Source organism: Pinus tabuliformis, chromosome 3_2, assembly GCF_031772625.1.
Source record: "Pinus tabuliformis cultivar Carrire ecotype Pingquan chromosome 3_2, CPIR1, whole genome shotgun sequence".
NCBI classification, from domain to species: domain Eukaryota; kingdom Viridiplantae; phylum Streptophyta; class Pinopsida; order Pinales; family Pinaceae; genus Pinus; species Pinus tabuliformis.
In genome coordinates, this window is record NC_142302.1 from 476,431,458 (window position 1) to 476,575,636 (window position 144,179).

Consider the following 144,179-nt stretch of genomic DNA (forward strand, 5'->3'; position numbering starts at 1 on the left):
TTAGGAGTTTTCTTGGGTTTACTGGGTATTACAGAAGATTTATTGAAAACTTCACTAAGATAGCATCCCCTCTTTTCAAATTGCTTACCAAGGACTGTGAGTTCAAATGGGATCCTGAGTGTCAATCTGCCTTTGAAGCTTTAAAGACTAGAATATCTGAAGCACCCATCTTAAGGGGGCCAAATTGGAAACTCCCTTTCCACATTTCTACTGATGCTTCAGATACAGCTCTAGGAGCTGTTTTGGGACAAAAGGATTTGATCCCTTATGCCATTTATTACACAAGTAAGAATTTGACTCCCACTGAGTTAAATTATACTGTTACAGAAAAAGAGTTCTTAGCTGTGGTACATGCAATCAACAAGTTTAGACACTACATAACCGGCTATGAAACCTTTGTCCATACTGATCACTCTGCCATAAGATATTTAATGAACAAACCTGTCACTAATGGTAGAGTTACAAGATGGCTTTTACTCTTACAAGAATTCAACATTACTGTGTTAGATAGACCTGGAAAACAAAACACAGTAGCTGATTTCTTGTCTAGAATCCAAAACACTAATGAAGATTCTCCAGTAGAAGATAAGTTTCCAGATGAATACTTGTTTGCAGTGACTACCAAGACTCCTTGGTATGCAGATATGGCTAATTATCTAGTTACAGGGAAGCTTCCTCTACACTTATTTCCTAATGAGAAAAGGAAAATCATTCAGGAGAGTGCACATTATTCTTGGATTTCTAATGAATTGTTCAAAACAGGGCCAGATTGTATAATCAGAAGGTGTGTTCGGGAAGATGAAATGCCTGACATCCTTAAGGCATGTCATGATGAACCATGCGGCGGGCACTTTGCTGACAAGAGGACAGCCTATAAAATCCTTTCTCTAGGATATTATTGGCCTTCTCTCTTTAAAGATGCAAAGCAGTATGTTAGAAGGTGTGACAGCTGCCAAAGAGTTGGGAAACCAACTCCTTCAAATGAAATGCCTCTACAGCCTCAGGTATGCATCGAACCCTTTGAGAAATGGGCTCTAGATTTCGTTGGACCAATTAATCCACCATCAAAGCAAAAGAAGTATATACTGGTTTGTACTGATTATGTTACTAAGTGGGTAGAAGCAAAAGCATTGCCTTCTGCCACTGAAAATTCAGTTGTTCAATTTCTTTTTGAGGATATTTTCACTCGTTTTGGTGTCCCAAGGGAAATTGTGACAGATCAGGGCAGCCAATTTACATCTAAATTGATGGAGAAGCTGATGGAGGAATATAAGATCAAGCACAGAACATCTACTCCCTACCATCCGCAATCCAATGGCCAAGTGGAATCTACCAATAAAGTTCTTGAAGGCATTATCACCAAGACTGTTCATCTTCATAGAAGAGATTGGGCGGAAAGGCTCCCTGAAGCCTTATGGGCCTATAGGACTACATGGAAGAACACAACAGGACATTCTCCCTATGAACTTGTTTATGGGAAGGAAGTCCTGCTCCCATTGAGTTCCAAATCAAGACCTTCAAGATGGCAGTCCAATTGGGAATGAGCCTCTCAGAAGCTCAAAGACACAGAATGGACCAGCTAAATGAGCTAGATGAAATAAGACAAGATGCAATTCTAAGGACCGATCTAGTTCAGCACCAAAGATCTAAATGGCATGATCGTCATATCAAAGAAAGAAAGTTTCAGAAAGGAGATTGGGCTCTATTGTTTGATTCAAAGTTCAAAGACTTCAAAGGAAAGTTTCAAACTCATTGGCTTGGGCCATATGAGATTGATGAAGTCTTTAGCAATGGAGCAGTTCGAGTGAAAACTATTGATGAATTTCATACTCCTCTTATTGTGAATGGCCATCGCTTGAAAATCTACCAAAAGCCATTCTCAAAAGAAGAGTTTGTCAAGTTGTTTAAAGAAGATTCTGCAATCAGGTTGGTGGAGAAGAATTCTTCTCCTCCATCAGCCTAATCTTTGGTTTTTGAAAAAAAAAAAAGAAAAAAAAAATAAATAAATGTATAAGCCTGAAAACCAATCTCTGATTGGCAGTCTTATGCAGAAAACCTGAGGTGAAAATCAGGGTCACCTGACACCTCATGTTTTCCAAAAAAAAAATCTCTCTCTCTTCCATCTCATTTCACCATTCCATCCACTTCATTCACCATCTCATTCATTTAATCACTCTCACTCCACCTCATTTCTTTCCATCCATCCATCCATTCATTACATTTCATTCCATCAATAAAGTCATTTTTTTAGATAACTGAAGTTGTTTTGTGCAGCCGGAGGGTATCACTGCAGTTTCCGCAGCTGTTTGGCAATTCTGCAGCCATCTAACGATTCTGCAGCTCTCTGCACCTGCATAAAAAAAACACAGTCTGTTTGAAAAGAAATTTACAGTTCAAAAGTCATCAACAATAAGTGGAGAAGAGTCATGCAACAACAATAAAACAATGAAGGGTTAGTGGAAATTGATCAAAGGTAATCCAAGCGCGGATCTGAGGTATGATCTAAATCTTAAACTTACGGTTATCTCATTTTGCAAAGTTTCCGGGGTTATGTTTCTTGCCATTTAATGTAATGATTACCAGTTTTTCCCATCATACGACCAAAAATCCACGTATCCCCCACACTTATCGGTCATGATCCTCACGATTTTGAAACTCAATTGCGGCTGCTCCTCCATTAAGATTTTCGTACCTAAGTGACGTAGACTACTGTACTACGTCTCTCTAAGTCATAATCCCGCAGCCAAGTGTGAACCTATGACCGAAACCTAAGGACCTAACCGTTTCTACCCATCATTTCATAACCCTCATACTCTCGTATCATTCCATTCACGCTGTTTCATTTCCACAGTTCCCTTATTCCGCTGTGCTCACTACGCTGCTACCTCAGCCATACTCTGTTTTACTTCTTCCTCTCTGCTAATTCTGGGTATCAGTGAACGTATGTTACGGCTGTTACAGTAGAGCCGTAAATTTACTGTGTTAGGGCCACTGTTGAAGCCGTGTAACCTTTTTTCCAAAAGTCTTAGAACAGAGCCGTAGAGCCAATGGGTAAACTCTTAAGAGTAGAACCAGAGGGTTCAAAATTTCTGGAGGGATATCCTCAAGTTAAAGAAGCTTTGCAGAAAGCAAACTGGCTCCAATGCATCCAGAAATTCAGAGGTTACCACAAAGAGGTTACGAAGGCCTTTGCACGTTCCTTCAGAGACAAAGACAATCAAGTGGAGATAGGGGACCTGAAGTTTACAGTCACTGAGAGCAGTATAGCACAGGCCACTTCACTCCCACAAACTGGAGAAAGATGGTTTAAAAATAGATCAGTACAAGACCAACAGTGGAAGCAAATCTTAAATAATCCAGGTATGGATACCAGCATTTTTACAAAAGGGATTCCTGTTACTTATGTCAAGGAAGAATGGACAACTTTACTTTTATTAGTGCAAAAATTCTTTACTTGTGAGGGAAGGTTTGGAGTTTTATATGTTTACCATGCCAAAGTCATGATGCATTTCTTAGGAGATGATATTAACCTTCCATATTTTCTACTCTCAAGTCTTAGAAAAATGTGTTCAATTGTCCAAAGGAACCCAAGAAACATTGAATCACATCTGTATCATCATGGTCTTGTTAAGATGCTAGTTGAGGAACAGTTGAAAGCAAAAAGAGATACCTGGGAGAGATTTCTTGTGAGAAACCATTTTGAAGAAGCAGGAGAAACCTCTGTGCCTAGAAAGAGTAGAAGAAAAAGAAAAGAGGCTACCCCTGAAACTGTTGTCCAAGAGGAAACTGTCCAAGAACAGATTGAAGAAGAAACTGATGTACATCATTCTGAACATGAAATTGATCCTGAGCCTGCTGTGGACATTGATCAAACAGCTCAAAGAGTCATCACAGAAACCCTTTCAGAACTTGCCCAAGAAGTTGCTCAAAAGAGAAAAGAGAGTAGGAAGAAACAAAAGAAAGATAAAGGCAAAGCTGTAGCCCAAGAAACTTACACTACTCCTGAGAAATCTAGTGAAGAAGATACTCAGCCCTTAGCACAAAGAATGGCCAAACTCCATGAAACTGCCCTTTCCAAGAAGGTGGAAAAACAAAAGCAAAAGGCACAAAAAGAAAAACAGAACATCACCACCGTGAGAAGAAGAAGCAGGTTACAAAGAAAAGTGGGGGCCACAAAGGGTAAAAAGTCACTCATCATTGACTTGAGCACACCTGAAAAGGTTGCTACAAGTCCTGACTTTGAGAAAAGCCCTCCACACGCTGAGTATGTTGAGACCAGTCCTCCACGTGAGGAAAGTCCTTTTGAGCATGAACCTGAACATGAACATGGATCCGAATTTCAGTATGAGCCCAGTCCTAAGAAGTCACCTGAGGTTGATCCGGATCAGCAGAAAGTTTATAATTACCTGGAGACGTTAGAACAAGCAGCTGCTGGTCCCAGTACTGTTCAACCTTTGGAGCAGCAAGTTCAATCACTGAAGCAGGAAATATTTGAGCTGGAGGTACTAAATCGCCACATCCAACAAGAAAATGAAAAACTGAAGGTACAGAGCAATGTGGACAAGATGGTCCAAGATAACACCATGCTTCATATGGGCCTGTGGCAAAAGGAAAACAAAAAGCTCAAGAAGAGATGCAGGAAGTTAAATAGAGCTTTGATCAATCTAAAATTCAGGTGTTTGATGAAAAGACCAAGAGTCAATATAGCCACACAGAGAAAGAAGAGAAGGCTGGATGTCTTAGCAGAGGCATCTCAGCGGGTGGACTGAACAATGTTTTGATTGCATGAGGACATGCAATGCCCTCGTAGTGGGGGTATGTAGAGCCTCTACTTTGCACTTGATTATCCATCATTTACCTACAGTTTTCCCTCACTCATCTCTCTCTTTTGCCTCATTTTCCTTGCAAACCAACCCAGATCATTACATTATATGACTTTAAGCATGATTAAGGATCTTTGCTAATGTGTGACTGTTTTAGTTAGATTTTGACATATTTACAGGAATTTCGCAGCCATCTGATGATTCCGCAGCCTTTTTGTTAATCTTAAGGTTCCACGTGTCATTTTGCCAAACGAGCCACATGGGCACTTAGGAATCAAGGTGCTCGAGGTTCCTGTGCTATTGGTTCAGCCAACCACGTCATCTGTACCTCCGGTCAACGAGGGTCAAGTTACGGTCAACAAAGGTAGCTTAACGGTGATACGTAAGCTGTTGGGTCACGTCAGTTCAAACGGTGATTTGTCCGTGTTACGCAGGTTGTGGGGGACATAATCCAACTCTGGATTCAATGCCCATAACGACCAGAACCTCCAGCTCATCCACGAGGCTTATGACGTGTTATTGAACCTTAATTACGCATTACAGTTAGTTTATTTTTCAAGCTTTAGCTGTACGCATTAGGCCATCTTTCAGATGCCTATAAAAACTAGCGTTTGCATACACTTAATGTTACTTTTTAGTTGATGTGTTTTATGAACTTGTTATAATTTTAGTGCGTTTTAAGACTCTGTTTTGATAGTGCTGTTCTAGCACTCTTGACTGTAATTTTCTGCACATGGAGTAATAGAAGCAGCGTTGTTCTGAAGTTTTCAATTCCTTGAGTCTTCTTTGGGTATTATGAATGGAGGGCCCCTGTTCATGACTGCCCTTGTATAGTATTTCATGTTTATATTCTTGCTATTTCTTTATTTTCCATTCAGCAATTCCTTTTCTTGAAACATGTACAGCTTAATTCACTTTCATTGTTATTTCATTTGCAGCATTCATTTTGACTGATCAGATTTGTTTTTCTACAGGTTTTTAAACCCGGGATTGTGTCTGTGTTTGTGTATTTGCTTTATATCTAGTGGTAGTTTCAGTTGACAGATTCTAAGTTGCTGCCTTTACTTTATTTTCATAGCTGATTTTTAGTTTACTTTCTCAAAGTTTTCTGCTAACATATGAATGATCTCTTTATCACAAATTGTCTATCTTTTAGAGATCAGAATACTAATAACTTACAGCTGGCCTTGAGTACTTTTTAGACTAATCTTTAACTACTTTCTAATCGTGCTTTACACAGTACTATGTGTTAGAAGCAGAGAGTTAGAAAGAGCAAAACATTATAACTAGTCTTTAAAGTAGATTTTTCTCATTTTTGATCACTTTTCTAACTCATCTTTAGCTACTTCCTAATCGTGTTTTACACAGTACTATGTGTTAGAAGCAGGGAGTTAGGAAGAGATAAACATTATCATTGGTTTTTAAAGTGATTTTCTTACCTTTTATTTGCAGCAGCATGAATGGTGTCTAATGCCATTAGAAAGTGGTTCTTTGCTTTCAAGTCATTTCAAGTTATTTATTTCTTTCAAGCTTTTCCTTTTCAGCAAGTAGTTAGAAACCACTAATCACACACTCTCACTCATCTAGAACTTACCTTACACACACTATCACTCATCTGTTTATAAATCACCACTCCATCTTAGGAAGATAAATTAACCACAAACAACACCCCAAACGACAAAAAGCTCTAAGAGGTTGCTTAAGTACATATAGTACACCTTCACTTCATCAGCTTACGAGCCCCGGGTTGACAATTAATGACATCAATTTAGGAACACTAAATTGACTAAACATTTTGGCGCCGTTGCCGGGGAAGTGAAATTAAGTAGCCATATTCTTAGAAAAAAAAAACATAAAAATTTCAAGGAAAGAAGTTGATAACCTATCAAAGTATGCTCTCCTCTTGCACTGCAAGGTGATCTGGAGGATCAGAAAAGAGAAAGTTATTGATTTGGTAGTTTCTTGAGTATGCTCTCTTCTTGCACCTAGAGTGAACTGGAAGATCAGAAAAAGAACTATTAACTTGACTTGAAGAAAAATAATAAAAAATGACATGCATAGAGCTAGAGATTCTAGAGGAAGGTTTTTAGCTAGAGCTCGAAGTTCAATTTTTACAAGTCCATCTGCTTCAAGGGATAGACAAGAGACACCCCCCTTATCTCCAACCGAAACTCCTAGTCCTAGAATTCCTGGAATTCAAGAGCCAAGAGTTGACTCTCCTACACCTTCTATTGAATTTGAACCAGGAAGAGACTCTTCTCTTTCTCCTACAGAAAGACCAATTGTAATTGAGGAATTGGAATCATCTGAAGAAGAAGGAGAAATCTCTTCTCATTCACCTTTTGTAGAGGAACCAGAAGATTTTGAAATCCCTAGGAGAATCATCATGGCATAAGAAGAAGGAGGTGGTAGGGGTAGAGGTAGAGGTAGAGGTGGAGGAGGAAACAACAATAACAATAATGGAGGTAGAGGTCCCCTTGGAGGAGGAAATAGAGATGGGGATAATTCATTTGGGTTTCCCATTGTTAATGAGGATTCCCGAGCCACCATGAAAAACATATCACCATCTTTCCTCCCTAACTTCCATGGGTTAAGGACTGAGGACCCTGAAACATTCTTATTTGAGTTTGAAGTGGTGTGTTGAACTTATGACTACCTGGATGACTCCCAAAAACTCAAATTGTTCCCTTCAACACTGAAGGATCAAGCCTTGAAATGGTTCATGGGGTTACTCACTCAATCCATTAGGACTTGGGATGAAATGAAACAGACATTTTTGGATAGGTGTTTGGACTATTGTATGCCTACTAATCACAAGGACGAGGTTTTTAAAATGATACAAAAAGAAGATGAGAGCTTAGAAGATTTACTTGAGAGATTTCAATATAACTTGAAAAGAGCAAAAATGAGTACCTTGGATGAAGAGACCTTAAAAGCCCTCTTATTAAAGCCATTAGGGATGAATGGATAGACATCTTAAACATGATGGGGAAAGGGGATATTTCTCAACTTTCACTCAATGATATAGCAGAACTCTGTATCCATCTCTCAAGGGGCAAATCAAAAACTCAAAAAGGGCCTAGAGATCCTTCTCTCCTTAGGGCAAATAAATCTGCAACAGGATCAGTGAGTAGGGCTGAAATCGGCAGTATGCTTGATGAATTTAAAACTGACATCTTAGGGAGTCTTAGTGAACAACTTGATACCCTTAAGATTCACAATAAACAAAAAGCAGAAGCTGAGGCTTTGGCTATCTTTTGCCCGAAGTGTAGAAAGAAACATGCTTTAAGGGAATGTCCCTTAGATGCACACGTTGTAGAAACATGTGTAATTTGCTCAGAAACTCATGAGACCAAGGATTGTCCTTCAATTCCTGGCGTCAAAGCAGTCTTTCAAGAGGATCCAGATACACTTGAATCTCTCTGTTTTATTGCAAGGAGACCTTGGCAAGGACAACAGAATCAAGGGCTTAACAACTCTATGAATTCTCAATCCCAACCAAATTGGAATCCTTGGCAACAACCTTGGCCTCAACCTCAAAATGCTTTTCAAGCATGGATGCAAAGCATGCAAAATCCTTATGGGAGATTTGCTCAATTCTACCAATATCCTCCATCATTTTAGAATCAGCAAGCCCCACAACTTCCAAATCAAGGTTAACAACTATCATTGCCATACCCTCAACAACAACAACCTCCTCCACAAAATCAAAATTCTCAACTATCACTTCAATCCCAGCAGAAATCAAATCAACTTCCCTCTCAGCCATTACCAAATCCAAATAATAGGAACCCTCAAAATGCTTACATGATGGAAGGTCAACCATTCCCTACCTATATGGTTGTTCCTCTCAATGAAGTACAACTCAGATCAGGTAGAATCTTAGATCAACCTTCTACAAGTGTTCAACAACCAAGCATTTCTGAGGAAGAATCTCTCAAAGTCAATAAAGGTTCTGAAGTATCACTTCAAAACCAAAATATCCAAAAAGAAAAAGAAAAAGAATCAACCTCTACAACTCCCATAGTTGAACAACCTACACCTTTAGCTACACCTCCTTTTCCTGAAAGATTGCAAATTGACAAAGGGGTGGAAAAGCAGATATGGGTGCCTGACTATAGTTTCCTAGATGAATTGAAGAATGTCTGTATCAAGATCCCCTTGTTACAAGCCATTAAGGAAATTCCCATTCTAGCGAAAACAATAAAGGAGTTGAGTTTGAAGAAAACAGGAAAAAGAACCAGAGATACTAAAAGGATACATCTAGTTGGAAAAATTGCAGACATAATGATGGGTAAGATTACCATGCAAAAATATGTGGATCCCGGTAGCCCTATTGTCAAAACTCATATTAATGGGGTGGAAATCCCAAATACTTTGATTGACTTAGGAGCCGCGATCAACATCATGAGTAGACAGACCATGGATCAGTTAAAGCTTCCTAACCTTCTCTTTACACCTACTTTACTGCAACTTGCAGATAGATCAATCATTAAACCTGATGGTGTATTGGAAGATATTCCAGTCTCTCTAGATTCTTGGGAATATCAAGTTGATTTTATGATTTTAACTCCCAAGAACAATCTAGGAGGACATCCTCTTATTTTAGGAAGACCTTGGCTGGCCACAGCTGATGCCTTCATCAGTTGTAGGTCTGGGGACATGTATATATCAGATGGTAATTCCACCAAGAAATTCAACTTGTATCCTCCAGCAAAGGCGATAACAGAAATAGGAGAAGATGAGTGGGTTGATGATGAGGATACTATTCAACCTGTTCTAACCATCTCTGAAATCAGTGAGGATAGTCAAATTCTAAATACATTAGAAAATTTTGAAATACCTTTAGAATATGACTCTACACAGTTTCAGTTAGATGTAGACATTGAATATCTCTCCTCTAGACAAATGTCTCTCTTCTCAATGGAAGAGTTTGGTAGTTCTACAGTTTAAATCCTTCCAGGAAAAACATTGAACATTAACAAAAACTTGGGAAGACCACAACAAGAAGAATTAACCAAACTGTTGCAAAAACATTCCACTGCCTTTGCATGGGAATACACTGACATGAAAGGAATCGATCCTAAGACTTGTATTCATCACATCTATATTGAAGAAAATAGCAGACCTATTAGGCAACCACAAAGAAGGATGAATCCAAACCTTAGGGAAATCGTGAAAGAAGAACTCCAGAAATTGCTCAAGGTAAACTTCATTTACCCCATTTCAGATAGCCAATGGGTTTCTCCCTTGGTTATAGTGCCCAAAAAGAATGGTAAGTGGAGAGTTTGCATTGATTATCGAGAATTGAACAAGGCAACCTTAAAGGATCATTTCCCTCTACCTTTTATTGATCAGGTACTAGACACTTTAGCAGGTAAAAAGTATTTCTCATTCTTGGATGGTTTTAGTGGGTATAATCAAATTCAGGTAGCACCTGAAGATCAAGACAAAACCACATTCACTTGTCCTTGGGGAAATTTTGCCTACCGAGTACTCCCTTTTGGATTGTGCAATGCACCCGCTACATTTCAAAGGGCTGTACTAGGAATCTTTTCAGATCTGATTCATGATTGTGTAGAGGTATACATGGACGATTTCACAGTTTATGGTAATACATTTGAAGAAGCTTTGGAAAATTTGGAAAAAGCACTGGTAAGATGTAAGGAAACAAATCTTTCTTTAAGTCATGAAAAGTGTTTTATGATGTTTACTGAAGGGATTGTTTTAGGACATCATATTTCAGGAGATGGGATTAAGGTTGATAGATCCAAAGTTGAAGTCATCTCTAAGTTACCTGTTCCAAATTGCCAAAAGGATGTTAGGAGTTTTCTTGGGTTTACTAGGTATTACAAAAGATTTATTGAAAACTTCACTAAGATAGCATCCCCTCTTTTCAAATTGCTTACCAAGGACTGTGAGTTCAAATGGGATCCTGAGTGTCAATCTGCCTTTGAAGCTTTAAAGACTAGAATATCTGAAGCACCCATCTTAAGGGGGCCAAATTGGAAACTCCCTTTCCACATTTCTACTGATGCTTCAGATACAGCTCTAGGAGCTGTTTTGGGACAAAAGGATTTGATCCCTTATGCCATTTATTACACAAGTAAGAATTTGACTCCCACTGAGTTAAATTATACTGTTACAGAAAAAGAGTTCTTAGCTGTGGTACATGCAATAAACAAGTTTAGACACTACATAACCGGCTATGAAACCTTTGTCCATACTGATCACTCTGCCATAAGATATTTGATGAACAAACCTATCACTAATGGTAGAGTTACAAGATGGCTTTTACTCTTACAAGAATTCAACATTACTGTGTTAGATAGACCTGGAAAACAAAACACAGTAGCTGATTTCTTGTCTAGAATCCAAAACACTAATGAAGATTCTCCAGTAGAAGATAAGTTTCCAGATGAATACTTGTTTGCAGTGACTACCAAGACTCCTTGGTATGCAGATATGGCTAATTATCTAGTTACAGGGAAGCTTCCTCTACACTTATTTCCTAATGAGAAAAGGAAAATCATTCAGGAGAGTGCACATTATTCTTGGATTTCTAATGAATTGTTCAAAACAGGGCCAGATTGTATAATCAGAAGGTGTGTTCGGGAAGATGAAATGCCTGACATCCTTAAGGCATGTCATGATGAACCATGCGGCGGGCACTTTGCTGACAAGAGGACAGCCTATAAAATCCTTTCTCTAGGATATTATTGGCCTTCTCTCTTTAAAGATGCAAAGCAGTATGTTAGAAGGTGTGACAGCTGCCAAAGAGTTGGGAAACCAACTCCTTCAAATGAAATGCCTCTACAGCCTCAGGTATGCATTGAACCCTTTGAGAAATGGGCTCTAGATTTCGTTGGACCAATTAATCCACCATCAAAGCAAAAGAAGTATATACTGGTTTGTACTGATTATGTTACTAAGTGGGTAGAAGCAAAAGCATTGCCTTCTGCCACTGAAAATTCAGTTGTTCAATTTCTTTTTGAGGATATTTTCACTCGTTTTGGTGTCCCAAGGGAAATTGTAACAGATCAGGGCAGCCAATTTACATCTAAATTGATGGAGAAGCTGATGGAGGAATATAAGATCAAGCACAGAACATCTACTCCCTACCATCCGCAATCCAATGGCCAAGTGGAATCTACCAATAAAGTTCTTGAAGGCATTATCACCAAGACTGTTCATCTTCATAGAAGAGATTGGGCGGAAAGGCTCCCTGAAGCCTTATGGGCCTATAGGACTACATGGAAGAACACAACAGGACATTCTCCCTATGAACTTGTTTATGGGAAGGAAGTCCTGCTCCCCATTGAGTTCCAAATCAAGACCTTCAAGATGGCAGTCCAATTGGGAATGAGCCTCTCAGAAGCTCAAAGACACAGAATGGACCAGCTAAATGAGCTAGATGAAATAAGACAAGATGCAATTCTAAGGACCGATCTAGTTCAGCACCAAAGATCTAAATGGCATGATCGTCATATCAAAGAAAGAAAGTTTCAGAAAGGAGATTGGGCTCTATTGTTTGATTCAAAGTTCAAAGACTTCAAAGGAAAGTTTCAAACTCATTGGCTTGGGCCATATGAGATTGATGAAGTCTTTAGCAATGGAGCAGTTCGAGTGAAAACTATTGATGAATTTCATACTCCTCTTATTGTGAATGGCCATCGCTTGAAAATCTACCAAAAGCCATTCTCAAAAGAAGAGTTTGTCAAGTTGTTTAAAGAAGATTCTGCAATCAGGTTGGTGGAGAAGAATTCTTCTCCTCCATCAGCCTAATCTTTGGTTTTTGAAAAAAAAAAAAGAAAAAAAAAAAAAATAAATGTATAAGCCTGAAAACCAATCTCTGATTGGCAGTCTTATGCAGAAAACCTGAGGTGAAAATCAGGGTCACCTGACACCTCATGTTTTCCAAAAAAAAAATCTCTCTCTCTTCCATCTCATTTCGCCATTCCATCCACTTCATTCACCATCTCATTCATTTAATCACTCTCACTCCACCTCAGTTCTTTCCATCCATCCATCCATTCATCACATTTCATTCCATCAATAAAGTCATTTTTTTAGATAACTGAAGTTGTTTTGTGCAGCCAGAGGGTATCACTGCAGTTTCCGCAGCTGTTTGGCAATTCTGCAGCCATCTAACGATTCTGCAGCTCTCTGCACCTGCATAAAAAAAAACACAGTCTGTTTGAAAAGAAATTTACAGTTCAAAAGTCATCAACAATAAGTGGAGAAGAGTCAGGCGACAGCAATAAAACAATGAAGGGTTAGTGGAAATTGATCAAAGGTAATCCAAGCGCGGATCTGAGGTATGATCTAAATCTTAAACTTACGGTTATCTCATTTTGCAAAGTTTCCGGGGTTATGTTTCTTGCCATTTAATGTAATGATTACCAGTTTTTCCCATCATACGACCAAAAATCCACGTATCCCCCACACTTATCGGTCATGATCCTCACGATTTTGAAACTCAATTGCGGCTGCTCCTCCATTAAGATTTTCGTACCTAAGTGACGTAGACTACTGTACTACGTCTCTCTAAGTCATAATCCCGCAGCCAAGTGTGAACCTATGACCGAAACCTAAGGACCTAACCGTTTCTACCCATCATTTCATAACCCTCATACTCTCGTATCATTCCATTCACGTTGTTTCATTTCCACAGTTCCCTTATTCCGCTGTGCTCACTACGCTGCTACCTCAGCCATACTCTGTTTTACTTCTTCCTCTCTGCTAGTTCTGGGTATCAGTGAACGTATGTTACGGCTGTTACAGTAGAGCCGTAAATTTACTGTGTTAGGGCCACTGTTGAAGCCGTGTAACCTTTTTTCCAAAAGTCTTAGAACAGAGCCGTAGAGCCAATGGGTAAACTCTTAAGAGTAGAACCAGAGGGTTCAAAATTTCTGGAGGGATATCCTCAAGTTAAAGAAGCTTTGCAGAAAGCAAACTGGCTCCAATGCATCCAGAAATTCAGAGGTTACCACAAAGAGGTTACGAAGGCCTTTGCACGTTCCTTCAGAGACAAAGACAATCAAGTGGAGATAGGGGACCTGAAGTTTACAGTCACTGAGAGCAGTATAGCACAGGCCACTTCACTCCCACAAACTGGAGAAAGATGGTTTAAAAATAGATCAGTACAAGACCAACAGTGGAAGCAAATCTTAAATAATCCAGGTATGGATACCAGCATTTTTACAAAAGGGATTCCTGTTACTTATGTCAAGGAAGAATGGACAACTTTACTTTTATTAGTGCAAAAATTCTTTACTTGTGAGGGAAGGTTTGGAGTTTTATATGTTTACCATGCCAAAGTCATGATGCATTTCTTAGGAGATGATATTAACCTTCCATATTTTCTACTCTCAAGTCTTAGAAAAATGTGTTCAATTGTCCAAAGGAACCCAAGAAACATTGAATCACATCTGTATCATCATGGTCTTGTTAAGATGCTAGTTGAGGAACAGTTGAAAGCAAAAAGAGATACCTGGGAGAGATTTCTTGTGAGAAACCATTTTGAAGAAGCAGGAGAAACCTCTGTGCCTAGAAAGAGTAGAAGAAAAAGAAAAGAGGCTACCCCTGAAACTGTTGTCCAAGAGGAAACTGTCCAAGAACAGATTGAAGAAGAAACTGATGTACATCATTCTGAACATGAAATTGATCCTGAGCCTGCTGTGGACATTGATCAAACAGCTCAAAGAGTCATCACAGAAACCCTTTCAAAACTTGCCCAAGAAGTTGCTCAAAAGAGAAAAGAGAGTAGGAAGAAACAAAAGAAAGATAAAGGCAAAGCTGTAGCCCAAGAAACTTACACTACTCCTGAGAACTCTAGTGAAGAAGATACTCAGCCCTTAGCACAAAGAATGGCCAAACTCCATGAAACTGCCCTTTCCAAGAAGGTGGAAAAACAAAAGCAAAAGGCACAAAAAGAAAAACAGAACATCACCACCGTGAGAAGAAGAAGCAGGTTACAAAGAAAAGTGGGGGCCACAAAGGGTAAAAAGTCACTCATCATTGACTTGAGCACACCTGAAAAGGTTGCTACAAGTCCTGACTTTGAGAAAAGCCCTCCACACGCTGAGTATGTTGAGACCAGTCCTCCACGTGAGGAAAGTCCTTTTGAGCATGAACCTGAACATGAACATGGATCCGAATTTCAGTATGAGCCCAGTCCTAAGAAGTCACCTGAGGTTGATCCGGATCAGCAGAAAGTTTATAATTACCTGGAGACGTTAGAACAAGCAGCTGTTGGTCCCAGTACTGTTCAACCTTTGGAGCAGCAAGTTCAATCACTGAAGCAGGAAATATTTGAGCTGGAGGTACTAAATCGCCACATCCAACAAGAAAATGAAAAACTGAAGGTACAGAGCAATGTGGACAAGATGGTCCAAGATAACACCATGCTTCATATGGGCCTGTGGCAAAAGGAAAACAAAAAGCTCAAGAAGAGATGCAGGAAGTTAAATAGAGCTTTGATCAATCTAAAATTCAGGTGTTTGATGAAAAGACCAAGAGTCAATATAGCCACACCGAGAAAGAAGAGAAGGCTGGATGTCTTAACAGAGGCATCTCAGCGGGTGGACTGAACAATGTTTTGATTGCATGAGGACATGCAATGCCCTCGTAGTGGGGGTATGTAGAGCCTCTACTTTGCACTTGATTATCCATCATTTACCTACAGTTTTCCCTCACTCATCTCTCTCTTTTGCCTCATTTTCCTTGCAAACCAACCCAGATCATTACATTATATGACTTTAAGCATGATTAAGGATCTTTGCTAATGTGTGACTGTTTTAGTTAGATTTTGACATATTTACAGGAATTTCGCAGCCATCTGATGATTCCGCAGCCTTTTTGTTAATCTTAAGGTTCCACGTGTCATTTTGCCAAACGAGCCACATGGGCACTTAGGAATCAAGGTGCTCGAGGTTCCTGTGCTATTGGTTCAGCCAGCCACGTCATCTGTACCTCCGGTCAACGAGGGTCAAGTTACGGTCAACAAAGGTAGCTTAACGGTGATACGTAAGCTGTTGGGTCACATCAGTTCAAACGGTGATTTGTCCGTGTTACGCAGGTTGTGGGGGACATAATCCAACTCTGGATTCAATGCCCATAACGACCAGAACCTCCAGCTCATCCACGAGGCTTATGACGTGTTATTGAACCTTAATTACGCATGACAGTTAGTTCATTTTTCAAGCTTTAGCTGTACGCATTAGGCCATCTTTCAGATGCCTATAAAAACTAGCGTTTGCATACGCTTAATGTTACTTTTTAGTTGCTGTGTTTTATGAACTTGTTATAATTTTAGTGCGTTTTAAGACTCTGTTTTGATAGTGCTGTTCTAGCACTCTTGACTGTAATTTTCTGCACATGGAGTAATAGAAGCAGCGTTGTTCTGAAGTTTTCAATTCCTTGAGTCTTCTTTGGGTATTATGAATGGAGGGCCCCTGTTCATGACTGCCCTTGTATAGTATTTCATGTTTATATTCTTGCTATTTCTTTATTTTCCATTCAGCAATTCCTTTTCTTGAAACATGTACAGCTTAATTCACTTTCATTGTTATTTCATTTGCAGCATTCATTTTGACTGATCAGATTTGTTTTTCTGCAGGTTTTTAAACCCGGGATTGTGTCTGTGTTTGTGTATTTGCTTTATATCTAGTGGTAGTTTCAGTTGACAGATTCTAAGTTGCTGCCTTTACTTTATTTTCATAGCTGATTTTTAGTTTACTTTCTCAAAGTTTTCTGCTAACATATGAATGATCTCTTTATCACAAATTGTCTATCTTTTAGAGATCAGAATACTAATAACTTACAGCTGGCCTTGAGTACTTTTTAGACTAATCTTTAACTACTTTCTAATCGTGCTTTACACAGTACTATGTGTTAGAAGCAGAGAGTTAGAAAGAGCAAAACATTATAACTAGTCTTTAAAGTAGATTTTTCTCATTTTTGATCACTTTTCTAACTCATCTTTAGCTACTTCCTAATCGTGTTTTACACAGTACTATGTGTTAGAAGCAGGGAGTTAGGAAGATATAAACATTATCATTGGTTTTTAAAGTGATTTTCTTACCTTTTATTTGCAGCAGCATGAATGGTGTCTAATGCCATTAGAAAGTGGTTCTTTGCTTTCAAGTCATTTCAAGTTATTTATTTCTTTCAAGCTTTTCCTTTTCAGCAAGTAGTTAGAAACCACTAATCACACACTCTCACTCATCTAGAACTCACCTTACACACACTATCACTCATCTGTTTATAAATCACCACTCCATCTTAGGAAGATAAATTAACCACAAACAACACCCCAAACGACAAAAAGCTCTAAGAGGTTGCTTAAGTACATATAGTACACCTTCACTTCATCAGCTTACGAGCCCCGGGTTGACAATTAATGACATCAATTTAGGAACACTAAATTGACTAAACACCAACCTCGTTGGTTTTTGTTTTCTTGGAGTTTTTTCCTACAACAAAAGGCCCACCATGAGAAAATATTTCTGATTTATCACTATTCCTCTACTCTTCTTGGGCTTCGAACCCCTACCCCTCCTATTCATTTGTGTTTAAAAAATAAAATCAAATTAGAAAAAATCAGACTGTAAAAACACTTGCTAGAAAAATCAATTCAAATCCAAAATTTAATATTGTAGCTATCTAAAAAATGTACCTACAAAAATATAAGAGTTACCCTTCCTTAAGCAGTCATCAACATAAGCAAACTAATAAAAATATTAATGAAAAAGTTACCTCTACTGCTGAAAAAATTCAATCAGAATTTACTAGATTCTCTCCAAAAGCCTCCCCAACAACAACACCAAAATGTTGGGTGCTAGGTCTATCTCCTATAAACCTCAACACTTAATTGTCAAACCAAGGGGTCATATACTTTGAGGTGCAACATAGTTAATTCCAATAGATCCAACAACTCTGAGAGATCACTCATGCTTCTAGCTTAATCACAAACTTCAGATTCAAAATTCAGTAAATCATCACCAAACTAACTTCCTGTACTATTGGCAACTTTATTGAATCAATCAACTCAGATCTTACCTTCACTCCTCAAACCATTCATCACTTTGTTTTCCATAATTAAAAGCAAGAAACACAGTGTAGGTAAAACCAATGCAAATCCAATTCTCAATCAAATTCACCAAATCCAAGTTTAACCTATGTATTTAACCTCTATTTCAAATGTGGTTTCTATAAGTGTAGATCAATCGATGCATTCAATGTCAAAAGAGATACACTTTGTTCCTATACTTTATAAATCAAACTTAGAAATATTCAGATTCACCAACCCTATTTATGCATAAAAGAAAACTATAAAGACTACATAGATAATAACAAGAATATCATATATGCAGCAACTACTCTCCGTATACTCAATAGTAATCTAGATAGTCTAGGCACACAAATTGTTTAAGGATGAAAATATTACAAGCTCTATGCACAAATAAGTCAAATCATGATGATCAGGGGATGGGCTCTGGCGATCGGAGCAGGAAGGTGTCGGCAGTAGGCGATGAGCCAGATCTAGGCCCGTAGGGCCGAGGTTAGGGCCCATCACCATAGACGGGGCGTAGGCAGTAGCAGGTCGTCTCCGTTCAGGTGGAAGGCAGGCAGGGATCGGCAGGTGGAGGTCCACTGCTCACAAGGAAGGACACCTGGCGACCTCAGTAACAGTAAAACGTGAAGGTTAATCCCTCTGGGGAAAAGGAATAGCATTTTCACGAACAGCGACTTCTCAGCACTCGACAAGCCGACAGCAAACCGCGATCTGCACAGTAACCATGGTTAACTCGGAGGAGGGCATTGACCTAGATCCCGCTATGGAAGATATTCTCTCTGTTTGGGGAAAGGACCCAACATCTGAGAACATTGATCGTTACTTCGGAACGGTGGAAGCCCTAGCACCTTCTCCGTTCTGTCCGGACTCTGTTAGATCGCCCCATTCACTCTCAAACGCGACCAAAGATCTGCCTGAGTCGGCAGCAGAACACCAAAAGGGAAAGATTCAGATCCAGTCGCCAAGATCGACCAAGGGATCTCTACAGACAAGTCCGTCTATTCCACATTTCGGGATCAAAGGGAGACTAGGGTTTTCAGGGCCGATCCTCTCAGGCGGCTTGGAAGATATCGTAACCCTTGGCTCAAAGCTAGGGCAAAGGCCGGTAGGAGAAGCCAGAATTCCAGCATCCATTACAAGGGCATCATTAGCAACCTGCAGGAACAGTCCGAGAGAGACCGAGAGGCCGGACCAGAGCGCCGAAGAAATCCAGGAGCTAAGGGGGGAAGAAAGGCGACCCATTCAGGGGTCTCAGGTATCAAATCCCTCTCGTTTCGAATCTCTAAATCCTCCCACTTCTTATGAGAAGGAGATTAGTCCGGAGCCAGGATCTTTTCCCCAGATCGCTGGGCCAGACTCACATAGAGGGTTGCAGTCGAACGAAGCCCTAAGAAACCCCACAGGAGGAACCAAATCTGTAGACGGGCAGAGGAAAAAGCAGAGATTGATCAAATCCCAAGGGGTTGAAGGGAATTTGCTGCTGGGAATGGACGTCCAGATTGAAGAAGTGTTGGAGGTTGCTGAATGCACCCTGGTTGGCAGAGCTAGAGGGAAGAAATTCTCATCAGAGTTCATCCAAGCCTGGGGGAAGCAGAACTGGCAATCGGATTTAATCAGTGACTTCTGGGTCCTGACTTTAGCTAAAGGTTGGTTCTCTGTCCGGTTTGATAACAAAGAGGCAGCAGATTGGGTTATGAAGAGGCATTGGTCGCTCGGGAACATCCCGGTGCTTTTCAAAAACTGGAGCCCCATGTTTGATGCAGACCACGAAAAGGCTGATGTTTTCCCGGTATGGGTTAGAGCACCTGGGCTGCCATCGTTCCTATGGGTTGAATCGGTGTTTAAGGCAATTGGGAATCGGCTAGGCACTTATTTGGAGGCTGACATGTCCTTCCAGGAAACTCACAACAGGGCAATGGCTCGGATCCTGGTTAATCTTAAACCCAGTGGAGGATTGGCGGAAAAGATCATCCTTCAGTACAAGGATTATGTATTCGAACAAATCTTGGACTATGAATATTTGCCGTTTCGCTGCCATAGATGCCATGAGTATGGGCACTTGGCAAAGGAATGTCCATTAGGAAGACGGTGGAGAAGGTTTCAGAGAACAAGGGAGAGGACGGAAAAGAACTTCAGGCGCCCTCATCTCCATCCAAACAAGGAGATACCCGCAGTCCAGGAGGACGAACCTATGGATATAGACATGCAGCAGGGGAGTCTCGGTCAGGAAGCAGAAACCCAGGCACCATTGAAGGAAAGAAATGATGCCGATCCGGAACCAGGGGAATCACAGAAGCCCGCTGAAGAGACCCCATCGAGCTCATCTCCAAGGCCTGTAGAGGATCAAAAGGGTACGATTTCAAATCCAAATCTCTCTTCTCTTCCTATCTTTGAAAATAAAGACAAATGTTTGGATAAATGTTTAGCAGATGATCCATCCATTAAACCCCTTAATTCTGATTTAAATGATAAAATTGTAATGATGGAAGATGGCAAACTGGAAAAATCTATTGAAAACTTATCAGCTGCTATTCCCTCCCTGGATTTGAACCGTGATGGGTGCTGCCTTTTATCCCCTGCTCAGGCCCAGCAACCCCTATGTCCCTATAATCTCCGCTCCCTAGTAAACAAGCCTGGTTCCATGTCTGTTGTAGGGGGCATCGATCCATCTTCATCCATGAGCCAGCCAGGGAAAAAAAGGGGTAGAAAATCTAAGCTCTCTGAAGCCAAAGTCCAGGCTATCTTCGATGTGGCAGATGGGAAACAACTTTCAATCACAGGGGCACTTAGAGCAGTGCAAAGCCCCGTATCTGCCTTAAAATGATAATTACCTCCTGGAACTGTAGGGGTTTAGCCAGTAAACCCAAAAAACTGGCCCTTAGGGAGTTAGTGATGAACTCAAAAGCGGATGTCCTCCTTCTTCAGGAGACTTTGGGGAAAGGGGAGGACATTGAATCAATGCTTAATGCTCTCCTTCCAGGATGGTCTTTTATAGCCATGGATTCTGACGGCCACTCTGGAGGCTTGGCTGTTGGAATCAGAGAAGGTAAAATTAAGATCTGGAACCGATGGGGAATGAAGCAGGTGTTGGGGATAGATTGCCAGTCCACAGAATTCGATTTCCCCTTAACTATTATCAATATTTATGGGCCGTGTCAAGGAAGGATTCCCTTCTGGAACGGTTTGATGGGAAACTCGCTTGTGAAGAATAACTATATGGTGATGGGAGGAGACCTAAACTTCTCTTTAGGAAGAGCGGAAGCCTGGGGCCCTGCTGCAAGAGAGGACCCGCAATCAGAATTTTTTATGAATCTCTTAGCCTCAAATAACCTCATAGAAGCGAATCTCATCAAACTGAAACCAACTTGGAGGAACAGAAGAGTTGGAGATGCCAGAGTGGCGAAGAGATTAGATCGTTTCTTAATTAATGAGGCTTTATCTGCTACAATTCCTTTATTCAGGCAATGGGTAGAAGAAGGGGGCCCTTCGGACCATTTTCCGATTTATCTTGAGCTTTCTAAAGCCCCCCCAAAACCTCCAGCTCCTTTCAAATTCAATGCCTCCTGGCTACAAGAAGAATCATACAACAAATTGTTCCAAGACACATGGATTCATCCTGCCAGAGGTTCCCAAGAGAGTAAAGGTTTTTTATTTATGGAAAACCTCAAAAGACTGAAAAAGGCAACTATTACATGGGCAAAGGATAGAAAACTAAAGCAGAATGAAGACCTATCCAAGATAAACGAGGAACTCCAAAAGCTCGAAAGCATAGAGACGGATGGATATGCGACTCATGAATCAAAGGAGAAAATTGTAGCACTGGAAAAGCACAAGAATCAAATCCTGCTGGCAAGAGAGGAAGAATGGAGGCTTAAGAGCAGAGCAATCTGGCTCAAAGCTGGGGATGACAATACCAGTTTCTTCCATAATTATGCAAAAGGAAGGAAGAGTGCAAACACCATATGGCACTTAAAGTCCGAAGAAGGAAGGGAGGCCAAGACTTTTGAAGCTCTTTCAACCCTCGGGGTGAACCACTTCCAATCCTTGTTCAAAGACAATGGTGAGATTACCATTGCGGAAGTAATCCAAACAGCGCAATGTTTTCACAGATATGTGGAGGAGGAAGATGCAGATTTCCTAATGGAGCCGGTTACGAAGGAGGAAGTGGAAAGTGTCATAAAATCCATGGCAAAAGAGAAAAGCCCCGGGCCGGACGGTTGGTCGGTAGAGCTATTCTCGCACTTCTTTGAGCAAATAGGAGAAGAAATAACAGAAGTGGTGGAGGAATCAAGACTAAAGGGAGAGATTTATAGTCCTTTCAATGCAACCTTCATAGCCCTCATTCCAAAAAAGGAAGCTCCGGAATCCTTCGAGGACTTTAGACCCATCTCCCTTTGCAACAGTATTTATAAAATAATTGCAAAAGTGATAGCTCTCAGGATTAAACCAATTTTATCAAGGCATATCTCTCCTGAACAATTTGGGTTCCTGAATGGGAGACAAATTCATGAAGCAATAGGGGTGGCACAGGAGGTCCTTCACAGTGTAAAGATGAAAAACAAGAAGGGAGCTGTAATAAAAATTGATTTATCAAAGGCCTACGACAGGATAAACTGGTCATATATCCGCCTGCTCCTAACACACCTCGGGTTCAAAGTGGACTTCATCAGATGGGTCATGGGGTGTATCACAGATGTTAGTTACGCAATACTCATAAATGGAGCTGCTACCCCTTTCTTCAAAGGACAAAAAGGGCTGAGGCAAGGCTGCCCTTTGTCCCCCCTGCTTTTCCTCTTGGTGGCTGAAGGTCTAAGCCAGCTGATTCATAAAAGCAGAAGGGAAGGTAAGATAAAAGGTATAGAGGCAGCAGTAAATCTATTCATATCTCATCTTCTCTTTGTAGATGATATTCTGGTCTTTTCTAATGGATCCATAAATGAATTAAAGGAGTTAAAAAATATCTTTGACCTCTTTTTGAAAGCTACCGGAATGCAGATCAATCCCAGGAAATCTCAAATCATTGTGGAAGGGCTAAACAGACAAGAAAAGGAGCAGTTCAGCTTGTACTTTCCATATGAAATGTGCAATATGATATCCCTGTTTAAGTACCTGGGATTCTGGTTGAAGCCAAACGATTACAGGAAGGAGGACTGGTCTTGGCTAATTGCAAAAATTGAAGCTAGAATCAGGCACTGGAGTTTTAAATGGCTTTCCAGAGCAGGGAGATTGACCCTGATAAAATCTGTGCTATTAGCAATCCCAGTTTATTGGGCAGCTCTAACTTGGGTCCCTAAAGGTGTGCTGGAAAAAATTAGGAGAATCTGTAGCAGATTTTTGTGGGCAGGATCCAAAGAAACTTCGGTTCTCCCTTGGGTTGCATGGGAGAAAGTGGCGAGACCAAAAGACTGGGGAGGTTGGGGAATAAAAAGCTTGCCCGACTTCAGACTCTCTTTGGCAGCTAAATCAGGGTGGCGTCTCATTAAGATGGAAAATCTCTGGACTAGAACTGTTAAAAGGAAATATATAGATCCAACTCCTTTGGAAGTTTGGATCAGGAACCCAGTCAAGAGCCAAAAGAAGGTGTCGGCAATCTGGAAAGCAACTCTGGAGTCTTTTAAAGTGATCGAACAAGGACTAGCTTGGAAAGTTGGGAACGGAGAAAAGGTAAAGATAGGAAAGGATCCCTGGGTCGGCTGTACCGAAAATTATGCACTTACCCCTGAACTGGTTCAACAGTTAGAGGACAAAGGGCTTCTTTACCTTAGCCAAGTGGCAAATCCGGGAACTTCATCCATCTGGGGTCAAGCTTGGAAGAATGGTGAAGAATTGGATCTGGAGCAAAGATGGTGGAATGAATGGAGTACCTTTACTCAAGAACTCTTCAGAACAAATGTCCGGCTGAATGATAGACATGATGAGTTAATTTGGGCCCATGCAGACTCTGGGGAATACGCGCCAAAGAGTGGTTATAATTTCCTTATGTCAAGAAAAGGATGGGGAAATCCGGAGTGGTGGTCAAAACAGCTATGGAAACTTAAGAGCCCCCCAAAGTCAAAAATCCTGTTCTGGTGCATTCTAAAAAGCAAAATCCCAACTTGGGACATCCTGCAGACCAGATTCATGCACGGGCCTGGGAGATGCACCTTGTGCAAATCAGAAGCGGAATCTATAAACCATCTTTTCATAAAATGCCCAGAAGCTATTAAAATTTGGGGCGAGGTAGGGAACTTATTGAACAAAAAGTTAGAATGGGATGGGAACTCTGTTCAAGAAGCCTGGCAGAAGTGGTGGCACTCTCATCCAAACGGGAACCTGCGCAACCTCCCTCTCATCATTAGCTGGGGTATTTGGATAGCCAGGAACAGGAGTATTTTCCAGGATAAAGGAATTCCCATAGCTATCACAGCAAGTCAGAGCACTGCCATTTTTTCTAGTATCCCCGAGCCTAAGGAAGCCCACCCCCAAAGAATCATTCCAGAATTGCAGATCACAGAAGGAATCCCCTGGGCATTCTTCGATGGTGCATCTCAAAACAATAAAGCAGGAGCAGGTTTAGTCATTAATGAATCCCCATCGCATATCTTAAAAGCTTCCGTGGGTCTTGGAACTGGCTCCAATAACTTTGCTGAACTCCTTGCTCTGAAATACCTTATATGTTGGCTCATTCAAAGGCGCACCCTCACAATTCAAATTTTTGGGGACTCACAAATAGTGATCAGATGGGTAAATGGACAAAGTACATGCAGCAACCAATTATTAAAACAAATCCTGGGATAAGTTCAGAGATTAAAATCTTATTTTAACAGTTTCTCTCTTCGCCACATTTTCAGGGAAAGGAATGAATCAGCGGACCAGCTTTCTAAAGACGGTCTACAACAGGATTTGGGCAGCTGGAAGATTATAGAAGAAGACCAAGGCCAAACCAGAAGATCTGAACAGCCGCCCTATAATCAGACTATCTAATACTCTGGCAGTTTTTTTGTTTTACTCTTCTTTTTCAAAATTTTTGTAATTACATATAAACTTATCAGCACTGTATCTCGGCTTTTAAAACCTCATTACCGCATATCGGGCTGTTTTCTTCTATGTTGAGGAGGCCCGGCATGTTTTGGAATTTTGGTGCAACAGTCCTCTGGTTTTTCAGTTTAAGAACGGCACCTCGGTTCAGAGGTAAACAGAACAGCTTCAGCACCTTAGAAACAGGTGTTTGCATAAGTCAGAAATTTTTTGTAAAACAGTCTTGGTAATCCCTCAGACGGATTAGTGATGCTTCAGCATTTGCAATGTAAACTTTTTATAATATTAATAAAAAGTTTCATTTTTTCCTTTGGAAAAAATAAGTCAAATCATCAAACAAATACAATTGATTTGCTTTGGGTGACAAATATTCTGGTGCAGGAAAGAATCTTTACATAATGAGTCCAAAGTCAAGACTATAAATACAAGTTCTTATGCTTAATGCAAGGGATGTATACTAAATCGAATGAAATCTCGAGCTTTAATTCACATTACAAATCACTGGAAAAAAATTAATGACCTCAACCTGCAATTTCTTCAAACACATAGGCTATCGAAGCAATAAGATTTCTCAGATCTCAAGTCTAGATGACTCAAGAGATTTGAATAGATAAACTCAACAATACCCTATGGTTTTACATAGTTGAGATATATATTCTTTGATTCACCTTTCCAAATGTTTGCAAATGTCTCAGTGTCAGAAATAAATTATCTCAAGTGGTTTGTTCATACTCACACCAACTTATGAATAAGAACAAGACACGACCCTATTTTTATAACAACCTTAAAACAAAGATAGAAACACCCCAGTACAAGCATTTTTCCTGCACTCACAATGATTTACAAGAAGAGAATAAATACAAGAATCTTCCTACACCTGTAATGAAACACCAATGGCTCTACCTATACTTGGATTTATGCTCAAAACAAGAATGGATCAAAACCTTTTTCAAGAACTATGCCTATGCTTGCATCACTAAATAATAATAGAACAGATCCCTCACTCATTCATCAAACATTTCCCAACTCTATGGTTACTCATTCATTTTTTAAACATGATATAACACAAACATGTAATTTCAGGGTGAAATAGAACATTTGTTAAGATTGAAATAAAATCACAACCATAACATCGACAAATTAATACACACCACAAAAAAATCAAAGAAACCACACCACACTTAATTCTGGAGGAGTGACGAGCTAGTTTGGTTGGGCCCAAACCAACCAGCCCGCACCCTCTTAAAGAAAGATTAAATCACAATATGTGATGAATCATAAAAATATTATATTTTCAAAAGAGATAGAACTTGGCATTGGTATTATATGTAAATTTAAAATAAGTCTTACATATGGAGATAAAAGGCTTTGACTTGGTTGATCTAGCGAAATCCACCAAAGAAATAACAATACATAAACAATATACAAGGGTATTGCTAACCTATCTTTGTCTACATATTTACATTATATAGAACTATCATTTCTCAGGCTGCAACAAAGCCCTACATCTAAGAAAGAAAACTTCAACAAAGGACTACCCATGGTGTTCTGTTACAACATCTCCTTGATCCTCAATTTGTTTCATTCGGTGCAAGGGTTATATTTGAGAGCAGTGTTGGTTCCATTACGAGTCTTCTATTAAACATAGGAGGGAAGTGAGTGCATATATCCCAATATCCTCATACTTGACAAATCTTGGAAGATCATCAACTATGTCAATCAACCCATGACTAATGCTCCTTGTCCAACAGTCCTTCTCTTTGACCAAACCACTGAGGCCTTCATTAGTGTAGGGAGAATAGTACAGGTACAAGATAATAAGTATGGACACTACATGATAGTTGGCAGGTGATTAGAAATGATAATAGACTTTTAAGAATGCAATAAATGGATCATTTTAGGAAAATTAAAGATTACCCTATGTAACTTTTAATAATGAGTAACTTAGACTTACTTCTCAAGTTAACACCCAAAAATCATGAAATTGTATAGACATAGGCTTCAATTTTTCTAAAAAAGAGGATAGATAGTGATAATATAAGGTAAAAAATGAGACATTTCCAGGTCCTGATAGAGACCAAAAACTTAGCTTCCTGATTTTATTGAGGATTCCTTTAGGGACCAAAGCAATTAAAGTCCAATACACTAGGATACTTTCATGGACTGATTTAACCATTATAAAATGACCTCACTAGATAGCATTCTATTGGTCCAAACTGTAATGCGCTTTAATCCAATCATCAAATATGTAGTCATTTTCTTTTAGCATGAATCCTAACTATTTCACTCCTTCTACGATTTATACTGGAACTGAAATAATTGGTGGATATATGAGGAAGACACATCTTATATATTATGGATGATCATATAGGATTTGTGGTAATTTATAACCATTCCTATAATCAATGTGAAATGATACATCATGCACTTTAAGACTTGGAAGAAAGGGCTGGTACCCAAGATAAATAGGAAAAATTCATCTATAAATAAGAGGTGTGAAATGGCTATATATCGAGATATGTCCACTCCTTTTACTTCTTCTTTAATTATGGAGTCATCCACAAGTCTACTATTCAAAAAATAAGAGAAAGTTGAGGGGGGGATAAAGGGAACCCTTTCCTGAGCCTTCAAGATTCACTAAAAAAGGAGGAAAGGCACCCATTTACGAGCATATAAAAAAACTAATCGACTGGATGCACCCCATAATCCAGTTCACTATAGTGAGGTTCATGCCTAGATGGATTAGTACAACCCTTATGAATGTCCAATTTTCCGTATAATGCACTTTAGAGAGGCCTAAATTGATGGTAGCAACATTTAGATTCTTAGTCTTCATGGAATGAAGAGATTTTTTGGAAATTGAGGTTGTGTCATGCATTTTCCCATTTTAAAGAAATCCAAATTTCTCTTTTGATATAATCTCACTAAGCACATGATTTAATATGGTGTCTATTATTTTTATATTAATTTTTAAATCAAATTGTAGCAAGATATAGGGTGAAAGTAATCAAAATATTCAACTTTTTGAACTTCTAAGATCATTGCAATGAAAGTTGATTTTAGAGATCCCAAGACTCTGCTTGTGGCTTGCAATTTTATAACAACCTTAGGAAGATCCTCTTTATTGAGGTAAAATACACTGAAGAAAAACTCCATCGTTAGTCCACCCAAATTGGGGAACTTACCTTTTTGCATACAATAGATAATTTCCAAGGGCTCACCCTTCAAACCCTCCACAAATAATGAATCATTCATCTCATTTTGATCAAGTGATCAAATTTATGCTCAAAATTCAAAATGTGCGATAGAGCTTGAAACATGTACCAGTGCGTAGATCTCTACGATCTGAATCCAACACAACTTGAATAATTCAAATATGATATTGTATGCTCCCTATATCATGTTCTGATCGAATTCTCAAGCAGGTAAAAATTTGCAGAATTGATAGAGTGACTGTACATTTTGGGCTAGTGGCAGGCTGCATTTGGCCTCTCCAGATTGGTCCAAAAATGATTAATTTTGATTGACTCTGATTTTTTTATTAATATTGGTGGGCTCAAATTTTTTTATTATATTTGGGGCTGACTTTGTATTTGGTCGGGCTAATGGTGGAGGGCCACATGGGCCAATGGCTGGAAGTCACGTGGCCTCCTCATATCATACTAAAATTTTGGTTGACAGCCGAAGCAACCCCACATGATTTGAACCAAGGACCAAGCACTAAGCAACAAGACCCTCTACCATCACACCACATCAGAGTCACTTAACCATATATGCCTTGGGTTATATATAAGTTTTGATGCCGACGCATTTGGGGGTTGGGTCATGGCTAAGCCCCATCCTTGGTCACTGTGCCCACGAGAACCAAGTGGCGTGACCATGGGCTAGTGTTTAGCCCCATCCCCAAGCCTTGGTCACATTCCACACAATATATGGTAAGCGGATTGTGGACAGAGTTGGAAGGGGGGTCAGCCCTTAGGGGACTAGCCTCGGGCCATATGCGACCCATATAACCATAAATGGGGAGCGGAGGGGGCTAGCCCCAGGTGATCGACGTTGAGGGCTAACCTCGGCTCACATAGACCCTCACATGACCAACACCTCTGATAGTTGGAACACACGCAGTTTTCGGCACCAAGCCCAGTCATATGTGGCACCAATGTGCCTAGGTGAGAAGACAGTAGGGGGCCCAACCGATGAGGGCAGGCAGTTAGTCCCAGCCCTTGGGCACGTGGCCCCCATATGACACATTTTTTCAAAAAGTGGGGGTTAATGGGCAATTTAACTGTCTGACAATTCGCCTGTCGGGCAGGGTTGTAGGCCAGGTTTATGCACCGATTTTGGTTTTGGGGTGCTCAAGCCAGGTATATGTCAAATTCTAGGATGGTTAACATGGAAGTTGTTGAGAGATCTTGGAAGTTCAAAATGTTTGGAATTTTTATCTAAATTGACTTTAGAAAGAGGCTGCTTATGGGTTTTGGGATGTTCTGAATCCATTGGTAACCTCTATTTTTTTATTTGAGCACATATATAGGGCCTTTTTATATGTTTGAGACTAAATTTGTATGGATCAATGAGGGTTTGGAAGTAGTTTTGGGAAGTTTTTGGGCATGGAGAATACCTTGTAGGGGTACTCTCACCTCTAGAAGGCTACTATAGAAGTTGTAACTAGCAAGGTTCATCCCAAGTTCAACTTCTCTTATCATGAAGTTTTTCTTATATGTTTCAATGTGTAATTGAAGCATGCACATGATGTCTTTTAAATCATTTCAGTTGAAGTATGTCATCTTTGAAGGAGATGTTTTGAGTTGTTGTTGTTGTGAGAGTTATTTGTAGGAGAACATTAGCTTGTAGTGGTAATAGCCACTTAATTACCTGCATCAAATGTTTATGTACTTCATTGATTCTGAATATATGAGTGGTCTAGTCATGTTGATAGTCCTGAAGATGTAACCTAGGAGGGTGAACTCTGTCAAAAAACCTTTGTCTTGCTCTTCTTAATGCATTCATGGATTATGTGTGTTATGTTCATTATGTTCAATTACATATGAAGACTAATTCATGTTTGAAGAGACATTGAGTAAACCTATTGTTTCAAGACCGATTATCTTGCCTAGAGTTGACACGGTCCTAAGTTTTGGTTTATTTGATTTTAGAAAAGTGGAAGAAATCACCTAATCCAATTTCAAATCAGTTTGGTATCAGAGAACCAATTGAACAAGTTGCAAGATGGGAAGCGAAAAGAGTCTCCAAGAGCTAGAGGAGCATACTTTGGCTCTTCGGATGGAGAAAATACAATTGACAAGGATGTTGGAGATAGCTAAAGAGGAGAAGAGACACATGCACTTTGTATTGCAGGACAGTACAAACCTATCACTGGGCATCCAAAAACATAGTTGACCATGGCTGCAACAAAACACTGTAATAAACATTTTCACTGCTGGCTGCAACAAACTTGCTAGAGGATCGTGAAAAACATGAAGATTTGCCACTGCCACCTCCTGCTGAAAGAACAAGGTGTCCTTTGTTTCAAATTCTGATCTGCCTTCATCATGTGCTTCAGTAAAAGTATGCTCATAGGCTTCAAAAAACTCTGAACAAATGGATGAGCAGATCTCTTCTTGGAAAAACATTTCAGCACATGAAACATATGAAGAGGAATCTGAATGGAAATCCTGAATGTTTTGATCTTCTGTGGTGTGAATGTGTTGTAGGTCATTCTTAAACAAAAAAAAATCTTTGAGATTATCAAACATGACAACCTTATCATCTTTGTGAAAGAAAAAATTATATTTTTGCTGGTCTACAAAACTGATTATAAGACAATCATCTTTTTCAAAAGAGGAAGAAGTTTCACCAACACTTTCCTGACTATGTGTGCACTGCAAATCTGCTGTAGCTTGGGTTGTAACAAGACCTCTCAAAAGTAGATCTATCTCATCTTCAGACAAAGGAGACAATGCTTTTTGTTTTCTTCTGCTTAAACAATAATTATCTTCATATGACAGGGCATTCAAACTATCATTTATTACTGAGTTATTGAAAGGAGATTTATCACTTACTTGCACAAAGATCTCATTCTGTTTTTTATGAACATCTGAATCCAAAACTCTGTCTATGATCTCAACAGTAGAGCTCTCTTTGATGGGATTCAGCACAAGGTATTCTTGGTCATCATGATCTGAATGTTGATCTGAAATAGCTGACTTGACTGAATCACATTCTGAAATTGAATCTTGACTACCCTGCATGTTGTCTTCTTCTGTGGGCAGATCTGAAATAGAACCCTCTCTTTCATCATCTTCCACCATATGACCATCTTCAGCCTGCTGATCTTGATTCTGCTGCAAAATTTCCTGATCATCTTGATGGGTATCCACTAGGTTCTCTTCATGTTGCTGAAGTGGATTCTCATACAGAGCCTCCATGATCTCATCATCCATAAAATTATCATCTTCATAATATTTCTCAAGGCTTTCAATAAAACTATAAGCATGCTTGCAACAGTCTTGAACTAAATTTAATGATGGATAAGAGTCCTTATATCTTTCAATGAACATAGCATGAAAATCCTTTAAACAGTAAATACAAGCAGGCGGCAAACTTTCATACCATGATTGGGCTTTACCTTCCAGAGTGGCCAAGAATATCTTCATCAAGCAATCTTCAGGAAAATCAACCTTCAACTTGCGAATATGCATGTGAAATCTAACCAGATGTAGAGCAGCGTCCTTCCTACCATCATCTTTAAATGTAGGCAAATTCCTTGACCAATCTACCTTCGGAATTTTATTTGGAAAACCAGGGATGTGATCTCGGCTCATGGGAGCATATCTTCTTTCAACCCGATCCATTTTGAAAAGCTCAAAGCTACTAATCTTCCTGCAGTGAAGTCACCATGAAGCATTGATCTCTGGATTTTTCAGTGAATGAAGTCGCCAGGTGAATGATTTCAGCCTTGCGGTGTCTGATCGTTGTCCACCATCAACAATCAGATCTGAACTTGATACATGTACTGGGGTAATTAACAAGTTAGATGTCACGTTTACAAGCTAGACCGGAGATTGACTGAAGCAGCGTTTATCTACTTCCGCTAATGCAAAGCAAAAGCGTTTCGAAGGCTACCTGGCATAACTTCAGGCTCCGTCTATAGCTATAAAACAAATGACATCAACAAGCAAACCATTTTCTTCCCCAGTATGGTCGCCACTATGTTAGTGTTCGAATTTGCCTCAGGTTGAGGAAGGAAAAACTCGAGGCCACATCAAACCACGCTCAACCTCGTAGCTAGCCCTACGAGGACAAGAGAGGGCTCTCTCCGATCAATCTCGGCAAAAGGTAATAAAAGAGGCTCGAGATGACTGAATTGATGACTAATTTTAGGCTAGGTATGAAGTACAAGGATTATGGAATTTATTTTTTGAAGTTTTGTTGAATTCAAGGGAAAGGCAATTTTAGGTGCGGGGATGAGGCACAACTTTTGCAGAGGTCTGCTTGGGGCAAGATAGGCGATTGTTTTGATGCCTTTAAAGTGATTGAATGAATAGACCTGATAGGTGAGGAGCTAAGGAGAACAAGGAAGTCTCAAGGATTCTCCTTAAACTAAAGAAAACATTGAAAATTAAACAAACTTAAAGGCAGAGCATAGCAAATTTATGGATTCTACCTTAACACTTCATTTGTTTAATTGCAGAAGATTAAATAAGGAAAGTGATACACATACACAACTTACAAGTACTGAGAGAAACACACCATCAACACATAAGGCCACATGAATCCCAAATAGTGCTGCAAAACCCTGGTCTATCCTTTGCCAAAATTGCAGATAAAATATGTACAATAGTGTATCAAGCTATTCCCAAGAGTCCAACCCTGAAAATGACTAAGAAAATACATAATATAGGCAAGCTAACACATTCCCTTGCCTCTAGGGGTTGAGCTCATCATCCTAGGAGCTGTTTCAACCAATTCTAAACAAAGCACTACAATCTAGGCAGTCAAAACAACTTGCCTCTATAAGCTAGGAAACCAATTCATTCATTAAATTTTTGCTATTTTATGAATGAATCATCTAGAATAGGTAAATAAGTGTCAAGTCAACATAAATTTCCATTAATTACATCAAGGAGGGTGAAAAATCCCATCACAAGTCAAAACTGGTCAAACTAGCTTCGTTTCCTGAGCTGAAGATGAAAACTTTGCAAAAAATCCCGATGCGTAGCGCGCCTGAGCCCTATGCGTAGCGCACCTTTCCACCTGATTTTGGGGCACTTCCCGGCATCAAAATTGAGCTCACGATAGCTCGTTGGAAAGGTATGGATGTCTACTTTCCAACCCAAGTAAAATTTTCCAATTTGGTGTCTATTTTCTCCTCCAAAAGTTCATTCTCCCAAGGCTGCTTCCTATGTGTCCAAAAAGGGGCAGTGAGGTCATTTTTTGCATGTTTTTTGACCTTTTGGGGACCCAAACCTTGATGAAATGCCTTGGAAGTAGTTGAGCAGGTGTATTGCATCATGACAAATCCAAAAATGCAAACCTTTCGTGATTTGGACCTCCCAATCTTAAGGGTAGTGCACGGCGCGCTACGCGTTGAGCCCAAAAACCTGTTTTTTACACAAAAATTTCAAAATTTTCTCCAAACTTGTTGAAATTTGGGCTGGGGGTCCCCAATCAAGTACTATGCTCAATCAAAGAGGCTTCGGCCAAAATCCAAAGACGATCTAGCTCCTTTTGTCGTTTTTGCTTCTTGACCATTTTCCTCAATTTTGCCTTAAGACTCCTAATTCGCGCCTTGCAAACCAGGTTCCAGACCTTGTAATGCATAACCATGTGTTTCAATAATGCATGATCTCTATCAGCCCTTTTCAGCCGTTCCTCCAAGTAGATGTTGACCCTCTCGAGATTAGCCTCTCGATCCTCATTTACCTGTTGCTCTAGAGAGGTGAACTCAATTTGCCTATGTTGGGCAGCTTGGCGATTCTCACGGATGTTCTGTAGCTCTATGATCTTGTGCTAGTCCTCAAGCTATTTATTCCGCTACTCTAGATACCTGATATATTGGGTCTTCTCTGAAGCTGTCTCATCATGAATAGTAACAAACTCGGATGGCTCACCTGAAGGTCCCTCCTCATGCTTGGGCTTCTTGCCCTTATCCTGTACCTGCGGTGCTGTTGTCGAAAGCGAGGCCCCTTCCACATGAGGTGGAGATAACACTCGCTGTGCCGATGAAGTCAACGAGACCCCTTCCACCCCGGGTGGAGATAGTACTTGTCGTGTAGATGCAAATAATGCCCTGTGACCTCGCTGATATGTCACATATGGAGGAGCACTTATATGCTTAGTCTCGGGAATGTCTGGCTGGTGTGAAGGTCCTCCCTCATCATGAACTATCTTGGGAGGTGGCTGTAATGGTGCAAGGAAATCACGGGAGATGAAATCTTCCCAAGTAATGCCATACTGTGCCAACTGATGCATCACTACAATTTTGATCAATGCATAATGATAGATGCTCTTATGCTGATGTGTTGGGCTCTTCCTTTGTACTAAAGGCACCATCCTCTCTATGTTGCGACACATGAAAAATGGAATGTTCATCATACGTACCCTGGTAAAATGCATCAACAAACGGACATGGTACGCATAGAGACGTGAGAATCTGCCCTCGCAACTGAAATATCGAAATGATGAGTTTCATCAATGGTGCATACTCATCCCTTAGGAATCTGAAAGGAAAAACTGCAGTCAAGTGTCTTATAAACTCGGGCTTAATATACGGCTCATAGTGAAATCTGTCTAACTGTTGGCGTTTACTCCATTCCTCCCCTACATTTGGTATCCTAGTGGCCTGAGCAATAATCTCGGGTGACAAGGTGAAATTCACTCCAGCAAGGTTTACATGACCATCCTGCAAATGTAGAACAAATAAACGGACTAGTTCCCGATGATGCTGGATTTGTGAGATCCGCTCACAGTATTCAAAACATGATTGATACCGAAAACAGTCCATTGCAAGTGGACAAGCTTGCAATTGAGCCAAAGAAGTAGGCTCCTCCCTGACATGCCGACCACCTTTGCCACCTTTGTGATACCTCCTTGGCACACTTACCTCTGGTGTAGAATCACTATCATAATCCTGCTCATAAGCTGACTCGGTCTCTGACATGTTCTTTAAAAACAAGGTAGCTTGAATATTTATATGCTGATATACAACTGTGTACAAAATTGACTGTAGACTTTTTCTTTTCCTCAAAATGTTGTGACCAAGGGGACACAAATATACAAGGGAATTGTTAGGAAAGGGGAAACATTAGGGAAATGGGGACAATGGAAATAAAACAGGGGATTTAGGGAAGGGAAGGGACATGAAAATCTTTAAGTTTTAGGGTTTGGGATGAGGTAGGGTAGGAAAAATATGTTTGTAGTAGAAGGGAGGGGTTAGGATTTGAGGGAGAATAGTGTAGGGTTTTATGAGGAATTATTGGGGAAAATATTGGTGAATATAGGGGGTGGGAAACACAGGAAATGGGAAAACCTTGGCACCATTTATTTTTGAAAACCCTACAGCAATCTTGGCATTTAAATCCTTTCAGCAAACTAATGGAAAAGGAGGGTTTTTACACTTGGTTTTTCATGGCAAATATAGCATGATTTCTTTACATAAATCCTTCAAAACCAAGAACGAGCCGTGGATAAAAGCCTACCTGTGATTTGATGCGTGAGAAGAGGTGTTTGAGTGTGTTTCAGGCAAAGTTCTGGGCATAAACTCCAATGCGCTACGCGCCTCACCCAATGCGCCACGCGCTCCTGATGTGCCTCACCCATGTAAAATAACACTGAAAATTGTTGCCTGATGCGTAGCGCGCCACTGGTGCGTCGCGCGCCCAACCTGATGCGTAGCGCGCCCTGGAAACGGCCCGATTTGCTCACAAACTCACAAAATCACCTTAGAACAATGCTCTTTGCTCTTGGAATGTGGAATGGGTTGCAAATGAGGAGAAATATCTTCATATAGACTCCTTGTTGATTTTTGCTTAACCCAAAACCCATTTTCTTATGTTTGGTTGTTGACACTTTTTGAAAATTAATAGGCTTTGACCTTTTTGGTTTCCCCTTTAAAATTGGTTGAAATAATGATTTTCTCTGATAATTTTTTGCAGGGATAGCTCTGATATGCTCTGGCAAAGGAGACCAAGGCTGCACTTGAACGATTGAAGAACTGAAAATTTTGACAATTTTTACAAAAAAGAGATGGCGACTTATTTTCAAAACAGAGTTTTGAAGAGAAGTCCTAATTCAGCTGTACAATGATGAAAATTATTGAAGTGATGATCTATCAAAGACATCCCTCTGGCCTGCTGGTCTTCTAAGACTTTTCAAGACAAAATTGACTCAACCCTAGACCTACAACCTCAAAATTTAAAACATGATTGTAAATGACCTTTGAAGACTTATTTTAATAAACAGGCCTGAACCAGCAGTGCCAAGCACGAGGGGAATGAGTGACACAACCCACTCCATCAGAGTTATGGCATGCCTAACGAAATGCAACTGATCAAAACTGATGGGACACCTAATCATGAAATGCAAAAGAGCTTTGATCTCTGACGGAGGGATAACTAGACCGACTCTAACATGTTCATTATGTTTAGTTAAATATGAATACTAATTCATGTTTGAAGAGAGATTGAATAAACTTGTTGTTTCAAGACCCATTTTTAATCTTGCAAAGTGTTGACATGGTCCTAAGTTTTGTTTTATTTGATTTTGGAAAAGAGGAAGAAATCAGCTAATCAATTTCATATCACATTTTATATAGATTGAGGAAACAAGGACACATATTTTAAAATATCATGAATGGGACCTCCTTCAAGTTGTGTAAAAAGAGACTTGAAATGATGGGTTCTTAACTTCACAATATCCTGAAAGGATGTGAAAGATGTACCATTTTGTTCCTTGATGGACTAGATTGTAATCATGTTTTTCCTCATGTTGGAAAAAATATGAAACAACTTGGTGTTGTTATCCCCCTCCTTAATCCATTAGCTATAATTATTAAATGCCATGTTTCTTCTTCCCTGGTGAGGAGCTCCCTTTTCTTGCATTCCACATTATGTATATTTTTAGCAACCGCATCAAAGACCTGAACAACATCATTTGATGATCCAAAAAATGAAATGAATGTATTACTAAATGAATTTCAAGTTGGTTTATGTAGTCTTATACAACGGATCAAAATTTACAAAACACATAAACTTGATAAAAAATTGTAGCAAAAGAAAGGAATGGAGACTGAAGATAGAAGAAAGAAAAAGAAGACAAGTTGATAATGAAGCTCACCCTTGCTGGCGACTACATCTCCAGGCACGCATCCAGTATGACCACTTTATTAAGATGCTCAAATGCTTAGTACATCTATTTACAATATCCAAATCATCAAAGTAATGCTTCCAATGCGTTTAGAATTCCCAAAACCCCATTTTTGGCTCTTGAAATGCTCAATTTGGTCTTCATATGGCCTTAAAAAGCCAAAAACAGACTCTGTCTGCAATAAAAAAGGACTATGCGCTACAAAATATTCAAAAAATCGAATCTGTGGCCCAATGGTTGGGAACTCAGGTTATAAAGACCCTAATGAGGGGTTCGATCCACAATTGGCGTTATTTGTTGAATGATTTTTGGGTTGTTATATCCAAATATAACGTAAATATTTTAATTATGGGCGGGGTTCGCTATATACGACATGAATGTCACACCCAAACCTTATACATAACTCGTCAAGGTGATATATATTAATCCTGATGCACTATGTTGATGCTACTGCTAACATATAACCTTGGGATATGGCAGACCTTTGACCTTTTGCCCTAGTTGGCCTAAAATTTGACCTTGCATAACTTTTTCATACAATGTATATTTTCGCCTATTCAAGTTGTGTTGGAATAAGAGCGACGAGCACTACGCATTGAGCCTGGTTTCAACTGCATCTGAGAAATTTGATTTTTGAGCATTTTCTGGAACTTTGAGCATCTTTTGGATCCTCTAGATCACTGCTCCCCATTGGAAGTTTTGGGACCACCAAAAGTCTAGTACTACTCAGAAAATAAGTGAGGGTAAAGCTCTTGTTATTTTTTCTTAGAGATATATTTTTCTTTGCTTTGATAATTGAATTTCTTCATTAACACATTAATTTGATCCCATAAAATCATAAAAGTATTCATATTTACATCATTACTCAGCAGCATATGAAACTATATAGAAACAAAAATAGCATCATCATCAATGCAACAGAACATAAAGGAACAATACAAGAAAAACATTCACACATAGAGACACCAGGATTGGTCGGAGACTAGGGAAAAACCCACTATGGGTAAACCATTTCAAATTATTCTTCTTATTAGATTGTTATTGAATGATTCAACAAAATCAAGTACAATGATCCATATCTTCATCCATACAACTATCCACAAAAAACAACAACACAATATCCATGAAATGAACCCAACAATGCTTATATTCAAAATTATGGTTCTGAAGCTTATAATGAATTGTCCTTGTCTGCGATCAGCTGTCGAATATTACGGTCACTTAGCAAAATCTTTGAACGATTTAAATTTAATAATTTTGGTGTCGGTGGCATAGAGGATGAGACATGCATGCAACTGGGAAGGTTCCAGTCACTCCCTGGAGCCTATAAGTCTGTGATTGCAATCTGCAACTGAGACTCAAAAATCCTAGATGTCAGTTGCATGGAGGAGGCATTGAGCATGCAGCTGGAAATATTCAATCACACAAATGAGTTAGTTAGCATGTGACTGTGGTTGAGTTCTTCCTGTGTCATGGCTGCGACAGAGGCCCAAAACCCTAAAACAAAGATGCGAGCTTCAAACCCTGTAATTTCGTCTTCGAGGGAACCCATTATTCCATGGACATGCCTCAGACTTGTGCAATCCAAAAACCAAGAAGGAGAATAGAAGAATGTCTCATGATGATATCCAAATGAGGTTCAGGTAACTTGTATTTATAGCCTTCCAAGGGTGTCCAATTTTCTTTAGGGTCGACCTTATCAAATATGCACATGTGGGATTTTCTTCATAAGTACACTTTCCCTTATCCAATTTGAGTGATATTTAGGTAAATTTTGGTTCTCTTGAAAATATGAATTCAATGAAATAATTATCTCCATAAAGTGAGTTATCCAAAGTGGAATTTGACTGTAATTTTATATTTTAACACTCCCTCTCAACTAGGGAGAATTCCACCTGCATCATGCCATGTGTATCCTGTCAACAAATCATATCCAATCTCAAGTTTCTCATCGTCATGTATCGTCATTAATAATCACAATTCATCCCTTTATTAATAATCTCTTGATTTTCCCTGATCATTTGCTGAATATTATCGAATCTAAATGAAGAAGAATTTTTCAACGAAGGGGAGCCTAAGCTACCACCCTCTTTTCATCAGGGAACTATTGCTACCACCTGGAATCTCTGCCAGCGAGGACCCCAATGCTACCACCCGGGAACATTGGTGGGGAGTCAAATATATGACCCGCAATAACATCATAGAGCTTAGGTCAATCCAGAAATACATCAAATAACATATCATCAGGGAGCACATCTCAAAATGGAACCATATCAGGAAGAATGTCTCAACCTAGAATCTCATTGGGGGAGCTAGACATCTATGACCCCATATTGAGTAATAGGTGATATAGGGGAGCTAATACTAAACCCATCCTATTGTCTACTGATCTTCCCTACAATGACCCTCAGGTGTCATGTGGTAGAAAACCTTCATCATAATCAGCTTGGGTTGTACACCCCAAGTACACTCTCAACCTATTGGCCACATGGGAAGTGATAATCACAACAAGCCCAACTTGTGGATATGATTACAACTGGGGTATACTCTGCCAAGACCAAGATAGGGGAGAAACATCTCCAAACCTATGGGTAATAGACAAGGTAACAAAATCTAAAACCCTACTATTCAAAGATCCCTCAACCCCACGAGCCCTCCATCTCAATTCCTCACCCTGTGAGCTCAGATAGGGGGGGAAGAGTTGACTCAGTGTCCTCGATTAGTGATGTTTTTTTTATATCAGCAACATATTATCGTGCACATATATGGTAATCATCATTTCTTAATAACAACTACCTCTTGTTCATACAAGATATCAAAATATCATATTAGAACAAAAAAATATACATATCATAAAATGGATACCATAGTCATCCTCCCTCTTAAGGAGGTGTCAACCAAAAGCCTAAGCTTGTCTCGTACAACAACATTGTCTCAATGAAGGTGTCCCAGTCTCCTCTATATGTGGTATTTTCTACCAATCAGTTCCCATTATTTGTCATCATAATGTATACATTTCATATCCAAAACCTGCTCAAACATCTTTCCAAAGAGCTTCTTCATCCTACCTCACATCTAGACATGTTAACAACATCGTACTCAACCTCAGATGTGCTGAAAGCTATGGATCTCTCATCTAAAAACATCATGGTAGATATCATACTAAGGAAGCAATCAGATGTGCGCATCTTGTCAATAATGATCCCAATCATCATCATTACATCCAAGTAGTCACATATCATAGAAAGAATGTCTTAGACCAAAAAATAGATCATCCCATGCAAATATCACGAAGAGAGCTCGGCAGAAACTCAATATGTACAAAGTGGCTAAATCATGAACATATATGTATATGGATAGGTGTTCAAATGGAACCTAAATTCTTCAATCAACTTTTGGTTTCTAAGTCAAGTTCAACAATATCTCTTCACATTTTCAATCAGAGTGTCCAAGGATCTGCATTTCAAACACTCTTTAATATATTCACAATATAGATTTTATTTTCCAACTTTAGAACATAATTCATCATGTCATGATTCTTCATTTCATTTTTCAGAGGCTATCTCCCTCTTACTTTGATCATCATAGGCTCATTTCCTGTCAAGTATAAACCATCAGTATATAAAACCAAAATCAAATCCATACCGTGGACCACTTTTGAAGTAGAGGTTTGGATCAAAAAATCATCCTAGCTTCACCATATAACTATCAATGCAGACATATCAGGATCATGGAGCTTGCTTCATACAATGATTTATGCAATCATAACGATTGACCAAAGAAATATGTTTAGCATTACACAAATCAATTAATCAAATCAACTACGCCAACTTATCAAAGTTTAGATGCCAGATCGTAACTAATATCAAACTCATCAATATCATTGTGACAAATTCTTTAGACTAGGTGACATGTAGAGCTCACATCAAGTTGTGACTTTATTTATCAACAAATTATCATTTACCAAGCAATATCAATCCAAATTTCATCAAGTCATTCTCATGATCATAATACAAGTCACTAGATGCAAATTCATACACCAAGAATAAGTCATGTAGGTTCCATCCATTTATTGTGAGATTACTTCATACTGAATCACAACTGTCAATACTTCAACCATTGAATCAAAGCTAATGATGTCAACCCAATATACCAATATAAGTCACTAAAAGTCACTATGCCTATATAACATTGTTGTCAAGGAAAAATATTAGTTGTCAAATCAAATCATTAGTCATAAGATCAAATCCTACATTTTCTATTACAGTGAGATCTATATCCAAAAACATATCAAGTAAAAAGTTTTAAATCATTATCAAGTATCATGTCAAAACTCCAAACACTGCTCATCTATATCAATCAACAAAATCATGTCAAACTCTTACAACTGTTATCAAATGTTTTCATACACTAGCATCAATGGATACATCACAATATGCATATCCTGATCACCTGCAAACACAATTTTAGTCAACATATTCAAATTATAGTAAAAAATTCAAAGTTCCCTGCTCATAGAAATTTCTGTTGTCTGCCCCATGTCTGTAGGACAACCATCCATTAGGTGAACATTTGATTTCATGCAAAAAACTTCATTTTTGTGTCATGTAGTCATAACCCCACCCATAGGATTTCTTTTGTGTGGTTGAGAGGCTACAGTCACATCCTTGACCTTGCTTATGTGTGGCTGAGAAGATACAATCACACCTGTAAGCTTGATTTCATGTGACTAGGGCTTAGAGTAAGGGTAAAATCTCTCTTCTTAGATCAAAACTTTGATGTAGATTAATCAATATCAGATATTTGTCTATTCATGCCCATAAATCATACTTCAACATTAAATAATCTCTTATACATATAATGCAAATGATAATAGGAGTAACGATATTATGGAGAGATTCTCCCTTTGAATGGGAAGCCACTTCAATAATTATTATTCAAGTCATCAATCTGTCTATCATAATACTATCATGCTTCAACATAACTATTAGATCATGGAATTGAACTATATCAGGTTCTAAAACATATATATGTCGTTCTCATAACATGTTAGCATCAACTACTTCATCATGTTATATGAACATGGCATCAAACTTTCATCAAAAGTTAGGATCTGGTGATTAGGGAAGAAGACAGGTGTAACATCATACTTCAAGGATCATGAACACAATAGTACTTTTTTGTCACATAACTCAACCCATCAATTTATGGCATTCAATTTTACCATATGTCATAATTACTAAACACATCAAAACATAACCATGGTCAACAAAAGATCCTGAATATCAATCTCATTGTTATGCTTCTATCGTCATGGCTACCATGCTTTTCACAAACAATATCAATAGTGTCAAGTTACTATCTACTAGAATCAAGGTGTTATCCTTATTTATGGGATCAAGATGTTCAAAATGATAGATGTTAGCCAAACATCAAGTATAGCACTATATCAAAGATCAATATTTATAAGTAGCTTCATAGAATCAATAAGTTCATAATGTCTAAAAGGTAAGATACTTGTTTATTACCAAGTGCACCATTTCATTATAAGAACCATGAATCCAAATTTCTTTCATATGCATGAGCCATTTGTGAAGGATACATTCTCATCGTACCTTAGAGCTTACCTTGCCATTCAATATTACAACTAGAACATAACATTGAAACAATATATCATGCATACCTTGTAGTATTCAAATACTTGTGCACCTTCATAGCTAGTAGCACTTTGTCACCTTTTCATCAGATGCCTCCTTACCTTTTTCGACGCTAGTTCTTCTCTTCCTGCATTACCCATATTTCCTGCATTTCAGATGATCCTCAAGAAGGATCCACTTATCATATCTCATTTGGAAGCATCCAAATACTCAAATATACGTGCAGGAAGTATAAAACAATAATTATATCCATAAGTATAAACAAAAGTAAAGACATAAAGGAGCATCATAGATTGAAAAATGCTCTTCTTCATTGAAAGGTGATCATCTCCCTCTTGAACCAGCCTTTAAGAGCCATCACTGTCCATTGTCCATATGACAACCAATTTCATCAACAACCGAGCCTACTAGAGACTATCCCATCTAGGGCTTCACTAAATTTTTCACAATTACTTGAACATCTTCACATTAACCATGCTAGGGTTTCTAGATTTCATATCTCATATATTTTCCATAAACCAAGGTTTCTCTCAAACCCTAACCTCATAATATCCATCAAACCCTAATACAAAAATTTCCTATGGTTTCCTTCAAACCCTAGAATTATTTTAGGTCTCCTCCATCGTCTCTTTCCTCCATCAATGGTGTCATCATAGGGGTGATCTCTATGACTTCTCTTCAACCCGCCTATGATACCATGGTAATTTTTCTTAGGGATATATTGTTCTTTTCTTTGATAATTACATTTCTTCATTAGCACATTAAGTTCGCTCCATAACATCCTAGCATTATTCATATTTACATCATTATTCAGTAGCATATGCAACTATATAGAAAGAAAAATATCATCATCAACAATGCAGTGGAACATAAAGGAATAATAGAAGAAAAGAATTCAAACATAGAGACACCAAGATTGGTCGGAGACCAGGGAAAAACCCACTATGGGGAAAACTCTTTCAAATTATTCCTCTTATTATATTGTCATTTAATGATTCAAAAAAATAGACTACAATGATCCATATCATCATCCATACAATTATCCAACAAAAACAACTACACAATATCCATGAAATGAACCCAACAATACTTATACTCTAAATTATGATTCTGAATCCTATAATGAATTGTCCTTGTTTTCCATCAGCTACCGAACATTACATTCACTGAGCGAAATCTTCGAACAACTAAAATTTCATCATTTAGGTCCCACTGGCACAGAGGAGGAGACATGTGTGTGACTGAGAAGGTTCCAATCGCTTCCTGGAGCCTATAAGTCAGTGACTGCAGTCCGCAACTGAGACTCAGAAACCCTAGATTCCAGTCGCATGGAGGAGGCAATGAGCATGCGACTGAAAATCTTGAGTCACATGGATGATTTGGTTAGCGTGTGATTGTGGTTGATTTCTTCCTTTTTCATGCCTGCGACTGATGCCCAAAACCCTAAAACATATATGCAAGCTTGAGACCCTGCAATTTTATTTCGAACGAACCCATTCCTCCACAAACATGCCTTAGACCTGTGGGAGCCAAAAACCAAGAAGGAGAAGAGAATAATGTCTCATTATGATATCAAAATGAGGTTAAGGTAACTTGTATTTATAGTCTTCCAAGGGTGTCCAATTTTCATTAGGGACAACCTTATCAACTATGCACAGGTGGGATTTTCTTCATAAGTACACTTTCCCTTATCCAACTTGAGTGATCTTTAGGTCGATTTTGGTCCTCTCAAAAAGAGGAATTCAATGAAATCATTATCTCCATCAAGTGAGATTTACAAAGTGGAATTTCACTGTAGTTTCATATTTTAAATGCTCCCTCACCTTCATGATCTCGATCCATCATGATTTGCTTGGATTGGTACCTTTGATCCCCACACGAAGGTACTCCACATCACCTTGTGTGAAATCCTTGTCTTTTTGTCAAGAATGGTGTCTTCCTACAAATCATACATGTATTCAGAAGAAATGTCTTCTATTGAAGGCACCTGAATACTTTCCTCTTGATCCATGATCATAGGAGGCTCATACAATCTCAAGTTTTCAACATTTACAACATAATATATTTGAATTAAGGAGGAAAATCTAATTGAAAAGAATTTATACCAATATTTTCTAAGATTCTGAATGGACCATATCAGATCAGTTTGATATTTTTACCTTTTCCTTGAAACCTTTGTTTGTTGATGTATAACCAAACTTGGTCTCCCACATGAAAATTGTGATCAACACAATGCTTGTCATTCCTGGCTTTGTATTTGGATTGGCTCCTTTCCAACTGTTCTTGCATTGTTTGATGTACCAACTGGATCTATTCAATGAAATTCTTGGCTTTCTCCACACCACTATGTCCATCCACGATGATATCTTTCCCAAAGATGAAATCTAAGGGAGATTTTAGTAAACGACCATAAAATTCTTCGAATGGAGATATTTGAGTCGATGAATGCTTTGAACAGTTGTAGGAATATTGAATGTAGTGTAAGTCCTCATCCCAAAACTTAGGGTTTTTGCTACAGTATCCTCAGAGTATATGTACCACTGTCCTGTTCACCACCTTTTTCTGGTCGTCGATTTGTGGATGAAATGTTGTTCTCTTATTCAACTTAGTGTCCATCAATTCCCACAAAATTAACCAAACTTTCCCAATAAATCGAGAATCTCGATCAAATACAATAAATGTGGGTAACAAAAAATGAACCCATACATTTTGAAAGAAAAATTGTGTTGTTTGTTCAGCAATGATAGGTCTTTTATGAGGAATTAAAGTACACATCTTCCTGAACCTATCCACTACAACATACAAATAATCATGACCTTTCCTAGACATAGGTAATCCCCCCACAAAATCAATGGACACACTTTCCCAAGGACGTGAAGTAATAGGAAGTGGAGTATACAATACTAATTTCATGTTACTTGGCTTACTAGTAGCACACATAGAACACCCATTTACATATCTTGATACAATTTCATTAATATGAGGCCAATAACAATACCTCTGTAATTGAGCAACTATTTTTCCTACACCAAAATGACCAGCAATAAGAGATGTATGTGCTTCCCTTATAAGATTAACTCTTTCACTTTGTGGAATGCATAACTTGCCAAGATGATATAATAGTTTGTCATGAACATGATAATCCAGTTCTTCAATTTGATTTCCTTTACTCAAAGTTGCATATAGATATTTAAAATATTCATCTTGAGCATATTTTTCAATGTAGCTTTCATGTGTGATTGAATTATGCTTAAGAATTGTATAAGCATTGGTTATAGGTCTTGATAACATATCTGCAACTTTTTTATATATGCCTTTCTTATATCTGATGACCAAGTGAAATTGTTGTAAAATTCTCATCCATCTGAAGTGCCTTGATTGTTGTAGCTTAGTTTGTGATTGAAGATATTGTAATGGTTGATGATCTATATGTATGATTGTCTCTTTACCCATTAAATAAGGCTTCCATTTTTTCACACTTTGTACTAGAGCTTACAATTCGTTATCATATGTTAGATAGTTAAATACTACACTTGTAAAAGTCTCAGAGTGAAAGCATATAGGCTTACCGTGTTGCATCAATACTTCCCCCATGGCATAATCACTTGCATCTGTTTGGATTTTGAATGGCTTCTTGAGATCTGGAAGTGCTAGAAACGGTGATGTACTGATCTTATCTTTCAATGTATCGAAGGCTTTCTGTTGTTTTCCTCCCCATTGAAAAACTTATTTCACATTTGTCTAAGCATGTAACAGTGTTGCGATAGATGAGAAGTTTGTAATGAATTTACTCTTGTATTGGGTTTCTCGTAAGAAGATCCTTACTTCTGTTACATTTTTTGACTGAGGCCAATTTACAATAACCTCAAATTTAGAGGGATCAATTTTCAATTCACCACCCCCTATAATATGACCTAAGTACATCAAAGATGTCTTACCAAATTCACATTTGGACATCTTTAAATACAGGTTTTACCTTTCTAAGACATCCAAAACCTATTTTACATGCTTTACATGCTCTTCACGAGTCTTAGTGAAGATCAAAATATCATCTAAGTAGACTATGAAAAAATTATCAAGGAATGGTCGCAATACATCATTCATTACCCTCATAAATATTGCAAGTGAATTACAAATCCAAAAAGGAATTACTAATGTTATATACATATTTGGGCGCATCAACCCCAAACTCTTATGTCGATGATATTAGGGCTCATCAACCCCTAAAAGAGTTGTTTTATACCCTAAAGAAGCTTAGTCATTTGAATGCCTCATTCCCCAAAAATTCCATCTCAGAAATCATCCAGAAAGTGCCTAAACTGAACCATATCTGAAAGCCTTGTGTTAGCGTGAGATGCACCTCACCTGCTACACTTTCTAAGTGAGATGCATCGCATTTTGGTGCTTTAGTAAGTGTGATGGGTGAGGATGGACATAATTCTGGGACAGTTTGTTAGTTGGTTTCTCATGGAATCTTCTAGAAACTTCTCCTGTGCCACTTGCCTCTCTGAATTTGCCCAAGGATGACCAAGGGAACTAGGAAACTATCTCTAACTCCCCTCTCTTGTGGAAAAAATTTCAACAAATGGAATGACATTCATCATCCCCATTGATGATTCACCCTCTTGCAATCATCTATAAAAGGATCTCCCATCCAAGAGATCAGGGGGCTGAATTGTTATGAATTGTAAGGAAGTGCTGCTAATTTCAGTATTGAGGAGAGAGCATTGTATTATTGTTGGTGTGTTCTTGCTGATTCATGAGGTGAAGAAGGCTTGAAGCTGGGAGGATGGCGCTGGATCAGACTTCTTATGGGTTGTAATTCTCCTCGATATCAATAAAGTTCTTCAATATTTTTCCCAAATGATTGTGTTAACTATAAATGCTTTCATTTGTTCATTATATTTCTAATTCTATAATGTTTATGCTGTGATAGATCACGATGCTTTGACAAGTCTTTGTTGTTGTAGATGTGCAGGTACTCTCCAAGCATGTTAAGTACGGGGAGGAGTTACGAGATCAACCAAAGGAGAGAGAGATCAAGTGAGGAATCAAGCAAAAGTTCCAGGTTGGTCCTCTACAATCTTTCTCTTATCTATCACTCATAGGAAAGATATTTGAATTGCTTTAAACTGTTGTTTCTAGGTTAGCTACCAAACCTAGAGGGTTAGTTGTTCGACAAGACACTAATTTTCCCAGAAACAACTAACCATTCGAAAAATCCTTTTTTTTTCTTAAAAGTAGTTTTCCAAATATCATTTTCAACAGTTCTAATTTGATGATAATTGCTTCTTAAATCTAACTTAGTGAAATAAACAACATGCTTCAATTGATCTAGAAAATAATCAATGTGAGGAAGAGGATAACGATTCTTTACCATGATTTTGTTCAAAGCTTGGAAATCAATGCATATCCGCCATGTGCCATCCTTCTTTGGAATGAAAACAATAGGAGACCTACAAGGAGATGTACTTGGTCTTTTGACCCCTTTGTCAAGAAACTCTTGCACCTGCTTCTTAATCTCCATGCTTTCCAAAAATGACATTATGTACATGCCAATATTAGGAAGTGGATCATCCTACTGCAACTAAATCTCATGTTGAACTCCTATTTTTGGAGGGAGTCCTTTAGGTTCCTGAAACATCTTGCCACAAGTATCAACAAATTTACTCAATTCATACTTAAGTTTAGGATTACATCCCGAGAAGGCTTTGGATTTATCAACATCCTTAGCTTTTACAATCAACAATACATAATTCTTGCTAGCATTAACAAGTCTTTTCATTTTTTTTGCACCATCAAGAGATAAATTTGTCTTCTTATGATGTGCTCTTACAATGTATTCAATCCATCCTTTGAAGAGATGATATTTTTCTCCTCACGATAGAATATCACTTTTCAATCATATAGATAGGGACTTCCCAAGACAATCCCACAAATGTCAAGAGGTACAACATCAAGTATAACCTCATCTATAAAATTAACAGTGATGGAAAACTTAAGTTTACATTGTCTTGTTACTTGTAGTTTGGCATCATCACATACCCAACCCAAAGGGTAAGGTTTAACATGAGGTGTTGTTTCTAAGTTAAGTTTCTTAACAATTGCTTCAAAAATAAGATTGACTTGAGAACCACTATAAAAAAGAGTATCAACCTTATTATGCTTTATGACCACTCTAATATGAAAAATTTCATTCCTTTTCTTATCATTTAGAGATTCAAAGGACTCATTAGAAGAACTAGTACTTGCATTAGAAGTTATACCTTTCATTCCCATGGTTGTGATCTTTGTTTCGTCACCTGAATCAGATCCCAAATCTTGTTGAGTTGTAGCAGAAATATTTTGTTTCCCCTTGTTGTCAAACTTATTAGGCCTCAATTCTGGATGAAACTTCCATCTGTGGTCTTCATTGTGACCATCCTCCTTGCAATGTTTGCAAATGAGTTTCATTTCCTCTTTCTAAATAGTGGATGTATTCTTCCCATATCCTTTCCTTTCTCCTTTGACTTATTAGCGAATGGCTTGGCTGGCTTCATTGAAGTATCTTCTCACTCATTCTTTCCTCGAATTTCAATATGTGCAGCTTGTACACACACTTCGTCTAATTTTGTTGGGTTAAGCATAAGAATAGTGTGCCTAATATAGCTATGTAAACCACTAATATACTTCATAAGTGTCTCTTCTGTATTTAAAGGAATACTCAAAATTAAAGCTTGTTTATGAAATTATTGAGTATAACTTTGTACATTTTGACCTTTAGCTTGGCTTATATTTTGTCATCTCATCAGTGGTTGTTGTTTATATGCCAATGGATAACTTTGTTTTCTCAAAGTTGCTACAAAATCATTCCAGGAAGAAATAATCTTACCACTTTTCTTGAGATCTTCTTGCATTTTTTTTCCCACCATATGAGAGTTGTTTCTCCCAACCTAAGAGAAGCAAGTTGGATTTTTGTGACATCATCATCAATGTTTTGGATCCTGCAATATACTTCAATTTTCCTCACCCAATTATCCAACTTTTCAGCATTCAATTCTCCATCATATATTGGCAATTCAAACTTTACATCAATCTTAATTAAAGGGGATTTAGCATGTCCTTTATGTCCTTTTTGTGAAGAAGTAGGATATGAAGGAGAAGATGGTGAAGACAGAGGCAAATGAGATGGAGGAGGAGGAGGCCCACCACCATCACCACCATTACCATTACCATTATCATTACCATATGGTGGCTTATGAAAACCATTACCTTCCACTTTTGGTTGATGAGAAATTTCAATCTGTAATTGCATTATCCTCTCATGATATAATACTTTTACCATGTCAACGATATCAAGAACATTCTTTCTGAATTCTCTCTCTATTGGAGAAACACCATCATCTTCTTCACCTAAAATGGTTTGAGAAGAATGGGAAGGTGGTATTCTTGAGCCAATTTCAGGATTGAATTATTCAAGTGATCCTTCTCCTTTCTTGAGCTTGGATATTATGAGCATATGAAAACTTGCAATCCCTATCAAACCTTCACACAACCAAGAGCTCTGATACAAAATTTGAACTAAAAAATGAAATGAAAGTATTACTGAAGGAATTACAAGTTACTTTATGTATTTTTATGCAATGGATCGAAATTGCAAAAATACATAAACTTAATAAGCAGCAGAATAAAAGAATGGAGACTAAAAATAGAAGCAAGAAAAAAAGACAAGTTGATAACGAAGCTCACCCTTGCTGGGCTACGTCTCTGGGTCTGCTTCTAGTGTGACCTTTTTATTAAGATGCTCAAATTACCAATACATTTGTTTACAAGCTCCAAATCATCAAAATAATGTTTCCAATGCATGCAAAAGGCCTAAAAACACCTGTTTAGGCTCTTGAAACGCTCAATTTGGTCTCCATGTGGCTCAAAAAGCCAAAAATAACCTTTGTCTACAATACAAAATGACTATTCTCTACAAAATATCCAACATATCAAACTTGCGGCCCAATGGTTGAGCGCTAAGGTTATAAAGACCCTGGTTGGGGTTCAATCCACAATTAGCATTATTCGTTGAATGATTTTTGGGTGGTCGTAAATATTTTAATTATGGGTGGGGTCCACTGTATACTATGTGAATGTCGCACCCAAACCTTATACATAACCCACCATGGTGATATATATTGACTCCCGTTGCATTGTGTTGATGCCACTGCTAACATATAACCTTGGGATATGGTGGAGCTTCGAGATATGGCGGGCCCCCAATTTTGGAGCCGATAAACAATAAATAGAGGTATGTGCCCATCATTGTTGGAAATAATACTGAGAGGGGGGTTGAATCAGTATTAGAAAATCAATATGTTTTTCATTTCCATAATCATATTTATATATGCTACTTCAGTCAAGGGAACTCACGTGTGCACACAACTGTTCTTAAGGAAACCATCGTATATCTAGTGAACTTATGATTCAGTTAATTGATCATATGTTGATCTTTAATCTGTGCATCAGTACTTTATTAAACATTAAACAGTAACCATGTGTAGTTAATAATAGAATGAACCATCACACATAATCAACACACATGAACACCAAGATTTAAGGTGGAAACCCAATGTGGGTGAAAACCACCTGTTGTTATTGTCTCTGTCTTCTTTTAATAATAAGAAAATATGTTTACAACATTGTACTGGTTCAGACTCATACCAATACACAGGCTTCTACCTACAGAAGGTTACAACCTTCTCTTGTTCTCCAGCTTCTACTGGAAGGGAGCTACAACCCCTAGCTCTTGTACTAGCTGATATATTTACTAGTATGTAGGCACCGACCTATAGAAGGCTACGACCTTCTTTCTTCCTCCAGGGACCACATTTCATGAATTTTCAGACTGGATACTCCTGGAACACAACACCACAATCTGAAGGCCACGTTTCATCCAATTTTCATACTGGACCCATCAACAACATTGAAACTCAGAAAATCATAACTGCAATACAACCATCAAATACATCTGCAACAACCAATCACTGAAACCCAATCATCACTTTCTGAATCAATCACAACTGAATCAATCAATCACTTGACAACCCATCATCATTGAAGCAAATCACAATCAATCAATCTGATCTTTTAAAACACTGTCACCAAAATACAATCACCAGAATACAAAGCAGAACCCAGAACTCTTCAACAGCCAACAGAGACAACTGAAACTTTAAACATCATACTTCATAAGGTATACGCTACTTCCATGTGTCGAACCAGTGTGCATACACACTTTTACCAAAGGGAACCATCGTACAGATATGCAAATTCAAATTTATGATGTATACGCTACTTTGATATGCTGAACCATCGTGTATACGTTCTTTTACTAAAGTGAACCTACATATAGATCTGTTAATGCTATCTTAAAACATCACAACTATTCCAGACTTTCGTCATACCCAGATCATCACATTTACAGAATAAAACATACGTCAGTATTCAGATCTAGATTGTTCAAGATCAAACCACATAATGATAATACTCTTAAGCCCTTACCATCCCAGTCCATCAACCTTTATCAGCCATATAGGTTCATCCTTAGATCAGATCTAGCAACCCATCAGAAGCTCATTAACCTACATATATGATCTAACACTTCATAAGATATTCAAATCCTTGCACTCCTTGGCCTAATGATCTTCTCCTCCTTATATAGTTTTAGGCCTTTCTCAATACCATGGACCAAAACTACTTAGGACCAATACCATGGACCAAATACCTAGGGTCAAATACCTTGGACCAAAAACTTTGTTTTTCCAAGATATACGTGCTTTTCCTTCTGTGAAAGTGCATGTGTACATATACGCTCCTTTTGTTCAGTAAACCTGTGTGTATATGTAGCTTGGACAAGGTGAACCTGTGTATGCCTCTCTTTCTTCATTATTTGTAGTCTGATCTGTAATCCTTTGTTGTTAACTTGTTGCATTGTGAACTATCATTTGAGAAAGTTTCCATTATACATTACTTCTGAACTGATTCCTTTGAACTACCGTGCATTTTGTCACATCTGTAAACACAACTGCCATGCATTTTGTCACATCTAATATCTCTTCTGTAGATTCATCTAGTTACCATATACAAGTGAGTTGTTCTGCTACAAGTGGGTAGCCATCAAGTACAACACATGCATCATAATGCTAACAATCTCCCCCTTTGGACTTCATGGCAACCATGTTGGTGTTGATTACTGCAAGAGTGTTCATTACTGCAAGCTGTAGAAACTGTTAGAGATAACCAGCAACACCAAAATACTCTCCGTCTTTGACATCAAGGGAAAAGGGAGGACCAAGGTATTCTCCCCCTTTGATATCAAGGGAAAAGGGATGACCAAAAAGAAGAATTTCATATCTAAAAAACTGAATATAAACATTGATCATGCTCCCCCTAAGCACATGTTGAATTCTCTGATTAAAATGTCCCTTTGTACACGCTGAGATGCACTATATCATCTGTGCTCCCCCTAAGCACATGCAAAGTCTGAAAATATTTTCCAAAAGAATAACATGACTCTATAACTCAACTAAGTGACTTTGACCTTCCTATCACTAATGACTCATACATATATCAATCTCCCAACCAAGTGGGGATATACCGAATTTGACTCATCCTCCCAACCAAGTGGGGATATACCAATTGTTTATACATGACAGAAATATAATTACATCATATGACCAAAAAGGACTCATGAAAAGACAAATTATTACATCATGGGTCTTTATATGACCTTTACATCGAACGATATACATGACATTTATAAGAGAGACCAAATGTCTAAACAAGACCATGATAGTCATCAACAACTATCATACACCATGTATGATCTGTTAGAAAATTATATATTATGGAGCAATGGAACACATAAAATATTGCAGAAATATAAACACAGAAAATGCATAAAACAAGAGAGACACAGATATACGTGGTTCACCCATTTTGGGCTACATCCACGGTTAAACAAATAGTCCTTCTTTTATTATATTATCCAACAAACTGAAGAGATACAACCTACAGCAGATCCGCTGTAACACCCTCTTCGCTCTCAATCTCCTCTCTCTTCCTCACTTAGAATATAGATATCCATAGATGCAATACAATTCCTTCATATATAGTGAGGGGTTGCCTTCTAGGTCAAATAACCCTAAACTAAACATAACTTCTACTGTCAGATCATCCGCTTAATGAACGGCCTAGATTGACTAGAAATTGCTATACTTTTACAAGACAATTTTACATCTATATTTAGCTTCGGGGGTGCTGCCCCTGAACCCTCATCGGGGGACCGCTAGCCCCTGGACCCCCGCGGGTGGGACAAGTCCCCCCCGCACCCCCCCGCGTGGAGGGGTGTACAGTCTTCCTGGGTATACATTTGGCTAGAACCTTTGAATACAGAAGATAATCAAGCTCTACACCCAACAGTCTCCCACGTGGAGACTGATTATAGCAACTCCATTGCTACTTCATTTGCTAGAAAATGACTCCACTTTGGACGTGGCTGTTTCTCATCTTCTTCATCATACTTGAAGACCAATTGAAACTGAGCAGATTCTCAGTTTCTCCCTGGTTACAACTTTTGTTAACATATCTACAGGATTTAGGCTAGTGTGTATCTTTTCCAGCTTCAACTGTCCATCTTCCAACACTGACCGTATGAAATGGTACTTGAGCTGTATCTGCTTAGTCTTGGAATGAAATGCAGAGTTATTTGCAAGATATATGGCACTCTGGCTATCACTGTATAACCTGCCCAACTCCTGCTTCTTACCCAATTCATCCAGAAACTTTTGTAACCAAATCATTTCTTTACTAGCCTCTGTAGCAACAACATACTCTGCTTCTGTTGTTGAAAGTGCAACAACACTTTGGATTTTTGAAACACAACTAACAACTATTCCACCTACAGTAAATACATATCCTGTAGTGCTCCTCCTATTATCTCTGTCACCTTCCATATCTACATCAACATATCCCTGTAGAGCAATGTTTGAACCACCAAAGCATAATGCTTGATTTTTGCTACCTCTCAAATACCTGAGAATCCACTTCACTGCCATCCAATGTTATTTTCCTTGATTGTTCATGTACCTGCTTACAACTCCCACTGCATGTGCAATATCAAGCCTTGTTCAGACCATTGCATACATTAAGCTTCCAACTGCTGATGCATATGGAATTTTAGACATATGAGCCATTTCTTCCTGAGCCTTGGGACACGCCTCCTTACTTAATTTGAAATGGCTAGCCAAAGGTATACTAATTGATTTTGCATTCTACATATTAAACCCTTTCAACACCTTTTCTATGTTCTCACTTTGAGACAATGTTAATTTGCTATTCTTCTTGTCTCTAGTTATTCTCATACCAAGGATTTGTTTTGCAGCACCGAAATCCTTCATTGCAAATGAGCTTGCCAATTTCATTTTGAGCACATTTATTTCCTCCATGTTAGAACCTACAACAAGCATGTCATCTACATACAATAACAATATAATATAGCTGCCATCATTTTTCCTTTTGAGATAAACACAATGATCAGAGTGACATCTAGTATAACCTTGTTCAGACATAAACCTGTCAAATTTTAGATACCATTGCCTTGGAGCCTGTTTTAAGCCATACAGGCTCTTCTTCAACCTTCACACTAGTTTTTGCTTCCCTTTTACCTCATATCCTTGTGGCTTCTACATATATATCTCTTCCTCTAAATCCCCATGGAGAAAGGTTGTCTTTACATCTAACTGCTCAAGATGCAAATCTTCAACTGCTATTAGACTTAAAATAGTTATGATTGAAGTCATTTTAACAATAGGAGAAAATATTTCATCAAAATCAATACCTTTCTTCTGTGCAAACCTCTTCACCACAAGTCTAGCTTTGTACCTCTATTTTCCTCCATCTTCTTCCTTCGGCCTATAAACCCATTTATTCTGCAATGTTGTTTTACCTGCAGGCAATTCGACTAAGTCCCAAGTCTGGTTATGTGCTAAGGAGTCCATCTCTTCTTTCATGGCTTGCTCCCACTTCTTCCTGGTTTCTGCCTACACTGCTTCTTCATAACATTATGGTTCACCAGAATCAGTCAACAATACATAATATAATGAAGGAGAGTATCGTTCAGGGGGTCTACTTATCCTGGTAGATCTTCTAACACCACTTTCAAGTGTTTGAAGTGCTTGTTGTTGTTGTGGTTTTTGTTCTAGCTGTTGATGATTATGATTTTCAGGCACCATCACTTTTCTTGTGATATCGTTAAGCACTGTGTATTCTCTGTTTTCTTTTTCCTGTTTCTTTTCCTGCAACTGATTCTTATACAAGACCTTTTCATTGAATATTACATCTCTGCTCCTAATGATTTTGTGATTTTCATAATCATATAAGCGATAACCAAAATCATTAACACCATATCCAATAAAAGTACATTTCTTTGATTTTTCCTCAAGATTTGTTCTATTTTCTTTGTTAATGTGGACAAAAGCTTCACAACCAAAACTCTTTAAAAATGAGTAGTTTACCTTTTTACTTGTCCATGCCTCCTCTGGAATACCACCATCCAAGGAACTTGAAGGCCTTTTGTTTATTAGATAAACAACAGTATCTACAACATATGCCCAAAATTGTAAAGGCAATCCTGCATGAAATCTCATGCACCTTGCACGCTCCATGATTGTCCTGTTCATCCCTTCTGACACACCATTTTCTTGTGGTGTTCCTGGAACTGTCTTCTCTTTGGGAATTCCATTCTTTGAACAATACCTATCAAAATATTTGCTGCAATATTCACCTCCATTATCTGATCTGGGACACTTCAACCTTTTCCCTATCTCATTTTCAACCAAAGCTTTCCATTTCTTGAAAGTATCAAATACATCAGATTTATTTCAAATGCAATAAATCTAAGTTTTTCTGGTTGCATCATCAATAAAAGTAACATAATAACGAGAGCCACCAAGAGATGATACCTGAGCAGGTCCCCATACATCTGTATGCACAAGCTCTAATTTTTCACTCTTCTTTTCTTTCCCAACTCTAAGGAATCTCACTCTCTTCTATTTTCCATAAACACAATTCTCACAGAATTTTAAATCAACATGCTTCAAACTTGGCAACAAATTTCTTGAGTGAAGAATCTACATCCCCTTCTCACTCATGTGCCCGAGCCTATGATGCCACAATGCCATATCTTCTCCTATAGAGGTTAAAGCATTAACAAAATTAGAAATACCATTGCATAAATACAATGTACCAACCTTTTCTCCTTTCGCTATTACCAGGGATCCTTTAGTGACCTTCCAGGTTTTATCTGTGAAAGTAGTTACGCAACCTTCACCTCCCAACTACCCTATTGAAATCAAATTTTTCTTTAGATCTGGAACATGCCTTACCTTCTTCAATAGCCACTGATTTCCATTTTGCTGTTTTATGAAAATTGTACCCATTCCAACGATTTTACAGGGTTTATCATCACCCAATCAAACTTGTCCAAAATCTCCTTGAACATAATCATGAAAATGTTTCTTATCAGGTGTGGCATGGAATGAGGCCCCTGAATCTACCACCCAGGCATCAATAATATTTTCTAATGAAAGAATCAAAGAATCTTGCAACACATCACCTGTTACATTCGCTTCATGATTAGCTTCTTGCTGCGCGTCTCCTTCTTTTCCCTTCCGAGACTTGCAGTCTTTCTTTAGGTGTCCTTTCTTCCCACATTTCCAGCACACTATCCCCGATCTGCCTTTTCTTGACTTATTGTGATATACTAGGCTCTTTCCTCTTTCCGTTTTTCTTCCCCTATACTCTGCACTCAAAGCATTACTTGATGTCTCACTGGAGCTTTTCCATCACATTTCCTCACTAAGGATTGCACCGACAACATCATCAAGCTTTAAAGTACTAGATCTAGAAACAGAGTTACTAGAAATAACAGAGCCCTAACTTCATCATCAAAATTTACCCCTACAGAACTTAACTGACTTGTAACTGTATTAAAATCATTTAAATGATCAGCAACAAATCCACCCTCCGACATCTTCATATTAAATAAATGCTTCATAAGAAATATATTATTTGACACCGAGGGTTTTTCATATAGTTTGGCTAATGCCGACATTAAACCCTGTGTTGTCGTTTCCTTTGAAATATTAAACGCTACTGACACCACTAGGCATAGCCGTATTGTTCCAAGTGCCTTTCTGTCCAGAATTTCCCATTTTGTTTCTGTCATACTTGTCGGCTTCTTTGTCTTTCCGCTCAATGGTAGGTACAAATTTCTCTGATACAGATAATCTTCCATCTACATCTTCCACAGCTGGTAGTTTTGGCCGTTGAATTTTTCGACCCTAAACCTACTATCTTCCACTATTGCTCCCACTTGAACCAGGAACCCTTCTCTCCTGCGAGTTTATTAGCCAAATAGACCTTCGACTCTGATACCAGTTGTTAGAAAATTATATATTATGGAGCAATGGAACACATAAAATATTGCATAAATATAAACACAGAAAATGCATAAAACAAGAGAGACACAGATATACGTGGTTCACCCAGTTTGGGCTACATCCACGGAGAAACAGCCAGTCCTTCTTTTATTATATTGTCTAGCAAACTGAAGAGATACAACCTACAACAGATCCGCTGTAACACCCTCTTTGCTCTCAATCTCCTCTCTCTTCCTCACTCAGAATATAGATATGCATAGACGCAATACAATTCCCTCATATATAGTGAGGGGTTTCCTTCTAGGGAAAAAAAAACCTAAACTAAACATAACTTCTACCGTCAGATCATCCGCTTAATGAATGGCCTAGATTGGCTAGAAATTACTAGACTTTTACAATGCAATTTTACATCTATTTTTAGCTTCGGGGGTGCTACCCCCGGACCCCCTAGCCAGGGGGGATTTACCCCCTTGGACCCCTACGGAGGGGACAAGTCGCCCCCACACCCCGCCGTGTGCAGGGGTGTACAATCTTCCTGGGGTATACATCCGGCTGAAACCTTTGAATATAGAAGATAATCAAGCTCTACACCCAACATGATCTGCACCATAAGCATCTATCAACAACATCCAGACTTGTAACTTGTATATGTCCATCATCAGTTCCGAAGATATGAAAAAGTAAATATCATCAACCTGTGACTAAGTATGCCGTATATAGATATCAACTCATCCTCTTGATCTCATCAAGATCAACTTGCTTCGTTTCCTTAGTAGAAAGAGCCTTATCATAACCTTCCATGAATCAACTAAGCATATGTCATATCTCCAAGCAGTAACACAAAATCATTCACATCATATCATATGTGAAAACACCATATTCATCACATCATCATTAAAAACTGCATGATATTTCACAAGAACCCTTAATATATCAACCATGTTTCATCACTAGGGAACATCCCACATCTGATAAGAATCAACCATGATAATCAATATATGTGAGTATCAATCTATCATCATATGGTAAGAACTCATCATCATTATGTGTCTAAGTAGGCCATGTCTTCGAATATCCATGTCTTCAGATAGCTATGCCTTCATGTGACCTGCAATAACACCATTCTGGCCAACCAACAATATTTATGAACATGCAACTTAAGTAATCATCCATGTATCCAGCATAATGTATATCCATCAAAGAGATAGAAATGTGTGTCATGAGCTCATGGTTATTTGTCAAGATTTCTTGATATCATCAACAACAACAATCCTCAACCATGTGAGAACCAAGAACTATAGGAATCCTGCATCATAACTACACCATATGAACTTCAAGCATATTTGAAGGCATGATGACAACAACACAAAAGAAATGAGTGGCTCATCATCAAATAATGAAGTTGTGTACTCAAGATTTGTACTTCTTCTTGTCCTTATGAAGATCACCATGTAAGCAACATATATGTACTATATGCATACAATCATCCATAAATCTGATCTGAATACCAACTATGCGACCCCAAGTATCATCTAAGATTTTATCATGGGAAACTCATAACCATAACATAGCAAGATGTATCATTTAAACACATAAGCATCATCATCATTGATTAGGTACCAAAGACTTCTAAACATAATGCCAACAATGCTTTATTAGAAGCATATCATGTTCTCCCCCTGAACCTGTTCCTCCTGTTCACTGTCAGATGCATATATCAGTAAGAAGTATCAAGGAATCATCATAAATAAGATATACATCAAGTTATCAACAACTTGTGAGGATCAAAAGCACTTCTAAATAACATCCACAGACTGGAGTCATCTATCACCACAATAGAAAAGATAACGATAATTGTCTGAATCATATTAAATCAGTTTTTCTGAGTCTGTCCCACTGCATTTTTCCTCAGACCAACATATACACGATCGTGTAGCTTTGAACTCGCGTATATACATGACTTGTATTCATGGAACTTGCGTATGAGAGTTAGAACATTGAAGTTTCACACTTTCAGCTCACCCTGAGTTTGTTATGTTTGTACACTGTGCCATGCCACATTTTTCTGACTATACTTACTTCTTCTTCCATATCTTCGATGATGATGTTTTCTCCTTTTGGTATGGTGTCTGAAATTTTGTCCTGCATTCCTTTGCTATATGTTCAAACTTGTTACATGTATAACATCTTACATGTTTCATATTTCTTCTATAGTAGTCAATGGCTTTGTGACCAAACATATTGCAAGAAAAACAATATCCCTTAAAGTACCTAGAAGCTGATGATCTTTCTGTGTGATGGTATTGAACCATTCTACTTCCGCATCTCACTGCAACATGTCCAAGATTATGAAATATAAAACATTCAACATTATTCATTTGAGGAAATAACTGACTATCACTTCCACAGTTAGGAGTAAAAGATTTTCTTTGAAGATTTTCTTTCCTTGGTTGTTGATGGGGTTGACCTCTAATCTCCTTGTTGAGCATTTCAGATTTTGGATTAGAGTTCCTTGCCTCAGCTTGTGAGCTAGACTCACCTTCAACACATTCATGAAAACCAAGACCAGATTTGATGGCAGGAGACCTTTGACTACTAAGAATATCATCCAAAATATTAGTACTATCTTGAAATCATAAAAGATTATTCTTTTCTTCTAATTTACCTTTTACCATATTTACCTCAACTTGATATTTCACTTCCTTTTCAAGATATTGCTTCTTCATGATTTCTTCAGCTTTTTTTCCTTCTTCCACTTATTGCCTTAATTCGAGAACTTCATTTTCTTGTTCTTCAAGAGCTTGGAGTAGTTATTCATTCTGCTTATTTGATTTTTCAACATCTTGTTTTAGAGAGAGGATCTTAGCTTCAAGACCTTCATAGTAACTGGATCTATCTTTAAGTTTCTTGATTGTTGTGCTCCTTTTATTTACTTCATTTCTTAATGATGTCACTTCATCTTGCAGCTTTTGACATTGATCTTTCTTTTCCTTGTACTGCTTCCTTACTTTTTTTCCTTCCTCCAGTTGAGCTTTTAGTCTGGTAGCTTCTTCTTTGGAGGCACACTCCCTTTTGTCCAATAGATCTTGTTGATCTCTAATCTTGTCTGTGAGTTTTTTAAATTCTGCCTCTATTTGATATCTTTCTCTTTCACCCATAAGAGCAAATTGAATTGTTTCGCTATCACTTTCATCATCTTCAAATGGACAGAGAAATGTATCACCAGAGGATAAAAAGTTCATACCTGATAGTTCTTTTGCTTGTTCATATTCATTCTAAGGTGATTCTGAATCTGAGCAGTTGCTTCCACATAATCCCCAATCGACTCTCCCACTGTCATAGTTCCTTTGAGATGCCTTCTTCTTTTGAGGTGCTTTCTTCTTTCCCATTGTTTCTACAGATCTCCTTCATACGATCGAGCTTCTGCCAAAGGACCTGCTCTGATACCAATTGTCGGAAATAATACTTAGAGGGGGGGTGAATCAGTATTAGCAAATCAATATGTTTTCCATTTCCATAATCAGATTTATATATGCTACTTCAGTGAAGGGAACTCGCATGTGCACGCAACTGTTCTTAAGGAAACCAACGTATAGCTAGTGAACTTATGATTCAGTTAATTCATCATATGTCGATCTTTAATCTGTGCATAAGTACTTTATTAAACATTAAACAGTAACCATGTGTAGTTAATAACATAATGAACCATCACACATAAGAAACACACGTGAACACCAAGATTTAAGGTGGAAACCTAATGTGGGTGAAAACCGCCTGTTGTTGTCGTCTCTGTCTTCTTTTAATAATAAGAAAATATATTTACAACATTTTACTGGTGCAGACTCATACCAGTATGCAGGATTCTACCTGCAAAAGGTTACAACCTTCTCTCGTTCTCCAGCTTCCACTGGAAGGGAGCTACAAACCCCTAGCTCTTGTACTAGCTAATATGTTTACTAGTACGTAGGCACTGACCTACAGAAGGCTACGACCTTCTTTCTTCCTCCAGGTACCATGTTTCATGAATGTTCAGACTGGATACTCTTGCAACACAACACCACAATCTGAAGGCCACGTTTCATCCAATTTTCATATTGGACCCATCAACAACATTGAAACTTAGAAAATCATAACTGCAATACAACCATCAAATGCATACACATCAATCAATCACTGAAACCCAATCATCACTTTCTAAATCAACCACAACTGAATCAATTAATCACTTGACAACCCATCATCACTAAAGAAAATCACAATCAATCAATCTGATCATTCAGAACACTGTCACTAGAATATAGTCACCAGAACACAAAGCATAACCTAGAACTCTTCAACAACCTACAAAGACAACTGAAACTTTAAACATCATACTTCATAAGTTATACGCTACTTCCATGTGTCGAACCAACGTGCATATGCACTTTTACCAAAGGGAAGCAGCGTACAGAGCTGCAAATTCAAATTTATGATGTATACACTATTTCGATATGCTGAACCAGTGTGTATATGCTCTTTTACTAAAGCGAACCTACGTACAGATCTGTAAATGCTAACTTAAAACATCACAACTATTCCAAATTTTAGTCATAGCTAGATCATCACATTTACGGAATAAAACATGCGTCAGTATTCGGATCTAGATTGTTCAAGATCAAACCACATAACGATAATACTCTTAAGCCCTTATGATCCTGGTCCATCAACCTTTATCATCCATATAGGTGCATCCTTAGATCAAATATAGCAACCCATCAGAAGCTCATTAACCTGCATTTATGATCCAACAATTCATAAGATATTCAAATCCTTGCACTCCTGGCCTAATGATCTTCTTCTCCTTATATAGTTTTAGGCCTTTCTCAATACCATGGACCAAAACTACTTAGGACCAATACCTTGGACCAAATACCTAGGGTCAATACCTCGGACCAATTACCTTGGGTCAAATACCTTAGACCAAAAGCTTTGTTTTTTCCAATATATACACACTTTCCCTTCTGTGAAAGTTCGTGTGTACGTATATGCTCCTTTTGTTCAATAAACCTTCGTGTATAAGCAGCTTGGATGAGGTGAACCTGCGTATACCTCTCTTTCTTCATCCTTTGTAGTCTGATCTATAATCCTTTGTTGTTAACTTGATGCACTATGAATTGTCATCTAAGAGAGTTGCCATTGTACATTACTTTTGAATTGATTCCTTTGAATTTCCTTGCATTTTTTCACATCGGTAAACACAACTGCCATGCATTCTGTCACATCTGATATCTCTTCTATAGATTCAACTAGTTACCATATACAAGTGAGTTTTTTTGCTACAAGTGGGTTGCCATCAAGTACAACACATGCATCATAATGCCAACAATCATATCACAAGAACTAATGTTGCCTGAATGGTGATTTGGAGAAGTTTTATTTGACAGTTCATGATCCAGATTTAAATAGGAATGCAACAAATTACAGAGATGACCATAAAGACAGAGATGCAGCGGAAATAATACTTCATTTCATTAATGTAAAATACTGAAATATGCTTACAAACAGAAATGGAAATACACCAGCTAGGGTGATGGTAGCTTATCTCTGAGAAGAGATGTGGCGACTACATGCCTCTGAACTAAACTACAATGAGGCTCAAGAGCCTTTTTATTATTGAACAATAAGAGCAAACCCAAAACAACCAAAACCCTAACTTGAGGAGATGTAACACCAAGAGTTTATAGGCCCATTGGGGTGAGTTGGACAGCCAACTTCCCGGGGTTGTGACTTGGTCATATTATCTCCATTTGACGCGGATGATAGCCCGTTGGAAAGATATCTCCGAGGACTACGACGGAAAGCACAATTTTAGATGGAAAATCGTTGGTAGTAGATTTCCAAAAAAACGTCGTTTAGGGCCTCAAAACAGCTCCAGAAGTTTAGGACCCGAAAAAATGATAAAAACAATAAACTGTGCTACAATTAAGGAAACTGAAAAACTGAAAGAAGCAATAGTGGGGTTCCAAGTGGAATTTGTGGGTGGCCACCAATATCCACCTGGATCATTCCTCCCCCCTCAGGAAGAAATGGTCCTCATTGCATTGAGTTCCTCCATGAGATGAGGAAACTTCTATTGAACTTGGTCCTTAGTGAGCCACTTGCCTTGGTGAAGGAGTTGGCTTGCTTTGACAACTTGATACAATTGGATATTCTGCTGGCAAGTGTTCTTGATCTATGTGTCCATGATCTGATCAGTTGCAGCTTGTTCCACGCAATCTGGATTTAACTCTGTGGGTGTGAGTTGTTCTGTAATATTGGATGTGTCTAGTAATGGTGGAAAGTATGGCTAAAGGCGGTCCACATTGAACACTGGGTGCAGGCCAAGGAATGGGGGAATTCTGAGCTCAAATAAGGACCATATCAGAGTGGTCTGAGTTTCCGATAGGCTTTGGTAAGGCATTCCTTTTGCAAATGCAACCAGACTTTGTCACCCACCTGAAACTTGTGTGGCACCCGATGTTGATCATGTCACTGCTTGTACTTGACATTTGATTTCTCCAGAATGTCATGGACCTGTTGGTGAATATGTTTGATGTGCTCAATGAAGCTGTTTTCCTTATCTGTTTCAGACTGGACATGAGCCGAATCTACGTGAGTAGTTGCAAATGGCATGGCCACATCAATGGGACATAGTGGCTGGAATCCCAAGCCCACCTGAAAAGGGTTATGGTCAGTCGAGCTGTGGAGAGCCCAGTTGTAGCTATGCTGAACATAGGGGAGGCTCTCGTCCCATGTGCATGGATGCTTTGAGTTGTACATGCAAAAAATGTGTATGATCATGCTGTTGACAACCTCTGTTTGGCCATCAGTTTGAGGATGGAAGGCTGTGGACTTAGTTAGTTTGGTGTCCAACATCGACCAGAGACTGGACCAAAATGTACTAAGGAACCTGCTATCTCGATCTAAGATGATAGGCTGTGGGATCCCAAAGTGTACCCACACTCATTCAAAGAAGAGTTTAGCAGTGGCTTCGGCTGTGATATTCTTCTTGCAAGCCGCCATAATAGCCATCTTCGAGAACCTATCGATGACCACAAAAACACAATCATTTCCATTCTTAGTGGAAGGAATGCCTAACATGTAATCCATGGAGATGGATTCCCAAGGTCGACTAGGGGTAGGCATCGGGGTATAGAGGCCTTTCTTCTTGAAGGTCGGTTTGGCAATGGCACAGACAGTGCATGATCTGATGTACTTCTTGACATCCTGTCGAAGATTCGGCCAATAGAAATACTTCTACAGTACTGCCACCATTTTCTCGACCCCGAAATGCCTAGTAGCCCAACTGTAGTGTGCTTCCCAAATCATCTTGGCATGCTCGCTTGAAGGAACACAAAGGTGACCCAGGTGGCATAATAGGGCATCCTGGAGGTGAAAATCTGGAACATGTTGACCCTCCAAGAGTGTCTGGTATGTGTGGCTGAATTTTGGGTCGATTTTGTAGAGAAGTGGATAATCAGAAGTCTCATTCCCATAAGAGTTGAGCACGGTGGTTAATGCCATGATCAGTGGTAGTTTGAGGCAATCTGCAACATTATTGGTGCTACCCTTCTTATAGTTGATATTCAAATGGAACTGTTGCATGTGTGTGGACCACTTCTGATGGCGATAATTTTGCAATTTCCCTTGGGTCTGTATGAACTGCAGGGGTTGGTGGTCTGCGTGGATGACCGTTTCCTTCCCCAAAATGTAATGCTTCCATTGTCAGTAGGCCTGCACAATGGAATACATCTCTTTGTCATAAGTGGGATACTTCCAGACTGTGTCTGAAAGTGTCTCACTGTGATATGCCACTGGATTCCCATGTTGAGTAAGGACTGCCCCAATAACATAGTCAGAGGCATTTGTCTCGACCTCAAATGGTTGTTGCCAGTCTGGTAATGCGAGCACTGGTGTCGAGAAGAGGCAATCTTTCAACTCTGTGAATGCCTTTTGTTGAAATTTAGACCAAAAGAATTTTTCTTTTGCTCCTCCCTTGGTGACTTCACTCAAGGGCCAAGTGATATGAGAAAGTCCCAACACGAACCTGCGGTGGAAGTTGGCAAGACATAGAAAGATGCTGAGCTCTGTCAGAGTGGTTGGAGATGGCCAATATCGAATGACTTGGATCTTGGCTGGATCCACATGCACCCCCTGTTCATCAATAATGTATCCCAGATATTGAACCTTGGTCATGCCAAAAGTGCATATCTCTGAATTGGCACATAACTTGTGTTGCCGTAGTATTTGGAGAACTTGTTGGATGTGGTGGAGGTGCTCTTCCCAACTTTGGCTAAAGATCAGGATGTCATCCAAGTATACCACAACAAATGAGTTGGTGAATGGCCACAATATGTCATCCATTAGCCTCATGAAGGTTGCAGGAGCATTCGTCAATCCGAAAGGCATAACCAACCATTTGAAAGGCCCTCCTTGGCTTTGAAGGCAGTCTTCCCCACATCAGAGTGTTCGATTGGTACCTAGTGATATCTTGACTTCAAATCGATCTTGCTAAAATATTTTTCCCCCCTTTAGTTGGTCCAGAAGGTCATCAATCTGTGGGATTGGGTACCTATTATGGATAGTGATCTTGTTCAGCGCCCGATAGTCAATACAGAGTCTCCAAGTCCCATCCTTATTCTGTACCAACATGATTGGGCTCCCATAGGGTGATGAACTCGGATGGACATGACCTTTTTGCAGCAGCTCCTGAATCTACCTCTTGATTTCATCATTCTCCAAAATGGAGTGTTGATAGATTGGTCCATTGGGCAGCAGTGCACTTGGGGTCAGATCGATGGAGTGCTTGACCTGAAAGTGCAGAGGAACCCCTGCGGGGAGGTGAAGATGTCCTCGTACTCCTCCATGACCTTGTCCATCTGTAGTTTTTGTGCGGAGGGGCCCTGTCTGGAGGTTGTGGCCACTGTCTTCTTCTTTCCTTGAGGGCATATCATCAAGAAAACAAATTTCCTGGTTTTGGAAATGAGCTTACAACATTGTTTTGCAGTAACCAAAGAGATGGCGGTAGGCGGTGCTACCTCTAGTATCATGTACAACTTATTTCCAAAAGTAACAATGACAGCACGAGGCCTTGATTCATACACAGCATGTCGCTTCCACAAGTATGGTTGTCCTAATAATACATCACAAACTTCAAGGGGAGCAATTTCACACAATATCTCATCCGTGAAGGGCTTGATGTTGTATGGAAGGCGAAATTGCTGGCTCACGCAAGATCCCGTCCTTGGTGAATCCACTCGATGGTGTACGGTTGTGGATGTGCTATGGTCAATAAGCCTAGCCGCTTCACGACCTCTACCGAAATGAGGTTCTTTTGGCTCCCACTGTCGACAATGGACTGTAGCGGGGAGCCCTTTACCCACATCTAGAGGTGGAAGAGATGCTCCTCCTCCTCTAGATATTCGGGTTCTTCCTTCTAGATCTTTGTGGTGGAAATGATGGCATTGGGCTCCGCATCCATAATCTGCTTCCCTTTGTCATTCCCCTTATCGGGTGCTGACTCAGAGTCGGAACATGCATATGATTCTGAAACCTTTAGCTCGGCCACTAGTGATTTCTTGGCTCGACACTCACTTGTGTTGTGAGTGGAGCTCTTATGGAACTCACACCACTTTCTCGTGTCCTTTTTCGTCTTCACGCCGCTGTTCTTTGCTTGCATCTTTTGGCGGGTTGTCTTGGGCCACCCGCCTTGGCTTTGTCCTTTTTTATGTGGTTTGGGGGCACCTTTCCCTTGCTTTGGATTCGCAGATCCAAAGTCTCGCTTCTTCTGTTTAAACTTTTTCTTGACCTTGACAGCATATCGGTATGCCATGCCGAGCGAGGAGCTGTTCAAGAATTCTATTTATTCCTAGATGTACTTTTGTAGGCAGCCACAGTATTTGAGTACCAAATGTTGCTTCGAATCCTTGATACCCAACTTTGTGCGAAGGGTATGGAAAATATTGGTAAACTCCGGCACGTCTTGGTCCCTACCCTGCCGCAGCATGGTCCACTTTATGTATTGATCCTCATAGCTTCCGACAGGGTAGTACTGCTCCTTGATGGCATCTCGGAATGAATTCCAAGTGGGTGCGGCCAAAAATAGTGAGCCTATACTTTTGTCCTTCTGCTCACAGTAGGTTTCCCACCAGTGCTTGATGTGGGGGGCTAATTTGAGAAGAGATAAAATAATCTTTTCCTGACTAGAAAAATCATGAACAAAAAAATAACCCTCTAGCAGATTTAACCATTTATCGATGACATTTGTGTCTATCTAACCCTCAAATATGGGGATTTCAAAATTAACTTGTACTTTAAATGGTGTGGTGTTTCTAGAGTAGCTGTTGGAAGCCGATGCATCGCCCCTGGGTAGTCACTGAAGGATCTGGGCAAAGTTGTCCATCATCGCGTTCCTTTGTCGCTCGAGGGATTCTTCGAGCAAGATTTTGATAGGATCTCCTACCCCCTCGTCTTTCTTTTAATCTGCCATGGGAGGCCGTCGGGATTTGCGAGGCTGGTCTTGCAAAGGTTCAACCAATTCAAGCCTTAACTCATATCCCAACCTCGTTGGGGACATGCAAAGAAAAATAGAGAAAAAAAGTAGACCGCTCTGATACCACTGATCTAGATTTAAACAAGAATGCAACAAATTATAGAGATAACCATAAAGACATATATGCAGCGGAAATAATACTTCATTTCATTAATGTAAAATACTGAAATATGCTTAGACACATAAATGGAAATACACTAGCTAGGGCGATTGTAGCTTATCTCTGAGAAGAGATGTGGCGGCTACATGCCTCTGAACTGAACTACAATGAGGCTCAAGAGCCTTTTTATTATTGAACAATAAGAGAAAACCCTAAACAACCAAAACCCTAACCCGAGGAGATGTAACACCAAGAGTTTATGAGCCCCGTTGGGGTGAGTTGGACAGCCAATTTCCTAGGGTCGTGACTTGGTCATATTGTCTCCGTTTGACGTGCATGATAGCCTATTGGAAATATCTCTCTGAGGACTACGACAGGAAGGATGATTTTCGATACAAAATCGTTGATGGTAGATTTCCAAAAGAACATCGTTTAGGGCCTCAAAACAGCTCTGGAAGTTTAAGACCCGAAAAACTACTAAAAATAGTAAACTATGCTACAATTAAGGAAACTGAAAAACTGAAAGAAGCAATGGTGGGATTCGAAGTGGAATTGGTGGGTGGCCACCAATATCCACCTGGATCAGGTCAGGAGGTCGAATCCATCAGACCTCTAATCCAAAATTTCAACGTCTAAAACAAGGCCACTTGGTTTCCTTGGATTGGGCCACGTGGTGCCCTCGCATTGGGCCACATGGCTCCATTATGTTGGTAAACGTCCACCAACTGCACAATGACACTTGTCAAGCTCTGGTTGCACCACATGTTAGCTGGAACTATGACCTTGAAACCTAGATTTGGAACCACAAGCATTGACTTGTTGACCTTTGACTTTTTGCTTTGGTTGACGTGAACTTTGACCTTGCATAAATTTTGCAAACGATGTCTATTTTTGCCCATTCAAGTTGAATTGGAATAAGAGTGGTGAGCACTACACATTGAGCTTGGTTTTAATTACATTTGAGAACTTTTATTTTTGAGCATTTTCTGGAACTTTGAGCATCTTTTCGATCCTCCAGATCATTCGAGGAGTATATGTCATGAATTTTATATTCTATCTCCTTTAGTAGCCTCCTACTTTGCTTGATACTAAGAACAAATTCCAGATTTATTTCTTACCATCTTTATGTTTTCTCACATTTGATACATAAAGGTACTAGGGTGATTCGAGCTAAGGGGAACTAATGAGGTTTCAATCATTTTAATATACTCCTCTTCTCTAAGCCATGTATGGTTGAAAATGGAATGGGATATTTTAAATCGATTTTAGCCATTTCCAGGAGTATCGGACAATGATCTGAAATATCGTCATATTCAACCCAGGTTTCCATTTTGATGTCAATGGAGAAGAAAAAAACTATAAATAAGAAATCGATCAATTATTTTTTCTATTGTTTCCCCATTGGACCTAGAATTCCTCCACGTAGGAGTGAGAGTGACAGGTTCCATATCAGTGAGATTAGAAGAGCTACCAAAATAAGAGAATTATTCTTCCAATGGATCTCTTTTGGTTGTGTTTCTTGACACCTCCCTAATCATGGTTATGAAATTCATGTCATCACCTAATATAATGGGATGAATGTTGATAACTATGGCGACAATTACGTTGTCCCAAAAGGATTTTCAATCCACATAAGGGTCATATACATTCACAATGTGAATATTAATACCTAATTTGAGAGCCTCCATATCCATGCATATGTAGCACGACATAATTGTCGATGAGTGAAGAATGAAAGAAGAGTTCCAAGCTATCATTAAACCCTTAGAATGTCATAGTGAATTGATAACCATAAAAGACCAAATACAAATCCATGGAGCCATAATTCCCTTATCTTTATCACCATTATTCATTGTTTCTTGATCATTATGATATTAGGCTTATTGTTATGAATAAGCCTCTTGGGGGTAAGTATTTTGGGAGTGCCCCCGAACCCCTTAGATTTAATGGTTAAATATTCATTGACAACCCACTCTAAGTTCTTTGTAAATCGTGGTTTAATTTCCTTTCTGTATATCCTCTTTAGCCTTACTTTGATCTTTAGAAAGGTTAGATTTCCTACTAGCATGTCCAATGGAGAGAGAGCCTAAGGAAAAACCTCCATAGATTGGAGCATCATCATTATGATCCATGCATAACCAATGGGTATAAGATCTCTTCCCATCATGGGAAGAGTTCGACGAGGACAGAGATGAAAGATTCATGGGAGGAATAAAAGTGGGGGCTCACATGGAAGGACCTGACGTAAGGGATGACGAATAATAGTAGTGGACCAGAGGTGGAAGGATATCCAGATTCGATTGAATGATGGGAGACCTAGACAAAGAAACTACTTTTGTAGTTAGAGGAGACTTTGAAGCTACCAAAAAACAATCAAATCTTCGTTAGAGAACAAATTATTTTCCTTATAATTCCCCACATTAGTTTTAATTTCTAAAGTAGGATGAATATGAGAGTTCAGAAAATGCATACCCAAAACCTTCACATGGGAATCAATATTATGTTCCTCTACAATTAGAATCTCAATGACCAGACTAACATATGTCTTTCCATTCCATTGAATTTCCTTTATTTTTAGGAGAAATATGTGTATTATTCTTAACCCATTTATTCCTCATAGGTTGAGTTTTATTGACATTATATACAAAAGAATCAACTAAATGGCATACCTTATGATAGGCATAACACCTGAATGGCAGTTGCCAATAGTAAATTTGTTGAATCCATGTTCTCCCTTGATTGCATAACTTAATGTCCTCAAGCAAACCTTCCTTCATATTACCCTATGCTTGTATCCATGTAAATCTTTTGTCATGCTTCAAGAAACAATCCTCTTCAATTTTGACAAACCAACCAATGGGATTTCCAATTTCATCCAGAATCAAAGGATTCCAAAAAAGTCAATGGAAGTTCAAGCAAAATATCCCATAACTTTTGTGTTATGTTCAGTTGACGGGCTGCTTAAAAATAAAAGTGTTAGCTTTGGATTGAGAGAATGTAAATCCCCTAGGACAAATCCCTAGATAAAAGAATATTGACCTCCTACACAGAAGATAAAATCACACAAAACCAACAACAAATCATTACATGGAATTTAGGAGTGGCAACCAACAATGGTGTCCAATTTGACTATAACAAGTGCTCGAGAGTTGGTGGAATAGCCATCTTACCTACAAAATGTCCCGCCAAATCCATCTCCTAAAAAATAGGTATGTCTAAGAGAGGAGTGTTGTCACCTATGACCATTATAGACTTTTCACGATGAGTTTTTAGGGATTTTCTAGAATGGAGAATAGAACCTGTGTTGTGCGAACCAAGCTCTAGTCAAGAAGTAGTAGTGCTCTAAAAGCCTTCCAACAAAATGGGATTAGAAAATGAGGTAGGAAAATTTCCCTCATGATGAAAAGGTGATGGATTAGATTTCAGATCATGAGGATGGATCAATGGATTAGAGGCATTTGCATTGATTTCCTATTGTGATACAAATATGGAAACGTGAAGTGGATTTTCCGAGCCAAATTTCACTTGCCTCTTCTCCATTATGGAACCTGTAAGATATTGAATATCAAGTGTAAGTATTAAAGATTGATATGCTTAAAAAACTACTTACCATAGGAAAATGAATGCCACATATCACAGGTCATCATCCAAGTGAGTGTAGATCCACCTCAGGCATGATGGTTCAATGGCATAGACTGAAGATAGTGATAAAAAATTAGAACCTAAGGTCAAGATTGTAAAACCTCCCATAAACTCCCCCTGACACTGCAAAGCTCCCCAAACCAAATGTAGTTCAAATTTAATGAAAAATATAAAGGGGTATAAAAAAAGTTAATGAAAAAATGGATACTTACAATATCTAGTAAAAGTAGGGGCTCTTTAAATTGGGGGTTCATATTGATAGGGGGTTATATAAAGTAGATTTTATAGGTATTTTCCAATATGTAATTAAATTAAGGGTATTGTTTAGTATGCCATTAACACACATGCTATATGAGAGGTTCATTGGGTGAAACCCCCATGGGTATATTACAAATCTCCTCACCTTAAAAATGATCTATACATAAAGCATAGGAAAGGAAAAAAAATTCCAGAAAAAATGAACCATATTCTTATAACTTTCACGTACTCAATAAATTTGAGGACACAAGTTAATGAGAGCTTTGAAGCCTTGAAAAATATTTTCGCATCAAAAAATTATAAATCCATCCAAGGTGGATTCTTTTTAGTACTCTCTAATGACGAGATTCAAATTTTGATCTTATTAGTCCCTGCCATCTGGCATCCGGCAGGGACTATAGTAACCGTTCGGAGGGCAGATAACATTAAATCGCCGGGTTTTTTAGTGGTATTTTTAGTTATATCATAAAGTTTGCACTTCAACTTCTGTTGGCCATCTTATTTGGCCTCTTCCCGAGGCGGAAGAGGCCGGACCATATCTTAAACTGCTACTTACCCACAATCAACTGGCCTTGACGGTTTGCGGTTTCGATTTAATGCTGACATTAATTCCTTAATTTTTACTGTTAAGTGCGAATGGGTACATATCCTAAGTTGCTTGTTCTTTGAGCTATCTGAGGAGGCTGAACGTGTCACTCTGCATGCAGAACAGATGCTGTATTTCTTGCCTCTTACTCGTGCTTTACATTTGGTTCATCGTCCACAGCTTGAATCCAAAGCTTATTCCTGCAACCTCTAAGCTATCATCGTCCACAGCTTGAATCCAAAGCTTATTCCTGCAACCTCTAAGCTATCGCGACTGGATTTCACCGCTACCATTAGTCCCTCAGAGCAGGTGGACTCTCCCTTAAAACGCTTTCAGTATTGACTGTTAATTAATATTCGTAAGTTTAACCATTTTTCCCAAATTCATTACAGGGCTGTTGCGGCTCTCATGTCGTTCTTGGTGAGCAGAAATGGAGAGAGCGCTGGTTCAGCTCCTTTCATCTGCACTGCGGCTCTCATGTCGTTCTTGGTGAGCAGAAATGGAGAGAGCGCTGGTTCAGCTGCTTTCATCTGCACCTGCACCAGTACCACAGAAGACAAGGTATAAAACTTACCGTTGAATTATCCTCCATTCTGTACTCTATTTACAATAATCGTTTCACATTTAGGTCTCTAAATTTGGCTATGCATGCAGGCTTATTCACCCAACAAAATGGGGTTTCTCCAGTCCCGGTGGCTGCCAACGGGTAAGTCACTCCCTCAAGGTATCGCCTTCCTTGTAGTCACGGTAACAATTTTTCCTTTTTCCTATGTGGGTATTATTTCATTCCAGTGATAATGTTTGTTTACTTGAATGTAGGTCGCAACTTCCGTTGTGGAACGAACTTCTGGTTCCAACATTTGACTCATTCACCATTCCAGGCTCCCTTGGAAAAGCCTAAATAGTTCTCAAGACTTAGCTATTGAGGGTTTGATCGATTTTACTGAGGGTTGGAGGAACTGTTGTTCCCGTAGTCTTTAATTAGATTTATTAAATCCAGAATGTATTTAAGGTTTTTTCCGCATAGGGTTTACATCTTGTAACTTAGTTACTATTAATATTGCAGTCCTAGTAGTGAATAGATATGTTACTTCATTATTATACAATGGCTTGACCACTTTTGAGCATCCTTAGCATGAATACGATCTTATTATTCAGAACTTAAAGATATAAATTTCGTGTTAAAGATTTGGGGTTTCAATGAGCAGTTTTGATTGTAATTTCTGGGTTTTTCTTTTATCAATTCCATCCCTACAGGATTGGTATTTTCATTAATGTATGGCTTTTTTGGGAGCACACCTCTGTGTCGTCTCGAACTAACCAATGTTACAGTCAAATAATAAATACATAACCATTTTTATTATGGCAAGGTAAATTCTTCTTTACAGGAAATTTTTATCATTACATAATTCCCTTACAGTTTGGCTCGCACTGATTTTACATGATTGTGGTTCAACATATGTTATTCTAAATGGTTAATCGACTCTGTCTATTCGAGTTTTTTCTTTGTAACTTATAGAATAGAAAAGAAATATGAATGCAAGTATCAATTAGCAATTTAGCTCTAGACCAAGCTATGTACAAATGTATCTAACTTACAGCAGTGCAGCGAAGACTCGGTGAGTACTGGAGAATTCTTCAGAGAAGATCTATCGCCTCTGCAGGTGCTCGCCTGTGGAAAAGCTGAGAAAACAAACACGTCACTTTCTACAGTGATGCGAAAGGAGTAAATTGGAGATATAACAGTTGCCAATAGCAACCTTCTGCCAAGGGTGGGCCTGTATTTGTGGAAACTTCAACTCTGGATAATTAGCATTCATGCATTTAATCTGGATCGGATGTCATCTTCATGGAGATCTGTAATAGTGACCGAAGACAGATGTTTTGGATTGTTACAATAAAGTTGCGAGCATGCAAGCCACGTGTTATATCTGTGCTGAACACGGGGCGAGGCTCAACAGACATGTTTTTAACTTGCTTTTCGAGTAATCTTTTTAAGTGAGGTTTTTATTACCTGTGTACTTGAATATGACTTATAATATGACTTGATAAAGCGTTGTCTCCGTTTCCATAAATCAATGGTCGGCAACTGGAAAACAATTTTTATTTTCTACAAACTTTGCAGTAATTATGAAATTACAGAAGGAATATAATTAAATTCTCTGTAACATGTAAACATACCTGGCACACCACGCTTCTGCTTCTTTGTTAGCTTTCCTGGCAATTGTCTCCTTGCATGCTCGCTCGCTGTACCTGAACAAGGTTTCTGGACCGAAACCCTGAGTAAATGCGAATAGAAGTATATTTATAGCTATAAAAAAAAATATTAGGTGAAATACAATATGTACATATGGGTAGTTAGGTTGAAATCGAAGGGCCAGTAAAGCGCGCATGCATTTGACTTGTTGTTAGAGGGTCTCAGCGCAGCCGAAACTCCACCTTCCAAACCGTCAAACTGTTGAGGTAGCTAGATTTTATTATCAACCGAATGGACGGCGCCCTATTCGTTATTATCGATATCTAATTTGACTTGCTTAAATATTTTAATAGTCAGTTTTCAAGGGAGCGTGGTCGCAGCAACACCCCACCTTTGAGGACTGTCTAACCTTCTACTAAAGATCGTGATGATGATAAGGCCTCCGTTTTCCACATACTCGTGAGTTCTTTTGGAGTTCACTGGTTCACCTACTACTCGTTGGTGTGTATAGTACTTTAGCGAGTATTATAAGAAATGAAGGGACCCAGTACTGGAATTTGCCGACCAAATTGTCCTATTTTAGCTATTAAATATTTATCAAAGTCTTCCATTGCCCTATGAAATCTCGGTTGGGATAAAGCTTAAGTTTCCCGTGTTAATAGAGATTTCTCTTTGAAGAAAAGCTGTGCGAAAAGGCAAATTTTTGATAAGCAGACTATAAATATACATCTAGATTAATGCAGCTCTCTGTAGTAATATCATGCTATTACCGCAGCTTGTAGGGTCTGATTACCGGCACCGGCTTGTGAATTCACATACACACATAATTATTACATATCCTCTGATGGATACTTTCATATTCCATATTTTCTGAATGTCTTGCTGCTTATATGAACTTTTTTCATTACACTGCACTTCTCACAATTTTATATCTGTGCCGAACATAGGGCCCAGGCTCAACAGATATGTTTTTAACTTGCTTTTACTGTATTCTTTTTAAATGAGATTTTTATTATCAACGGCCCTCGTGGCGATAGGGAACGCACACGTGGAGGGTGCTGCTGCCCTTGATTTAATGATATCAGCAAGTTCTCATTCTCAACCTATAAATTCAATATTAAAAGCATCTCACTATGCCTATGTGCTATCATTATCGTTGGCGGCAATCAGTTATGGTAGGTGGAATACATGAACTCAGATAGAGCTGCGTAGGCAGAGGCAGCTGGAGCTACAGTTGACTTAGTTTTACTGGAGTCCCCTGGAGGACGCACCAGAGGAAGCAGCAGGGGCCAAGAGGAAGCAGCAGAGGCATTGGCCCCAAAGGAAGCACTACCAGCCATAATCCCTTACATCCCATTGCATCCAAGCTGGTCGTTCAACTATGGATTATGGCAGGGACTAGCTGCGTCGCAGCCCATCTTGTTTGTTATTGAATTTAAGATGCATAAATATTTGAATGTATCGATATGTAAGAACACCATTAAATGTGGTTATGTCCTATGGGATATTAGTATGTAACTTAATTATTGTATACTACGAATTATGTGATTTAGGTGTCAATATGATACCCTAATAAGTCATTCCTTTTTAATATGTGTCTTAATATTGACATGATTTACTTGAGTTGAGATAAAGATATCTAATATTTTTGTATTTACATGTGTGACAACATTCTTCAACTAACATATGACTTCACCAATGATGATCAATGGTATGTCAAGCTCACTATGTCTATGGATGTTGCTTTATCACTAAATTGTTTCTTGAACTTATTTGTTGGAATCTATTTCACTAATAAGACTTCATTTGCAATAAAACTCTAATTTTTAGTTTTGATCCTTTCTATTAAAGTTACTTTACCTTCAATTTCAAATTTTGGAGGCTTTTCCATTAATACAACTTCATTGATAACAACATTAGGCTTTTCCACAATGATTGCATTAGTGTCAATACCATTATCCTTATCCTTGTCTTGGGATTTTTGTTGTTCCTTATTCTTTCCATTCATCTTCTTCATTTCTACTAGTTCATTTTTATTATGATTTAACAAATGAGAAATTTTATCATTTTCAGTTGACATTTTTTAATTAATATCCAAAGTTTCTCTTTTTGAGCATTTTTTGTGTTGTTAATTTGTTGTTGAAACTTGAAATTTTTTTTATCATACTTCTTTAATTCCCTTGAAGTGTGCACAAATTATGCATTTTTGTTGATAAGTGTTTTTCTCACTCTATTTATCCCTTTTAAATCATCATAACCTTGTCATTGTGATTCCCTGTCATATTGGATTGTCAAAATTTATATATGGTTTATATATTATAATGACAAAAATTCTATGCATGACTCCACTTTGACAACTTGTAGTGTTATCCTCTTTTCCTCATAGGAGATTAACAAGAAATTTGTTTTCATATTTAGAATGAACGACCGCAATGTTTCCATCCAGTGAAAACTTAGAGTTATCTCAATAGTAAAAAAACTAAAAAAACTTGTGACATTGAATTGGGATACAAATTAGTAATTCTTCATTGATAGATATAAGTTTTAAATTTTAAATTCCTTCTTTTCATTAATGTATTCCTTTATAGATATACTTGACTCTAGAACTAATAATTGATTCATGAAGTTAACATCAGTATAATTTTCCTCTTTGTGTGGACAAATATTAATGTTAATATCCTTTCCTTGAATAGTCCCTTTGATTTTTTATGATCCAAACTTCACTCTAGGATTTTTTTTTCTTCATTACTTCTCTTTATTGAAGTGAAAACATTAATTTTAGACACAATCTATCTCTTTTACATTTTTTTTTTCTTCACAGAAATCGAATAATACACTTTTTGGTGAAACTATGGTTTTATGTTGTTTAAAATATATTTTTGAATGTATAAATAGATTCAATGCCCCAAAATACCCATAGAGCACTCATGTTAAGCATATTTCACAGTTCAAACTTGTGATTCCAACAAAGCCCTATAAAATTTTAGATAAAATTGACTACCCAAAAAAATTGAAACATAGAATATTTAAACTATAACTTAATTATATATCCCGTAAAAATTCAAATACTTTCACATATTTTATCTTTTCACTTTTCATATATTCACTTTTATTTGAATACTTTTAAAACTTGTCCTCCACATAAAAAAGATCTATATTCCATTTTTTATTTGTCCACGAAGAATTTCTTATAAATATATAAAACTTATCCTACATAAGACTATATATATAGTCTACCTCTTCGACTATATATATATACCTCTTCTCTTACCATCTACATGGGCATTCACTTTACTTGTGCCAACTATTGACTTTTTTCTTGCCTTGTAATTCTATATACTTGCACTTTTAAAGAGATTTGTAAATTTCCATTTTAAATTTTTCACTTGGTATTATATATATATATGTTTTGCTACAAAAATTTTGGATTTTTTTATATTAATTTATATTAAAGAACTTATTTATTTTGTGTGTTTATATATGAAAGTCACAATTGATTGAGTATAATAATAGATGTGTATAAATACACTTGGTGAGTGATAGATCATGTTTTTGAAAAAGGACATGATCTACCATTATTAGACCTTAAGTATTACACAACAGTGATTTTATAACTATTATTATATGATTATTATTTACTACATAATAATCACTATATTATAAACCTAATTTTTATATACACTATATATATATATATATATATATATATATATATATATATATATATATAATATCCTTTTAAAATATGGATGTACCCTCTTTGAAGCGAGCCTCATAGTTCAATTCTCATCTCAAGAATACATAAATTAACCCATATTACAGAACTTGCTTATCGTGGGCGTGTGTGTTCATCTCTTTCTCTCGATATATATGAAAGTCATAATTGATTGAGTATAATATATGTGTATAAATGCACTCGGTGAGTGATAGGTCATGTTTTTGGGAAAGGACATGACCTACCATTATTAGGCATTAAGTATTACACAACAATGGTTTACACAACAATGGTTTTATGACTATTATATGATTATTATTTATTACATAATAATCATTATATTATAAGCCTAGTTGTTACATACATGAGATATATTATATATCCTCTTAAAATATGGGTTTATCAATTTGTTTCACTCAATTTGGTTTATTCTTAAACTTCAGGAGATAAATGTAATCCATAAACATAAGGATAAGGAAATATTTTTTGATATATTTTATTGGAATATTGTGATTGGCCTAAGTCTGGTTTAATGAGAGAACATAATGATCTACATACTTGTGTAGAAAATTATTAGGTTAGACCTAATTTTTAAAATACAAATAAATAACTAAAATACTTTCTTTGGGTTAGGTAAGGTGGGTTTTCCATGGAAATGAGTTAGAGAGAATTATTACATACTTCAGAAAAATATATAGATAATCACTTTGTCTAAGGAGAAAAAACTCACACATCCTCATAGATGGGATTTTCTTGGGTACTTCCCTAGGGTCCTCTTTATAATCCACAAGTATAGGGTGTTGGGTTGGATAATTCATATAGAATCAAATTTGAAGGTCAAGTAGATAAAGTATCAAACTTAAAGGCTAAGAAAAAAGAGTATTTTTCTTGTGTATATCCTCATAGTTTGAATTTTGTGCACTTAGGTACATTATTGTTGCATTATAACCTAAAATAAAAATGAACTAAAACAAAATTGGTTCAAGAAAACTAAAGGGAATGACATCGGAAGCAATGTTCCCCTTGCCTAAAATCTCTTGTGAATCTCCCAAACTACTCGTGATGCTTTTGGAACATAAATTCCTGGAAGTGCCAAATCTCTCAAAACTTTGAAATAAAAGGTTCCAACTCTTGGGAGTGGTTCTCATGTTTGTATGTGTGCCTTTTTATGCAATGTTTTATCTTTATGAAGAGTTGCTTTCATTTGAAATATCCTTCCTTTCATCTTGCAAACTTCTTTTGACCTCCATAAAACTTAGTAATAGGTCACCTTTTTATTGCCTTCGATTCCATCTTCTATAATAATGAAAATTCCCTTTGATCTGTCCTCCTCCATGCTTATCCAAGGTTCGTGATATTCATTTTCCTTACCTGTCTTCACAACACAATTCTTCCTCTTTCTCCTTTTTGAAAACTTCTTGTTTTTGTTCCTTTCCATATTCTTTATAACCTATAAATATACACTCGAACAAGTAATTAGTTTAAGAAACTCAATACTCCTCCATCTCTCTTAATGCCTCTAAGATGTCCTCCTTATGTTGGTATAAACTTTCGATGAGACTTTGAGTCTTGTCTCTCATTCACTTCTTCTTCATCAAGCATCGATTCTTTCTTAGGTTCACAAATGAATATTTATTTATCTATCTTCAAAGAATAATTTCCATACATTTTCTTGCATTTGATTCTTTTATTGACTTTATTTTTTGTTTTATTATAGATGTTCATTTTCCTTGCCATTAGTAACACTTTTGTCCAATTTACTCTCTTTTTTAGCTTCCAACCAAAACTTTGAGTTGTTATTTCTTTCTCTTGTTATTGTAGCATCTCAATCATAATATTCTTTATCTCTTTTAACTCAGCTAAATTTTTCTCATTGGCATTTGCTTTCATCTTTCTATGGAATTATCCTCCCACAGAGCCCTTCATCTCACTATCCATTTCCTTTGATATTCATAGTGTTCACATTTTTTTTCTCACCTTTACTTCACTTCATGCCTCATTATGCATCTTCTCCCTTAGTAATTCTTTTTCACCCTCCTAAAAATACCTCACCTAGGTATTTCTCTAAATCTATTATATTGGTATCTCTCATTCTTATCCACTTAGGGCCTTCTCTTTGAGATTTTTCTCCTCACTCTTCATTATTCCATATGCTATAGATGTAGGGCTTCTTCACCTTCTCTTTTCTAAGATTGATCTACTCTTCTATCATCATCGTTCAATATTCAATAACTTGAGGGTTTCTTATTGTTTCCAATTGCTCTTTCTATGTTTTTCTACTACTTGTATAACATGAAAACCCATATATTCTCCAAGAGAATTTTCCTAAGCTATAATACAAAAATGATGCATGCTCATATATTTGTTTCCTTGTGTAAACTCTACTACACTTAGATATTTTCCCTTGGTGCTACCTACAAATTAGTTTGATAAAAAAATTCTTCATTTTGCAACCTTATTATCAATAGATAGAATTGAGATTTCTAGACCTACCACTTAAACCACTAAATTTCCCTTCGTTTCACCATTGTGTCACTTGTATGATCCTTTCTCATCATTGAATGGAAATTGAATGTTTGGGATTGGTCACTCAACATAAGACAGATGTTTTACCATCACTATATATATATATATATATATATATATAAACTGGATATTTTCCTATTGCTAAACAGAAGGCAAATGTTTTCTTGTTGCTAAATAGAAGTTCAATGTTTTACTATCACTAAATAGAAGCTAGATGTTTTAGATTCAAAAATTATAATAAATCTCAAACTGAAAAAATTCTATATCCAAAGTGAGTAACTTAAAATGTCTTGACGTTGAAAAAAGGGGAATAAAGGTTGGAATATCCTTTGTGCCAATGGCCATAAAAACCATATTATTCAAGGCCAAATCCTTCGTTAATCTTGGGAAAAACCTAGAGGTGGGACCTTGATGATTCGTATGTACTTTGTTTATCCATATCAAGAAGTATGGAAATTTGAATCTTCTTTAATGCGTGACTTTTATGAAATTATGGATATTCAGATTTGGGTGATTTCCAAAACTCTGAATATGGAACCTTGCTATATAGCCCTTCATTTGTAGCTGGTGAAAATATGGAAAATCTTAAAAGGGAAATTTATGGAAGAAATTGATGTCAAATGCCACATCATACTCATATATGTCACAATCCATGTCACATCCATGTCACTTTCCACATTATCTTCCATATCATCTTACACATCACGTTTGTGCCACCTTCTACATCAAAATCAACGTAACCTTCTATATCATCTTACATATCACAATCCTCATTAATTGTGACGAGATGGTTATTGACTCTATGGTAATTGGAAATTTGATGACTAAAATCTGGATAGTAGAAATCTGGAAAAAATAAAAAAGGGTTGTTGGCTTAAGGGGGCCTGATAGCTTAGAACTGTCTTCGTGCAGATCTATTCCTTTCGACTATCAACTACTGCAAATTCTATCAACCACATCTTCAATCCTTGACGAAGGTGTTTACTTGTACTTATCATGCATAAAAGAGATAGATTTACTACTTTCGCTCAATAAACTAGGTATTTTGCAGCCTTTATACCTTAGATTTGGCTTCACGCAAACCTACACTTTCTGATTGGTTAACTCCTGCAGATCTATCTAATACTTTGTGTAGGTAGTTAATTACTCTTATCGCACATAAAAATTATAGATCTATCCTTTTCATGCAGAAATAAAGCATCAAGTCATATAAATCAGACCATTGAGCAAAGATGCATAAACTTAAAAAGAAACAAAGAACAAGGCATATATGCAATAGATTTGATCCAAAACAGTCTTTATTAGATTTAGCATTCAGTTACAAACTCTTTCTGCCCTGCGCACTCAACTGTGGGGCCCCGCGCACTCAACTGCGAACTTACCAAGGTTTCCACGCACTCAGTTGCAAGAGCCTTCCCCTTTCGCCTAAGTACAAGAAACAAACTTTTCCTTCCTTAAAACCTTTCCCTTGTAATGATTCTCTATCTAATTTCGATATTTAGACTTGCTATGACTCAACTATATATATCCTTTTCATTACAATACCATGGCCCGCGACCCATGGGTGAGTCTCAAAACTGACCTATCACCTACCCAAACAAGGGACTAATGCTCCTTTGACTCTTACTTAGCTTCGCTATTCACTTCCTTATTTCATGAAGACTTTACATTCTTTTACAAAAAATATTACAAAACTGTCAAAAATTGACCCTAGGGACCTGATCCCAACAAGCCCCTCACACAAATACGGTGACTCACCCTCAAGTAACTTGGATGGCTTCTCCACTTTGTGGCGGAGTTCACTGAACTCAATCTTCAGTACTTCAAGGTCTGTTATGCTCTGTATGTTGAAAATAACAACAATAAATGATAAAAATAGAAATGCTATAAATAGCATTTCAGGTACGAGTGTTGGATATAGCAATAAGGAATGATAAAGTAGAAATGTTAAAAATAACATTGCTATAAATAGAATTTTGGGATACATTCCAATTTTAGTTAGTCCCTAAACTAAAATTGAGAAGTAAAATTCGAATTTGATCTTAGCAGTTGTTTGATTAATAATTAATTAATTCATCATGAGTTAATTAGTTGTAGAAAATCAAACATGAAGTCTATGTGAGGACATGCAACAATTATCCCATTGATTGAGGAATTTATCCATCAGTTAAAGAGATAAGGATGAGTTGTAATTTGAGTTTTAATTAGTTGGCTCAGTTAACTGAGTCAAGTCCAGTTAGATTAGTTCAAATAGTTTGTTGAACTAATTGTGAGTTCAATTAGTTAATGCATGCATGCATGTAACTGCAGCACTTCAGATAAATGAATATTCTCTCATAAATAACTCATGCATTTCAGTTCAGTCAGAGACCCAGTTGAGATCAGATGGAGGGACATTGTACTATCAGTTGGATGATTTTTCCTATATAGGAAACTCATCCATGAAGAAGGAATTATCTCCTTCAGGTTTGTGCAGTTACTATAGAGGTCAGAGCAGTGTGTGAGGTGAGAATCACACATGATATAGCTGGAGGACCTAGGGAAAACTGCACAAGGAAATAGGAGGCTTGAAGGGCAGAGGAGAAGGTTTGTGAGAAGCCTTTGACTGTCTATGAGCAGTAGCAGAGGGATTGTACTGAGAGCTGGATAGCTTTTGAGCTAAATCTTTGTGTAATCCAGACATATTTCCACTTGTATGATAATACATAGATTGGGGTTTTCAGCTGAGGCTTTCCCCAGAGTATTATTCTGTGTTTCATGTGTATGATTTCTTCTTCTATGTTATATGTGTTCTGATTGATCTAGCTCAAATTGATTAAGCTTCCTCGAAGATTGATTGTAGAAGTAGATCTAGTATTTTGCTTTAGTATATTGCATTATTAGGTGATCTACAATGGGAATTTCTACATTGTACTGCTGCCTGCTTCACCTCTTCGACCAACTTCTCTGTAGTTGGCCCCTCCATTGTGAGGTGCATGGTCCTCTGTGTCTGCTGAAACATCTTCAACTTCTCTTGGATAGCCAGAGTAACCTAGCTTGCTTCCTCTGTCCATGGTTGAAGTCGAGCCTTCAAAACCTATTCTTTGTGCTGCAACTCCTCAACTTGTGCCTATAGCATCTTCATTTCCTATAAGCACGCAAAGCGCTAGATTGGTGCCAATGTGTGCACAGTTTCCCTGATCTCATCGACTTTATGCTATGCTTCTCTAACCTCGGTACCCAATCTCTACAAATTTGAGTCCTCCTGCAAAGTGGTCTGTAACTCCATTGCATGTTCAAAGATAGAATTGAAACTTGATACTGCACTATCCAAGGTAGCCATATGTTCCCTTATGGCTGTGTTGCATTACTCCTTGACCTCTGGTGGAGTAGTCGGCTACAGTTTCAATTGTAGTTCTGAGATCTTCATCTAAAAATTGAAAGTAACTCGGCCTACCTCTTCCTTGGACTGTCGCATTGCAGCGACTAATTTTTGAACCTTTACTGACGCGACCGCATCCTCTGGAATGTGTAGCTATGGTAATAAGTTACATGCTTGTGTAATGGTTGCTTCCAGGCTCTAGCTTCGTGCTGCAAGATCTTATTTTTCCTTTAGATCCTGAACCTTCTCAGCGAAGATCTACTCATTGTTCATTTTAACTTCGCTTATCACTAATAACGCATGCTTTTCTCGCATCTGAAGCTCATGTGAGACCCTAGGTTGAAGCATGTGGAGGGTTTGCAGTGGCATCATGGCTAAATTCATACCCACTCCTTTGATCTTCCAAGTAGGGTGTTGTCTTCCTTTGACTAGGTGCTCATTGTTCCTTCTAGAAAGGAAATGAATCTGAGGTCCAGAGTCTGTTTTGGTTCCAGGGCACTCACACTCGCTTGCTGTAGGCTCGCTTGAACCCCACTCGCTTGTCCAACACTTGCCTGAATTCTGCTTGTCTGAATCTGCAACTCGTACATCTCCTTTTGGACGCTCCCCAACATCTACATGTATTACTGCTCGAACTGTTGCCACATTTCTGTCGTGGTATCTTAGACTTTGTACCTGATTTCATCAAGGATCTTATGATGGTTTACCTGGAATTATTCGAGCATCGTGTTGATTGTTTCATTTAGGAAATTTGTATCCCTATCACTCATCAACACTTTAGGGCACCCAAACTGTGTTAATACATATCCAAATAGGAACTTCGCAGTGGTATCAGTAATACAATCCTTCACTGGCTGCACTTCTACCCATTTGGTTAAGTACTTTGTCGCAGTAATAATGTACCATGCGCCTCTCTTCCTTCCTGGTCGTTGTATCGGACCTACAAAGTCAATCTCCCATTTGTCAAATACTTGTAGCGAAACCTGAGCATTTAGGGGCAATTCATCTTTGCGTGAAGGCTTTCCTGTTCTTTGACAAGCATCGCATGCTTTACAAAATTCCTTAGAATCTTGATGCTCTGTTAACCACCATAACCCTGCACGCAGAATCTTCTGCGCAGTCGCTCTACCTGCATAGTGTCCTCTCGCAACTCCTCCATGGGCCTCGGCGAGTATACTAGCACGTTCAAACTTCAGAAAATATTTGCGCAATATTTCATCATTCCCCATGTTATACAAGTGTCCTGCTATAATAGAGAAATTAGTAGTGTGAACCACCAGTTCCTTCTTTTGTTGAGTAGAATACCCTTCTGGAGTTGTTCCAGTAGTTAGAAACTGAATTATATGTACAAAATGATCATCAGCAACATGAACAACAAAGAGTTGTGCATCTGACAATCATTCATCTATATTAGTTGGTTCTTCACTTGTCTTGAATAGTCTTAGGTGATCTGGTCCCGCATTCAACCATCTGGGCTTCACAATCACTTCAAAATCATACTCCCGAAATAGCAGCAACCACCTACAAATATTCCCCCCCAACACAAGCTTATTAACCAGGTATTTCAGTGTGGAATGATCTGTACACATTTTAAAATGTGCGCCCAACAAGTAATGTCAAAACTTTTGTAGCATGTAGACCATCACCAACCCTTTGCGCTCTGTAGTGGAATAGTTCTTTTCAGCTTTCACCAGTTTCCTACTTGCAAAGGTCATTGGATGATCAATAACACCCTCGCCTGATTGGGTCAATACCACACCCCACACAATACATGATGCATCTACATGCACATGGAATTATTTCTTCCAGTCCAGAAATACTAAGATGGGTGCAATCACCATCTTGTCCTTTAACACATTGAGACTTTGCTGACACTTCTCATCCCAATAGAAAGTCGCATCCTTCTTTAAAAATTTCTCCATCGGCATGGTTATCTAGGCATAAGACTTGATAAAATTCCTATAGTATCATGTGTGGTCCAATGTTGGACATGCTGCTTAACATTCTTAGGAGCTTCTAAATTCATGATTACTGCTATCTTTGTAGGATCCACCATTAATCCTTGCTTACACACAACATGGCTAAGCAAAATCCCAAAAGGCATATAGAATATACATTTCTTCAGGTTCAACACGATATGGTATATGCCACTTGTATCCAGCATGAGGCACAAAGTTGCAACATGGCGCTTTACCAATCCGAAGATAGTCCAGTCATCAAATTATACCTCCAATAATTTATGAATAAATTCCTTGAATGCTGCGATTACTACCCTAGAGAAGATTGCAGGTGTGTTCTTTAATATGAATGGCATCACTATATAATGAAAGCAACCCCACTCATTCGCAAAGGTAGTCTTACTGCGATCCTCCAACGCTATCTTAATCTAATGGTAGCTTAAGAACCCATCGGTGAATGAGTAAGTCTCGTATCCGCCAACATTCTCTAGTACTACATCTGTAAACGGCATTGGGAACGGATCATGCACACATGCATCATTTAAATTTCTCAGATCTACGCATATTCTAATTTCACCCTGTCGTTTCTTTTCCTGGACCACCATTGGGCTCACCCAATCATATTCTTCTACTAGTTCAATAATATCGGCTTCCAGCATCTTATCAAATTCTTTGCGCACCTTTTCTTTATACTTTGGATTGAGCCGATAAGGTCTCTACTTGACAAGCTTTGCATCAGGTTTCAAAGTAATTTTCATAACGCCCAAATCTCCTACAATACCCTTCAGATCTAAAAACTTTGTTGGGAATAGATCTTGGTATTCGCACTTGAGTTCAACTACTTTATCAACTGTATCTTCGTCCCAATAGTCTCCTATCTTTGCGAACTTAGGCTCTGCGTCAAATCCAATATTTACTTGTCAGGTTTTCAGTGGTTCTGTTACATTAGGGTTCTCTGTCTGAGGTCCCTCAAATTTACGTTGTCCCTCTGATTCTGGAATGTTAATATTTTGTGGATATTCTTCTTCCTCCTCAGCAGTCACATTATAACATTCTAGCGCATTATGCAGTTGTGTACTCCACTCTGGTTGAGTCCATTCCACTGGTTCCTCAAGCTTCCTGACAATAACAGCTTTTATCTCCTAAAGCTCTTCATCAATACATTCAAACCCATCCTCAAAGCTCAACATCAGTAAAAAATTTCTCTTAAGATGTCCCATTCGACTGTCCCATGGCAAAGCTTTGTTTCCAAATGTCAGTTTGTCGGATTGTATCTAAGGTATGACAGAATACATGCACCCATTCTAGTTGTGGCTCAATTCCCCAAACTCTAGTCCACCATGCCAAATTCTCGTGAGGAACATCCTTTCCACTGTATTCTCAGTCATCCTAGTACTAGCATATCCAAACCTTAATTTCATCATCTTTCTATATTCCTTCCAACTAGCAAAGTTCTCCTAGTGTGTACTTGTTACAGATCCATTTCGGCACATCAACCCCAACCTATAGGTTAGTATTATTAGGGCCCATCAAACCCTAATTCAGTTGTTGCATGCCCTAAAGAAGTCAACCATCAGAATGCGTAGCTTGCCAATAAGTTTCATGACCAAAATCATCCAAAAACTGCCTCTAAGAAGGTCAGCGTAGGTAGGCCTTCATTAGGGTGCGTTGTAATGCAAACCATATAATGAGAGGGTGTTATGCAGTGCACTTGGTCCCTCTTTGGCATGCACTGGGTGAATTTGAGCGAATTTCCATTGGGGTTTGAAAGATTCCTTATCTATTGGATGCCTCTAGAAGTTTCTCAAACCTATCTACTCCTTTAAGCTCGTATTTGGATGAGGAAGGGAGTTAAGAAACATCATTCCCTTATCCCTTCCTCCATGGAACTAAATTCTAAGTTTAGGAGGGCATTCATGATCACCATTTATGGCATAACTTCCTTAATTTACCTATAAAAATACCACTCATCTAAGTGATTAGGGGTTGGAAATTATTGAATTATAGGAAGATGTTGTTAGAATGAGATTTGAGTTGATTCCAAGTATTGTAATGATGTCAAAATTTCTTGCTTGTTATGAGGAGAGGATGGGATTGAATTGGAGTGATGTTGAATTGAGCAATGGGTTGTAACTCTTCCTTTTATTAATAAAGTGTTCAAAGCTTTTTCCATATGCTTGTGTTATTCATTTATGCTTTCATATGTGTATCATGTACTTGATTCCATGTTATGCTTAATCAATAGATCATTATCATATGCTTTGATTGGTTGTTGTCTTCTGTCCGTGTGTAGGTACTCTTCAAGCAGATTAAGTATGAAGAGGAGCAACAGAATTGGTCAAGGGATATAAGGAGCAAGTGAAGGCTACAGGTAGGCTTCTTTGCCCCTTATTTAATCTATTGAACATAGGAAAAGTAGAGAACTCTTTAAACTGTTGTTCCAGACTTAGCTACTAGTATAGGGGTTTAAGCGTTTATCCGTAGAAACTAAAACTTCCCAAAACAAATTGGCGACTCCGTTGGGGACCGATCATCCATCCTAGTATCTTATCAGCCTCTTAAGACATTTCTACATACTGTACTTGCATTGAAAGTTGAGCCAAAACTGTGCCAAATTGTCTTCAAAATTGCATACTGTCACCAAGGCAGCCCAATGAAGGACACAATGCGCTACAATGCACTTCTCGCATAGACCCAGTGCGCTTCAGCGCACTATCTCTCACTGCTGCATGCGTTGATCCCTTAATGGTTAGTTTCCCATCTAGGAGCTGAAGTTTTTGAGCCAATTTTCTCTTGTTTGAATGTTTTACTGAATGTCAATGATGTCTTGTCTCTAAAAAAGTGTTTCATCTCCTTATCTAGCCCTACTTGGACTAGGATTGATAAATGTTTCTTATGTATTTGCTTTGTCGTTTTCAATCTATAGTCAAAAGTTAGTTTTTGATCGATTGATCTTTAGTGAAAGAAAGTGTCGTAAAATCGTATTTTCCTTCGAAAATTGAATTCTCATCAAATCTCCATTCATGAAAGATCAATTGATTAATGTGTGCAAATGATTAGTATTTTCATTGAAAGTGTCATAATTCATCATTTATTTGAAAATGAAAGTATCGTAAAGTCTTCCTTTCCTTGAAGAGAAATTGTCCCAAAATCGTCATTTTTATGAAAAGATATTTTTGATCGATTGTACATATTTCCTTTTTGTTCATTCACATTAAGGGAAATTGAAAAGAAATACATGCATGTTGCATTGAAATTTTTTTTGTGTGTTGATAAGGAATATTGTAGGGAATTTGCATTTAGATTGTGCTCTTTCCTCTTTGATCAAAAGAAATATAATTGCTCTATCCCTAAGTAGCTAGGATTTTCAACGTTAAATTGAATGGAAAGAATGCTTATCATGATAGTTGCATTCTTAGGAATTTTAGAATACATCACATGATGAACTTGAAAGGAAAATTCCTAAGCAAGATCAACTTAAAATAAACATCAATTTACCTAATGGAGCATTGTCATTAATGCAAATATTTAGTGGTTCTAGGCTAGAGACGTGTTCCAGCGTTGTAAAACAAAGAAGCTCTCATTATCTTGTCTGCAATACATCCTGATTGTGATACGTCATTCCATGTACGTGAGTATATCATAGCTCGTCCACATACCTTCGGGTATATAGGGCGATGTTACAGTATGTAAAGTATATGGGAATGCTCTCACTGTGTAGTTTTGCATTTGATAGCACTTATACGGACTGGGCCTCCACGTACCTTTGGGTATATATGGGAGGACAACTCTAGGTTGCTATCCATCCTTAAGTAACCGAGTCGGTCGCCTTGCAAATGTGATACATCGAACACAACATTTTGGGAGATTTCCTACTTGTACTTCTTGGTTCGCCAGGAGGTATTCTGCAGTTCACATTTTCTTGGTAAACCTTTTGCCTAGTTACCCCTTTTGTTTATTTCTTTTTTGATAATAAAATTAATTAGAAATCATGGAGGAACATCAACCCCTACCCCATCGTTCATAGAGAACATCGAGCAAACCGCCTTTGCCTCCCGAAGCGACACCAATTTGGACAAAGAGGTCTTGCTTAACTGAGTCTAGTACATCAAGAAATAATAGTTCTTCATCTGAGTTACCTGAATCATCTATTTTGGTAAGTATAGAGACTCCAGTTACTCCAACTATTTCTGGTACATCCGTTCCTGAAGAAGAAGTTTCACAATTACCTGAGGACATAGACACTGATCCTAGTGAAACAGTAACCAAAGTTGTTCAACTTGAGATTGATCAACAAGAAACTACTTCTGAATTTGAATCAATTCAACCGGAAGATAATCCAAAAACAATCCGAATTCAAACAGAAGTTACATCTGAACCTGAATTTTTTCAGGAACCTCTTACTGAAATTGTTTTTCATTTACCAGAACATCTAGACTTCAAAGTTGAACATTCGAAAGTTGTTACTTTACAGATTACCCCTGAAACATCAGTAACTATTGAAACTTCAACTTCACCAACACCAGAAATCTTTTACGAACCTGACGGTGAAGTTCTTCCACCAGGTTTGATTGCCAGAAAGGAGGAATTGGAAGAAGATTCCACACCTGAAACCCTGTTTCACTTTGGAACTGGGCTTTATCTTTACCCAAATACTCCTGATTTCTTTTCTTCATTTGATCCTATTTCTTTTCAAGCACCTGTCGAATCTTTAGGACAACTTTTGGGTCAGTTAACTATGGATGAACAACCGTTAACATCTCAGACTATATCATCTGATGCGACTGCAATATTCAGCTATTGTCACTTCTTTGATGTTTTCTACCACACTTGAGTCACACCTGTATGGTGAATCATCCGTCCTGATTTGTTACCAATCATTATCTGGAACCCACTCAGGGGTTTCTTCTACACCATGGTTATCACCCATGTCCTCAATCGGAATTTTACCTAGTTCTTCTCTAATGGGAACTCAATTGTTTGATCCTGCATATCAGTATCAAGCTGGGAAATCTGGTCAACCAAGACCTATGTATCCATTAAATACTAGATTGCCACCATATGGAGAGCAATATTATTATTCACCGTATCCTCCTTATTCTGGGGGACTACCTTATGGTAATATCCCACAGTATTCAGGTCAACCTAGAATTAGAGTTTTTCAATGGAAACCAACAATGCCAATTCAACCAAGGCTTGTGTATTCAACACAGCCAATGCAAACCATGTTAGCTATTCCTACTACAACTGTTGTTACTACTATACCACAGTCACAAGCTCAAAGTGTTGTATCTCAACCTGTTCAAACTGATCCTTCTACCTTGCAATCACAAGTTTCAAGTCAAGAAGTTCAAATTCCTCAAGTTGTTGTACAACAACCACTTGTTTCTGGAGTTCAGCAACAACCTTAGGTTAGTATGCCCTTATCTGGACTGATCCAGGCTTACACTGGTATAGTTTATTCACAACCTGACCAAACTTTCATTACTGGACAGCAACAACCATTGAATCCACAACAGTTATATCAACAACAACAACAATTGATTCAACAACCATGGCAGCCTCAATTTCAACAACCCCAATTCCAGCAGTACCAACCTCAGTTTGGACTTGTTTCACAGGCTCAACCTAGTTTTGGTCAATCTCAAGCTTACCAAGGTCAAGGTCAACAAGGATTTGCAGGTTATGGACAACCACTTATTCAACCTGGTTATCAACCACCACCTTATACTGGTTTTGTTCAACAACCATACCAAGGTTACCAAATGTAGATGCCTTATGTCAGTATGCAAAGACCTATTGCCCAAACAATTCCATCATATCTTGGGTATGCCCAACCTGAATTGAATCATCAGTTGCCATTTTTAGCAACTTTAGAATTACCAAATTTAAATCGGCTCACTAATGAACCAATTCTATATGCACCCGGTGGCCGGTTAATCCACATAAGTTACCTTCTGACATTATGAAGTTTAATGGAAATCCTGGAGAAGACCCATCAAATCATGTTATGACATTTCATTTATGGTGTTCATCTAACTCCTTAAATGATGATTCGGTCAGAGTTTGTCTTTTCCAAAGAACATTTACTGGTCCACCTACTAAATGGTACATTGAATTACCGAGAGCTTCTTTTGATAACTTCACCACTTTAGCCACTGCGTTTTTGACCCAATTCCAGTTACCTATCAGATACGAGACTGGAACGGAACTCCTAACCAACTTTAAATATACTACTGCTACCCATTTATCAAATCACATTCATGAGTGACGGCATCATCGTCAAATGGTTAAGACATATGTTCCCGATCATCTTTTAGCTTAGTGGTTCATAAAATCGTTGTTGCCATTAATCATCGAGGATGTGGCAAAACGTGGAGTCATCAGAGAAGAGCAAGTCATTGCTCGTGCCAAATACTTGGATTTAATTTACACACAATCCGACATGCTTTATGATAAAATTCCCAATGCACCTCGACCAACTTTCATTGTTCCACCTCCTCCACAATCGAGTAAGGACTCTCATGCCGACAACGGTGTGATCGGTTCTTCAAGCACACAATCAGCATGAAGACCATCTGGTCAAACTCTTGCTATTTCCAATCAAACTACTAATGCATCAAAAAATACTCTTGCCTCTGAGATTAATGTTGTGTCATCTAAGAAAGGCAAAAATCCAAAGCAACCAGCAGACAAGAAAAAGGGGAAGAACAAAAAGAAACAAGAAAATTCCCCTTCAGAGAAATCATCTGATTCCTCTACCGCGGAAAGGAAACCTTGTTATCCATGTTTGATATTTAATGACGAGCATTATACAAGAGATTGTCCACATCGCTCCGAGGTCTCTAAATTTTTAAAGATTTTAAACACATTGTCAATGTTGATAGATACGTTTCCAACCCCGGAAACACATTTGGTTGTAACAAACCATGCTTCCACATCCCAAGTACTCATGTTATCCATTACAAAGCCTCAAAACGATATTTTTGTGTCAACGAGAAACAAAGATTATGGAAATCTGTCGTCATCGAATAATCAGGCCACTAATCAAGCTAATCCTTCGACCTCGACTTCATCTGAAGTTGTTCCACCTATTCTACTTGAATTGACAATAAAACCACCAAAAGGAGTTGTGCACAAATCGACATTCAACCCTCGGGCTCGAGCATCTCAAAACTATAACATAGTAGAAGATCTTGCTCAATCACCTTCAGCTATGTCGACACTTGAGGTGTTACAAAACTGTCCCTCCCAGAAGCAGGCTTTACTATCAGTGATAGGCGGAATAGATCATATGAATTCAAATCTTGTGGTTTTTAACCATGTAGGACATTCACCACAGTTACCGACACAATTATCTTTCCTAATCCAAGTAAAAGCTCTCAATAAGAATGTTCACCGAACTATTATTGACGAGGGGGCATCTACTTGCATTATGTCCATGAGCTGCTAGAAAACACTTGGTTCACTGTCATTGTCACGATCACCAACCACGTTGAAAGCTTTTAATGGAAGAACATATACTCCATGTGGGATTTTGAGTAACTTGCAAATCGAACTAGGGGGAAAAACAATTACTATTGAATTTGAGGTAGTTGACGGACCCCTCGATTACAACATTTTACTAGGAAGGCCTTGGGTATATGCTATGGCTGCTGTGGTTTCCACGTACTTTCGTACTATTGCATTCCCTTTTAAGGGTGGAATCACAGTCATTGATCAGCTAGCCTTCTTTACCAATAGTTCACAAGCTACGGGAAGCATTCTGTTGGTACACGGACCCCCGTTGTCACTTCGAAGTGTTGGAGTCAGTCTCTTTAAAGATCCTTCCCTAATGGGTAATTTTACCCTCCTGACACCATCTGATTTGGCGGAAGTGGCAAGAGTAGAAACCTGCAACATGATTTCCTCTACCTCATTTGATTTAAGGAGGATATCCAATCAATTTGAAGCTGATGGTCATATTGAGGTATCTCCATTAAGCCCCATTGAATTATCATAGCAATCAATCTTTCAGGCTTGTGCGGCAAACCCAAATCCGCACTCAACTTTTGTATGTGTTATAGACATTTTTGTGCCTTACAGCTCTGAGCATGAAATGTCCATAAACCAAGGGATCCAAAGTCCCTAAAAGTGTTGTTCCGACCCCTAAAGGAACAAGGTCAACAAATTACAGCTTCTCCCAGAAGTTCTCCACCAGAAAGTGCTCAGAATCAGTCAAATCAGGATCATTTCAGCTGCTCCACTGGCTAGCTGCGTTGCATAGCACCCAAATACACTGGCTAGGTGCGTTGCAACGCACTTGAATGCACTACCAGGGCACGTTGAGCGGGAAATGACAAATGGCAGTGCCATTCCGCGAGGTGGAAAGACAATGGAAGCTTCCAGAATCTTCTCCAATGACACTTGCCTCACTGAGTTCGACCAAGGATGAGTAAGAGGCTCTCAGTCTCCAAGTGGAAGCAGGAACTGACAGAGAGAAGCCACTAGTCAAATCATAAGCTGACTCATCTTCCTTGCATACATCTATATATGGATCCCTCATCCAAGAGATCCAGAGGCTGGAATTTTGATATTGCAAAGAATTGCTGTTGGTTTTGAGAGAGGTAATCAGACTATTGGGTGATTTATGCTTTGTTGGAGGTGAGAAGGGACTTCTATGCTGGGAGGTTGATGCTGGATCAGGAATCATCGGTTGTAACTCCTCCTGGATCTTCTTGTTTTATCAATAAAACTATTTGAGTTTCTCCTACATGCTTGTGTTTCATTGATGTTTGTTACATTTGTATGTTTAGCTTATATCTGATCCTAAGCTTTTTATGAACATAAACCCATGTGTTTGTATAGTTTCTTTCTTCTTTGATCTTGCAGGTATTGTGCAGCTAGGCAAGTGAAGGAGCAAGTGGTTGGAAGCTATCAAAGAGAAGAGGAATTGGACCAAAGGGACTAGCGCAAGACACCGGTTAGTTCATCCTTTCCTTCTTCGTTTACAGTTCATAAAGAAGAATACACAAGTAGTTTTCTCTGTTTGTTTCTAAGGTCACTGTCACACCTTAGTGGGATAGGGTCGTTCCGAATGGACACTTTTCCCAGTAACAGTATGGGTAGATAGATCATTAGAATATGGTACCTCTTCGGATCCTTTTTCACGTATACATTCTACGGATGAAGGAATCGTCCAATCAATGATGATAGGAGAGGAACCATGGAGACATTATCATCATCGTTCCCACCTTCAAGATGACAATGAAGATGATTCAAATAAACTAAACCACCCATCAATCATTGATTTCTTGTTGAATTCTATTAGCGTAAATGATGTAGATTCTGAGCATAATTTGTCAAACATAGAAGAAACAATTTCTATAAACATTTTGACCAAGCCTAATATTGTAGAGAACATTCATGTTGGCAAATATTATTCTCCATTTTGATAATTATTGTGCTCTGTTTCATGAATTTAGAGATATTTTTGCATGGTCTTACGAGGAGATGCCAGGAATTGACTCAAGTATTGTTGAACATGAGATTAAAATGCACCCTAATGTCAAACCAGTATGATAGTGGCTTCGACCTGTTCATCCTAAGAAAGTCATTGCCATTAAAGCAGAGGTGGAAAAACTTTTGCGCACTGGCTTCATTTTCCCTGTACCTCTTACCGACTGGGTATCTAACATTGTTCGAGTTATGAAAAAACAAGGGACAATTCGAGTGTGTGTAGATTATAGGTATGTAAATCAAGAATGTCCAAAAGACAATTATCCTACACCCTTCATTGACCAGATTATTGACGAATGTGCCAGATGTGAAATCTTTTCATTCATGGATGGATTTTTTGGCTATAATCAAATCAATATCTGCCCACAAGACTAATCTAAAACAGTTTTTATATTTCCTTGGGACATATTCGCTAATCGAAAGTTACCTTTTGGTTTGAAGAATGTAGGGGCTACATTTCAGAGGGAAATGAATTATGCCTTCCATGACATCAAGCACATTGTTCAACCTTATCTTGATGATTTACCTGCTCATTCATGAAAGCGGTCTAATCACCTGCAACACTTGAGAGCAATATTTTTACGGGGTCGACACTACAAGATAAGACTCAATCCACACAAGTGTTTATTTTTTGTTGGTTTTGGTCGATTGCTTGGATTTGTAGTCTCAAAAGATGGAATTTGACTCAATCCAATAAAGGTTCAGGCAATCCTTAACTTTCCTCCACCTTCAAACTTGTTACAGTTACAGAGACTTCAAGGGAAGGCAAACTTTTTGAGGAGGTTCATTCCAAACTATGCTAAGTTGGCTAAAGGTTTTACACGTCTATTGAAGAAAGAGGTACCCTTCCATTGGGATCAGGTTGTGCAAGCTTCCTTTGATGCTCTTAAAGATTCCCTGATTAGAGCATCATTAATGTATGCCCCAAACTATCAAAAAGACTATTACCTGTATCTCGCTGCTACAGATACAACCATTGGTATGGTTTTAGTCCAAGAAGAAGATGGAATTGAACATCCTATTTATTGCTTAATTCATAATCTCAACGATACAAAAAGTAAGTATTCCTATATCGAAAAGTTAGCTTTGGTAGCCATTCAAGCTGTACAGAGATTTCGTCATTACATCCTCCTTCGTAAAACTACCATAATATCATATTGCAACCCTATGACATACATTTTGTCACGTCAATTGCTGGGGGGGAAATATTCAAATGGATAGTAATTTTACAGGAGTTTGATTTAGAATTCATCAAGTCTAAATCAAAGAAATCTCTTGTTTTCGCAGAGTTATTTTGCAATCTTCCCTCATCGTCCAATGATTTAACATCAGAAGCATCAATCTTGGATGAGTTCCTGTTTCTTATCTCGTCAAGTGATCCATGTGTTACAGGAAAATTTGGGCACATCAACCCCAACTTCCAGATCTGTATTATTAGGGTCTATCAACCCCTAATTCAGTTGTTTTCATTCCCTAATGAAGTTAACCTACATCATGCTTGCCTCCCAAGAGTTTCATGACACCATTCATCCAAAAAATGTCCCTAAGGAGATCATCGCAGGTGGCCTTCTATCTGGCTACAATGAATGGCAGGCACTACATTGTTTGGGTGCTATGCATAGCACCTGGCCTTTGTATCACCTGTGATGAGTGAGATCCATCGAATTTTTCAAATGAATCCATTGGATTCCTCATCCAATGGATGCTTCTAGAGGTTTCTAGAAGGATTGGGCTCACTTTTGGATGAGGAAGGAGATGAATGAACCTTAATCCATTATCCCTTCCTCCATGGAACCACTTCCCAAATATGGCAAAGTATTCATGAGGGCCATTAATGACCTAACCTCCTCTGTTCAGCTATAAAAGGACCAAGCATTCAAAAGTTGGTCTAGTTAGAAGGGTTGAGACTTCTTAAGCTAAGGAAATGCTACTGGGATTAGATTAGTAGAGAGAGTAATGTTATCATGTCAAATTGTTTCTTCCATGAGGAGAGAAGGGTTTGAAGCTGGGAGGATGACGCTGAATTAGACATGCATCTACATGGGTTGTAATATTCCTTTCTATGAATAAAAATTTCCCATTCATGTGTTTATGTGATGTATATTGTACTTTTGATTCTATAATATGTTTAGTTAACAGATTGATATGTATGCTTTGATGGTTTTCTATCTCAGCTTGTGTGCAAGTACCTTTCAAGCGAGTTAAGTATAGAAGGGAGTGGCGAAAGTAGTCAAAGGGAAGAGGGATCGAGCGAGAGATACAGGTTGGTACTTTTGCTCCTCTTGTAATATTCCTTTCTATGAATAAAAATTTCCCATTCATGTGTTTATGTGATGTATATTGTACTTTTGATTCTATAATACGTTTAGTTAACAGATCGATATGTATGCTTTGATGGTTTTCTATCTCAGCTTGTGTGCAAGTACCTTTCAAGTGAGTTAAGTACGGAAGGGAGTGGCGAAAGTAGTCAAAGGGAAGAGGGATCGAGCGAGAGATATAGGTTGGTACTTTTGCTCCTCTTTCTTTTATCTGTTAGCTATAGGAAAAGCAATGGAATTACTTTAACTGTTGTTCTAGACTTGCTACTAGGTCTAGGGGTTAGTCGTTCGAAAAGACACTAAATTTGCCCGTAACAAAATGGCGACTCTGCTAGGGAGCGATCCTATCCCTTATAGTAGCTAATCAATCTCTTGAAACACTTTGACATACTTTACCCTATATTTTTCATTGAATTTAAGTCCAATTCACTGAAATTTGAGTCAATTTTGAGCATAAAATTGTCATTCTGGAATCATCGCAGCTCTATAACTGATAGGGTGCTATGCATTGCACCCTCTACACTGAGACAGTGCTATGCATCGCACTGTCCCTCACTCTGGCCTACGATGGTTCCTATTGGAGTAGTTTTCCCATCTAGGAGTTGAATCCTTAAGTCAATTTTTAGTTGGTTGAATTGTCTGTTGGTTTTAGATGAGTTCTTGTCTTTGAAAGCAGTCTTTGTTTCCTTGTTTCGACCCATATTAGACTAGATTGTTAAATGTTTGTTTATGTATTTGTTTATCATTTGCAGTCCTTAGTTGAAGTAGTTTTAGTCGATTTTTCGGAAGTGTCGTAAAATCTTCCTTTATTTAATAATCGATTGGTCTACTTGTGCATATGATTCATATTTTCATTTAAGTGTTGAAAATATTCATTTCCTTAAAGTTAAAAGTGTTTTTTAGTCTTCATTTATCTTTAAGTGAAATTGTCATAAATCGACATTTTTGTGAAAAAATCTTTTGAATCATTGTGCATTTTTTATTTTTAGTGCATAATTCACATTAAGGAGAACTGAAAAGAAAAAGAAATACATGTAATTGCATTTTACGAGATTGAATGTGTGTGCTTAAAAGGAATGGTTAGGGAAATGCATGAGTGAGTTCTCTTTGTTGTTTGATCCAAAAAGTACTTGTTTGCTCTTTCCCTTGTAGCTAGGATTTTCATTGTCAAAATGGTTCTCATTCTAGTTGCTTTCTTAGGAATTTTTGAAAACTTCATGTGGTGAAACCCAAAGGAAAATTTTAAGCAAGATCAACCTAAAATTAACCTCAATTAACCTAATAACGCATTGGAATTTAATGCAAACATCTAGAGGTGTCTAGGCTAGAGACGTGTTCTGGCGTCTTAAAACCTAGTGGTTGTCGTTTCATTGAGGTTGGGTGATTCCTCCTCTCTAAACGGGTAAGTACTAGTATGGACTTGTGCTCCCTGTACCGTCGAGTATATAGTGGGAGACCCCAATAGGTTTAAATCCTTTATCCCTAGGAAGCCGAGTCTACCGCCTTACCGATCACAATGCACCGAACACAACATTCGGGAAGACTGACTGTCGTACGGTAAATCCTTGGTAATTTCTCTTTAATTTACCACCAAGGTGTATATTGCAGTTTTGTGATTAGTTTGGTAAACCCTCTTGCTTAGTATCTCTAGAGTAGTCACTTTTGCTCCTTTTCGACTCCTTAAAAGAAAAGGTCCATCTGAGTGCTTTTCCTTTCAAGCTCATTAAACAATGAAAGTGACTAGAGTCATCTTTTGCTTTTTCTTTACTCTTAAAAAATGAAAAAGCAAAGTTAAGTTCTTGTGTCGTAAAAGTTAATTGACCACGGATAACATCCTCCACGCTTGTTTTTTAGTTTATCTTAGGTTGAAACATATGGCGACAAATCCGAAGTCCACCAATCAAGGAATTCCTTTTGATGGGAACCCTAGTCCTTTTCCTTCATTTGGAAATATTGGTGCTCCATATATGGCTACATTGTCCCTTCCGGGATTTACCATTGGCTTTCCAGTATGGCTGTTTTCAACCTCCTTGGTTCAAAATGTTGTGATTTCTCCGCAATCGAGTACACCTCCAACTAGACAAATCAACCTCCAGTTGATCCTAAGGTTGACCCTTTGCCTTCTTCCTCGATCGTTTCTTCCTCCCCTTCTTCCTCTTCGCCTAGTGAAAGTATTGGTACTAGTAACCAGGTGGCTAAGAAGAACAAGAAAGGGAAGAAGAAGAAGAAGCAAATTCAGTAGAGGGGCAACCAAGCAACCATCACTTTGAATGCAACATCTGATGAGAAACCATCTGTTAAGCCACACAAAGTTAGATATCCATGCAAGCTTTGTGCGGGAGACAATCTTCTTTGAAATTGTCCTGATATTCCTCAAATCTTAGAAGAATGGTCTTCTTGTTAGCATCATCCCGTGTCATCAACCTCTGGAGATCATGTTGGTGGCACCCCATCAACTAGTAGTGCTAAAGATCATGGAAAGAAGGGAAAAGCTAAGTTTCCATGTAGGTTATGTGAAGGGAATCACCCCATTCACCTTTTTCCCTATCTAGATGAAGCCAAAAGAGTGTTGGATAACCGTCTTGCTTCATCGCAGTGACTTCCATCTGGTTATAGGAAACTCTCCCTAAATCCTTCAACAGTTTATGAATTGACTAACCAGAATCAACCGTCGGTCAAAACCACTCTCTCTGAAAGTGAATCTTATGAGTCTATACTTGACCCAAATCAATAGGTCGATGTATCAATAGACCTGATTTCACCTTCAGTAAATCGTACCCTTCCCGAAGAGAGTGAACATGAAACCACTCAAGTTCTTTTTGTTTCTTCAGATTCAAATGAGCTTGGGGGCAATCTGCCTATTCTATCAAGATAGGAGGAAAATCATCCAGTTCTCACAACTCAAGGGGTTAATTGTCTCGTTTCTACGGTACCCTGTCCAAGTAGTCTAGTCACTTCCCTTGATTATAATCGAATGGCAGGATTCCACCTTCCTTCTTATGTGCCTTTCCAGGTCATAGTACAAGTTTGTAATATGATTGTATCTGGCACTATTATAGATGAAGGTGCATCAGTGAGAATCCTTTCCTCAGCCGCTTGGCAAGCACTTGGTTCGCCACCGCTTGTGCCTATTACATAGAATTTGTTGGGTTTTAATAGAGGAACTAGTCAACCATTAGGGATCCTCCCTCAGTTACTTATTACTTTGGGGGGAAAACTGTTTATTTGAACGTGATAGTAGTCCCAGGCCCTTTAGATTACAATTTTCTTCTAGGGCGCGACTATGTTTATGGCATGGGAGCTATTGTTTCAACACTCTTTCAAGTGATTTGTTTCTTGCATGAAGGCATAATTGTCACCATTGACCAGCTTTCATTTCCTGGTCCAAATATGGCTCCTAGTAAACCATCTTCCCTAAATGGTCCTTTTATACCAATGGTATCATCCCCACCACGGTTAATTATGTGGCAACCCATTCCATACCTACATCAACTGATGATCAATTCAGTCATGTTGCATATTATGTACTGGGGGCATTGGAACTAGATCTCTCCTTGATGACCACTTATGAGTTGTGATCCGAAGATCTCTGAGGATAGTTCTTTTACTTTGTCAACCTTGTTAGAAAAATGAAACAGGTTCGAAGATAGTTTGTTGTCTTGTGTCAACATCATTAAAAAATGAAACAGGGGTCCAAGGATAGTTCGTTGTCTTGTGTCAACCTTGTTAAAAAAATGAAACAAAGGAATCCGAAGATAGTTCTTTTACCATGTCAACCTTGTTAAAAAATGAAACAGCTCCCATGAGGATAGTTCCTGGTCTTGTGTCAACCTCGTTAAAAATTGAAACAAGGAATCCGAGGATAGTTCATTGTCTTGTGTCAACCACGTTAAAAAATGAAACAAGGGTCTGAGGATAGTTCATTGTCTTGTGTCAACCTCATTAAAAAATGAAACAAGAGTCCGAGGATAGTTCATTGACTTGTGTCAACCTCGTTAAAAAATGAAACCAAGGAGTATGAGGATAGTTCTTTTACTGTGTCAACCTCGTTAAAAAATGAAACAAGGAATGTGAGGATAGTTGTTTTACTGTGTCAGCCTCGTTAAAAAATGAAACAAGGAATCTGAGAAGAGTTCCTTGTCTTGTGTCAAGCTCATTAAAAAATGAAACAAGGGCCCCTGGAGCAAAGTTCCAATTCGAGTCTTTGATTAGATCTCGTAAAATCCCAGTTGAGTCTTTCACTTGATCTCGTAAAGAGCCTTCATTCCATCCATTTGATAGCCAAAAGTAGTCTACTTAGGTGAATGTAATGAAGCTTGGGGGGCATGCACCTAATGGTAAAGTTAGTTTCCCTATAGGTTATGTGAAGGGAATCACCCCATTCACCTTTTTCTATCTGGACGAAGCCAAATAGGTGTTGGATAATTGTCCTACTTCACCGCAACAACTTCCATCTGGTTATAGGAGACTCTCCCTTTCATCATGCTGGGGGCATGTAAACCATTTCCAAGCATAGTTTTTTTTTTTAAGCTTGTGTAAAAATGAAACTGAAGCCAAGCATAGTTTGTTCGTTTCAAGCTTGTGTAAACATGAAACTAAATCCAAGCATAGTTCCTTATGGTTCAAGCTTGTGTAAAAATGAACCCATTTCCATTTTAACCCTTTTGATTGCCATTCTATCAGCCTTTTCTATCAAATGAGCCTTGGTTGTTTCATTCCATCACCATCATCTCTTTGGCTAATCATATGCTTTCACTTGGTTGTTTTACCCTTTTTGAGGAACAGTTGCAATGAGTGGTCTTATTAGCCAGCATCTTCACATAAATCAACATGTTTTGAGAAGTTTCAACATCACCAGAACCAATTTCTACCCTAGACACCACTTATTCCTCAAAATGGAGTCCTCTTTAAGTTCTTTTCAAATTCTCTAAACATGAAAAGATTGCCAAGCGTTTATCGTTTCTAGCTCGTTAATGGATTAGAATCGATATCTACTCAGTATAGTTTTACCCCTTCTTTGGGCTGATTTAGATTAACTACGAAAAAGGGACTCATTGATCAAACATGTTCAATAGGTTCTCTCTTATATTGTTTTATGCTTTTTCGGGCTTGAGAGACAAATGTACAAAAAATAACCTTTGGAGTTTCCTTTTCGTCCCTTTTCAAACTCTCTAAATATGAAAAGGATCGAGTTATCTTTGTCGTTAAACTCGTTAAAAACATCAAATAGACAAACTTGTCCATTTAGACAAGACCAAGTTTCACCTTCACTAGACTCGTTAAAACATCAAATAGCGATGGATTCACCCGAAGGGTGGAATTATACAACAAGCATATGTTATCCTCCTCAAGTTTGATTAAAAATAAAGAGGTAATGGTCATAAATGACTGGGGAAAATGGGAAAAAGTTGGGAACACTTTATGGTAGTAGGTTGTTCTTGAACATGACACTTTCACCTCATCACCGTGACTATGTGGGTCGGGTCATTCAGCTTGATGGTTATCTCACCATTGGTCTATCATACCATCCATTGCTTTGTTTTGGTTCAATGCTACCAATTCACTTCAGTGTTGCCGATATGTTCAAGAGAAGTCATTCAGTTCAAAACCTCATCCTTTACAATACAGTAAACCTTCATTTTCATGCTCGCCATTCCTGAACCTTGTGTCATCAGTCGATGTTTCATCTCCAAAATCATTACCTCATTTTGTGTCGTTGATGTGGGATACATCAAGGCCCACCTGCGACGAGTCGCTTCTTGTCGACATTAGCACATCATCCAAGAAGTTGACTTAGAAACACCCCTTCAGTACCTTGAGGCTTGCATACATCAATGGCAGGTTTCTCGCTTCCAGCGATAGGTTGACATCAATGGCCTTTGACCGAAAGACTTCGTTTAGTGTTCAACATCAAATCATTTATTCACACCTTGCAAAATGTACTGCAGTACCTTGAGGGTCATTATCATTATCGGTGATTCCTCTCGCATCTGTTAACGACTTACATCATTGGTTGGTAATCAGATGATGTCTCTCCATGTTCAACTTCAGATCATCTATTCACATGGTTAGACTTGTACTTGAGTGAAAGATTAGACGAGATTGAAGACCTCGGATCTAGTTTCATCCATCCAGGCTGCGATATATTTTTCAGGAGTACTATATCAAATGTACAATGACCTTACATTCATGGTCATCCACTCATGGGTCTACATCTATAGACGACTATATTTGTACATGTAATGAAAGTTTATAAGCTAAGCATGGGTATGCCTTCCCTCAGCAAAATTGTGAGAAAAAATCAAAGTATCATGATATTTGTATTGTAACTGATGCAGGTCACCTTTTGGTTCGAAACCTTCTCTCCAAAATGGTAAAGCACCTCACTCGACATGGTTATTTTCGACTTCATGCTTTAGGGGGCATCTGTTACAGGAAAATTTTGGCACATCAACTCCAACTTCCAGATCTGTATTATTAGTGTCTATTAACCCCTAATTCAGTTGTTTTCATTCCCTAATGAAGTTAACCTACATCATGCTTTCCTCCCAAGAGTTTCATGACACCATTCATCCAAAAAATGTCCCTAAGGAGATCATCGCAGGTGGCCTTCTATCTGGCTGCAATGAATGGTAGGCACTACACTGTCTGGGTGCTATGCATAGCACCTGGCCTTTGTATCATCTGCGATGATAGAGATCCATCAATTTTTTCAAATGAATCCATTGGATTCCTCATCCAATGGATGCCTCTAGAGGTTTCTAGAATGATTGGGCTCACTTTCAGATGAGGAAGGAGATGAATGAACCTTAATCCATTATCCCTTCCTCCATGGAATCACTTCCCAAATATGGCAAAGCATTCATGAGGGCCATTAATGGCCTAACCTCATCTGTTCAGCTATAAAAGTACCAAGCATTCAAAGGTTGGTCTAGTTAGAAGGGTTGAGACTTCTTAAGCTAAGGAAATGCTGCTTGGATTAGATTAGTAGAGAGAGTAATGTTATCATGTCAAATTGTTGCTTCCATGAGGAGAGAAGGGTTTGAAGCTCGGAGGATGATGTTGAATCGGACATGCATCTACATGGGTTGTAATCTTCCTTTCTATGAATAAAGAGTTCTATGCTTTTTCCCATTCATGTGTTTATGTGATGTATATTGTACTTTCGATTCTATAATTGTTTAGTTAACAGATCGATATGTATGCTTTGATGGTTTTCTGTCTCAGCTTGTGTGCAGGTACCTTTCAAGAAAGTTAAGTACAGAAGGGAGTGGTGAAAGCGGTCAAAGGGAAGAGGGATTGAGCAAGAGATACAGGTTGGTACTTTTGCTCCTCTTTCTTTTATCTGTTAGCTATAGGAAAATCAATGGAATTAATTTAACTGTTGTTCTAGACTTGCTACTAGGTCTAGGGGTAGTCATTCGAAAAGACACTAAATTTACCCATAACACCATGGTATAGAGATATACTGGTCTATCTCCAGACCAAAGCTTTTCAGCCTAATACCTCTCACTCTGAACAACGATGTACTCGATACCAAGCCAAATATTATCTGATCATTGGTGATACCCTTTACCGTCATGGTGTTGATACGATTTTACGTAGGTGCCTCACTCATGAGGAAGCCGAAAAAGCTTTGAATGAATGTCATTCAGGTGCTTGTGGGGGGCATTTATCTGGTTACGCTACTGCACAGAGAATTCTCTGTGCTGGTTACTTCTGGCCAACTATATTCAAAGATTGCATTCTTGCTGTCAGAAGTTGCCATGCTTGCCAGATATTTGACCGGAAAACTAGATTACCACCTACACCACTGCATCCAGTCATTGTTGTTGGCCCATTCGCCAAATGGGGCATTGACTTTATGACATGTAACCCCACCTCGGTTGGGGGGCATGGGTATATTATAGTCGCTGTTGACTATTTTACCAAATGGGTCGAGGCGATGCCAAAATTGAACAACAATGGCAAAACGACTGCTTTATTTTTCTTCAACCATGTGGTTGCTAGGTTTGGTGTACCACAAGCCATAGTTACAAATCATGGATGACATTTTCGCAATCATGTGATGGTTGAATTGACTGCCAAGTTAGGACTGTCACATGATATTTCTACTCCATATTGCCTGCAAGCTAATGGACAAGTTGAGGCTATCAGCAAAGTCCTTAAGCACATGTTGCAAAGAATTATTGGAGTTCATAAAATAAATTGGAATTTAATCCTATACTCGTCTTTGTGGGCATATCGAACCTCGGTAAGAAATGCGACCAGATTTACACCCTTTCAATTGGTGTATGGTTTGGAAGTAGTCTTACCAATCCAATGTGAAATCTCGTCTCTCAAACTCGCGATTGACCTGCTACCCGATAATTTTGAAGAAGAAGCACGTTTCTTGGAGTTAATCCATCTGGATGAAACCTGTCATGATGTCGCATTAGCTAATGAAGTGCACAAGAAACATATTAAGGCGCAATATGATAAAAATGTCAAGCCTCGTGTCTTCTTAGAAGGTGACCTGGTCTAGATTTACGATCAATAGTCTGATAAACTTGGCGCAGGAAAATTTGAACCAATTTGGATGGGACCTTATATTGTTAAGTGTGTTTTGACAAAAGGTGCCTACGAGTTAGTGGACTATGATGGGATTCCATTATCGCAGCCCCAAAATGGGTTGTACCTTAAACATTACTATGCTTAGTTAAGTGTAGTAAAACTCATTGTATATATGCTTTGATTGCATGTGTGTATGTTTCTTTTAGAGTTCTTATTTGGTTAAGTAATCCATTTTGCATTTTTTGTAGATGTCAAACTTTTTGAAACCATTTGTTGGTTACGTTGATGGGGCTAGTTGTGGTACGCAGAATTTATCCTCTGTAGCATGGGCCATTTTCACTCCATGCGGCGAGTTAGTGAGTTTTAGAGGGATATTTATTAGACGATCGACAAACAATATCATTGAGTATAGCACGTTGATTTAACTCCTCTCTGATGCCATTTCACTTGAGATAAGTCGAATCATCATTAGGCTAGAATCACAACTTGTTGTACTAGAACTTACTGGTGTTTATACCGTTCGAAACCCAGCAATTCATTGTATGTTCCTTAGTGTTCATATTTTGGAAAGGTATTTTGAGTTTATTCAATATCATCATATTTCCAAAAATCTAAACACAATAATTGATTCTCTAGCAAATTATGTGTTAAATAGACATTTGCGACATATGTAAAATAAATATTTTCAATTCACATCATCAATTGAATAGGATTGCATCACTTAACCATAATAAAACTCTGAAAGTAAAATAGATGATTGTTTTAAAATTTTTTACAAATAATTTGTGTCCAAGACAAAAATTGGTCATCTGACCCAAAAAATCAAAATGTATGCAAAAAACATCTAGGTAGACTAGTGTTGCTCATGATAATGTGGCCTGTGCTATCATACGTAAGAGTCTCATCCAACGACTTGGCACATCGATGGTGTGGCGTTGTAGTTGCATAGGCAACTCCTCGATCCGGATATCCGAAATGCCTAGGGTCAAACCCTCTATGTGATCATGTAGCTCATCCAATGTCTTGGCTAAATCCAAGTCTCAGAGAACTGCTCTCCCAACAAGTCTCTGTGCTAGCCCACCCACCTCTCATTGGTGGCCCACAGGTCGAATAGGTGCAACATCTGCATGAATTAAAAAAAATGTTTTGTTTAGTCTTGGAAATAATCAAAAAACACAAAAAAAAAAACGTAGAAACTTTAAAATAAAAAACACTTTGGTCAAATAATTTACCTATAGCACTCCACTGTGCTCCAACTGGTAACATCAGATTTGGATCACCAAGGAAATCCATTCCTGAATATGGATATTCTGCGAAGCCCACATCCTATTGATCAAACCACTCAAATAATGCAGGGGTAAATGATATCAATGACTGACCAGCATGTCTAGCCATAAGATCTACCCATCTCTGCATCCATGGATCTCTAGGTCCAAATATTCCCAGTGAAATAAGTTGTGGTTGCATAAGTGGAATTCTCTCCAAGGCGAAAGAATCAGGATCAACCCATAGCCAATTTTTTTTGTCTTTCCATTCTTTACCTTGGTCATTTGTTCTTTCATGGATGAAAGAACTACCTCACATCAGTTGAACACTTTTGGCTCTAAACACTCTAAAGCATATTACATATATGATCTATTTGCCAAGTGTAGTGTTGCACTGCCAGCCAGTTTGGAAAGGGTAAAAAGGATTGTCCTCAATGGTAAATCACTAACATCCTTGATGTTAATCTTTCCGTCTCTGGTAGGTTGAGCTCCTTACCGGCAGAACTGTCATATATAGTCTCTCACTGATTCACCTTCTTTGGTAAATCCTAGTAGTGAGATGGGGGCACCCCGCCTCGATAGTCCAGTCAGAAAGTATATATCAACAGTGGTAAAAGAGATCACTTTGTCCCTAATCTGAAAGGCCTGATCGATAGGGTCCCAAGAACGAACAAGGAACTATAAAAGCTCAATTTGTTGCTGCATGCTAGATAATATAAAATACTTTAGTAACCCACAATTCCTTAGGGCCTCAACTGTACCCTGATTATTTAGGGCAATCATATCTTGTTCTTCATGCTCTCGTTCTCTCCATATAATCACCATTTTGATCCGACGAATTTCTGTAATGCAACCATTAGACAAATTAGGATCTATTTTTTGCAAAAAGCAATTGAAAATTTGGGAGAAAACAGCTGTGTAAATTTGGTTTTTGCGCCTAGCGCACCCCTCCCTTAGAGACAGTGTACTGCAATTCATACAGCCTTCTGGGTGTGTGCAATGCAGCGCACCTTTCGATATTGAAAGGGTGCACTGATCCAGAGTTGAAAAATGAAACCCTAGGGGCCTCAAAAACTCAAAATTTTTCTTAAAACTAAAAATAAATGGAATGAAATGAAAGAGAACAGAGATAGCTCCTACCTAGTCTGGACGGCATGAGGAACGGTCCACTGAATCCTCCGCAATCAGCTAGTGAACTTCGAGGTAAAAACTGCTCCAGAGCACCAAAATCAAAGGGTAAAAGTGAAATGGTAAAAATGAATGGTAAAACTTGTTTTTATGTTTATTTCTTGCACATTGATCGAGTAAACATTAGTTTTATTCATTTTTATCCATGAAACAGGTATTTTTAATCTATTTTGATGGTGTTTTGAGCAGGTTTAACAACTGAAATGTAGAATTTCACGTGCTCAAATGTAAAAAAACTTTTCTCTTTTTTTAGCTTTGTTAAAAATGAAAAAGGAACCCCCTTGGAGTCCTCTTTAAGCTCTTTTTAGACTCTCTAAATATGAAAAGATTGCCGAGTGCTTGTCCATTCCAGCTCGTTAAAGGATTGGAAACGATATCTCTCTTGTATTATTTTACGCTTTTTCAGACTTGAGAGATTATTTTATGAAAAAGAATTTGTGGAGTTTCCTTTTTCGTCCCTTTTCAAACTACCTAAACATGAAAAGGATCGAGTTATCTTTGTCATTAAACTCGTTAAAAACATCAAATAGCGACAAACTTGTCCATCTAGACAAGACCGAGTTTCACCTTCGCTAGACTCATTAAAACATCAAATAGCGATGGATTCACGTCGAAGGGTGAAATTATACAACAAGCATATGTTATCCTCCTCAAGCTTGACAAAAAATTAAGAGGTATTGGTCAGTAATGACTGGGTAAAATGGGAAAAAGCTGGGAAAACTTTATGGTATCAAGTCACTCTTGAACATGACACTTTCACCTCATCACCATGACTATGTTGGTTGGGTCATTCAGCTTGATCGTTATCATACCATTGGTCTATCATACCATCCATTACTTTGTTTTGGGACAATGCTACCAATTCATCTTAGTGTTGCCGACATGTTCAAGAGAAGTAATTCAGTTCAAACTTCATCCTTTGCAATACCATGAACCTTCATTTTCATGACCGCCATTCCTGAACCTTGTGTCGTCAGTTGATTTTTCATCTCCAAAATCATTTACCTCGTTTCATGTCGTTGATGTGGGATATATCAAGGCCCTCCTATGATGATTCGCTTATTGTCGGCATTAGCACATCGTCCAAGAAGTTGACTTAGAAACACCCCTTCAATACCTTGAGGCTTGCATACATCAATGGAAGGTTTCTCGCTTCCAGTGATAGGTTGACATCACTGGCCTTCGACCGAAAGACTTTGTATGGTGTTCGACATCAAATAATTTATTCACACAATGCAAAATGTACTGTAGTACCTTGAGGGTCATTACCATTATCAGTGATTCCTCTCGCATCTGTTAACAGCTTACATCATTGGCTAGTAATCAGACGATGTCTTTCCATGTTCGACTTCAGAACATCTATTCACATGGTTACACTTGTACTTGAGCGAAATACTGAATGATATTGAAGACCCCAGATCTAGTTTCATCCATCCGGACTGTGATATTTTCAGGAGTACTAAATCAAATGTACAATGGCCTTACATTCATGGTCATCCATTCATGGGTCTATATCTGTAGACGACTATATTTGTACATGTAATGAAAGTTTATAAGCTGAGGATGGGTATGCCTTCCCTCAGCAAGTTCATGAGAAAAATCAAATTATCATGATATATGTATTGTAATTGATGCAGGTCACCTTCCGCTTCGAAACCTCCTCTCCACATGATAAAGCATTTCACTCGACATATGTATTTACGACTTCATGCTTTAGGGGGCAACTGTTACAGATCCATTTGGTCACATCAACCCCAACCTACAAATTAGTATTATTGGGGCCCATCAAGCCATAATTCATTTGTTACATGCCCTAAAGAAGTCAACCATCAAAATGCGTAACTTCCCAAGAAGTTTCATGACCAAAATCATCCAGAAACTGCCTCTAAGAAGATCAGTGCAGGTAGGCCTTCATTAGGGTGCGCTGCAATGTAAACCATACATTGATAGGGTACTATGTAGCGCACTTGGTCCCTCTTTGGCCTGTGTTGGGTGAATTTGAGGGAATTTCCATTGGGTTTTGAAAGATTCCTTATCCATTGGATGCCTCCAGAAGTTTCTCAAACCTATCTACTCCTTTGAGCTCATATTTGAATGAGGAAGGGAGTTAAGGAACATCAATCCCTTATCGCTTCCTCCATGGAACTAAATTCTAAGTTTAGGAGGGAATTCATGATCACCATTTATGGCATAACTTCCTTCATTTACCTATAAGAAGACCACTCATCTAAGTGATCAAGGGCTGGAAATTATTGAATTATAGGAAGATGTTGTTAGTATGAGATTTGAGTTGATTCCCAAGTATTGTAATGATGTCAAAATGTCTTGCTTGTTATGAGGAGAGGATGGGATTGAACTAAAGGAGTGATGCTGAATCGAGCAATGGGTTGTAACTCTTCCTTTTATTAATAAAGTGTTCAAATCTTTTTCCATATGCTTGTGTTATTCATTTATGCTTTCATATGTGTATCATGTACTTGATTCCATGCTATGTTTAATCAATAGATCATTATCATATGCTTTGATTTGTTGTTGTCTTATGTCTGTGTGTCGATAATCTTCAAGCAGATTAAGTATGAAGAGGAGCGATAGAATCAGTCAAGGGAGATAAGGAGCAAGCAAAGGCTACAGGTAGGCTTCTTTGCCTCTTATTTAATCTATTTATCATAGGAAAAGTACATAACTCTTTAAACTGTTGTTCCAGACTTAGCTGCTAGTCTAGGGGTTTAAGCGTTTATCCGTAGACACTAAAACTTCCCAAAACAATACCGCACCAATGGGTAGGTCTAGTGTGCAATGCCAATTCAAGCGCTTGGAAGATATATTCTTCAGGCACTTCCCTTTTAAATTCATCCAAAAACAGATCAACATCAATCAATCCATCATAATGTGGAAGATTTATTACCTTAGTTGAGACACACCACCATGATTTGGTAATCAAATTTCACCGGAGCGTAGATACTTTGTGCAATCGATTTTGCCAGTGCTCGAGCTCTTCATCTAAATCTAAGGTATACAAGTTGTCTCGATCCCACCCGATCCATCCATCTGCGGTGGGATTGATCCAATATTCATCTCGCGTCATGATCTTGTATATCTGATCTAGATCATCATCATCCTCCACAAAGTCACGAACATGTTCAGTATAGCGTGCTCCCTTAGCAAGGTTTAGCACACTATAACTCTGAGCCCCTTCCTTTCAAAAGTCATCTTCTGCTTCTTCAAGTTGATTACCGTGTCCATGTCAACAGCCCAATCAATTCCTAGTAGTGTTAGATACATATTGTTGTCATCTACTATTTCTATTACTTCAAAATCTGCCAGAGCACTAGCTCCCTCAAAATCTACCACCACAGCATGTAATAGCCCCATCAATATAATCTTATGTTGATTGGCCATGCGTAGCTGTATAGGAGACCATTGTGGCACAAGTCTCCCCATCCTTTCCCACTTTTTTTAGGAATCACAGTTGCATCTAACCCCAGATCCAAGATTACCTGGGCCATTTCATACTCTCGTATCTACGCGGGCAGCCTCATCTCATGCCCTGTCTGCTTCTTATGCTTACCTAGATTCCTTACACGCGTTATTTTGAAGGAAGCTTAATCTTGCCCGCATAGTTGTCCATTAGCTCTTGGAGTCCTTGTACTACCTTCTTATAATGCAACAACTTCATACAGGTCTTTAGAACAGTGGCTAACAATGAAGGATCTACCTCCTACGTCGTACTAGTTTCCATCAGTTTCTCTTGTCTTCCTAAGGTGGAGGCCTTAGCGAAGCTCTTCTTTGCTTCAATGAAGGTCTATTTAGATTTATTATGGTCAAAGTCTACTTCTTTCTTGGTAGCCTTACAGACCCAAAATTCAGCCTCAGGCTTCTTTCCTTTGTCTTGTCTTGTGGTCATACCACTTCTTGTCACTATATTTACATTATGATCTTCTTCACGAGGCTCTACCTTCATCATCTGGATGTTCTGCGTAGGCTACTGGGTCTGTGTATTCTTTTCTTGCATCTTTGCTATAAGGATCGGGCAATATTCTATCACATGGTCGAACTATTTGCAATATTGACACGAGGGATGCGTAGGGTTTGGACAGTCGCACGCGAAATATCTAGCTTCACTACAGTTATAGAAAATAACTTATCTACATCCTTTGCCAGCCCCTTCTCCTCTTCCTCTTCCATGACCTTGGAATCCTCCGCACGTTGCACCCACGCCCTGATCCTGCGGCCAATTTTTGGCTTGCATTCGGTATGCAGGGGTCCTATCCATCATGATTTCATAACTTCGACAATAGTGCTTATCATGGCCAATGGACTTGTATAAATTACAAAACAACTGCTAAGGGGTTTGTACAAACTACTGAAGCAGATGGTAATTGTCTGTCGCATGTTGTCTTGTAACCTGACATATAACAGACCATGGCACTGTGCCCGCACTCGACCCAGTGGTATTTTCTGGCTTCAGGGGGACATTCCCCCCTCCAATATGAAAATTATCATAAACTGCACAGGGGTCCTTATCGTGACCATGGCCCTTACATTTCATGCTCCAAACTTCAGTGCGCACCTCAGGCTGGTCTTCATTTTTCTTCTTTAGGCTCTGCAACTCCAAATGTAGGCTTTCCAGCTATAAGTGAATCTGTTGTACTATGATGTTTGTATCCTATATTGGTGAGGCTTCTAACCTGATTGCAATCTCTACCACCTCTGCTTGCGTTGCTATATTTTGTTGTGACAACGACAATCCTAAGTGTGGTAAGAGTGACACGATATACCAGTCCTGATGTTGGGAATCTGTAATCACCATATTAGCCTGCTTGATTAGGAATTTCAACCTCTGATCGAAATCCTAGGACAAGTCAATTACATTTTGTCGAATTTATTTGAACTTAGTTACCGACTTCGCCTCTGACTTAGGTTTTCTAAACTCTTTATCCAATGCCTGTTGGGTTTCTACCAACACACCGTTGAGGTTATCAGTGAAGTACTTGATGTACCATGTTAATGCTCGGTCTTGTAAGGCTGTGACCAACTGCACTCTTGATGTTATCATCCGTAATTTATTGTGTTGTCCATATAGCACCTGCAACGAACCAAAACTGTTTGGGGTCTTTTCTCCCTAGCACTTTAAAAATCAGCATCGTCATTGAGTTCGCCATGTTGAGTGGTGGAGGTGTAGATGGAGTGGATGGATTAGGTATTCATGGGATACCCTGCCTAATCAACTATACCTCACTCTGGGGTGTACCTAGGATTGTTCCTTCGTCGTCACTTGATGGGGAACCGATCAACGGAATACACTAAGAGCCTGATTCTCCAGTCTGTCCTAAGAATTTTCCACTTCGCATAGTTCCAAACATCAAGGTAATGGCATAAACTATTTTTCACATAACAACATCTGAGTCCAAGTCTTCAGAGAGAGTAAGTACTTACCTCATAGTCCCTTGAAGAACTTGTTCTCTGCTTCACTATAATTGACAGTTGTGTCGATCACGAACTCAGTCACAAATGCTCCAAGTGTTCGGTCAATCCAATGATCAACGACCCACGTGATGTTGTTTCCTGAAGCTTCCAAGCACCTCGCTAGCTCTGGAGTCCACATAATAGGGCCATCCATTAGGGGATTTTTGAGGTATAAAATGGGCCTCCTAAGGAAATTATAAAATAATAGTGGAAATAATAAAATAATATTAGATTACATCATCAAATTTTAGAGGGAAAAAAGAAAAACTACTTTTTGAATTCGTATTTTCAACTTTTCTTCCTATGGGTTTTTTCAAATTTCAAATGGAAACACTTGTTGGATGCAAAATTTGATTCCTCATCTAAGGAGTATCCATTTTTCATACTTTTGATGGATCCTACTACACGAAAAATGAGAAATACATGAAAATCATGATTGCAATCACGTGTTTCCATGTATTTCTCATTTTTCATATAGAAGGGTCCATCGAAAGTATGAAACATGGGTACTCCTTGGATGAGGAATCAAATTTTGATTCCAAAAATTACTCCCGCTTGAAATTTGAGTAAAACCTTAGGGAGATAAGTTAAAAATACGAGTTGAAAAAGCAATATTATTTTTATATTTTTACTTTTTTACTCCAAAAATGGTGAATCATCCCCCACGTTGACATCATCATCTTGAATACTATTGGTTCTTATAAAGTTTATTTTTGTTGTACATTTTTCTTAGGAGGCCCATTTTAGACCTCAAAAGTCCCCTAATGAATTCTCCATGTACCCTGACTGTCCCCCAATCTAGACAACCATTCGTGCAATTCACTAGGGAAGAAACATAAAAAGTTCTTAATTTTGTATGAGCATAGGTATCTAATCAACCACTTCTCCTTGGATAACCACAGATTTATATTCTGCTAAGACGCAAATGCGTGTTCCTTGTGATCGATCCACTTCTCAATTTCCTTCTTGGTAGGGAACCACTTATTTCACATCACGGATTCCTCAGAATCATCCCGGTCTCGGCAACAGAACGATTTGTTGGCTTAAGGGGGCCTAATAGCTTAGAACTGTCTTCGTGCAAATCTATTCCTTCCGACTGTCAACTACTACAACTTCTATCAAACAGATCTTTAGTCCTTCATGAAGGTGTTTACTTGTACTTATCATACATAAAAGAGATAGATTTACTACTTTCACGCAATAAACTAGGTATTCTATAGCCTTTATACATTAGATATGCCTTCACACAGACCTACACTTTCCGATCGGTTAACTCCTACAGATCTACCTAATACTTTGTGTAGGTAGTTAATTACTCTTATCACGCATAAACATTATAGATCTATCCTTTTCATGTAGAAATAAAGCATCAAGTCATATAAATAAGATCATTAAGTGAAGATGCATAAACATAAACATAAATAAAGAACAAGGAAGATATGCAATATATTCGATCCAAAACAGTCTTTATTAGATTTAGCATTTAGTTAAAGACTCTTTCCACCCTACGTAATCAGTTGCAGGGGCCCGCGCACTTAGTTGGGGACTTACCAAGGTCTCTGAGCACTTAGCTGCAGGAGCCTTCCCCTTTCGCCTAAGTACAGGAAACAAACTTTCCCTGCCTGAGAACCTTGCCCTTACAATGATTCTCTATCTAAGTTCAATATTTAGAATCACTATGACTCAACTATATATAGCCTTTTCAGTACAATACCATGGCCCACGACCCATGGGTGAGTCTTAAAACTTACCTATCACCTACCCAAACAAAGGACTAATGCCCCTTTGAATCTCACTTATCTTCATGCTCTACTTCCTTATTTCATGGAGACTTTACATTCTTTTAAAAAAAAATTACAAAACTGTCAAAAATTGACCCTAGGGACCTGATCCCAATAAGGGTTCTGTTGTAGCCACTGCAACACCCTCCAAAGTTTTGGCCTACACTTAAATTTTGGATCCTACTATGGATCCTGTGATAGATCATTCCTTAGTCACTTATTGGAAAGTTGATGACCTCAAGATCCCCTCTTCAGTCTTAAGAGTTGTTCACACTTTTATCTTTATATAATATGTGTCATCTTTGGGCATGGGGATTATCGCTTGTCATGGAAAGGGAAGTTTGTTTTTATTCAAGGGGAAATATTTGTAAGAATGGGTTATTCACATCACATAAACATGTTTTCCACACATTTCACACACTCTTGCATAAGTGTCACCTTTATCCTCCCAAAGTCTATCATCAGAGCCACACTTGTCGCGAGCTTCCACAAAGTTTGTTTCATTATGCAAAGTATGTTTTGGATGGTCTATGTTGTATCACTAAGTGTTCAAGTGTGTGATAGTATTCAATTTATACCATTGTTTACATTAGTTCCATTGATCCACACTTAGCCAAATCTAGAGTTTCCCTAACAACCTAGCCTCATCTAGCTTTCCTGAACTATGCATTCCACATCTGCAACCCTCAAGATTTTTCCCTTGCCTGTTGGAATTGTGCAATGGGAAGAAATCCCAACCTACCATAACATCCAAAACTCTGTAGTGGCTTCCTCTAGTGTCCTTCACTTAGCTGGAACCCATTGTCTCCAAAAACTATGGAATTTTGTCCCTCAGGCATCTCAGCTGCCTAGTCCGCATGCATCCTAAAACTGCGTAGATGTGTCCTCTGAGGGCCTTATCCTGCAACGTTTATTGCCCACTTAAACTGTGAAATTTTGTCTATTAGTGGCCACGGAGATGGATGACATGATAGATGACTCTCAAGGAGCTGAGGAGAAAAGATAAGGAGACCAAGGAACCTAGGGTACGATGGAAGATTGGGACCACATGAAGAATTCATCTAATGCATAACCCTTTGGAGGGTAGGTATGGAAAACAAAGCACGTCTTTTGAAATGCGTATCTTAGTGTAACATTAAGGATTACTTATCATTTCTATATCATTACGTCTTTAATGACATGCATGGTTACAACCACTGAAATTCATTCCATGTGTTTCCTCTAAGTGTCTTGCTCCCTTTTTCTTGTTGTATCAATGGTCATCTTCTGGCATGTTTGGTTGTTATGTCATGTTTGTGAACCTTTATGGTGACCTCGAAGGTTCGTCTTCATGTATGCTAGTTGTCCTAGCCATGTAAACGCATGTCACACTCATACACAAAGCCTTGAGCACTGTCACACAAATGTCGTCACAGTCATCCTAAGGTCCATCTCAAGTGTTGCACTTGTCATTTCTTTTTGTGAGATAGTCACTCAGAGGGTGATGATTTTATTATTGTTTCAATGGTATGTTATTTTCATGTCATTGAAGTATGCACAAGTCCATATTCCTCTCGCACTTACCCATTTTCATAAAATCTTCCCAACTGGGAAACTCATCTTCATTGGGCCCTGATTGAGCTGCACATTGCGTAGTCTCACTGGAGCTACACAATGTGCACAAACTTTCCTTTAGGGCAGTTTCACTACGCAATTCCAGAGTTCAACAACCTTCCTTGACTCCCATAATCTCATAGAAGTTCCTTGCAGTCTGGTATGAACTGCGCATTTCGCACTCTCAGTCTTTAATATTTTCCCTTTCCTATTGAAATTTCATAGTGCTCAGAGAGAACAGACTCCCTTAGTCTCTGAACTACGTAGATATGTCCCCAGTTTCCTCCCTTAGCTGGATCTCACTGTCCTCAAGAACTACACATATTTTTCCTCCAAGCCTCTCTGCTGACTAGTCCTCCTTGCCTCTGAAAACTATGCAGAAGTGACATCCCTTGGCCTCACCTTGCACCAGCCACTGCTAACTTAAACCGCGCAATCTTATATCCCAATGGCCATTGCGCAATTTCTCTCCTTTGTGAGGAATGTTCTCAAAAGTTCCTCAGTCAAGTCTAAGTTATGCTCTGCACAATCTCAGTGATCAAGCTCTCTCCCCGCCAACCAAAACTGCACAATGCGTAGTCACCAAGCCGTGTCTCCCAGCCTGTGACTTGTCCCAAGCTCAATCCATGGATGATAATGCACCATCTTAGATTAGGGAGTTTTTGGATTGATGTCATCCCATCATGAGTGAATTGCAGGAACAGGTACATTGTTAGATCATTGCGAGATGATGAAGAAGGAGAAGGAGTGAACATGCTAGAAGACTCAGTTACAACTAGATGGATAAAGAATCTTATCAAGTACAAGCATAGGGAACACACGCATGCAACCACCTCTCAAGACCAAAGATCATTAAAGACCCCGCATCATCAAGTTATGTGGAGGTGAAGAGAAAGTGCATCCAAGCACACACATCCATCACTGAGCAGCAACAACAACTTGACATTTCCACCTCAACACGCTAGTCCATGTCAGCAGTGTCATGTCAAGTCATGTCATGAGTTATCAAATGCCACATCACTATTATGAGTCATGTCTATTGTAAATCAAATGTAATGTAAAGTGGAATTCCAATGGACACACATGAATATGAACAGTCATGTCAGATGAAAATCCAAAGGAAGTTGAATAATCATGAGGATAGTCAAAGAGTTACAAGGGTCAATCATCACCCCTTGGTTATATATACCCCCTCATTGTATGAGAAAAGGACCTTTTAACCTTGGCTCCTCCCACAAAGCATAGAGAGGTTCAGTCAGTTCTTTGAGGAGCGAGGAGTGGCTCCAATGTCCCACTACTGGGGCTAGTGATGTATGGTGTAAACATGTGTCTTGGAACTTTAACTTAATACATAAGCATGTTCAAGCTAGCATGTTTCCATGCATGAATTATGGATGTTTGTATGACTATTATTTAAGCATTTTTAATTCATGTTTGTTTCACATGTACTAAGATAGTTGAAGTATTTCATTTTTTTTAGTGCATACCTTGTTGGGAATGTGTTGTATTGGTTATCATTGCTATCTCATCCTTGTGGAGTACTACTTTGCAGGATACTAGACATACCTTTCTCTCTCATTGGTTATAACAACCGTCACATCCATTGTGGACTATTCCGCTGGATGGTGGACGTATATTTCCCTGTACTTTGGTTTTAACAACTACCACATCCACTGTCAACTATTCCACTAGATGCTGGACAAACCTTCCTGGTTTGCATGTGTCTCTTCCTAGGTGGTACTATTACCTCTCACTTAGAGGTTCACTTTTCTTCCCCCTTTTGCAATAAGATAACCTTGACATAGTTGCATTGCACACTCACCAGGAAAAATTACCTTGTTGTTCGAAGGTCACATTGAATCACTCTCCCATGGTGACAACTAGAGCCAAGGCATATCTTTGAGGATTCGGCAACGGACCTTTATACCGTATGGGACTCCTACACCAAATTGTGTGAGGTCTAGTTGGGACTTCATATTGGGGAGATCCCCTTGGTTGACAGATTTCCATCATCGTAAAAAAATAGTGCTAAAAGGATGGCTAGACAATAGGCTATGCCCATAGACTCTAGTTTGAATCTCTTAATTTCAAATGGCTCTTCCTGAAATCATAATCCCAAGATGTTTTTCTAAAGAGCTTAATTGTACCATCCCTCTGGAATTAATTTATGACCTGTCTGAACTTAATTTGGATGGTGAGGGTGGATCAACTTTTCGTGAACATCTGTTTCAAGTTATCTGTGTCTGTATTTGTCACAGAATGGGCTCCAAAGATGTCATGTCTAGATTACTCACCCTCACATTCAAAGGTCGTGTTAGTCAATGGTGTCATACATTACCCATTTATTCTATCCATTCATTTGCTCAGGTTGCACAGAAGCTTCACAAAGCCTTCGATAAGTATGACCACCAAGATGTTTGTGAAATAATCTATCATTTAGGAATGACGCCCGATGAATCATTTGAGGATTTTACTGATTGGGTCCTTCACCTCTGTTGCGAAATTCCTGAAAAAAATTGAACTCACATTTCTTGAGAGAAGAGTTTAAACACTTGGTTCATGTATTCTTATGTGGTGAGCCTGAATCTCCTGTTTTCCCTTCTTCCCTAACTCTTGCGGATCATGAGGCACCTCAAATTTCACATGAGGAGCCCACTACCCCTTTTGTTCCTTGTCCTCCTCCTTTTCTAGTCCCAATGTGGGTTCCTCCTTGCGGTGATTGTAAAACTGGGAAATCTATGAATCAGATCTCCAACCCATCTTCTCATTCTTCTCCCACTTTAATGGAGGAAATTCTAGAATGGCTTAGGAAGCCTACAATGAAGACTCACTTCTACATTCCAGAAGAGGATGTCACCATTCACAACTCTAATCTCAAGGCTGATCCATATTCTTGTTATCCTCTATCTTCTTTACATCCTAACCCTTTGTACCATGACCTGCTTGATCAATTTTCTTCACTAGCTGGTTCTTCATATTCTCTTGATTCTCAAGTTGCTGGATCAAATTGCGATTAGGTACAAGGCTGTCACATTATGCAGGTAAAGGAGAAGAAAGGTGAGGGCACTTTCTCTCTGTTTCTAAATCTTCCGTGTCAAAACAATGAGTTTCGATTCTTGAATGACTCTCAATCTGCTAATCTCGGCGGAAAATCCAATACAATCAATTATTTTAATCAATGCTTGGCCTTCGGAAGTAATCATCCCAATGATGATAAATCTATTTCCATATGTCGTGATGAATTCCCAAGCATATCATATGATCTTTCGGTTCCTTGTGAAGATTTTAATTTGGATCTAGAATACGCTTCGGTCAAAGAAGATGCTCATATCAAAACTTCCCCTTCACCTCACTATCCTTTGTGTCCTACCATTCACAACACATTCACTTGTGACGAGGATACTCCATGTTATTTTTTTCTTCATCCGATGAGTTATCTCCTCAATTGACACAAGGTGGTGAGGTTATCCATGATGAAATTGAAAATAGTCAAATCGTAGAAAACTCTTACTACCCTTCATCATCTCTTCTTTTGTATGAAGACAACTCTTCAAATCCGTTTTTTCATGAAATCTCACCAATTAATTTATCTTCGAGTGTATTATCAAAAGATCCTCTCCAATTGAGTAATATGATTTTTCAAGTTGAAAATTCAGGTGATACATATGACAAAGATGGCCGCCATCCAGTGAGCAGTTTTGAAATTAGCAACAACAACCACCCTAAAACCATGCATGATCTGGTTCAAGCTTCAAAATGCAATGCTACAATCATGGAAAGTTTTGGGACTTGCCAGGGAGTCAAGGCACTTCAACTTCTATTGATGGTTATGTCAGGATCTCGTGACTCTAGTAAGCCCCCAAAACTAAATCAGATCTGGTTTCTCTCGTGCAATCTGTCTATCTACATGGTTTCACTCAATGTGGATTTTAGTGTGAAAAATGTTTGGTATTTCTGGTGTAATCTTTCGAATTTTCAAGATTTTACTTCTGACCAAATTCAAGAATCTGTCACAATTCATTCTTCTTCATGCAAATCCCTCACATCAAACTCAGTTTGGGAATATCCATCTCTCATGGAGTCATGGAATTGTGAAGTTGATCATATCAAAGACTATCTTCAGCCACAAGAATCATACTTATTGAAATTCTCCCTTAATGGTCAGCTCCTTAGTCTTCTTGTGAATCTTATATTGCAAATTTTTCCTCTCATCACATCAGAAATCCTCTTGAGTGACAATCAGTACACAAGTTGTCACACGAATCAAGTTCTTTTCCATTCACCATGCCTCAACTGGTTTCATGCATTCACGGTGCTAACATCCTTTTTAAAACCTTTTGATGACTATGATTCTTGTACAATTGGTCACCAGTTGTAGGAAGGTCATCTGTCATATCTGGTTCACAAGGAAATTGGTTCAATTGTTCAGAACATTCGCAAGATTGTTCAAATTGATTTTTCTTTGTTCATCACAAACTGGGAATTTGATGTTTCAATCTTCTCATCTGACCATTTCTCTATCTTGGTGACTGTCATTCAGCTTAATTTTCCCATTTTCATATCCAATGACAGTTGTTTCACACACTTTTATATTCCTTGCTCAACATCTCTCGATTCATATTTCTGTCAAGCAGGTGAGGCACTTCAGCCTTCACTGATGGTTATGGTAGGTCCTCATTGCCTTGACATGAATGTCGAGGATAATCAGATCTATTTTTCCTTACAATATTCCCATTGTGATCCTTCTTCTCGAATCAAAAATTCATCTTTTCAAATATCACAAAGTTTTCAAGAGTGCCATCATGAAATTTACAATCCAATCACTGAATGTCTGGAACAATCTTACTTGGCAAGCTCTGTTGCAGACAACAAGTTTCAATCCATCCTCGTGCTTGCCAGGGAACTTGATGTAGTGAAGACATATTCACAAGAGGCTTCTGAGGTTTGTTGAAAAATGGTATTCATCGAAAAGGTAAGCATGTGGATTGGGTGAAAGTAGTGGTTGTGACACATATTTTTACCCACAGGAAAGACCTTCTTTTTCTTGTGAAAGTTTTTCAAGTTTTTATATCTTATGTTTCACATCACTTTTTATATGTTTTAATCGTTCATATATTTTTGGATGCAGGTCGAGAACAATCATGATGGCTTCACTGGAAATTTCATTTTATGTGACCCTAACCTTCTAGTTGTTAGGATAGGGTAGAATTAATTGCATCTTAGTTTTCTTTCCTTGCACTCATCTTGTACTCATTCCCTGTAGTTTGTCCTAATTTTCTTATTCTGGTTCTGCATCATGTTTTCTTAAGTCTTTTTGTTCTCTTGTGTTTTGATTTTGTTTCCCGGTTATGTGTTTTATTTCTTTTTGCCTTGTTTTCTTCCTTGTTGAGTTTTCCTTTTCATTTTCATTATGCAAATAAGTGTTGTGCCTTGTTGCATTGTGGCTTCTGAGTGTGTGTGTGGCTGAAGTTCAAAGAGTCTTGTGACACTGCAGTGCTTGGTTAGTCCTGTGTCTGGATTTGTATCTTTGGGCCAATGAAGTTATGATGGAAAATATGATTCGTCTGTAAGGAGATTTTTGGTACAACTATGAACTTGTGTCCAGTCTGGGAACCTCATGCCTATACTCATTTTTCTTCTTAGGTGTTTTCAAGGTTATCCAACTAGTATAAATGGAGAAGGGGAAAATCTAAACAAGAAAACCTGAATCAGAGGTCTTTATATGCTTCTCTAAAGGAACAACCTCTCCTACTCTCAATAAGTTTGGATCCCTCATCCGCCCCAAAATAAATAAGTGTCAATGCACAGTTCTCTTTCAAAAATAAATAAAGGCGAAAGAAGAGAAAGGCTTCCTGCGTAGAGAGGTGAAGCATACAACTCCACCAGGGTACTGTCCAGGATCACTGGAAGTGGAGAAATTCTTATGTTCCTACATGACTCCACTGGGGTACTGTCCAGGCCTACTGGCAGTGGAGAAACACTAGAGATGAAAAAATATACTCTAAAAATATTAATCTCATGATCTAAACTACCCTTCCCAATTCGAAACACGGTGATATGGCCAAATCTTATGTTTTATTCAGCTGAGAGGGTACAAAGGGGACCATGTTTGCCCATGGGGTAAGTGGAGAAGCCAAAGTAATCTGCACGTTGAAATCAATACTCCCTGAAGGACCAAGGCCTTTCACTAAAATGCACCAAGACAAAGAATTTGGTATTCAACTTGTGTGTCGCCAAGTGTTGTAGTGGCTACAACACCCTCCAAAATTTTGGCCTACACTTAAATTTTCAAGCCTACTATGGATCCTGTGATCAATCATTCCTTAGTCACTTATTGGTAATATGATGATCTCAAGCTCCCCTCTTCGTTCTCAAGAGTCGTTCACACTTTCATCTTTATATAGTATGTGTCATCTTTAGGCATGGGAATTATATCTTTTCATGCAAAGGGAAGTTTGTTTTGCTTCAAGGGAAAATATTTGTGAGAATAGGTTGTTCTCATGACATAGACATGTTTCGCACTCATTTCATGCACTCTTGCACAAGTGTTTCCTTTATCCACCCAAAGTCTATCATCAGAGCCACACTTGTTTTGAGATGCCACAAAGGTTGTTGCATTAAGCGAAGTATGTTTTGGATGGTCTATGTTGTATCACTAAGTGTTGAAGTGTGTTATCATAGTCCAGTTCTATCACTATTCACATCTGTTCTAGTGATCCCACACTTAGCCAAATTCTGGAGTTTCCCTAGCAACCTAGCCTCATCCAACTTTCCTAAACTGTGCACTTCGCATCTGCAACCCTCAAGCTTTTTCCCTTGCCTGTTGGAACTGTGGAATGCACAGAAATCCCAACCTCCCTTAGGATCCAAAACTGTGTAGTGGCTTCGTCTAATGTCCTTCCCTTGGCTGGAACCCACTGTTTCCAAAAACTGTGCAGTTTTGTCTCTCAGGCATCTTAGCTGTCGAGTCCGCCTTACATCCTAAAACTGCACAAATGTGGCCTCCCAAGGCCTTATTCTATAGCAACCATTTCCCACTTAAACTGCAAAATTTTGTCTCTTAGTAGCCATGGAGATGGATGACATGCTAGATGAATATGCAGGAGTTGAGGAGAAAATACATGGAGACCAAGGAACCCAGGGTACGATGGAAGGTTCGGACCACATGAAGACTCCATTTGATGCATAACCCTTTTTAGGGTAGGTATAAAAAACAAATAACATACTTTAAAATACATCTCTTAGTGTGGCATGAAGGATTACTTATCGTTGTCTTAGTATTATGTATTCAATGACATGCATGTTTCCAAGCAGTGAAAGTCATTCCATGTGTTTCCTATAAGTGTCTTTCTCCCTTTTGCTTGTTGGATCAATGGTCATCTTCTAGCATGTTTGGTTATTATATCATGTTTGCGAACCTTTTTGGTGACCTCAAAGGTTGGTGTTTGTGTATACAAGTTTTCCTATCCATGTAAACACATGTCGCACCCATACAAAAAGTCTTGAGCATTGTCGCACAACTGTCGTCACGGTCATCCTAAGGTCTATCTTAAGTGTCTCACTTGTCATTTCTTGTTGTGAGATAGTCACTCAGAGGGTAATTCTTTTCTTGTTGTTACGATGGTTTGTTGTTGTTGTGTCATCGAGGTATGTTAAGTGTGTTATCATAGTTCAAGTTCATCACAAGTCCATCTTCCTCCTGCACTTAGCTATTTTTAGAAAATCTTCCTGAACGGGCAACTCAACTTCACTGAGCCCTGAATGAGTTACCCACTGCGTAGTCTTAAGCCTTAAGGATGTGAACTTTCTCACTGAAACTACGCAATGCACAGACACTATCCTCTAGGGCAGTTGCACTACGCAAAACCAGAGTTCAGCAACCTTCCTTGACTCCCATAATTGCACAGCAGTTCCTTCCAGTCTGGATTGAACTGTGCATTTCACATTTTCAGTCCTCAAGATTTCCCTTGCCTGTTGGAATACCACAATGAATAGAGAGCCCAGCCTCCCTTAGCCTCCAAAACTGCACAGAGATGTCCCTAGTGTCCTCCTTCATCTAGAGCTGACTATCCTCAAGAACTGTGAAGATTTGTCCTTTGGGCCTCTCTGTTGACCAATACTCCTTGGCTCTAAAAAATGCACAGAACTAACCTCCCTTGGCCTCACCTTGCACAACCACTGCTGACTTGAACTACGTAATCTTGTGTCCCAGTGGCCACTGCACAATTTTTCTCCTTAGTGAGGATTTTGCTTAGAAGTTCCTCAGTCAAGTCTGAGTTGCACTTTGCACAATCTCAGTGATCAAGATCTCTCCCTGCACCCAGAACTATGTAATGCACAGTCACTGAGCCCTATCTCCCAGCCTATTACTTATCCCAAGCTTAGTCCATGGATGATAATGCACCATCTTAGAGTAGGGAGTTTTAGATTGATGTCATCCCATCATGTGTGAATTGCAAGAATAGGTACACTGTTAGATCATGGTGAGATGATGAATCAGGAGAAGAAGGAATGAACATGCTAGAAGACTCACTTACAACTAGACAAACAAAGAATCTCATCAAGTACAAGCAAAGGGAACACATGCATGAAACCATCTCTCAAGACCAAAGATCATTGAAGACCCCACATAATTAAGCAATGCGAAGGAGAAGAGAAAGTGCATCCAAGAACACATCCATCACTTAGAGCCAACAACGGTTTGAGATTTTTACCTCACCAAGCTAGTCCATGTCAGCAATTTCATGTCAAGTTGTGTCATGAATTGTCAAAGGCCACATCACTATTATGGGCCATATCTATTGTAAGTCGAATGTAATGTAAAGTGGAAGTACAATGGAAACACATGAATATGAAGAGTCATGTAAGCTGAAAAGTCATAGGAAGTTGAACAGTCATGAGGGTAGTTGAAGAGTCACAAGGGTGAAGCATCACCCTTGTTGTCTTAAGGGGGCTTGGACCCAATTTCAGAGTTAGCTTTTCTAACCAACAAAACCCTACACTACCGGCCCTTTTGGCAAAAACCCATGTAGCACAGGCTGCAGTCTCACCTGGGGCAGTATTGGGGGATGCTAGAACCAGGTTTCTGCATCCAAAGGACTATCTAATCTGTATCTATTACTTTTAGGGCTTTATTCTGACTTTCATGAACCCTAACCCTTAAAACCCAGAAATTATAGTAACTAACAGATAACAGATTCTAACTCTACGCCAATTGCTCTAAACATTCATAACATCAAGTAAACTATTCGATCTACCACTTTCATGCATCTATTAAGTACTTTTCAAGATAATTGTAGTAAACAGAGCGAACATATAGTAATTTCAGAAGTAAAGAGTAACACATAGATACATAAATAATGCATCAAAACAATCTTCATTATGCTTAGATCTTCTATTACAAACTCTTTCTACCTCATGTACACAGTTGCAGGGGCCCGCGCACTCAACTGCGGACTTACCAAGGTCTCTGCCCACACATTTGTAGGAGCCTTCCCCTTTTCTTAAGTACAGAAAACATACTTCTTACTTAGATTATTCATACCTTCACTTACTTAGATATCCCTTATGACTCTCTATGACTCTTTTTTATATCATCTTCTATTACAATACCATGTTTCACGAACCATGGGCAAGTCAGAAAACAACTTAACTCCCAATAAACTAAGGGGCTTTAACCTTCCTAAAACTCCTTTGACTCCTATCGACCTGCGGGCTATGGTCCTCAAAATGTGAAGACTTACTAATAACAAAATTGTTTACAAAATTGACAGCAGGGGACCCTGTCCCAATAGGCCCCCAACACAAAGTCATGACTCATCTTGATTCACTTTACTGGTGTTGCCTCGATCTTTGCCTGTAGACCGCTGAACTTTGTCTTCAATGTTTGAATATCTATTGTTCCCTACGTAGCATCTTGACGAACTCCCTCATCCAATTTATCTATATTAGGACCTTTTACTGCAAGGCCGGTGGTTCTCTGAGTCTACTGAATAGCCTTTAGCTTGTTCTACACCATCTGTGTCAATTGGCTAGCCTCATCTCCTCAGGATTACATCCTTGAAGATATGATGGATGCCTTTCAATGTACCTCATCAATTTCGATCTAGATGTACTTCCCCTCCTTTAATCTGGTGAAACTTTGCATTGGTTCTAAGGGTCGCATTGTAGCTCTGATCTCGTCTAACTTCCTTTGCTTTTCTCAGATATCTGCTTCAATTTTCTACAAAGTTGGATCCTCCTGCAGTGAGGTCCATAGTTCCATGGCTTGTTCAAACAACTGGGTGCAATCCTTCACTGCAGCTTCTAGTCTAGTCATTTCTTCCTTAATAGTAGCTTCACACTGCTCTTTGACTTCCAAAAGAGTGGTTGGCTGCAACTTAAGTTGAAGCTCCGATATCTATAGCCGAAGCTCAAAACAAACCTTACAAATCTCCTTCTTTGAATATTTCACTACGGAAGCTAAATTCTGGATCTTTTTTGTGGAGGTCACTTCTACTGGGATCTAAAGCTTAGGAAGCTCACTACAAGCCTACATTATTGCTGCTTCTAGCCACTGACTACGCACAATGACTTCTTCCTGTTCCTTAAGCACTTTTTCCTTGAACATTTGTTGGTTTTTGGTCTTTAATTCGCTCATGACTAGTAATGATCATTGTTCCCGAACTTTGAGCTCATCCGATACCCCTTGACACAACTCATGCAATGTATGAATATGGAGTGTTACTAGGTTAAGACTCAAATCCTTCATGTGAAAAAGGCACGTCGTGTCTTCTGAAGTTTCAACGTGAAATGATCCTTGAGGAAACTGCAACGTGTGAATGTTTGCAGTGATCTCTAATGCTAAGGTGGACCTGCTCGCTTGCTTCAGGCTCACTTTCTTCAGAATCTCTTTTGCAATGCTTACTTGAATAACCCTGGTTTGGACCGGTAATTCTCGTAGGCCCTATTGCACATTTCCAGTGTCTAAGGGTACTAGTCCTCAATGTGGCTCCAAATAGTCTTCATTACATTGCAAACCACATCACCAATCTCATCTAGGTCCCCCCTCCGTGAGGACCAAAGGTGTCACGCTCATATATTGGTTAGACTTCTGCTTCTTGTGCAGTCTAGTGGAGCTCTACTTCTGCCTCTTTTTGAAAATGAAGGGGGACTCCAAGCTTGCGCCCCCTTCCTCTTCACCCTCTGTCTCAACCTCTTCATTGGTGCACTCTGTTTCGGATTTGTCGAGCTCAATAGTGGCTTGCGATGTGGTGGTAGATCTCTCTTTTGGTGGTTTGGTCTCTTTGGCAGAGACCTTCTCTTTCGACGCCTCCCTCTCCTTTGTAGAAGCCTCTTTCTGTTGCGTGGCCATTTCTTTTTCCACAACCTTTTCCTTTGCAAAGGCCTTCTGTGCTTCCTTCTTCTTTTCCTTCACTGATGTTGTTTTCTTTGCCTCGTATTCAACAACTTTACTGTTTCCTGTGCCTGCAATAGATGGGGTGAGCTAGTCACTCAACGATTTACTAACGACCCCCATAATATCGTCTTCGCCAACCAAGTATGGAAACCTGTGCCATGTGCCCGTGGAATCTTTCTTCACGTGGATATACAGATTATGGAAATCTTCCTTGAAATCAGCAACATTCACATATTGCACATGCAAGGTTGGTGATAACCATGGTCGCTGGTTAATCACCATCCTCATCTCTGATTTAAACATAACCCAAAATATTTTCATCTCCATAATGCTCTCAGGGTCCTTTGTCACCCACAACGAGGCAAACTTCACAACCTCGTAGAGGTATGAATCATGCTACGGGAACTGGCTTCCCTCCAATGTCCTCCATGCCACTAGCGTGATCAACAAAAGTAGCCATGTGTAGTGGAACGCTTTTCCCTCATCCTGGGCCTCTCTGCAATCCTCCAGAAATTCATGACACAAATACTGAGCCCAATTATATTGGACTCCTTTGGCACACTCCGCAGCCAAATATACTATTGAAGCTGACATTTCATCTATATGACATTTCCTCATAATCTTCCCGGTCAATATCTATGCAATGAACTACACCGTGCCATCTGCTATGGAACTAATCGCATAGCCGCATGACTTCTTCACCAGCTTGAAGTTGTTATTCATTTAGTCTACCAAAATTTTCTCCTATGATTTTCCTATGAAAGAATCCGTAGGGTGCACTCCTTGATATGGAAACAATGTGATTCAGCGGGTTAACATATCAGTGATTGGGATGGGCCCTTCCAACCAAAGGCACACATCATGAACCAACGTCAATAATAGACGCACACAAAATTTGTTAATGGTGATGCAACTGAAATGAAACAACCACAACATAGTGAGCAACCCTGCATGCTCAACTCCAACCACCTACTTCATTGGTTCGAGCCGTGTAACATCAGACTCCTCGTAGTATAATTTCTTCAGGTATTTTTTTGGTTCCAACTATGAGAACTTTGCGTGATTCCCCCAAGTCCCAGTCCTCCATATTTAAATACGGTATTCGAGCCATTATATTTCCCTCAAAAGGTACGTTCTCTAGAAGAAATGGTGTGGAGACCATGAATTTCACCAAATCGGGGTCCTTCGCCACTTTGGCCATGGATTTCCTTGGCGGTATATAAGGTAGTAGCTGAGTAATCGACATGAATTCTTCTGCATCAATTTATTCATTCCCCATGGTGAGTTCTTCTTTGTCTAAGTCCAAGGGTTCCATTGGCTACTTGGTTCTATCCATCTTCCCCTTTTTTCTGACCTCCATTGGATTTGTGCACTGCGATTGCCACACCGACACTTGTTGGGGCTTCTTCTATGTATTTTCTCCTACAGTGGAGGCAGATGGTTTAGGTCTCGATGACCTCACTTCTGTAGTAGGAAAAGTTGTAAGCATAGGTTGGGTCAGCTCAGGGTGGGTTGCAGTCATTCTCTCTAGGAATATTTCGCGTTGCCAATCAGTTAAATTCGTGAATCCTAGCTGTGAAATATTTTCTCAAATTATTTCTCAATCCTCTACAGAAATACAACAATTCTCTTGGCGCAAAATAAAGAGCAACAAATCAAGGAAATTCATTAGGAGGAAAAGTGTTTGTGGAGCAGGATGCTGTATTTATAACCCAATTTGAATTCAAATCCATCAGTTCCCTCCAAATCCCTATCATTAATGTGTGTTTGGTGGCAGATTTCCAAATATATGTGTCTTAAATGTTCCCTCCCCCGCTCCCTTTAATGGAAAAATCGCCATCCAATCATCTACAGTGCTTGCAATGGTCACTTTTTGGCTAGGCTGCATGGGACCCACCATTCTAACATAGCTCCTTCATTGTAGCTATCCCTTGCACCTTCCCTTGATTCGTCGTGCAACCCATTCACTTCACCCAACCATCCTTCTAACGGTGTAGTTTATAGTCCCACACTTCCTTGCAATTGCTTGGAGTACTAAGACTATCCTGCATATAGTCATTGCGTAGGGGCGGGATCACGCCTGTAAAATGTTAACTGACTCCCATTGACTTTTCCTGGAAATAGCTCCCCATTCAGATTCACGAGTTGAACTACTCCTCCATCTGTAATATCCTTGACGATATAGGGCCACAACCAATGCATTTGGAACTTTCCCGCAAACTTCGTGAACTTACTGCCATACAGCAATACCAAATCTCCACTCTTAAAGTTGTGCTTCTTAATATGGCGCTCATGCCATGCTTTTTTGTGATTCTTCTACACTTGCTAATGAAAACTGACCAAGAAGTATATTCTTCCAACTCAACTATCTGCACGAGGCATTCTTCCATGGTATCTCGATCAGCCATATCTGTAACTGCAACAATATGAAAACTTGGCATGATGTACTCCATCGACATCACAACTTCTTGTCCATAGACCAATATAAACGGTGGCTATCCAGTCAACTTCTATAGGTGGTTCTATACGCCCATAGAACAGCTGGTATGCGAACATCCCATTCATTCCTTTTGGAATTACAAATATTTGTTAAATAATTCTCCAAGATTTTATTGAAGGCTTCCACTGTTCCATTCAATTGAGGATGACACAGTGTATTTTTTTTATGATACACCTGGAACTCTTCAAGCAAGGCATCAATTGTTTCATTCAAGAAGTGCGAACCTCTATCACTCATCAAAATTTTAGGGTAGCCAAACCGAGACAAAATATATTAAAAAATTAACTTCACAAATTTAATCGTGCTACAATCCTTCATATGCTACATCTCAGCCCACCTAGTCAGGTATTCGGTCGTTGTGATGATGTATCTTGCTCATGTCTTCTTTCTTAGCGGTTGAGTTGGTCCCATGAAGTCTATTGCCCATTTATCAAATGACTACAATGACACTTGGGAGTTCAGAGGAAATTCATCCCTTCATGATGACCTCCCTGTTCTCTGATAGACATCGCATGCCCTGTAGTAATCCTTGGAATCCTTATGCACAGTAGCTGTTATCAGGAAATCTAGTGTCTATGTAGAGCTGCTAGTCCCACTAATATGGGTAGCTATCTTAGAAACAAACAGATTAAAGTCACTTGTTTTTCCTTTACAAGAGAGAGATGAGAAAGAAGCAAAGAGTACCAACCTCAGTCTTCCGCCTGGCTCCTTGCTTGTTTCCTTTCTCCTTTGACAGAATCTCACCACTACTTCCTTACTTTTCCTACTTCAAAGAGCACCTGTAGATTCACAACAGCATAATACCATCAAAGCATAGAGATCTATCACTGTAAACAATATAGGATCAGATATATATTGACCATACAAATGCATATATCAACACAATATTCTGAGATACACAAGAATATGGAGGAAAACTCAAATAGATTTATTAGTAAAAGTAGTAGAAGATAGGATTAAAAACACTTGGTCTGACCCAGCGTTATCTTCCTAGCTTGAAACCCCTCTTCACCTCATACAAATCAAGATCACCCAACAATGTCTTCAAAGAGAAACCAACAACACTTCCTTGCGAATTACAAAATTCCAGCCTTTGGATCTCTTGGATGAGGGATCCATATATAGATGTTTATAGGGGAGTGAGTCAGCTTCAAGGATTTTGATTAGTGTCATTTCAATGATAGTTCTTGGTTCCACATGGAGATTTTAGATCCCTTACTCAGCCCTGGGAAAACTCAGAGAGGCAAGTGTCAAATGAACAGTTTCTAGAAGATTCTTTGAGTTTCCACCTAGAAAACTGCTTGTGCCATTTGTCTGCTCTCGCTCATCGCACCCTATAGAAGGGCTTTCCAGTATGCATCGCACTTTTTGCATGTGGCAGGTGAGATGCATCGCACCTTTAGCACTGGGCAGTCTGTATGGTCCTGCTTTGACCAGTTCTGAGTAGTTTTTCATGGAGAACTTCTGGGAGATGATGTAATCAGCTGACCTTGCTCCTTTAGGGTATGAAACAAAACTTTTAGGGACTTAGAAGCCCTTGGTTTATGGACATGTATGATTGGGGTTGCAGTGCCCAAATATGTCTATAACAGTTGCCCCCTAAAGCATGAGGTCGTAAATCCTTTTGATGTCGGGTGAAATGCTTTATAATGAGGATCCGAGGTTTTTCGAACTGGAAGGTGACATGTAATAAGATACAATAAAATACATTATCTTCATAATATCTGCATGATCTAGCTGAGGCGGGCATTCCCATGCTCAACTTTGATAAATTCATTTTCATGTACATAGGACAGACAACCATCTGTGTGCAGACTGATGATTCTGGTAGAGCCATCATCCCTTAGTTTGGATGATTATCTGTGCATCAATGACGTACATTTGATGTCTTTATTTTCCTGAATATATCGCAGCTCGGATGGATGAAACTAGATCTGGGGTCTTCAAAAACTCGTTCAATCTTCGCCCGAAGTACAAGTCGATCCATGCGAATAGATGTTCTGATGTCGAACATGGAAAGACATCGCCTGATTACCAACCAATGATGTAAGCTGTTAACAGGTGCAAGAGGAATCACCAATGATGATGATGACCCTCAAGGTATTGCAATACAATTCACGTGGTGTGAATACATGAGTTGATGTCGAACACCACACAAAGTCTTTCGGTTGAAGGCCATTAATGTAAACCTATTGCCAGAAGCGAGAAACTTTCCATTGAGACATGCAAGCTTCAAGGTACTGAAAGGGTTGTTCCTAGATCGGTGTGGAGTACTAAAAAAGGTATGGTTTTGATGATTATTTCAGTATCTTTTCAGTAGAACTTGCAAAACTTTTTGCATCATGAGCTCGGAAAACGATAAAGAATTATAACAAAACATGTGGGATTAATATGAAAGACTAAAACGCTGACAATTGTCATTTCCTTATGCAGGAAGGAGTGAAAACGAGAATTTTCCGTTCCAAAGGAAAGGACAAGGACGAGATAACCGCTATCCCTTTGACGGGAGATAACCACAAACAAGGCAAAGCAAATCAAAGCGAATCGGCCCAGAAAAGGAGGTGGAGATACCAACTCGGCGCAGGAGAGAAAAGAAATGACTGAGGCCTAACGGTTCGGCGAATCCCTCAGGATCCTTGATCCTGAGGGATCGCTGTTTTATCTATTTTTGCACTTAGACATCTCCGCCGTCACCCTTATAAAAGGGACAACACTATTAGCTCGAGAGAGAGTTAGACATGATTATGTTTTTATGTAATTTCTTTTAAGATCAAAACTTTGATCATCGAGTCTCAATAAGAACTGGTTTATTGTAATTCTGCTTTATGCATTAATACAAACTTGGTGATTACTTCATCTCTGAGTTTGGATTAACTTCAAGCGGTGTACCCCTAGAGGCTAAGGGCTCGGCCCTCGAGGACACTTGCTCCTATATTATTACGTTGGTTTATGCGTGGTTTGCCTATCGTCGTTATTTGGTAATCTGATGTGTTTTATAAGTTTACATCACATGCTCTGTTATGTTTAATTCATCAAGGTTTACATAAGACAAAACTATTGTATTGACTCTACATCATATTACTGTTCTTTTCAGAGTTGATCTAATATTACTAGTCTTAACAGAATACTGCTACTATTCCATTACAGAGTTTTTGTGTTGTGCACCTGTTCATTCATCTTGGGAGTTATGTTCTTTACGATTGTTTGATTTATGAACAATGCTGTTCTATTTTGAAACGCATTCGTATTCCTTCTAACGGAGATTGATACTTGGATCAGATTACTATTTAAGTGTGTTGTGTGCGTATATGGTTTTCAAACGCTGTTCCATAATTAATCAGTAATTAGTGTTGTTCCATTGGTGTGTGCTGTTCGATCTGCCTTAAGAGTGAAAGATTGCCGTTTGATTACGATTAATGCATTTGCTTTGATAGATTAAGTTTGTCATTGGTTGTGAGACTTAGTTGCTGTTCTATTTCTTAGCTGTTGTTCCATTTAAGAATTGTTGTTCCATTATAGACTTTCTGTTCGATTTCTTATTTGTTGTTCCATTTTCTTATCTGCCATTCCATTTCCTGGCATTTGTTATTTTGGTGTGGGAGATGATCTAAGGCTGTAGTGAGCATTGGCATTTACTGTCTAGCTCCCAGATCCACGATTTGTTCTCTGATTTCATTTTCCATTAGTTTCCAAAGGGATGGGTTATTGTTACTGAACCCTTGACTGATAAGTTACTTAGTCTTTTGAGTGTGTGATTTACTCTTTTGAAGTAGTTAAGCTGTAGACAAGCATCCATTTACTCTTGTATTTCTGAACATTGTACTACTAGCATTACTCTGGCAAATGATAGCCTCAGACTGAGACACTCTTTGAAATAACAAAACGCTCCCGGATTGACATATTAATGTGAGGTAATTAGAGGTGAAGGAGACCCTTTTTATAGCTCTACATTTTGGCGTCGTTGCCGGGAAGGAGTGTAGCCATTTGTTCTTTTTTCAGAGTAGTGTACGAAACTGCTAGGGAAGAGTTGGATTTTAAAAACGGAAGGTAAGAACCTACATACGGAGCATGTAAAAGCCCAGCTCCTCTGTCCGCTTTCCTAACAGATTTGCTGTTGTTTTGTTTGAATAGAATTTAGTAGTTAATTTGAGTGCATGACTAAGCAGAAAAAAATAGAAAAAAATACCAAACCTCTACCCAAGCCAGAAAAAGCTAAGGGGCTGGTGACCCTTGGCCAAACAACCTTCATAGACGAAATCTACAAGAAAGCAGAATCTCAGCCATCAGTAGGACCCAGGAAAATCATTTCTAAACAGCCTACTAGTTCCCTTTAGGCCACAGGATCACCATCTGTAGCCTTTGCTGAGGTGCATAGTCAAACTGAAGAGCAGGACTTTCAAGAAATTGAAAATTCTACTCCAGAACTATTGCAGGAAGGGAATTTCAGCAATCTTTGTGAAGGAGAAGGAGAGACAGGGGAAACTGAGGAACCAAGATATCCTATTGGAACAACTGAGCCATTAAACAACCCAGACAAGGGAAGTGCTACAAAAATCATTGTTGAATAAAATCAATCTCCTCAGACATCAGGCATTCTCATTATCCCAGATAGAGGAAGTGCTATTAAAACTATTCCTGTCAAAGCCATTCCCTCTCAACCTAGAAATACCCTCCTAGATATCCCAGAAGGTTATTGGCATATATTCGACCCTATGGCTCTAAATCAGCCAAACACTCAAACCTCTACATTACAATACCCTATAGTGGATTTTGCAGCAAATGCGCCTATGAAAGCAATCCCTCTTCAACATATCCCTACATTTCACGGTCTTACATCAGAAGATCCGGATGCATTTTTATTTGAATTTGATGTGTTGTGCAGGGGATATGATTACACCACTGACCCCCAGAAACTGAAACTATTTCCCTCTACATTAAAAGGGGCTGCTTTAAGATGGTTTATGGGATTAGGTGGCGGGGTTATAAATAACTGGGTTCAAATGAAAGAATCTTTTCTAAAAAAATATCAGGATTATTGCAGGTCTAGAGAACTAAAGGATGAAATATTCCAGATGACAGCTAGACCGAATGAAACATTAGAGTATGTGGAATGTTTCCAGTATAATCTACAAAGATCTCCTTATGCATCACTACCTTTACCTGATAATGTGTTAAAAACAGCATTGATAAGGGGCATGAAGGAACAATGGATCGAAAAATTAAACATTATGGGAAAAGGGGATATTTATCAAGAAAATTTTGCTGACATTATTGATTTATGTATCAGGAGCTCGAGAGGTAGCACAAGAGTAAAATCGGCAGGACATGATCGGTTTGTAAGAGATAATAAAATTTCAACAGAAGGAGTAACACGTGTAGAAATTGGAAATTTATTGGAAAATTTTAAAACTGATATACTAGGGACACTGACTACACAACTTGATATTATGCAGGCCAAACAGAAGAAAATGGAGGCAGAATAGAATTTGGTGATCTTCTGTCCCCGATGCAGGAAAAAGCATAGCCACAAGGAGTGTCCACTGGATACAGTCCAAACATGCGCCATCTGTATAAAATATCACCTTACGGAGAGCTGCCCCTCACTTCCTGGATTGAAAGCGGTATATAAGGAAGCGAAAGAAGAACCAGAATCGATGTATTTTCTCAACCAGCGCCATCAGTGGCAGCTGAGACAATCTGGTATGTTTCTAGACCCAATTTCTTCTTTTCAGCCTCCACAGTATAATTCTCAACAATATAGTATGTGGCAAAGTCAATCCCAACCCCCATTTCCAAAATGGTCACCACAGTCATTTCCTTCTTCAAACCCATGGCTGAATCAGGCAAGCCAATCTGGTTGGCCGAATTTTCCTTATACTCCACCATATTGGCAAGGTAACTCATATCCTCCACAATGGACTCCCCCTACTTCACAAAGTTCAGCCTGGCAGACAAACTGGCAGAGACCGATGCATCAGCCAGTAGGAACTATTCCGCTCCCTCAACCTACACTGCCAGCCTTACAACAAAATCCCCAGTCTAATCTGAGACCGCAACTCCTAACCCAACCCAACCCCAATCCAAATAACAGACCGGTCCAATCTCTCCAAATTATAGAAACACCAGAAATAGGAGCCAATCTGAGGGAATGTAATGATCTTCAGTTAAGATCTGGGCGTATTATTGAAACCGAGGGAGATAAGACAGTTCAGATTGAAGATCAGTTACCCAGAGAACATCTGTCACAACAAGAGGATGTGAATAAATAGCAAACTCATAATCAAGCAACCACATCCTCTCCTCCGTTCCCAGAACGATTAGTCATACCTCGACCTATACAATATCCTGATTTTGACATTCTGGGAGAATTACAAAATCTGTACATAAAAATTCCATTCCTCCAAGCCATTCAAGACATCCTGATATACGCAAAAACTATCAAAGAATTATGCATAAAGAAACCAAGGAGGAATATAACAAATAATCCAAGAGTCCAAGTAGTCGGCACTTTATCTGACTTACTATCAGGGAAAGAAACACCCATTAAATATGAAGACCCAGGAAATCCAATTGTAACTGTCCAAATTTATGGTCAGACCCTGTCCAATGCCTTAGTTGATCTAGGAGCTGCAATTAATATCTTAACAACCACTACTTGCCAAAAGCTAGGCATTACATCTGTAGAACCCACCTCTACCTTGCTAGAATTGGCTGACCGATCTATGGTTAGGCCGGAGGGTACTCTACATGATGTCATGGTCTCTGTTGATTCCTAGGAATATCCAACCGATTTCCTGATAATAAATCATAAAACCCAACTTGATGGACATCCACTGATTTTAGGTAGACCTTGGCTTGCCACTTCCGATGCTTATATTGGCTGCCGACAAGGAAATATGACCATAACCAAAGGACCAAATATCAAGAATTTAGTTCTATATCCTCTAGTGCGGCCAAGTGTCACAATAATCAAAACTAATAAGCACCCTATATCATACCTTACTGATAACATTAGATCTCCATTAACTATACAAGAGGCACTTGATTTTAAAGACCAAACAGAAGATGATGCCATTAATAATTTCATTAGTCAAACTGAATCTATATCCTGCACATAGTGTCACATGATAGAAGCAGCATTTGATAATGAATTAGAAGAATATCCTCTGAAAGATACACATGATCAAACAATACCTGTTACTTCTGTTGCAAATAGTAAAATTGTGGAAATTGAACCAAGAAAAACCTTAAATATTAATGCCAACCTCACACCTGAACAAGAAATGAATCTCATCCATTTGTTAAGGAAATATAAAGAATCATTTGCATGGGATTACCCTGATATGAAAGGAATTGACCCCCAATTGTGTACACACCACATTTATATAGAAAAGGATGCCAGACCTATTTGTCAACCTCAAAGGAGACTTAATCCTCATCTAAAAGATGTGGTAAAAGGTGAACTTCAAAAACTTTTAGATGTCAATTTTATCTATCCTATCTCTGATAGTAAATGGGTCTCTCCGCTTGTGGTGGTACCAAAAAAGAATGGGAAATGGAGAATCTATGTGGACTACAGGGAGCTAAATAAAGCAACACAAAAAGACCACTTTCCTCTCCCATTCATCGACCAAGTATTAGATACTTTAGCAGGAAAGAAATTCTTTTCTTTCCTGGATGGCTTCAGTGGATACAATCAGATTCAGATTGCCCCTGAAGACCAAGACAAAACTACTTTTACTTGTCCTTGGGGAACATGTGCCTACCGAGTTCTACCTTTTGGCTTATGCAATGCTCCTGCCACATTCCAAAGGGCTATCCTTAGCATTTTTTCAGATTTAATGAATGATGGACTTGAAGTATACATGGATGAATTTACACCATATGGAGATGATTTCGATCCAGCATTGGATACCCTAGAAAAAGTCCTACAATGCTGCATTGCTACCAGGCTTTGTTTAAGCCACGAAAAATGTTATATGATGATGACTGAAGGACTTATCCTAGGACACTACATTTCAGCAGCTGGCATTCAGGTAGACCCAGCCAAAATCCAAATACTTTTGCTTATTCCCACTCCTACCACTCAAACAGAGGTACGCAGTTTTCTTGGATTTTCTGGTTATTATAGGCAATTTATAGAACATTATTCGCACATTGTTGCACCTCTATATGCACTAACTGGTAACGTTGATTTTCTTTGGACAGAAAAATGTGAACGTTCTTTCAAGGATCTGAAGAAGCTCGTATCCACAGCCCCAGTCCTTCGAGGACCAAATTGGGATTTTCCATTTCAGATATCATCTAATGCCTTAGATACAGCCATTGGAGCGGTCCTTGGGCAGGAGGAGGATAAAAAATCATATGCAATTTATTACATCAGCAAAAATTTATCCCCTGCTGAATTAAATTACACTGTTACTGAAAAAGAATTCCTAGCTGTAATACATGCTATCAATAAGTTTAGACATTACATTACTGGATATCCTGTTATCTTATATACAGATCATTCTGCCATAAAATATCTAGCAAATAAGCCTGTCACAAATGGCAGAATAACTAGACGACTGATTTTATTGCAAGAATTTGATATCACAATCAAGGATCGACCTGGAAAAGAAAATCATGTAGCCGATTTTATCTCAAGAATGCCAAAGCCAATCGATGCAGCAGCAGTTGAAGATCAATTCCCGGACAAGCATTTGTTTGCTGTTGCTATTCAAACACCCTGGTATGCTGATGTTTCCAATTACCTAGTAGTAGGTAAACTACCGAAACATCTATCCCCTAATGAGCGGAAACAGATTGTTCAGAAGAGTGCTCGATTCTCATGGATTGGGGGCTATTTGTTTCACACAAGGGCATACATGCATATCAGGAGATGCGTCCGAGAAGATGAAATCTTTGACATTTTAAAAGCCTGTCATGATGGACCATGTGGTGGACATTTCGCTGAGCACAGAACTGGACATAAAGTGTTGCAGACAGGGTATTATTGGCCCACGATTTTCAAAGATGCAAAGAAATTTGTCCAAGCCTGTGACAGTTGCCAGCGAGCAGGACGCCCTGGTCAGTCTGATGAGATGCCTCTGAAACCACAGTTGGTCATTGAACCATTCAAGCGATGGGATCTTGATTTCGTTGGACCAATTAACCCATCATCAAACCAGAAAACATATATTTTGGTGGCAACAGAATATGTCACCAAGTGGGTTGAAGCAGAAGCATTGCCTAGAGCTATAGAGGACTCTGTCATACAGTTCCTGTTCCATCTATTTGTACGCTATGGCCTTCCAAGAGAAATAATTACAGACGGTGGACCACAGTTTGCTAGGAACAGAATAGCTGCAACACTTAACAACTATCATGTCTAGCATAAAATCACTACTCCATACCACCCATAGGCGAATGGACAGGTAGAAAGCAGCAATAAAATAATAGAAGAAATTCTAATGAAAACCATTGCGTCACATAGACGTGATTGGGCTGCCAGACTACCTGAAGCACTCTTGGCTTACAGAACAACCTGGAGAAGCACCACTGGTTACTCACCTTATCAATTATTGTTTGGAAAACAACCCATTTTCCCCATAGAATTCGAAATCCAAACATTACGAACAACACAGGAAGTTGGCTTAGATCTAACTGAGGCACAGATTAATCGATTGCAACAGATCAATGAGTTGGACGAAATTAGGCTCTCTGCACTTCAAAATACTGCCCTGATCCAATAGCAGCGAGCTAAATGGCATGATGCTCTCATTAAAAATAAAGTCTTCCACGAGGGAGACTGGGCTCTGTTGTACGACTCCAGGTTTCAGGACTTCCCTGGGAAACTCCAGACTCGTTGGTTGGGACCATACGAAATCCAGAAGGTACATGATAATGGGACCCTTACTCTAATCACTATTGACGGTTCTGGATATGCCTTCAAGGCAAATGACCACCGAGTTCGTCTCTATCACAAACCACTCACTCGGGAGTCCTTCTGCCAGCAGCTACACTGAGACTCTGATATGGAGATTTTGGGAGAGGAAGAGAAGTCTTCCTCACCTGTAATTCATTAAGGAATTCATTTCTTTTTACAATTTGTACATAAGTTCTTTTTTGAATCATTTTTTGTACATATTTTTGAATTAATGTTTTGCTGTCATTTTTTGCTGTTCCTTTTTCAAAAGAACAGCATTTTCTTCTGGCTGTTCCTTTTTCAAAAGAGCAAATCCCTTTGGATCAGCTGTCATCTCATTGTAATTTGGATCGTTTTCTTTATTTTTGTGTGTTATGTTGTTCCTTTTCCAAAGGAACATCATTTTCATTTTTTGTCGTTCCTTTTCCAAAGGAATGGCATTTGTGTGTTTCTGTTGTTCCTTTTCCAAAGAAACAGCATTCTTGATTTTTGTTGTTCTTTTTCCAAAGGAACGACATTTGCTTGTTCTGTTGTTCCTTTTCTAAAGGAACAACATTTCGATTTCTGCTGTTCCTTTTTCAAAGGAACGACATATCTGCGTGTTTTGCTGTTCCTTTTCCAAAGGAACAGCATTTTTGATTTCCGTTGTTCCTTTTCCAAAGGAACGACATTTTTGCTTGTTTTGTTGTTCCTTTTCCAAAGGAACAACATTTTTTATTTCTGCTGTTCCTTTTCCAAAGGAATGGCATTTTTACGTCTTTTGCTGTTCCTTTTTCAAAGGAACAACATTTTTGGTTGCTGATGTTCCTTTTTCAAAAGGAACGACATTTCCATGTATTTGAAGGAACAACATTTTTTTTTTATTTCTGCGACATTGGAATGTTCCGTTGTTCCTTTTCCAAAGGAACAACATCTGTGTGTTCTGCTGTTCCTTTTTCAAAGGAACAACATTTTCTGCTTTTTTTGGTCTTTTGTTGTTCCTTTTTCCAAAAGGAACACCACTTGCATGCTTTTGTTCTCCCTGTGAAACAACTTGTTCCTTTTGCCGATCTAAATTAAGGATGCTTATTGCTCCTGTTCTTTCAAGTCTTTTAGAATACAGCTATGCACTTATGAAATGAATACAAAATCACAACATACTGAAATCAGCCAATCATAAATCGCTATCTTTATAAGGCTCTGCATTTGTAAGAGGACAAAAGGAAGGACACACTTATTTATCATCTTTTGTTGTCATTGTTCTATTAATTCTGCTATGATTGTTCACCTTCATCATGACGACCCCTTTTTAATCCTCTTTGATTATTATTTAGGAATAAGAGCAAAGGGTTTATATCTTCCTATTGATATGTTAAGACTTCTTCCACCATTCCTACTCTTAAGGAGTGTTG

At 38.7% G+C, this 144,179-nt stretch overlaps 1 protein-coding gene and 1 long non-coding RNA gene across 3 annotated transcripts; both read left to right on the forward strand.

The window, feature by feature from the left end:
- The first annotated feature begins 20,793 nt into the window (after positions 1 to 20,793).
- Positions 20,794 to 73,777, forward strand: LOC149181362 (uncharacterized). The gene is made up of 3 exons (XM_089414166.1): positions 20,794 to 22,117; positions 22,805 to 24,624; positions 73,610 to 73,777. The coding sequence occupies exons 1-3, from the start codon at positions 20,794 to 20,796 to the stop codon at positions 73,775 to 73,777; spliced, it is 3,312 nt and encodes a 1,103-aa protein (XP_089270292.1).
- Positions 73,778 to 73,865: 88 nt separating this feature from the next.
- On the forward strand, positions 73,866 to 74,638 carry LOC149181363 (uncharacterized). Of its 2 annotated transcripts, none has more exons than XR_016257537.1 (3): positions 73,866 to 74,125; positions 74,219 to 74,288; positions 74,384 to 74,638. It is a non-coding gene; the product is annotated as an uncharacterized LOC149181363 (long non-coding RNA). The 2 variants fall into 2 exon arrangements; XR_016257536.1 differs by having other exon boundaries at positions 74,219 to 74,270.
- The last annotated feature ends 69,541 nt before the right edge of the window (positions 74,639 to 144,179 follow it).

What these genes read in the sequence shown, in the direction of transcription:
- LOC149181362 (XM_089414166.1), top strand. Translation starts at nt 20,794, where the DNA reads ATGAACTCAAAAGCGGATGTCCTCCTTCTTCAGGAGACTTTGGGGAAA. An exon ending in GAAAAGCCCCGGGCCGGACG is followed by an intron (nt 22,118 to 22,804) that starts GTTGGTCGGTAG and finishes TTCTCTTTGTAG; the next exon opens with ATGATATTCTGGTCTTTTCT. An exon ending in CACAAATAGTGATCAGATGG is followed by an intron (nt 24,625 to 73,609) that starts GTAAATGGACAA and finishes TTTACTGTTAAG; the next exon opens with TGCGAATGGGTACATATCCT.